The 144179-nt window shown below is 45.9% G+C and overlaps 4 protein-coding genes and 2 long non-coding RNA genes across 8 annotated transcripts in view; 1 reads left to right on the top strand and 5 right to left on the bottom strand.

Annotated features, from left to right (window-relative positions):
• Positions 1-26797: 26797 nt before the first annotated feature.
• On the bottom strand, positions 26798-35880 carry LOC146188695 (uncharacterized). Its single transcript, XR_014707253.1, has 4 exons — positions 35826-35880; positions 35370-35769; positions 28478-28669; positions 26798-28421 (listed from the first exon to the last, which is right to left on the bottom strand). It is a non-coding gene; the product is annotated as an uncharacterized LOC146188695 (long non-coding RNA).
• Positions 35881-56341: 20461 nt separating this feature from the next.
• Positions 56342-65473, bottom strand: LOC146188694 (uncharacterized). The gene is made up of 3 exons (XM_084603895.1): positions 65285-65473; positions 58291-58482; positions 56342-58234 (listed from the first exon to the last, which is right to left on the bottom strand). Exons 1-3 carry the CDS (start codon positions 65337-65339, stop codon positions 57846-57848), a joined length of 636 nt encoding a protein of 211 aa, XP_084460021.1. The 5' UTR covers positions 65340-65473; the 3' UTR covers positions 56342-57845.
• A 5380-nt stretch (positions 65474-70853) lies between these two features.
• LOC146188693 (uncharacterized) lies at positions 70854-73314 on the bottom strand. The gene is made up of 3 exons (XM_084605108.1): positions 73306-73314; positions 71503-71629; positions 70854-71446 (listed from the first exon to the last, which is right to left on the bottom strand). Exons 1-3 carry the CDS (start codon positions 73312-73314, stop codon positions 71025-71027), a joined length of 558 nt encoding a protein of 185 aa, XP_084461234.1. The 3' UTR covers positions 70854-71024.
• Positions 73315-77846: 4532 nt separating this feature from the next.
• On the bottom strand, positions 77847-82469 carry LOC146188692 (uncharacterized). The gene is made up of 3 exons (XM_084605107.1): positions 82434-82469; positions 78307-78433; positions 77847-78250 (listed from the first exon to the last, which is right to left on the bottom strand). The coding sequence occupies exons 1-3, from the start codon at positions 82467-82469 to the stop codon at positions 77871-77873; spliced, it is 543 nt and encodes a 180-aa protein (XP_084461233.1). The 3' UTR covers positions 77847-77870.
• A 28602-nt stretch (positions 82470-111071) lies between these two features.
• On the bottom strand, positions 111072-117800 carry LOC146188691 (uncharacterized). The gene is made up of 3 exons (XR_014707581.1): positions 117661-117800; positions 116178-116303; positions 111072-111257 (listed from the first exon to the last, which is right to left on the bottom strand). It is a non-coding gene; the product is annotated as an uncharacterized LOC146188691 (long non-coding RNA).
• A 7084-nt stretch (positions 117801-124884) lies between these two features.
• Positions 124885-144179, top strand: part of LOC146188689 (uncharacterized) — a 28596-nt gene continuing 9301 nt past the window's right edge. The window contains exons 1-3 of one of the 3 annotated variants that reach the window (XM_084603893.1): positions 124885-125315; positions 141604-141699; positions 141962-142034. In XM_084603893.1, coding sequence (XP_084460019.1) covers positions 125067-125315; positions 141604-141699; positions 141962-142034 — 418 coding nt within the window. In that variant the 5' untranslated portion in view covers positions 124885-125066. Of the gene's footprint in view, positions 125316-132548; positions 133927-141603; positions 141700-141961; positions 142035-144179 lie in introns of those variants that run through there. The other 2 variants (XM_084603892.1, XM_084603894.1) reach the window with 2 other exon arrangements.

Genomic DNA, 144179 nt, shown 5'->3' with positions numbered 1-144179 from the left:
ATCAAAAATTATATTGGGTAATTAAGGGCGTTATACTTTTAGAAAATGCGTAATCTATCAAAAGAAACTTGGCAAAAAGATTTGCTGTGTGAGCTGCTCAGCGTATTAAGCTTTCGCCTAACACCTAAAAAGAAAACACCGCATTACTCCTCTTCCTTACTACCAACACCAGCACGGAGACCGGCGTGGTGGCTTGGGGACTCGACTGGGCCCTACGACGCGGGATGATATTCCGAGCGCGACGGCTAATTTGTTATTTAGGGCAAAAGCAAATCGATTTTACAGTGTTAGATGTCGGTGCATATTAAAGAACCCCTGGTGGCCTAAATTTCTGGAACTGTCCTCTACGACGTCCCTCAGCCTCAGGTGCCAAACCCTATAAATCAATCCACTTCATTACATATCACTAGTCTCAATTACTACCGAATAAAAGGTTTTATTCAACACACACAGTCGCGAAACCTTTGCAGCTAGCTACTCCAGCAATGTTTCACTACGACGACAACACAATGGCATGTAGAATCATGGTGTACGTCAGCATTTTGCAAGTAACTTATACAGATGACAAATGTTTTGTCCCAGGCTGAACATTTGAACAATTAATGGCAGCCAGTCAACATCTTACCAGGTAGCCATATTTCTAAATCATAAGAGTTCTGTGCTTTCCTCCAATCAGCAAAGCCATCAAACTAAGAATGATGAGAATCCGGGAAAATGTAAAGTTATAGTGCTCGCGCCCAAGAGAAATAGATTTATATGTTGCAGGTAAATCCCAAGCAAAGCTGTTCTTGAAGATAGAAGAAAAACAAAGGAAAACAAAAGGAAAGAAACAGCGGCAACATAGTTTCATATGCACCCATAGACGCCTATTGTAAGGGGACAGAGGACGCACACAGAACAGTCGGGAACTCAACCCCGGGTACGCTAAGAACTTCAGGGGTGCCTTCACCATTTTCTTATGAGGAAGGTTTTGTTCAAAGGTGCAGAATATTTGCTTCTCTAAGGGGAGAGCAGTTACAAGCGGCGGAGTGTAGCAACCAGGGTGGCATGCTCTCGCTCAAGCCGAGAGCAGTCGCAAAGTATGTGCTCAATCATTTCATCGCCCGCACTTCCCACAACTTGGCGAGTCCGCCATTGTGATTTGAGGCGAATAGACTACGCCACTGCTAGCCACACCCAGCACAGCGCCTTTAATGACTACAATGTTTCCAACCACCCCGCCTGGGTGGCGCAGTGGTTACGGCGCTCGACAACTGTTCCCATGGATGCGGTATCGAATCCCGGCCTCGGCGGCCGCTTTTCGATGGAGGCGAAAAGCAAGGCGTCCGTGTGTGTCAGTGCACCTTAAAGAACCCCAGGTGATCGAAATTTCCCGAGCCCTCCACTACGGTGTCTCTCAGAGCCTGAGTTGCTTTGAGACGTTAAACCCCACAAACCAGACCAAATTTTTTCAACCTGCCTTGAACCATGGTGACCATTAGAAATCTGTCGCAGATGTATGACATCTGTACCATTAGTCAATAAAAGTGGGCCACGAAATCATCTAGTGACTGCCATGTCATAGCATTGTTGGCAATTTGCCAACGATGCTGCTTCAACGGTTCATGATACATTCACATTGTCACATTGTCCAAATACCACTTGCCAGAGCTGACGCAGCAAAGCACCTGTCATTGCTAGCCCGAAATGTCCTTGTACACCCATGGTCTGCCCCTGGAAGCTGGACTTTCCGTGCGTGCCCCTTTGACCTCTCAGATGAACTGCAAATACCATTTTGCCTCCGCCGCTGTTAAGCTACGCTGTTGTGGTTTATGTACAGTCGTGAGCAAAAGTGCTACACAACAATTTGCTGGTTGCCGAGCTCAAGAAAATTGCATCAAAACACTTAGAGAAAGTGACAGGGACCACGGCAGCCACAGACACACATGCATGTCGATATAATGCAGCGCCACCGCGATTGTCTCGATCACAGATAGCTCTTGCTAGATGACGTTAAAATAAAGATTTCTCGAACTCCACCATCAGTTAAGTGCTGTACACCGCTTTTGCTCACGACTGCATATATTAACAAGAGGGAATAGCTTAGTTTCTTAGCTGGCTAACACCATCGTAGAACTCAAACGCATTTTTTTCAATCATAGTGATTTCACACAATTGCCGAAGGGCCACAGTAACAAAATACAATAAGAATTCACCTAGGAATACATCTATGTAATGCAATACACTCTATCAGAAATGCAAGCACACTGTGTGTTGACATGCGTCTGTATTCAAATCGCGTGAGAACCATGACGTCATTATGCCTGTACATATTCACAGCCGCAACATAGAGACGGCCGAAGAAGCTGCTATAACGCTCACTTGCGTTGGAACGGAAGCAAACTTTGTACTCAGCGATAGTAAAACTGCTAATTACATGAAAGGCAGAATCTCGCCGGAAGCGGTGAGGATCCTCGCCGACAAAAAGTTGACCCGCAAAGTCAACCTAATATGGACCCCAGCGCAATCGTCTGTTCCTGGCAATGAAGCGGCACACGAGTTAGGCTGAGCTATCTACTTCCGGGTAACCGTAGAACCGCTGCATTTTCAGAACCTAGATGAACGCGCGCAAACATATTGCGAAACCGTTGAGAATTATAGATTAAACAGAGAACTACTGCCACCACCGGATAAGACACTAAGTAACAGAGAGGCGACCGCATGGCGGCGACTGCAAGCTGGAAATTTCGTTAACCCAGTATTGGCCTTTCACATACTACCAAGGGAACAGTTTTAAAGCCTGTGGGGACAGGGGTACTCTCGACCACATTATATGGAAATGCGTCGACTTCCCTGGAGTCGCGGAAAATATCAATAGTAGAGAGAGCTGGGAAGCCCTGCTCGGCAGCAACAAGCCGTCCACCTGGATGCCGAGGCCGCGAAGAGACAAAATCTCTTTATTACCCTTTAGTCGCGGGGGCTCCAGCCCCATCCCCTAGACCTGCGTACCGGGAGTGGGGAGTAAGGGGCATCTATTTAAGGTGGACAATAAAGGTTGTCATCCATCCGTCCACATATTTGGCTGCAATAAACAGACGAGATGGAGGGTGGCTGCTCCCGGCCCTATGGGGCTCGGAGTGGTAGGTCACTGCCGCTTGAGGCAGGGGCTGGCTGCCATTGAATTTTTATATGTTGTGGGCCGTCATTGCACTCGCTACCGTTTTGAGGGTAGACGACGGCTGTTGCGGCGTGCGTCTTTCTTCTCCTTAGAGGCCTAGACGATCTGGACTGCGGACGCAGAATCCACGGGTACGTCAAAGCCTTCCTGTCAGATAGAACTGCCACCATCGGCATGGGAGACCTTCGATCAAACAAAACTCACGCGCCAAACAAAGGAACACCCCAAGGATCAGTCATCTCGCCTATCCTCTTCAATATAGCTATGATAGGCCTGGCACGAAAACTATAAAAGATCGAAGGCATCAGGCACGCCATGTATTCAGACGACATAACAGTCTGGACGAACACCGGTTCCCTCGGGAAGAAGGAAGAAAAACAACAGGAAGTGGCAAAGTGGCTCCTTTGTACAGAAATATCTCGGAGAAAGAGGACTCGCATGCTCGACCGAGAAATCGGAACTGCTTCGAGTGTGGACAGGCAAACAAAACCGGACCGTCCCAACCAATGAGGACCTGAAACTGAACATCTACCTAGATGGAATGCCCATCCCGAAAAAGACAACAATAAGAATATTAGGTATGTGAGTTCAATCGAACCAATGCAGTAGTCACACTTTTATTATGCTCAAAACAACAACGCTACGAGTGACACGCATGATCACCCGCATCACCAACAGGCGGTATGGCATGCGCGAAGAGGACACACTAAAACTAGTTAGAAACCTGGTGAGCCGAATTATGTACAGCCTGCCCTACCAGTGCCTCAACAAGAGTGAAATACAACAAGCGCATGCCCTGCTACGCAAAGCGTATAAGACGGCGCTCCGATTCCCGCGCAACACGTCTACAGAAAAGATCATGGCGCTTGAATTCCAAAACACATTCGAAGAACTACGCGAGGTGCAGCTTGAGTCGCAAAAACTCAAGCTGCTGCAGACAACGACTGGAAGAGCGCTCTTACAGAGACTCGGATACTGTGAGCAGATGCGAGAAATAGCGAGGACGGAAACTATCCCCGACGAACTTCGCAAGTCCCTCAAGGTAGCTCCAATTCCGAGAAACATGGATCCTAACCTCCACCAAGGTAGAAGAGAAGGGCCGATTTTATTCAAAAACAACTGTGTATGCAGACAGCAGAGTCTCCAATTGCTCTGCACTCGGGTTTCGAATTTTGGGGACCAAATCTATGTTTTGTCAGGCTCATGTGATGTGATATAGTGTTGGTTTTTCATCGCACCACGGACATCTGTCAGCGTAATGGTAGGGTGCATTTTGTTTAGTATGTGTACGTTTGGGTATGAACCCGTCTGTAATTGTCTCCATATGACAGCTTCCTCTCTGGTGAGAGAACTGTGCGGTGGGGGATATCGCATTCTTCTTCCTCTCTAGTTTTCTAGTATGGCCGAGTATGCCTTGGGTGCTGGCAAAAGTTCCGCGGACTCGTCGGATGCTCGGAAAGTAGTGTATGCTCGAGCTATCCTGTCAGCCTCTTGGTTCCCTGCCACCACCATGTGCCCCGGTACCCACATAATTTTGTGTCTGGTCTTGTTTTCTTCGTGGTTTTTAATTCTGTCGCTCGCTTCGAGGAGTATACGGAGCGCGTGACGACCAATCCTACCATTCATGAAATTTCGACAGGCTGTTAGCGTATGAGTATCGTTAGCGACCGCCCAGCTCATTAGCCCTCCGCCACCGCTAGAACAACGGCTACTTCCTCGGCCTCAGCTACTGCGCAGTGTCGGATAGAGGCGCTGGTCACTTCGCGTAGAGACGAATCGACCGCCGTGGCCACTGTAATTTTGTTGTGTCCTCCTCTCGAGGACGCGTCTGCATACACGGTCGTGTCTTGAGGAGCGTATGTTTTTTGAATAAAATCGGCCCTTGCTTCTCTTCTACCTTGGTGGAGGTTAGGGTCCATGTTTCTCGGGATTGGAGCTACCTTGAGGCACTTGCGAAGTTCGTCGGGGATCGTTACCGTGCTCGATATTTCTGGCATCTGCTCACAGTATCCGAGTCTCTGTAAGAGCGCTCTTCCAGTCGTTGTCTGCAGCAGCTTGAGTTTTTGCGACTCAAGCTGCACCTCGCGAAGTTCTTCGAATGTGTTTTGCAATCCAAGCGCCATGAGCTTTTCTGTAGACGTGTTGCGCGGTACTCGGAGCGCCGTCTTATACTCTTTGCGTAGCGGATGCGGCAGTAGCCAGCGGAGCCCTGGACTGAGGGCAACCGACCATTGTGCAATAGCGGACGAAGTCGACGGAGAAGACTCTTGTGGATTCAACAAGCAGACATCTCTGAAGACGTCCCAAAAACCGCCAAGTAATATAGGGCTAAATAAAACTTTTCCTCCTCCTCCTCCTCCTCCTCCTCCTCCTCCTCTATGGGCTTGTTGTTGTTGTGGCTGTAGGAAGAAGGAAAAGAAAATGCACGGGCCTGCTACTGGCTCTGTAGCTGAGCCGCCTCCGCTCCCTGATTTATTTATAGGAAGGGAAATGCGCGGTAACTGTCTCACTTGTTTTTCTGTGGACACCTCAACCGCGCCGTAAGGGAAGGGAGGAAGATGGGAGCCTCGTGCGGACAGAAGAGAAAGTAGAGAGGAGAGGAAAAAAGCGAGTTGTTGTGACTGTAGGAAGAAGGAAAAGAAATGGCTCTGTAGCTGAGCCACTTCCGCTGCCTCGTGCAGACAGAAGAGATTTATTGATTTATAGGAAGGGAAAGGCGCGGTAACTGTCTCACTTGTTTTCTGTGGACACCTCAACCGCGCCGTAAGGGAAGGGAGGAAGATGGGAGCCTCGTGCGGACAGAAGAGAAAGTAGAGAGGAGAGGAAAAAAGCGAGTTGTTGTGACTGTAGGAAGAAGGAAAAGAAATGGCTCTGTAGCTGAGCCACTTCCGCTGCCTCGTGCAGACAGAAGAGATTTATTGATTTATAGGAAGGGAAAGGCGCGGTAACTGTCTCACTTGTTTTCTGTGGACACCTCAACCGCGCCGTAAGGGGAGGGAGGTGCTGCGCAGCACACGACAGCATGAGCAGCATCTCTTAGGGACAACCAGTGAGGCAAGAGGTAATGGACTGAATAATAATAGTTGGTTCGCAGCAAGGAAAAGTCGCGCTATCTGTCACATGCGTTTTTGTTGACACCAGAACAGCACTGTAAAGGGTGGGAGAAAGGTAGAAATGGAAGTGTAATCAGAGAAAGAGGTGCCGTAGTGGAGGGCTCCGGAGTACATTCGAACAACTAGGAGTGTCGACATCGAGTCATTTGGTTACAGTCGCTATTGCAGCAGGATCGCGCGCGGGTTAACAGCTCACTCTGACTGATGCGTTAAGCCTAGCTCTGCCAATATTCTTTTCAGAAATAAAAATGTAACGGCCATTAGTTCAAACGTGTTACTTACCGTCCACTTAAAGCAGTCCTGAAGTTTTCGGGTCATTTCTTCATCACTAACGCATTTCCCTATAAATGATAACAAAGGAAAAAGCTTACATAACGAAGGATAAATGCGCTCTGCATGTACTCTCGCTGCTCAGGTTCTGCCTCTGAGCAGACAATGAATTTGTAGATACAAAAATAGCGCTACTCAAGACAAGGAGTACAGAGGACACGCACGAGCGCTCTTGATTAGACGTTGTATTCTTGTCTGGCGCATCGCTATTTTCATGTCACATGCTAGCAAAACACTTAAACGGCTACGTAACCAGGGGCTGAATGAGCTGTTTGTTAATTTGGGCAATCCTTTTTCGCTTTTTCTTAAGGGCAGGTACCCAGCACTCAGATGTTAATTTGTGCTGTCTCACAATTTGGACTCGGGGTCCAGAACTGTTGTCTGGTGTCATTATGCTTGTTTCTGTATATATCTATTTGAATAACAAATACACTGCTCGTCACTGCCTCAGAATAAATATACATGAAGTATGTTGCGTTAGCAAATAATAATATAATAAATATATTCGTCGCGGTGCCTCAGTGCTTAGGGCGATCGGGTGCTGATACTGAGGACGCCGGATAGATCCTGGCCACGATATTCACTTTTCGATGAAAGTGAAACTTAAGGCGCCTATATACTGTGCATAAGAAAAAATATTCAAAATAAGGAATCGAAGGACTAAAAATTACCTTATCATCACAAACAAGAGAAACAAAAGTCAATGAAAATATGAAAAACAAATCTAGCTTTGGTACACTGGTGTTTCCGCCTTCACAACACGTAAGCGGTCTTCAGTGTCTTAAGGGCCCCGTGTCGCATAAAAGTCGGTGTCGTCGTCGGTGGCCGCCGTCCCGCGTCGTCCGGCGTTGGCCGTGAGCGAGAAATCCCAGAAGCATTAATAAATAAAAACTAGTAGGAAAAATCGCCGACCTGAGGAATCGAAACAGAGCCTCCCTTCTCAGTGCACGTCTCAGCGTGATTGTAAGCGAAGAAACGATTGTACGCGCGAACTGGAGCCGAAAGGTTCTCTCGCAGAGGCCGCTAGGGGAAGCAATGACGTCCCCGCTAGGGCATGAAGCGTCGGAACAAGAGCTCGCTCTTGAGAGACGTGTAATGAAAGCGGTTGCGTCTACCAGTACCGGGCGCACTACGGTGTCTCCTGTGCTATCGCGTTCATTCTTAAAGGCGAAGCTTAAGCGTCCTCCAAATTTTTTTCACGCTTGATAATTTAGCCTCAGTTTAGTTTGTGGGGTTTAACGTCCCAAAGCAACTCAGGCTATATGAGAGACGCCGTAGTGGAGGACTCCGGAAATTTCGACCACCTGGGGTTCTTTAGCGTGCACTGACATCGCACAGCACACGGGCGCCTTGCTTTTCGCCTTCATCGAAAAGCGGCCGCCGAGGCCGGGATTCGATCCCGTGTCCTTGGGAACTGTAGTCGAGCACCGTAACCACTGCGCCACCCCGGCGGGGTAATTTAGCCTCAGTATCGGCAAGGCTAAATTGTATGAATTGAAGTCAGCGTCAGTGGTGAAGGCAACATTTCGGAGCTCTAAAATATTAAACAAGCATAATATTATGGGCAATTTATTTTATTAATCATCTGTTCCGAGCGTAGTACAGAGCACAAAATGGCGGCGGCTTAGCCCAGCTAAGCTCGCGTATGCAAGCGAACGCTTTACTATGCTGCTAATACTGCATCGCCTAACCAGGTAATACTCACGTAAGCCTGAACCTTTATTTTCTGAGCGAAATCTCGCTTAATAATGTTCAGGCATGGTTCGTTGTGATTTAACGCCTCCATGACTGTCTGCGAACGTCAAGGAAACGCCACCGAAGCACTGGTTCCAACGCGCCACTACTGTGAACGACACCACAGCCGGGCATGGGTCCCAGAAGGCGAGCTGGATGCGCAGCGTTGTAAGTGAAAAGTTAGAGGCTCTTTTACACGTCTCTGCAGAGGCGAACGGTGAAACCTACCCTTTCTGGTCTATCTTTTATTTCTCGTCCTTTACCTCTTATTATTGACGTTCGTTGTTGTTGTTGTTCTCCTCTAATTTGATGGCACATACCCACACAGGGCGATCGGCCTAGAATTGGGGTGCAGGGATTACATTTTGAGATGTATAACTAAATCGCAAAAATACATAGAGATAAATGCTAGTGAAAAGAGAAGGAAATTTAAATATAACGTTCGTTGTTGTTGTGGCTGTAGGAAGAAGGAGACGAAAATGCACGGGCCTGCTACTGGCTCTGTAGCTGAGCCACCTCCACTGCCTCTGATTGATTTATAGGAAGGGATAGGCGCGGTAACTGTCTCACTTGTTTTCTGTGGACACCTCAACCGCGCCGTAAGGGAAGGAAGGAAGGTGGGAGTGAAAGTGGAAAGAGAGAAAGAGGAGCCGTAGTGGAGGGCTACGGAATAATTTCGACCAACTGGGGATCTTTAACGTGCGCTGACATCGCACAGCACACGGACGCGTCTTCGTTTCGCCTCCATCGAAACGCAGCCGCTGAGGTCGGGTTCGAACCCGGGTACTCTGCGGACAGAAGAGCGAAAATAGAGAAGAAAGAAAGAGAGAGAGAGAGAGAGAAAGAAGCGCGCTGTAACAGCCGTCGTCCACCGCCTAAGCGGTGGCGGGGGCAAAGACGGCCTACAACAGATAAAAATTCGGTGGCGGTTAGCCCCCATCGCAAGCGGCTTTGACCTACTTGTCCCAGCCCAGTAGGACCAGGAATAGCCACCCTTCACGACCCCAAGAACCCGCGGTCGTTGCAGTGCTACATATAATTATAATTGGTTTACAGTAAAGGAAAAGCACATCTGTCACACTTTCTCCGGTAAGTGTGGACGGTAAACCATCGCTCCTGTCGCGTGGCGGTCCTTGGTGCGCGTTCAAGTATGGGATTGCAGATGGCAGGAACGTTAGGCAAGAACACATATCGCGCACAATATTTCCACTTTCACTACAACCTTCCTCTCTCCCTCAACGACGCGATTCAGGTGTCCGCAGAACGTGTGGCGGATACTGCACCTTTTCTTTCCTGTGAAGCAATTATTTTGTAGCTAGAGCTAAATTTGCCACAAAGTCACATTTTCGCTGTTGCGGTGACCGCGCTATGGTTGCACCGCTCTTTTCGATGAACACCTGAAGATCTCTCCACTTTCACTCCCACCTTCCTCCCTCCCTCTACGGTGCGGTTCAGGTGTTCACAGTATGCCCATATTTGAAATGCATTTGAAATTGTGACACCTATTGCGACCGACAATATGAGCCATTAAAGGCTTCCGCCTTTAAAGGTAGGCGATGGTTGGAAGGTTGTGTGACACTGTATAAGGCAATGTTTATTTTTGTAGATACGCACCAGTACGAATAAATTCACCAGATATGAAAAGAAGCCGCAGCAGATGTACGAAGTAGAAGAGGCCAAGTAGCAGCACACAAAAAGGCGGGCGCTGCTGGCTGCGCCTTACGGCAAACTCCACCTTAACAGACCGCATCGGCGTATCTTTTGCTGCTTTTGAGTGCACAGTTCAGGCACCAGGATGTATATGCAAACGTTCTTTTCCCTAACCGTTCTGCTATAGTTCAGCAAATAAGCGGCCCAACGATGACTTCACTAATGAAAGCGAAAGATAAAGTCCTCATATGAACAAATTTTTATTATAAAATGGCATCGAGTCTCTGGTAAACTATGATCAGCACAATTAAGCCTAACACGTTTCCTTAGTAGGATAGTGGTCATTGAACTGGAGTGTGAAAGCATACGTGCGAAATTTCAGTTGCTTTTTAAAACACATAAACCAAAGCTTACCGCAGGCGACGTTCCTGATTATTCTCATAGACAGATCGATAGGATTCATGGAGACAAGCTCGCGGTAATGTAGCAGTTCTTTAGGCCCGTCCTTTTGGAGGGTCTCTTCGATGGATGGATAGTAAGTACGCCCATTTGCAGCCGATGACAAGCAGGCCAGGAGCATCCACAAGGAAGTCCACATTGGACCTGGGAAGAGTACGGAAACATTGTTACAGGTGAACAAAAGGAAGCAGGGTACTGAAGCCAGAGTGACGCCGAAAAACAAGCACATATAGTTTGAGAAACGAGACATAAAGCTGTATTTTAGGTCCCCTTTCATAGCATTTCTTGCAAATAGTTCTGGTCAGCAGTCACGGCGAGATTACGTGTCATCGTCTACTCTGCCAGCCTTTTCGGTGGTGAGACCGAAGGCTTCACTGGATGTCATTGATACCTAATGTGTGGGCATCAAGTGAGTGCATCTCTCATGGAAATAGGCGTCATAGTCGTAGCATCGCGAAGAAGTAAAAATGTGAATACGCAAACAAGTATTTTTCATATATTTATACATGTATGGGCTTGACCGTGGGTGCGGTACTGTGACACCCCTTGAATTTTTACACCACAGGGTTTAGGGTGTCCTACACTCTACAAATTTGCATTCATACGTCGTGGAAGAGATCTTGTGCAGTAAGGTGCCGTGCACAAGACTGTTAGATTTTTCGGGGATGACTACTCCATGTCTGGTTAGTTTCGGGCTTGGTCGGAAATATTTTCTTTTGTCCCACCTGCAATTCAATAGAATATATTTCTCGGATAGATCCTCAGGTCTCCAAACTTTCTCGCACAGTAGCTTCCGGTTAGCGTATCCTCTGTCTGTGGTGTTGGCGGCTTTGTTTCCTTCCAGGTGAGGCCTTATCATGTAAGCTTCGGCGACGTGGATTTCTATGCTCCCACGAAGCATTTGAAACGCTACGGTGGAAAATCGTCCATTTTGGTAATTCCTCATTCTGTTAGTTTTAACCCTTCCAACTGGTTCATTTTGTGGGTCTAGGCAATTTCATCCAACGTGTTGTGGATGCGAAGGCTGAATCGGCGTTCGTGTAAAGGTGCAATAGAATATACCAGTGACAATTTTGATGGCTTTGTGCATGAGAGGGTTGAATTATTGAGTTTCGGCTTTCTTCAGATCCAAATATGTGTTCCGTATGGTATGTACTTTCTGATTAGAGCGTGGATGGTGCGTACAGTATCTTACTCTTTCATACCGTGTTTTCAGCTGGCCAGCGGAGTACCAGATCTGAAACTTCAGAAACTGTAGCCTGAAGGTTCGGGAGCGTTGTGGGCCTTGAGCCATCTTTCGGGGTGGTAGAAAGAAAAACATAGCAGCGCTTTGCTCAGCGCCAGTACACCGATAGCATGTAATCAATTACGCACTTATGCAACCATTGTGCAATTATGCACAACCTGGTGATAGACTTCGCCCCGCTTTATTGACCACCAGTTTCTATGCATCCATCTCCCGAGGGCTACTTACACTCACTACAAGCCTGGGACTGTTTGAGGACCTCTGTGTACAGAGGCTTGCATTGTAGAATAAAAGATTATATTTTTTAAACTTCACTGAAAGAGGCACTCATTCCCAATTCGTCTCTTCTTTATTTCATAAAAGAGCTAGTTTACGTGGCGCTTGCAAGGCCGAACCTGGAGTACGCCTGAGCTTTGTTGCGCCCCCTTTTCAAAGCCTCCAACTGGGTCAACCCAAATCGTGTAGCTGAGTTTAACATCTACGACTACTCTCCCAACGCAAGCGTTACTAATTAAAAGGTTAAAGTCAATCTCTCGAGTCTATAAGTGCGTCATAAAATATCTAGATTCCTTTTTAGTTTTTAAGTTTCGTCATATCTTATCACCGAGCACTGCAGTCATGTCGATTCACCGGACATCCACTCGTACCAGCCACACCATGGCCACTTATAAGCCACATGCCTGAAAAACGCATCTCAACTGCTTTTTATAAGGACAGCCATCGACTTGAACGACCATCCCGCTGGCATTGTCCTTCATTCCATTCCGAGCCACTTCAAAGCCGCCGTTCCACAATTTTTCTATTAATCCTGTCACTTCACCCCTGGGGTATTTCAGGTATTAAAAAAAAAAACAATAATTACGTGTCTATTATCAAACACTACCAAAAAGGCACCTCATTTTCAAAGTCTTTCTTCAGTGTTCCTTTCTGTGGAAACAAAATATTCTTGAAAATGAGACAGGAAGTAGTTTCGCGAATCATGATTCGCCGAAAACAATGACGTGTGGTCGAACTGTTTCGAGGTTGTTTTAGCTAGGAGGCACACATTGCAGAGTACGCGCATATAAAGGTTTAAGCCACACACGATCGCTTTGCAACCGGGGACTCAGTATGGTTGCTGAACAGAGAAAACGAAAAACGATCAGCTAGGACAAAGGATTTCAGCATCTATTTAGACGCATACCCTAGTGAAAAAACACTATGAGTCACAATGACCTCATACAGATTTCTCATACCAAACTTATACTAAACTCAAGCAAATCTCATACCGTCTCATACAAATCTCATTCAGCATATGAGAAATATATGAGATTGTATGAGATCTGTATGAGCTGAGTATGAGGAATCTGTATGAGGTTATTGTGACTCATACGGTCTTTTCGTTAGGGTACATTCAAAATCTAGAACTAAAACGCTGAATGCACACTGTGGATTACATCAAGATCAATGCTGTCACTGCAAAGCCCTTTCTCATGAGTGTATTCCTGTGAAATTTGTTAAAATGCCTAGAACGAACGCCTTCAGTTTCATACTTGGCCCAAGCTGGATAACCACCGGAATAATGTACACGAGTGAAGTTTCGTTACGGGTTACTAACATTCATACGCGCTTGATAATTTGATCCGTTCACATAACATGTTAATTGTACGAAAGCACAGTAACAATTAAAAGCCAGAACAGGATAAACATAGATATAGCTAAACCGAGCTCTCCATGTCCGCCATGGAATAAATCTTTTCCATCATGTTTCATAACGACATTTAATTTTTTGAATGACACAAGTGAGTGCTGGCTTAAAATTGGTTATCCCGTTTTTTTAATGTAACGGTTTCTATGGTCTCCCCATAGTCTACAGTTTTAACGCCTAAATAGATTGTCAGCCTCAACAAACCATGGGAGGATGTCATACATGTAAAAGCTTCGCGCTGCTTAATGAAGCATGTGTTCCTTCATCCCAACATTATGACGGCTACCCCTTTGACCCATGTATACGTTTCCTAGAAGCACGTGTTCCTTAGACTCCTTCTTTGTGTGATATGCTTATGTTGCGTACCGGACTGATGAACAAGATCTGTCTGCTTTCTTTAGAGCCGCAACAATTAGCCTGAGTATTCCTCTCCACGCAAACACCACGAAACCTCGCCAATAAAAACTAGTACTATGCGCCAAAGTAGTATTTTTGGTGATCTTGGGCAGAAGCCAGTCGAAAAAAACAAATAACTTTGTGAAAAATACGACAAATTATCCTCTAGTTAACCATCAGATTTTTCTGTAGTTCTGTAGCGCTTTCCTGTTGTAACTACAGAAATTTCTCATGTTACTACAGAATGTTCGGTTGTCACAACAGTTTTCCCGTCAAAAACCGCACATAAATTCTGTCGTAACATCAGAAAATTTTCTGTGTTTCTTTCCGACTGGAAAGGGACGATATTTATCTTCTTGTGTTTCCCGTGGAGGATATGCTCATCTCCACTGCGCAGTACGCGCCCTGAAGGACTTTAAGGCATTAAAAGAGTAAAACCAACAATCATTTCCGCTTTTTCCACCATTACCTTATCTAAACACCTATAAGCTACGCATGTTTAAAGGTTGCAAATGAGTCGCGCCTCAACGCAGCCTCACGTTTCTCACCAATACACATAGAGGAGAAAGCCCATCCCACTACGGGCGTTTCGTGTAAATGTCGATGTGCGCCGTTATGTTTATAGACACTGAACTGTGCTCGTAGCACAGTACACCGATGGGCCGTAAGCTCCCATACGATCTCCCCATCGTCTAAATTAAGCGGGTGCGGTAGCTGTGGGTCTCGAAAGGACTATATGATGGTGAGTGCGTTGCTGTCAAACTCGGTGAAGCAAGGTGCATATAAGGGACAGTGCGAGCAAATAAACAGGGACAGGAATGGAACACGTGAAGGATACACGCGAAGCGAAAACATTTTTGTCTCTTAGTAGTGCCGCTTACAAGCTTTCATGACATGTCCGATTTATGCTAGCAGCTGCATTTCGTTCACGGCCGTACTCAGTGCGCAACTGGCGTGCTGTCGTCACTGATGAGTGCGAGGAAATGTTGAGACTGCTTCAAACTCGATCGTAACTGAATTTACACTCCATCATGAGCTCACCAACTACCTACATTTCACCGAAGTAAAATATGGACCTCACACTACGCACAGATCTTCACTGATACAGGAAACAGCGTGAACGCTCAGAACAACAGTCACTTACCAAGCATATCCTCGACGTGCGAATTTTTCTGAACACTGCAAATCCCGCTGTCAGAGGCGCCAGCAACTGTGGGAGGAGAGGCAACACTAGGACCCTCACCAATATATAGTCTGAAAGAAGACGTCAAGTAGCAGAAATTCTTGCTGGCTGAGCTGGTAAGCATATCAGTAGAGACCAACAACAACTGGAGTGACATACTAAACGCCCTTTCGACCATAGAGAAAGGCCAGACGTGTAAGCTTTCTCTCCCTTTCTCTCTCTCTCTCTCTGTTTCCGCTTTATGCAAGCTGGTACTATGAATTTCAGCTGTGTTTATTTTCGAATAACTTAGAGCTCTAGCGTTACAGCGCCGTTGCACAACGGGCCGACAGCAAAAAAACGTCAGCAGCAACAAGATACCAATGGTCGTTCAGCATGACGTTTCGGCTCGCGTGTCGCATGCTTTGCTCTTGCACTGTGCAACGTCCCGCTGCACTGGTGCACTGGAACAAAAGCACGCCCAGCTGTCTCTGATATCCGTATATCTCAAGGAGAAAAGTGGGATGCAATGTCTACTTGCTTAAGAATGACAGATATGCTTACCTACTGCTATTTCATAGATTGAATTATCGCCATATCTAACTATTCTTGATACCCTATGACTTCGACATATTCAGGACATCATGTTTTGGGTTGAAATTTTGCTGGGCTTCATCAAAAACATTGTTAGCTCAAACATATATTGTTGAAAAGAAACTTTACCTATAATTTTTTATTTCTTATATTTCTAAACGTTTCCTTACTGTAAACAATTTATATAGAGAACACGCTAAAAACATGGCGTCAAACATTTTCTTGAAGAATTTTTCAAGGTAAATTTCAAACATTTATTCATTGTTATGAAACGAATAAGATGTTAAAATGTAAAATAAATTTACAGTCCGGAAGTTTTAGTAATTTGGGGCAAGAGATATTGCCTTCCCAAACATTTCTTTTTGTTTAGTGTTTTGTGTGTTTAAAAATGTTTTCTCCATGCGCAGGACATAATTCTTCCGAAATATATTTATCTGAAAACAAAAGTCTTTCGATTTATTTTACGTATATTACAAATTTCGTAATTTGCAGGAAAAATTTCTGTTCCATATCTCTCAAAGTGCTTAGTTGTGCCTAACATTCGAACCGTTAAAGGTTACCTGTAGATTTGACTCGAGGTAAACGAAACACACATTCACCATTTGAATATGCAGAATGTTGACCGCATTAGCTTCACGTTTAGTTTTAAGTTTCACTTTCAGTTGCGGCATCACGTTGGCCTACAACAGCGATACCTCCAGAGAGCCTGCTTTCTTTTTGTCGGTTGTAACAAAAGAAATTATACCCTTTTTCAACAAAGGACACTATAAAAAGCTTTTTGCTAAGGCACATAATTACAGGCAAGGTCCTATTGTGCGGATTCTAGAAAAATGTATTGGTGTATGGCGAAACTGATATTCTATAAATCCATAACGGTCCATCGGGCCCGGGTGATCTAAGTACATAATTATAAACTGGTGGAGAGGAAAAGATTGAAATCTGTATTTCTATAAGTTTGTTCGGAATACTAACAATGGAAATAAGCAATAACACGGAAAGCAGAAAGCGAACAGCAAACTACACTTCTTTCATAAGTCTCACAAACACGGACGGCCAGAAATTTCAGAAGAAACAACCAGGGAGTACAAGGCAATATCCTAATTTTGTATTCAAGAGCACATCAACCGTCTGGTGTGAAGCATCTCACAGAAACATGAACAAGGCGATTGTGAGCGTCATTGCGAAAAGCTACAACGCAATAGCGACTTCGACGATTCGGTGCAACTGCAAACATCCAATTAGAATGAACGGGGCTTAAAAAGCTTTCAAGATTTCTAGACGTCACAGCTCCTTCAGTCTTTCCTTCTCCCCGATGTGGCCCGACGCTCTTTGGTACGTCGCCACTGTACGGATGAAGTCATGTCAGATAAACCAGTCAGCGGCGACTTTTGCTTTTCGTTTGTTGCCTTCAAAATATCGCGCAGAAACTCGCGACGTCGATGTAATCTGCGGTGTTGCAAGAAGCAGCAGCGAAGCGCTGGAGTTGTAGTCTGCTACAAGGAGTCTGCGAGGAGCTGCTCAAATTAACTGTTGTGCGCAGTTATAAACGTGGTTACTTGTCCTAGTTTTCATAATTTGAAGCTCTCAGTTTTAGGTATATATAAATTGTTATATTTTGCTGATGCCGCAATAGCTTTAGGGAAGAAACAAGCCATTCTACATACCTTGATGCGAAAGGAACGCTGTTCGATTGGTGGTCTGGCTACCTCAAAACACTATTGCTCTTTTTTTAACGCCCGAAAGCGACTCAGGCTATGAGAAACGCCGTAGTGGGGGGCTCCGGAAATTTCGACCTGTGGTTCTTTACCGTGCACTGGCATGTCATGTACGGGACACAGCACACGGGCGGCGCTTTGCTTTTCACCTCCATAAAAAATCGGCCGCCGCGGCGAAACAAGAATTCTGGTTTCGTGCTATATGTTATGCATTACATCGTGCGTAGGTTGATGGGAAAAAAAAGCAAAGGAGATGCGGCGTATAGTGGCCAGACAACAGAGTTTTTGTGGCTATGTAAGGGTTAATTAGAGATGCTTAGGATGGGCCTGTCTTGCTGCCCATGTGTGGTAGTTGTTTGCTAGTGTGTGTCTAGGTGGTGGACTTTGTTACTGTCATGCCTACACGATGGTTGTGGTGTACTGGGACGATTTTGCTACTACCTGCTTGGCAAAGAAGAGGTGTGTGGAGATGTACTCGGGTGTAGAATTTGTGACTGTCATGCCTGGACAATGTTTGTGTTCTACTGGAATGAATGCGCTACTATCTGCTTGGCAAAGAGGAGGTGTGTGAAGAAGAGGTACTTGGATGTCGAAGAGGATGTTGTAGCTGAGTTGTGAAGAGGAATTGTGTGTTCAGTTTCATATTATAGTTGGTAGTGTGCGCCTGTGTTGTGTTTTCTTCTCATGCTATTGCGTTTGTTGCGCCACATTTCTGGGTACTACGCAGCACCAGCTCGCCCCTCAGCTGTTATTTTAATAGAATGCTCACATATTGACTATGCTTTAACTCCTTACCGTACATTAAGAAAAGAAGAGGATATAGGACACTGCGCTGTGGGGCACCGCACTCAGCAGGAGGGCGTCTCGATAAATGCCCTCTAAGAACGGAAGAATTCTGCATTCATATCCGGATACATTCGGCCATGCCTTTCTTAGTGAAAGCATACCAGACGTTGCAAGCTCTCCTAAACTAGACCTGATCAACTTGTAAGCCAGAAGCTTTATACGGGACAGAGAGTACTTGAGCCTCTTTCTAGCTTACCAAGCTTGAGACGGGTAGAAGATCATATATAATAAATGTGAGCAGATTATCTTAGCAGTTCTGCATTCATACCGCTCAAATATTTTTTTATATTTTAAAAACGTTTGCTGACTTCGAACGCTGGTGTGAAAATACAAAAAAAAATATCTTCGAGCTCCGTAAAATAATAAACTAAGACGCATTTATTTTATACTACTTATTAAAATAACGACTATTCACGTTTCATTCATCTACATTCCATGATTATTCTGACGAAGTAATATTTTTAGCGCACCGACGAAGTAAAAAACGTTTCATTGAAATCCTATAGTGTTGGGCAAAATACATGAAACGTTTATTGTAATCGCCTGAAATTGTGCTCATTAAGCCCTAGAAATTTTAGAGTAGAAATAGATTACCAATAGGGCGCTATGACACGTCTGCGCATATTTATATTTACCAAATGATTCTATTTGTACAGGTGTTTGTCGAAAGGAGTTCACCTGATTATTTGTCTTTAAAAAACAGCGCAAGCCAAAAACAGTTAGCCTGACACAGAACCTAAACAATATAGTCTAAAATGCCATCATAACCGATTTACGAAATCCCGCTCCGTTTATGAATCCAAGCATTAACTGAAAAAAAAAATCATAAAATCAGGTGCGTATAGTTACACACTTACAAAGTATATTTACTAAACTTTGATGACATCAACACTTAAATTAAGTGTGACCTTGAGAAGTTTTTTTTTTTTTTTTTTGCACAATAAATAAAGCAGTATGCTAGGTAAACTATAGCGTATTAGCGAACGATAGAAACGGCAGCTTGATCAATTGCATTCTCTTTACGTCGCTGTTGTGTAAATTGCAACAATATTCCTAAAATCTATGGTCACTCAAACAAAAAGCGCCACTCGTTTCCAGCCTAGAAGTGCATACTGTCAGCGAATCATTGAACAGAGTTCAAGCATATCTATGCATTATATAATAGCGCACATTAATAGATGTGTCGAATATTTTCAGACTCAGTTTATAGCCGTAGTTTGAAGCAGATGATGAAATAGCTTTAACCTTCGCTTAGGATGGCAGCTCTATGTAGAGACATCTTTGGCATTGTTATTGTAAAGGTCAAGTTTGTTCACATCGGATTGGGTGGCGCCAGTTCCTCAAACAACATCTGTTCACAGCTGCAGATCATTGGACTATTGTGGGTTCTACCATTATCACATGAAATAACATGGTATGTTCTGAGCAGCAGCTGTTTTTTTATCTAATGCGCTGTCAAATTTCGCATTGTATAACACAATGACGACCATAATCCTTGCAAAAAGCAGGACTTCAATTTATTTCGTAGGGACAAATTTTTAATAAGGCAGAGAAAACTTATTTTCATGTGCCATAGTAACATTTTTGTGATGCTTGCGGTGCACGTTGAATTTCATTGACTTGTACACGATTTACTTTGCTGATTCGTGACTGTATTTCAATGCTTGTTCATGAAAATGTATCTGAGAGCTCTTGGGCTTGACAGCTGTCAACCTTGTGCTTGACAGTTGGTTGGCTTCGTGCCCCTCGGGGCACGAAGCCAACCGGAGTGATTCATGGAATTTGCAGATGGCCTAGTACTTCTTGCATCCACCTCAGATGGTCTATAGCACCTACTCGATGAACTTCATTAATATATGTTGCCTCGAGGGTTGGAAATAAATGCGACAAAGAGTTTGACTGTTCCGTTCACACCGGACCCGAAACGGAAGATCACCAAGATTGGCTCGGAAATGCGGTTCCACATTGGCACTAGCGTGACTCCGGATGGGACGGTAGAGACAGCCTGGAAGTATTTGGGCCTCACCTTTACGCCGATGGGAATGAGGCCCACTAAGCTTGAGCTGGAACTGAAGCTACTTTTACAGCGCGTGAGTGTCCCGCCATTGAAACCACAACAACGACTTGTGGTGCTTCGGACGTACCTCTTCCCAAGATTCTTGCATATACTCGTGCTTGGCCCTACATGGATAAAGATGCTCACGAAAGTGGACAGGGATGTCCGGGCTACGGTGCGACATTAGCTGCGCCTTCCGCACGACGTGGCGCTGCCCATCTTTCATACTTCGGTTAGTGATTGAGGACTAGGAATTATATCCATGCGGACCACTGTGCCATGCCTGCGTCTAAGACGCATGTCTTGAATGGAGGCTTCAAAGAATGACTCTTGCAGGGATATTGCTACGAAGTCGTTAATGAAAGAAGAAGTGGAGAAGGCACTCAAGATGTCATTCTATGATAAGGTGCAATTAAACAATAGCAAGAAGGTCAAAAAATATCGGTGGTACCAAATTTATACGAGTGCGGATGGGGTTGCGTTGCGGGGTGCAGGCAATGCCCCTGTGTCATGCAATTGGGTTCGAGAGGGGACTTCACTGATGTCAGGCAAGGACTTCATTACCATAGTGAACTTCCGGTATAACTGTATAACGATAATGTCCCCATTGCCGAGTGGAGTGCTCTGCCCCGGAGACCCTTGAGTCACGTCACTCAGGTGTGTCATCGAACCGACCATACAAGCACCACTCGCCATGACAGTCTCGTTGACTACGTTGCCAGAAGAGCAAGAGAACTGGGCTTTAGTGTCTCTCTGGGCCCCATTACCGCACCACCTAAAGATACCAGATATGGTCCTTACAAGAGAGAGCCAGACGGTTCTTTTGGATGCCCAAGTGGTCGGCGAGAGAGGAATTACCATTGCCCAGGCTCATAATGTCCATACCTCCAGAAGCTCCAGACCTCAAGAAACTACCTGGCAATTCTAGGTCTATACTCTCAGCTGCGATGGTATGGTTTGGGCGCCTGCGTCGATGGGAATTCTGCGCTACCTGGACGTTGCTAAGAACGATTTCAAAATTCTAACCCTTCGCTGTCTGTAGGGGAATGGGGGTTCGGGGATTTCTAGTGCACCAAAGTATGACGGCCTTCCGAAGGTCCTAATTGTGAGGACCTCCGCTTCACCAATCCCACCCACATACTAACATCAAGGGTAGTACTGCCTTGAAATAGTGGGAATCCGTTCTTCCCTCTCACGCAGTCTCGTCTTCCAATCACAATTGGCTGTTCGCGGCGCATTGGCTCCCCGAGGGTGGTCAAGGCGGGAGGTGGAAAGGACCGCAAAAAACGTAGCCAATTGCCTCGTCATAAAATGAGTGACGCTCATGAATGGTTTACGAGATTCCCACTGAACCCTACAAACTCAATATAAATTTGGAGATGAAATCAATTATTCACTGTAACTATTACCTATTACTGCCTTTTAAACACCTTTGTATATATTCTCCAAAAGAAACCCTACAAACTTAACAAGGTTGACGACTGGGCAAGTTTGGCTGGTTAACTACAAATTTAATATAAAATTGCAGGTGAAATCAATTATTCACTGTAAATACTACCTATTACTGCCTTTTAAGCATCTTTGTATATATCTTCACATCTAACGTTTTATAATTTTATGAAATCAAAAAACTTCAAAAGTCTTAACCCCACAATCAATTCAGCCCGTCCATGCAAACAGCTCTTGCACTAAATGCCCAGCGCAAATTATTACAACAAACATTTTTTTCTTATCAACTTTTTCTTTTATTTTGAGGTGTGGGGGATTGCAATGAACAACTAATCATTTCAGATGTCATCAACTACCCGAACGTTCTACAAACCAAACCTCCAGTGCCTTCAGCCAAGAATAAGCCAGGCAAAGTAAAGCACTAACAACACATCAAAACAAGCTGAATTAACCTGAAATCTGTTAGACGGCAAAAAATATGTCAACTTCAAACAAGACAACAGAAGATTAACCAACGATGTTAGATAGCAAGAAAATTGTAGAGCACTGCAACCTCACAAAAAAAGTATAAAACATAGTGTTACGGACTTAGTCTCAATCAGAGCACGGAAGGGGGAAGAAGGAAGAGAAAGAAGTGTGCGCGCCCGTTCGACCTTTGTCTTATGGCACCTGTTGCTTCCCGCTGGCCATGTGTACCTGGCGTACTGAACTGGCTAGAACGTCTCGGTCGCGACGCTAAGGGCGTAACATTTTGGGGGGGAGCCGGGCACTCCCTGGCGCTACACTCAGCACCGATACAACTGAAGCCTCGCCGGAGTCGTCGTTTTGCGGGCCTCTAACCGCAAACCAGCGCCATGCAATCGGCCAATGACCCGCAAGCAGCCCGTGGTGACGCGGTGATCCAGGCTGAAGACCGGCTTGCGGGCGCAGCGAACGGTTCCTCGCATCACTATCGGGAGCCTTGGACTTTCGCGGGAGCGGCAGGCGAGGACGTCGACGAACGGTTGACCCACTACCAACGGGTGAGCCGCTACAACCGATGGGATGCCGCCGCTAAGCTTGCAAACGTGGTTTTCTTCCTAACACATACCGATCTTGTTTGGTTCGAAAACCACAAGGACTCTCTTACCAACTGGGACCGTTTCGTTACCGAAATGCGCCAGTGCTTTGGCGACTGCCTTACACGAAAGAAGCGGGCTAAACATGCGCTCGCACACAGAGCTCAGCTACCGGGGGAAGCATGCCCAACTTACATAGAGGAGGTCCTGAAGCTATGCAAAACAACAAGCGCTAATATGACCGAAGACGATGAAGTAGGATATCTTCTGAAGGGCATCGCAGATTATGTTTATAATTTTCGGGTTACCAATGATGATCTGAAAGCCGTCTGTGATGTAATTCGGCACGTTCGCACATTCGAGACATTCAAGACTCGTCGCATAACGCCAAAATGTGGGCGGCTCACCTACTTTTAATCTGTGGCTAGCATTGAAGACAGCTTCATAGACTTGTTGACGATCCGCCAAATAGTTCGCGAGGAACTGCAGCGGTTCGAGCCCCCTGCACGGTGTCCACCATACTTGCCCTCTGACGTTGTCGGCTCTCGAGGGCCTCCCTCCTTGCTCCCCTCGATGCCCGTTCTGAATTATGTCTGGTCCAAGACGAACACCAGTAGGCACCCTGATGGAACCAATGAGGCCAGTATAAAACCAACCGGCTCTATACTGATGCCAGTACATTCGTTAATGATCCCAGTAGCTACTGGCACCAACAGCTGGTAATCTCAAAAGAAAACCAGTAGGCATCCTGCTGGAACCAGTAAGGCCAGAAGAAAACCAGTACATTTCTAATGTTTCTAAAAAAGCCGGTATGATTCTAATGTTTCCAGTAGAACCACTAGAAATCATTAGGTTTCTTCATGGCTCCAGTACAAACCATTATAAACCAGTAGATTCCCACCAACAAATTTTCACATTGAGTATACCAGCCGAAAATAATTAAGTCCCACTAACACGCGCATATAACAGCAAGTCAAGAGGTACCGCTTTGCTAACAAGCTTTGTCTACTCATCTAATGTCGCAAGGTATGCTATCGCGTCAGGGCATTCTTGTTTGAGATGTATTTTCAGTTTTTGGATCGAAAGACCGACAGGCAATAGCTCACTAACACGATGCTAATCCCTCCCCTCTTTCACGGCGCACGTACACGGCGGAAGGAAACCTTGCATATGTGCCTTTTTATATGTGGGAGAGCTTGCTACTGAAACAAGCTAGCTCTCATAACGTATGAATATGCTTCTGATTGTATGCCTAAATTATACAGCATAAGCCCGTCTATTTCGGCCTCTACACGAAGCCCAAAAGAAACCCGAGGGTCACTAAGGTCGCATATCATAGTGAAGGCTCCTCAAAGAAAAAAGAATATGTGAATAAAATAGTTTTGCTGAAGAAAAAAAGTCAGTGACCATCATCCACGGCGTGCATCTAAGAGTGCAGCCGACACCGCGAATAGCAGATGAGATTGGATGATAACTCGTTGTTACGTCAATAGCCACTGGTTGCCAGGCCAGGAAGCTGATTCCGATATTAATAATAAAAATTAATTTTACAACTATCTACTGCACGGAATGAGCTCAAACTTCGGGCATATTAAAATTTGACGTGTGAGGAGGAAAATGCTATTATCAGTTTATGCCCAGTTGTTAGCTGTCATGACCCCCTTAAACGCGCACTAAACATTTCGTGTAAGCGAAGTATGTCATAGGTACCATAGGGAAACGTAGATTCATTTGAAAATGGCTAGAATGCCTAGCCGAAAACTATGAACGAGGTTCTCAACGACCGCGCTTTGCAGCAGGGTTTCACCGCGAGGTGACAACGTCATAGAAGTAGCGGGGTAGCGGCTTGGCTTGTTTAGGTCGTTTTTTGGAGGCGCTGCGCCCATCCGCCTTTCGCCAGGTGGCGGATGCGTCTGGTCACGGGAGGCGCAAAGTGTGCTATACGTTCAGTTTTGATGCATTCAACAGAAGCGGACGACTCCAGCGCTCTGAATGGCTCGCCCGGCGCACGCTGCCTCGAACGTCGAAATTACATGTGGCGGCTGTGGTGCCGGTTTGTGGAGAGGTTTCCTCTTCACGGTGGCTCTCGTCGGAGATCAAATTAATTTGTACGCTAGCTGTATAAATATTGAGCCCCTGCATATACAACACAAACAGTATGAATTGACCGGAGATGCAATCGTTCAGGAACAGCGTAGACGTACGTACGCCTCAGCGGCGTCTGCTTTCACCATCTACTTGGTGTATTTACGTTAGTACTGAGGAGAAGGCATGAATTTTTTTCAAGTACTCCCGGATGCATACATTTAAAGGTAAAGTGTGTATGTGTATGTATATATATATATATATATATATATATATATATATATATATATATATATATATATATATATATATATATATATATTCATATCTCCCCTGCCTGTGTTCATGCGTTCACTTTGAGATAGCGCTCGTGGCTGACATTACAGCTAAACGCAATTTATAACAAGCCTGTTTTACTGTGAGAAAGTAGACTGCAAAGCATAAACACACATGCGCACCATTTGTAACATGTACAGACGTACTATCTGCCGTGCGGTTCTTCGCGGTGGTAGCAATCTCTTAGTAGCGTACATTTCGCCACGTAGCCCTCATTTCTGGCTGCAACATGCAGCTGTGGTGTTCCATATGCGATGCATTTGCATGCAGAAATTGTGTTAGGGTTCAAAAATGATTGGTGCAATCTTCAAAAGTGCATGGCTACCATAGCAAATGATTGAAACAGTGCATGTTCAAGTTTTCTGCAAAATTATATGTTTACTTCTTCAAAGACATTTAAAATAGCTGCAAGACATTTAAAATAGCTGTTCAACTACTTTATTTGTATTCAGTTTGGTTTTCAGCACTATTCATAATCAGTTCGGTTTGCAAAAATACAACTTTCGTGCCCCCCAATACATAGTACTACAATTTCACCATTTCTGCATTTAGCGCTGCCTATATTAATGAGTGCCTTCATTTCAAGTGCAGCATAAACTTCCTTTCCTCGACCTATGCCATTTGGTTTTCGTAGGTTTCATGTGTGTGCAATGTTTTTATCAATTCAGACACTGAAAGTCGCAAATAAAATCTAGCAATTGATTGTTAGCATGCAACACAGCTTAGGCTACTCAGCCATGGCATGTACTGAAAAGAATTGTTACCAATTGAGACAGCCCTTACCAGCCAAATTTCAAGTGAAATATTTATGCAGTTAGTGTTGGGCACTAATAAACAATCATTATAGCACAATTGTGCTGCTGCTGAGGAAGAGTTCATAAAGTTTTCGAAACATAGCATGATATACAATGACTATTCTAAGTACAAATATGTAAATCTTTTATGTTTTGTGTGGAATGAGCGTTTTATTTTTCGGTTGTAGTTTTATTTCAGTGTTTTTTCATAATTAAAAACAATCCAGCTGTAAGAGTAAGCACTGAAAAGTTGCGGCACTGCACGGCAGAACAATAGGCACGGCCATAGTGGCCAGTTGGCGCCAAATATCAAGGCCCCACTGCCTTGCATTAGTTAAGGGTTCCCAATTGTTGAGGTAACTGACTAGGGGCTAAATGTAAAACAGTGATCAAGTGTAAAGGCATGACCCTCAGTTGCCAGGCCAGCATACGGACTTGATGAGATTTTCACTTGACAGTGAACGTGAAAACTGTACTTCTATGACTTGCGTGTTAATCTACTCGAGACCTTCACTTTGTTTACATAAATATACGGCAAGCCCATATATCAAGCTCATCGTGGAGTGAACACATAAATCCTCAATACAATTCAAAGAATATAAACCAATTGTAGTGGCATGTAAATACAGTCCAGTTCTCCAAAAGAGTGTGGGGCCCTGCGCCACAAATCTGTAAGGCCCGCGGCGCGCCGCGCATTCGAAGGCCACGCCACTTCCCAATGTTCCCTGCGCGCTGCCTGTTTCCCTCTCCCCGCTCGTTCGGGGATAACCTGTCCCGCGCGAGGGGGCTATAAAGGAAGGCACGCGCCGCCTCTCGCCCTCTCTTCGTTCCTGGCGCTTGTCCACGGAAGACGACCCGCAGGCTGCAGCCCCCCGGACGACGACCCCGCACCGCCTTGGACGACCCCCTTTGAGATTAAAGATGTTTGTTACATGGCCCGCTGTGTATTTGTCGTGCGCATCCCTCGGTCATAGGAATCGCCCACAAGAGTCATGACAAAAATGCGTCTTGTGGTATCAAATGAAAGATCTCTGAGAACTAAGAAGTCTTCAGAGAAAGCAGACAGTGTCTCGAACTGTGAACTGTCAAATAAAAAGAAAATGGAAAAAAGCGGGTGTGCGTGGATGCTAGGACTCCTTGCCACAAGAGGCTGAATGCCTGGAAAATTCAACCGTTTTGTGCTCGGTGGCTCGTATAACAAGTAACGAATGCTAAGATAAGACGCAGAGGCAAATAACGCAGCGTATAACTGCGAAAGGTTTACTACGTCAATATTATCATTGCATATAATGAGAAAGCTGCTGTATTATCTTTTCAATCCAAGTAAAATGCTTTTATTCACTGCTTATTTTTCACGTGATGCTTCTTGTGAATTGACGTTTGAGTGCTCTGTTTTTTTTATTTGGCCTTTAGCAATTACGAGGTCTTTACCCATAAAGTTAAATACAATAACATACTTGCCTTTTATCACGTCTTGTGTGAATGATACCAGTTGCACGCCTCGGTTCTTCATGTATATAGCATGTGCTTTCGAATATGACTTAGCAGTTGGCAATCTGCGCCCACATTGTCGTTCTTTGTTCCTTTATCTCTAGTCCTATTTCAGTCGCGGAGTTTTACCTTTTATCTCCAAAGAAGAAACTAACCTTCAAAAATGTTCTACTTCATGTAATGAAGACTTGACAACTACCCATTGCCGCTGACTTGTTTTGTTTCCATTATGTGTTTTCTTCATCGCCAGTACACAAAACTTCATTTGTCATTGTGTTCCGCAGGACTTATTTTATGAAACTCGTGCTTGGGTCTTTTAGCGGCGTATAGTATTGTATAAATGAATTTTTCAGATTAAATACTTAGATGAGGCTGTAATTTTGACAAATGCACTTATTGCAGACATGCCGTGATAAAAAACATTATGAGATTCTTTGAACGTGGCGTTCTTCTCATGCGGTGCTATTGATGCTATAAAAACAGAAAGATGACTGTACAGTACGAAAATGCACTAAACAAGGGTTAAGGGCTCGGCTCATTTCGACAAGCCGACTTGTCCTGGTCACCTAAACACGATGAAATACATGAAGACATGTGCAGAATCCAGCCCCAAAGGCTAGTCCAGCCTTCAACACGTGCAAGGGGAGTAACCTTCGGCCGGTGATCGTTTAGACGTCCTCGTCACTTTCTGCTGGGGGGTTGGCATCTTCTCAGAGTCAGCTTGAGGCCGCTGCTTCCGGGAACAGCAAACCAAGTCTCCTGGTGGCCGGTGCGCACGCCAAAGTCAGAGCTTGATTCCACCTTCCTTCGCTTGGAAGGCCTCGGATCGCCTGCGGAGAGATCGTCAGCGTCGCTGCTGCAGCTGTCGTCGAGGCTAGTGTCGCTCTTTTCCTGGCCACTGCCTTCATCTCCTCCCTGCCGCTCTCGTCGTCCCTGCTGCAGCTCCAGTCGTCGCTGCTGTCGCTCAGCCAGTCCCACTCCCGCAACAGCCTATCCAGCAGCAGTCGTCGACGGATCCCCCGGTCCTGCCGACTGGCGTCAATTTCCTGGATCTTCTTGACACCTGCGGAGAGAATGTCCCGAATGTTCATGTCCGTAGAGGAAATGAAGCGTACTCACCAGGGTTCACTTTCGGCCGATTCAGGAGGCACGTCTGGCTGAAACCGCGACCAAGCACAAAATGAGCGCGCAAACTTTTCAGGCCTCTTTCCTCTTCCGCAATAGGGTTCACCTCCTTCTCCCGCTGCTATACGCAATTGGCTGAGAAGAAGAGGTCAGGGACCTCATCTTCGACGGGTGGGCCGGCATGCGCTGGAAAGGGAAGTGAGAAGTAGGAGCGATAAGAAAGAATGGTGTGTGGAATTTTTTTCTTCTCTTCCCGCTTTGCGAAACAAGGTGAGAAAAAAGTTTCTGGGGGAAGATAAGAGTTGTCAGTACCAAACGAAATAGGAAAATAACCATGAAACCGCTCCACTAAAGCTGTTTGTATGCATTTAAAACAACCTTTGAACTATGGCGCCGTCTTTAAATGCCTTTAATGAGCTGTTTAAATTCGTTGGTATTAAAATTATCTCTACAGCCTTTTTAGGATAAGCGAAATTCTCTCGCCGCTTTATTTTTACTTCGTAAGTCTACACGCACTCTGAGCGACGGTGTAAACCGCTTTGCTAGAGTTGACATCGAATTGCCTGATGCAATGGTAATGATCAGTGAAGCAAATCTTGAAGAGATAAGCATTATATAAAAAAAAAAACATTGCACTTTGCTAAAAAAAGCAAACGGGCACTTTCGGGCTGAAATTCGAACGGCAGTTGTGATGCATTGAGATATTCAATCGAACAGCAATGCGTTCCCCAGAAGATATGGCGAAGAACTCGATTCTCCCCCGAACATGTTGCAGCGTCAGCAAAATGCAAGAAACAAGTTATCTCGACTGCCAGCAGCTTGAAGTCATGAAACCTAAGTCCACCAATCATGCTTCCAACTCCGCATATCGACAGATTAGCGCAGCTCCTTCAAAACAGACTACCACTGCAGGGCTCAGTTTCTGCTTCATGCGACTTCGCAGATGACGAGAAAGTCGTGAAGTTAGGCGCACATTCTGAGAAGAAAATTAAAGAGCACTACAGAAGCTGCACTGTATTAATGCGAAAGTACGAATGCTGCTGCTGGTTGCTTCTAGTGGCGTAATTCACTTCCTATTTACCCATTCCGCGCCAGTCTTTTCCTATGCTCTGTTTCGGATCTACTTCCGGTTGCGTGACGTCATACCTTTGATGTCAAACTAATTCAATTCTTCATTGCATCAGTTAGGGCCGAGTCATTTAGGAGCAGCGAGGGGGTAATCTCCTCAAATCAGGGAGCAACACAAGATAGGTGGATAAAAAGCAGCTTAGAACAGACCAATTTAAACTTGGAAGAGGCGGAAAAAATATTCCTAAAAGCACATCTACAGGTCTGGATGAAATTCAGATCAAGCTGATTAACTTAGTCCACGAGGTAAGGAAACGATGTTAAGAGCTTTGGAAACAGTCATAGGAAATAAGCAAATTCCGAACAGCTGACGGCAGAGTAAAATGAATTTGTTTTATATAAGGGGAAAGGAGACAGAATGCATCTAAAATACTACAGACCGAATACGATAGCATCTGTTATATACAAGTTGCCATGCAGGCGGTGAAATTAAATTGCAGTCATGAGTACAGAAAGTAAGAAAATATTCGGAGAACTTCACAGAGGGTTTAGAAATGGTAGGCGCTTAGATGGTAACCTATTCGTGATGACCCAATGCATCGAAATAGCTAGAGTGGAAAGCCGACCTTTCTATGTAGCCTTGCTAGACATAAACAGGGCGTGCGACAACGTAAACAGGGAAATCCTATAAAACATACTAAAAGAAGAAGGTATCGGTCATGAGACAACAGTTTTCCTACAGGAAATATACCGGGATAACAAAGTAGAAATTGCATGGGAATGGATAAGAAGCACGGAAGCTATGAAGGTATGCAAAGGATTAAGACAAGGTTCTCCTCGATCACCGCTGCTGTTCACGCCTTATATTGTAGCATATGCACCTACTTCTGCGCACCTGCATTCTTTTGTGCAAACAGCAATCGACTGGAATGGCCTGCCTGCCACAGCCGCACTCCACGCCAGCAACATTCCTTTTTAAAAACCTAATCGAAAATATTGTTCCTTACCCAAAGCTTCTTTTATTGTATTGATACTTTGTCTTGTCTTGTACCTCCCCTCATGTAACACTCACATTTGTGACATTTGAGTTGTACAATAAATATATAAATAAAATAAATAAATAAATATGGAACTGAGGCTACAAGAAAGTAATCTAGGTTTTAAGCTGTCACATAGAATAGGCGGAAAGGTCGTAGAGCAGCGCCTCCCCGGTTTGATCTATGCAGACAATATTGTACTGTTAGCAGATATCCAGGAAGAGTTACAAAGTTAAGTATTTCAGAGACGAAGGGGATACTGTAGTGTTCAGGTTTAGCGCATTTAAGTCAGGTCTGACACTTTTTACCGGCTAAACTGATCAGGGTCTTAAAATACAAGACCATGAAGTACCCATAGTGACAAATTATATTTACCTGGGTGCATGGATAAACGAAGAATTAGCATACATTGAAAAGCATGAGCAATCACTTAGGGCAAAAGGGCGAAAAGATGCCAGGATAATGAAGCATAGACCATTTGGTGATACAACAAATATCATGTGCTGAGGGGCATATTAAAGGAATTATGGTGACCGGACTAACTTTAAGAAATGTGGTTTTGTGCATAAAAGCAGAGACACAATCGACATTTAAAATAAATCAGAGAGCCTTCGGATGATGGGCACTGACTCCCCACGGCTAAACCACAAATGAAGTGGTACAGGGAGATATGGGCTCATCACATTTCGAAGAAAGGAAAGCTCAGAGTAAAATATTATATGAGAAACACCTGAGAAAATTGGACAGTAACAGATGGGCAGATAAAGTATTTAAATACCTATACCTAATACGCGTTGACACAAAATGGAGGAAAGGAACTAGGAAACTAACCAGTAAGTCTGCTGGTCACAAAGACGGATTAATAAAGAGCGGTAAAATGGTGAAAAACACAGAAGATAAAAATTGAAAAATTATATGCAAAAGAAACAGAGTGAAGAACTATGTCAAAGTGGAAAAGGCTGATCAAGAAAGAAGCTTTCTTTAATAACTCAAGAGGCAGTGCCCACTTTTTGAAACTAAATCAAGGTGCCTTAGAACACGCAACTCCAAAAGGAAATTTAACAATGAAGATTACAGATGTACAGATGACACATGTGCACCTTTCTTGATGGGAATTTTGTACCTTTATGAAGCACTATGGTTGCTGTGCAGCCATTATACATATCCTCTAGTACTTGCACATACGGCTCGTCCACTCTCTGATTTCGCAGTGCCTACATTAGTGCCAAAGTTTCAACTGAGTCAAATGCTTTTGCGTAATCAAGGAATGCTATCTGATCTGATCCTCTATGGCTGCTTTCCGCCTTTTCATAGTTTCTAAAGCTTTCTTAACTTCTTCACTTGAGGAATGTCTGACAAATTTTTACTACTGCCAATCTCATTATCATCCTGACTACATCACCTACTATATAGATCAGCGTATAGATCGGCTGCTCTGACTATATTCGTGATCACATTACTTACCTTAATTATCCCTTAGCGCATACATCTGATTTTTGCCTGTGCCCAATTTGCTCTTCACCGCTTTAAGGTTGCCCCCGTTTTTTAGAGCCTGGTCAGTTTTCCCCGTGTTATACACCTTTATTTCGGTAGCTTTGACTAGCTTGGACCTCTTTGCCAGTTCTATCCTCCTGTTGGGTTGGGAGCTTTCGTACTTGGCATTTCTTAAACAAATCTTTCGTTTCCTTAGGCAGTTTACCAGTATCCTCTCTAACTATCATACCGCCTACTTATACCTTGCACTCAGTAATGATATCTTAGAAATTATTGCGCACTGCTTCCAGGTTAAGGTCGTCATCCTTCCTTAAAGCTGTTTATATATTCTGTAACGAGATCCTCAACTCGTCTCCCCTCCTCCTCTCCACTAATTAGTTGATAGACTCCTTTCTTACTAACCTGTTTCGTTCCCTCTTGAAATCTAGACTGATTCGAGACTTTATTATCCTGTGGTCACTGCATCACACGTTTCCAATTACCTCTACATCCTCAGCAATGCAGGGGTCAGAATGCATGTGGTCGATTTCATTTTTAGTCTCCCCGTTAGGGCTTTTTCATGTCCACTTTAGATTCCTCCGCTTGCTGAAGAAGGTATTCACGAATATTAAGTTATTGCATTCAGCAAACTTAACTACTAACGCCTTCTTCTGTGAAACGAGTGAGTTTTCATGATTGTCAAACCAAATTATTGCATTGCCTTCCAAGAAGTTCGCTTGTTTCGCGGTCGAATACCAACAATTATACCAGCACAGCGTTCTTATTCGGCTAGCCCCTCGTCCACATCCTCATCAGATTGACCACCGAAGGTGCGCGGCTCGCGATAATGCTGCCGAAATAAAAATAACCCAGATGGCCGAATTTTACGGCCTCCTCTACTACGGCGTCTCATAGCCTGAGTCGCTTTGGGATGTTAAATTCCGTACACCGACCATTACTTCAAATATTATTTTCTTCCGAGGATTGTAACCGAAACCAACTTTCTATGCACTCGTGTGTTAGCATCCGAAAATTTGGTCGGGGATGTAACCAAAATAAAAGGCAAAACTGGGCGCATGAAACATGTTGCAAGAAAGAAAAAGAACAAAAAATTGGCGATGATTACGGTACTTCCTAATGCGAAATTTGATCGCAGCTCGTCAGCTGTTTAAGCTTTTCGATAGATTGTGGCAAAGAATTCGAGCAAGGCCTGTACAATTACAGACAGCTGGTTACGAGGGTCAACGGCGACCCGAAACCCAGGAACGGGTGTCAAAGAGCCTTATGCGAAACGATGCCATTCGAGATATTTTGGAAAGTGAATTTTTTTTTTCTTTTTTTTTTACCGTGGTGAACTAAGTGTATATACGCAAGCTACATCAAAATACGATGCTTTTCTCGGTGAGTGTTTGAATTCCTGGTTACTGTACATGTTACCCTGCAGTTCTGTGCGGGCGCTCGCATTATTCATGATTTATCTTTGCAGTGTGTATCATGTGCGGTCCTGTCTTCCCCTCGAGCTCTGAAGCGTGCCTTTCATAATTGGTTCACATGAATGGAAAGGCAAGTATTTGTCACACTTGTTTCTGTGGACACCTGAATCACGCCGTAAGGGAAGGAAGGTGAGAGTGAATGTGGAGCTGATTACGAGGGACAGCGCCGACGCCGCGAAACCCAGGAACGGAGGCCGAAGAGCTGCGCTCTTAACAGCATGGGCGCAGACTGCTAACTGTTTAATCATCATCGAAAGCACATGCTATATACGTGAGGAACCGAGGCTCGCAACCACTGCTATCATTCAAACAAAACGTGATAAAAGGCAAATGTGCGATAGTAATCTACTTTTACCTTTGTGGGTAAATCTCTCGTCAATTTAGATGGCCGAATAAAAAGCGGAACAAGAAAACGTCAAGTCCCAAGAAGCATCACATGAAAAAAAAAAAAGGCTACAATCCAAGTGAGTGAAGATGAATGCCAATGCAGATGATAAAGTCGAAACAAAGTGTAAAACCAAGGAACAGATATGGTGAACATTAAATCGCATAAAAGAGTCGCGTAAAGCAATGTTGGTACGGAAATAAAAGGGGCATTTGGAAAGGCAAATATAAAAGCATGTAAAAAACTGCATTTCAAAACCCGAAAAACAGTGTATAATCAAGATTGGGAAATGGAAGACACTAGAAAATGGATAAGGGGACTTCCAAAAACGCGGTTTATTCGTGGAAAGCGAAATAGATAGAGGGCTGACACGTGTCGCAGCAGTTCTTAAAATGTGGAAAGCTTCAACAACCTTCCTTTCTCTCTTATCTCTGATTTTAAACACGAACGTGTGTTTGCGCTCAAATAGTATAATTTTTCAGCTATGTTCATACCTTCACGGCACCGTTGTTGTTTTTTTTCATACACCTACACAATGTTTTACAGGCTGTTCATTTTTTTAATCTATCATCTAGATTGCCACTCATCTTCTCTCAATCTGGCTATAACTTTTTTTGCCGTGATGCTTGATGAGATGGACGTTTGACTGGTATGCTTTTTATCTGGCCTTCCGAATTGATGAGATGTTTGTCCATAAAGGAAAAATAGAATACGATGGCATTTTATTTCCTTTTATCACGTTTTGTTTGAATGTTAGCAGTGGTTGTACGCCTCTGTTCCTCACGTATATAGCTTGTGCTTTTGGTCCCGATTAAACAGTTGGAAATCTGCGCCCTCGCCATTTTCGTTCCTTTATGTTTTGTCATGGCCCATTCGCGCAGTTTACCTGTTATCTGCAATCAGCAAAGTAACCTGCAGAAATGTTCTAATGCATGTAACGAAGACTACACAACTACCGGTTGTCGCAGACTTGTTTTGTTTCCATTATGTGTTTTCCTCATTGCAAGTACCCGAACCGCATTTGGCATTCTGTTCTGCTGGTCTTATTTTATGAAACTCGTGCTTGAGTCTTTTAGTGGCGCATAGTAATGCATAAATGAATTCTTCAGATTAAATACCTAGATGAGGCTGCATTTTTGAATAATGCACATAATACGGAGAAGTTACAATAAGAAAATATTTTACGTGTTGTCACATAATATTCTGTGAGCATTTCTTTCAGACGGTGTAATAGATGCAATGAAAAGAGAAAGAAATGGTTGCTCACTATGAAAGAGCACTGAGCAAGGCATAAAGGGTAGCCTCTGTACGCAAGCCGAGCCGGCGTTTCGACATGTCGACTTGTGTTCGTCAGCCTTGTCACCTAAACACGATGAACTACATAGAGACAAGTGCAAAATCCAGCCTTCAACACATGCAAAGGGAGTCACCTTCGCATGGTGATCGGTTAGATGTCCTCATCCCTTTCTGCTGGGGGGTTCGCACCTTCTCAGAGTCAGCTTGAGGCCGCTGCTTCCGGGAACAGCAAACCAAGTCTCCTGGTGGCCGGTGCACATGCTGGAGTCCGAGCTTGATGCCACCTTCCTTCGCTTGGAAGGCCGCGGATCGCCTGCGGAGAGGTCGTCATCGTCGCTGCTGCAGCTGTCGTCTTGGCTGGTATCGCTCTTCACCTGACCACTGCCTTCATCCTCCCGTCGTCACCGCTGCAGCTCCCGTCGTCGCTGCTGTCGCTCAGCCAGTCCCACTCCCGCAACAGCCTATCCAGCAGCAGTCGTCGACGGATCCCTAGGTCCTGTCGACTGGCGTCAATTTCATGGATCTTCTTGACACCTGCGGAGAGAATGTCCCGAATTTTCATGTCCATAGAGAAAATGAAGCGTACTCACAGGTTTCACTTTGGGCCGATTCAGGAGGCACGTCTGGCTGCAACCGCGACCAGGTACAAAATGAGCGCGCAAAAGTTTCAGGCCTCTTTCCTCCTCCGCAAGGGAGTTCAACTCCCTCTCCCGCTGCTTTACTGCGATTGGCTGAAAGGAAGAGGTCAGGGACCTCATCTTCGACGGATAGGCCGGCATGCGCTGGAAAGGAAAGTGAAAAGTAGAAGCGATAAGAAAGAATGCTGTGTTGATTTTTTTTTCTTTTCTTCCCGCTTTGTGAAACAAGGTGGGAAAGTAGTTTCCGGGGAAAGATAAGAGTTGTCAGTACCAAACGAATTATGAAAGTAACCATGCTCACGTGCATGGCTGCTCTTGAGCTGTTTTTATGCATTTCAAACCAACTTTGAAATATGGCAACGCCCTTAAATGGCTTTAATGAGCCGTTTGAATTCCTTGGTATAAAATTTCACCTACAGCCTTCTTAGCATCAGCGTAATTCTCTCGGCACATTTTTTTTTTACACCGGAATGCAGTAAGGACGCAACTAGAACAGCTCATGTCCATGTCTCTTTACTCAGCCTTGGCAACCTAGAGGCAGGTTGAGAGACGCTGTAAAACGCTTCGCTGTAGTAGACATCGAATTTCTTGTTGCAATGGTAACGATCAATGAACCAAAGTTTGAAAAGATAAGCATTACAGAGAAATGACACAGTGCTATTCAGACAAAAAGCAAGCGGGCACTTCCGGGCTGAAATGCAAAATGCAGCTGTGATGCAGTGCGATATTCAATCGAACAGATTGATTTGCGTTCGCCAGGAGATATCGCGAAGAATTGGCTTTTCCCCCGAGCATGTTGCAGCATCAGCAAAGCGCAATCAATGAGTTACCTACACAAGTGACAACTAGAAGTCAAGTCCATCAACCACGCGGCCAACTCCGCATATCAGCAAACTCGTGGAGCTTCTTCACAACTGACTACCACTGCAGGGCTCAACTTCTGCTTCGTGCAACTTGAAAATATGACGTGGACGTCGAGAACCCCCGTTCACGCCAACGGGAAGCTTGCTCATGATCGTTTCTTTGAAGGCGATGCTGCGTCGCAGCTTCCCAGAATAAAGCTTACACCACGCGCGTTTTGGAGTGAGAAAACTATCTTAGATTTCCCAAGTTAAAGTCTGCGTAATTTGGCATTCAGCTGCGGTGGAGCGGAGGTGTGGCTGTGACGTCATAGCATGTAACACGGCATTCACGCTAAACATTATTTTACGTCCCAAACGACTCTCATAGGAGTAACAATCGCTCCAGTATAAATTAGCGCCATGGTGCGGATGCCGTCAATGAATACTTCAAGTGTGTTCTTTTACATTAATACAGGCAGAGGTATTGGGAAAGTGTATTCTCCAGCAACCTCACCTCCAACGGCCGCGCCTAAGGGGAGAACGCCGCCGAGCAAAGGGTGAGCGTCGCTGTCTGGGTTGGCGGCGTCAGGCTGCGGTCGGAAGCAGGTGGGCCATTTCGCTTCTGTGTCGGCCGGTAGGTATCCAAAGTCAGTGTAGACGTCGGCGGATAAATATCAGTGTTCAGACAATCAGAAGCATTGGGCAGCGGCCGATGGTCTTGTGGCAGCAGGCGCCGTCGACGGCAGTACCGCGAGATGTGGCCAGTCATGCCACAGCAAGAACACACGACTTGCGGGCACCACAGGTCAGAGTAAATGGTGGTGCAAACTTTTTCTGGATGGCAGATGTAGCCGACTTGCGTTGCTGATGAATCACCCCACATGTGTAGTGGTTCTTCTTCCCATCCATGATTGGGAATAGATTAAATAGTCATGCTCCCTGCAGTTGTCAAAGCATGGCACATTTAGTGTCGGAGTCCAGGAAATTGATGCGGTGGGTGTTCTGCCTGCAGCGCGCAACCGTCATATTGATGTTTATCCCGGCACGCAGAATCTTTGTTACGCAGCAATTCTCCTCGCAAGATCCGGAGTATCACACACCAACTATCGACACCGGTGCAATTTCATCAACGCTCACGACGGACGTGACGTTGGCCAGTCGCCCAAATTAGGTGTGATGCGGCGCAACTTCAAGGATTCGAAATTGCGGCAGTGCCTGATGACGTCAGTTGTGGATCTGAAATCGTCTTTGCTAACAAGGAACGTTAGACATCTGCAGTGATGCCTTTCTGAAAGTGTCCCACTCTATCCTCCTCGGACATTCGTAAGTTTATAATCTTGCACTTCACAATGCCCTCCACATATCTTGTGCATGTCTCGCCAAATACCTGGGCTCGCTGCAGCAACCTGTGCTCTGCGCGCTTCTTTTTCACGGATCCGTCACCAAAGCACTCTTACATTTCTTATATGAAACGAGCCCAGCTGGTAAGTGAGTTTTCATGATTATCAAATCAAATTAGTGCATTGCCTTCCAAGAAGAACACTACGTTCGCTTGTTTCGCGGTCGAATACCAACAATTACACCAGCTCGACTGTTCGTAGTCGGCTAGCCAGTCGTCAACTTCTTCGTCAGATTTTCCACCTAAAGTGCGTGGCTCGCGATAATCATGCCCCAAATAAAAAACCCTGGTGGCCGAACTTTACAGCCTCCTTCACTAAGGCGTCTCTCATAGCCTGAGTCACTTTGGGACGTTAAATGCCGTAAACAAACCATTTCTTCAAATATTCTTTTCTTCCAAGACCTGCAACCGAAACCGACATTCTATGCCCTCCGAAAATGTAGCCGAGGATGTAACCAAGATAAAAGGTAAAAATGGGCGAATATAACAAACAAGGCAAAAGAGAAACAGAACAAAAACGACAACATGGGTGCAGATTTCCAGCTGTTTAATCATGATTGAAAGCACATGTTATATACAAGAGGACCCGAGGCGCGCAACCTCTGCTATCATTAAAACAAGGCGTGATAGTACTTTTTGCCTTTATGGGTAAACCTCTCGGCAATTCGGAAAGCCGGGTAAAAAGCATAGCACTCAGACTTCAAGTCCCAAGAATCATTACGGGAAAAAAGGTTACAGTCAGATTGAGAAAAGATGGATGGCAATGCAAATGAAAAAAAAAATGGTTATGCTGTAACATATCGTGTAGTTGTATGGGAAAACAACGGTGCGTAAATGTACTACCAGAGATGAAAAGTAAAGGTGAACTTTAAAAGCTGTGAAGAGATCAGCGGCAAAATGAAAAAAACAAGGAACAGATATCACGGTGAACATTACAGACAGATAAAAGAGTCGTGTGAAACAATGTCGCGATGGAAATAACAAGGAGCAGTTGTAAAGTTGAACATAAAAGTATGTCACAAACTGAATTTGCGAACCGAACAAAAAAAATAGTTTACAATCAAGATTGGATAATGGAACGCACAAGAAAATTTACAAGGGGACTTCAAAAACGCGATTTTTATTCGTGGAAAGCGTAATAGACTGAGTGCTGACACATGTCTCACCAGTTTTTAAAATGTGAAAAGGATATGTGTTTGCGCCAAAATAGTGCAGTGTTTCAGCTCGATTAATACCTTCACGGCACTATTGTTTTTCCACACAGCTACACGATATATTACAGACCTTGCATTTTTTTTCTTTTTTTACTCTATCATCTAAATTACCACTCATCTTTGCTCAGTCTGACTGTAGCCTTTTATTTTTCACGTGATGCTTCTTGGGAATAGACGTTTGAGTGCTCTGTTTTTTTTATTTGGCCTTTAGCAATTACGAGGTCTTTACCCATAAAGTAAAATACAGTAACATACTTACCTTTTATCACGTCTTGTGTGAATGATACCAGTTGCATGCCTCAGTTCTTCATGTATATAGCATCTGCTGTCGAATATGAATTAACAGTTGGCAATCTGAGCCCACATTGTCGTTCTTTGTTCCTTTATGTCTAGTCCTATTTCAGTCGCGGAGTTTTACCTTTTATCTGCAAAGAACCCACTAACCTTCAAAAATGCTCTACTTCATGTAATGAAGACTTGACAACTACCCATTGCCGCAGACTTGTTTTGTTTCCATTATGTGTTTTCTTCATCGCCAGTACACAAAACTTCATTTGTCATTGTATTCCGCTGGACTTATTTTATGAAACTCGTGCTTGGGTCTTTTAGCGGCGCATAGTATTGTATAAATGAATTTTTCAGATTAAATACCTAGATGAGGCTGTAATTTTGGCAAATGCACTTATTGCAGACATGCTGTGATAAAAAAAAAATTATGCATTCTGACATGAGATTCTTTGAACTTGGCGTTCTTCTCATGCGGTGCTATTGATGCTATAAAAACAGAAAGATGACTGCACAGTATGAAAATGCACTAAACAAGGGTTCGACAAGCCGACTTGTCTTCGTCACCTAAACACGATGAAATACATAGACATGTGCAGAATCCAGTCCCAAAGGCTAGTCCAGCCTTCAACACATGCAAGGTGAGTAACCTTCGCATGGTGGTCGGTCCTCATCACTTTCTGCTGGGGGGCTGGCATCTTCTCAGAGTCAGCTTGAGGCCGCTGCTTCCGGGAACAGCAAACCAAGTCTCCTGGTGGCCGGTGCACATGCTGGAGTCCGAGCTTGATTCCACCTTCCTTCGCTTGGAAGGCCGCGGATCGCCTGCGGAGAGGTCGTCTTCATCGCTGCTGCAGCTGTCGTCTTGGCTAGTGTCGCTCTTCTCCTGGCCACTGCCTTCATCCTCTCTGCCGCTCTCGTCGTCACTGCTGCAGCTCCCGTCGTCGCTGCTGTCGCTCAGCCAGTCCCACTCCCGCAACAGTCTATCCAACAGCAGTCGTCGACGTATCCCCAGGTCCTGTCGACTGGCGTCAATTTCCTGGATCTTCTTGACACCTGCGAAGAGAATGTCCCGAATTTTCATGTCCGTAAACGAAGTGAAGCGTACTCACCAGGGTTCACTTTGGGCCGATTCAGGAGGCACGTCTGGCTGCAACCGCGACCAGGCACAAAATGAGCGCGCAAAAGTTTCAGGCCTCTTTCCTCCTCCGCAAGAGAGTTCACCTCCCTCTCCCGCTGTTTTACTGCGATTGGCTGAGGGGAAGAGGCCAGTGACCTGAACTTCCATGGATAGGCCGGCTTGGGCTGGAAAGGGAAGTGAGAAGTAGAAGCGATAAGAAAGAATGCTGTGTTCATTTTTTTTTTCTTTTCTTCCCGCTTTGCCAAACAAGGTGGGAAAGTAGTTTCTGGGGAAAGATAAGAGTTGTCAGTACCAAAAGAATTATGAAAGTAACCATGCTCATGTGCATGGCTGCTCTTGAGCTATTTCTATACATTTAAAACAATCTTAGAAATATGGCACCGCCTTTACATGCCTTTAATGAGCTGTTTGAATTCGTTGGTATAAAAATTACATCTACAGCCTTTCTAGGATAAGCGAAATTTTCTCGCCGCTTTGTTTTTACATCGTAAGTCTACACGCACTCTGAGCGACGGTGTAAACCGCTTTGCTAGAGTCGACATCGAATTGCCTGATGCAATGGTAATGATCAATGAAGCAAATCTTGAAGATATAAGCATTATAGAAAAAGAAACACATTGCACTTTGCTCAAGAAAAGCAAACGAGCACTTTCGGGCTGAAATTCGAACGGCAGTTCTGATGCATTGAGATATTCAATCGAACAGCGTTGCGTACGCCAGAAGATATGGCGAAGAACTCGATTCTCCCCCGAACATGTTGCAATGTCAGACATATGCAAGAAAAAAGTTATCTCGACTGCCGGCAACATGAAGCCATGAAAACTAAGTCCATCAATCATGCGCCCAACTCCGCATATCGACAGATTAGCGCAGCTCCTTCGAAACAGACTACCACTGCAGGGCTCAGTTTCTGCTTCATGCGACTTCGCAGATGACGTGAAAGTCATGAAGTTAGGCGCACATTCTGAGAAGAAAATTAAAGAGCACTACAGAAGCTGCACTGTATTAATGCGAAAGCACAGATGCTGCTGTTGGTTGCTTCTAGTGGCGTAATTCACTTCCTATTTGCCCATTCCGCGAAAATCTTTTCCTATGCCCTGTTTCGGCTCTACTTCCGGTTGCGTGACGTCATATCCTTGATGTCAAACTAATTCACTTCTTCATTGCATCAGTTATGGCCGAGTCATTTAGGAGCGGCGAGGGGGTAATCTCCTCAAATCAGGGAGCAACACAAGATAGGTGGATAAAAAGCAGCTTAGAACAGACCAATTTAAACTTGGAAAAGGCGGAAAAATATTCCTAAAAGCACGTCTACAGGACTAGATGAAATTCCGATCAAGCTGGTTAATTAATTTAGTCCACGAAGTAAGGAAACGGTGTTAAAAGGTTTGGAAACAGTCATAAGAAATAAGCAAATTCCGAACAGCTCGCGGCAGAGTAAAATGAATTTGTTTTATATTAGAGTTAAGGAGATAAAATGCACCTGAAATACTACAGATAGAAGATAGATTGCGATAGCGTCGGTTATATAACAAGTTGCCATGCAGGCGGTGACAAAATGCAATCATGAGTACTGAAAGCAAGAAGATATTCGGAGAACTTCACAGAGGGTTTAGAAATGGTAGGCGCTTAGATGATAACCTATTCGTGCTTAGTGCATCGAAATAGCTTGAGCGAAAAGCAGACCTTTGTATGTAGCCTTCCCAGGCATAAACAGGGCGTGCGACAACGTAAACAGGGAAATCCTGTACAACATACTAAAAGAAGAAGGTATCGGTCATGAGACAACAGTTTTCCTACAGGAAATATATCGGGATAACAAAGTAGAAATTACATTACTGAAGCTATCAAGGTATGCAAATGATTAAGACAAGGTTTTCCTCTATCACCGCTGCTGTTCACGCCTTATATTGTAGCATGCGCACCTCCTACTACGCATCAGCATTCTTTTGTTCAAACAGCAATTGACTGGAATGGCCTGCCTGCCGAAGCCGCACTGCACGCCAGCAACATTCGTTTTTAAAAACCTAATCGAAAATATTGTTCCTTAAACCGAAGTTTCATTTATTATACTGATACTTTGTCTTGCCTTGTACCTCCCCTCATGTAATACCCCTATTTGTAACATTTGAGTTGTACAATAAATATATAAATAAAATAAATAAGTAAATATGGAATGGAGGCTACAAGCAAGTAATCTGGGTTTTAAGCTGCCATATAGATTAGGCGGAAAGGTCGTAGAGCAGCGCCTCCCCGGTTTGATGTATGCAGACAATATTGCCACACTGCTGACCATCGTCTGGCGCCATCAAGTGGCCGAATGTCTTGGCACGTGGCTAAGCGTCATCCTCGTCTCTCTCGAGTTTCCGCTTGATTAAAAAGGGCCAGCTCGATTGTTGTGCTGCTTGCTACGTGTGTTGGTGACATTTGGTGGATTGTGCGGGATAAGATCCCATGTACGTTGCCCCTGAAGACGTCAGTGACGCTGCTCATTAACGCGTGGACGCGACTCCTGTCCATAAAGCCAGCCGTCGCCTGCGAGGCCTACAACCTGAGTTTGAACCGCTGTCCACCCCGCTACGAACCATGACATCCACGACAAGCAGCCAGACAAGCCAGCCTTCCAGCAACGCCCCACCGTTCGTCCTTCTCGCACCGCGATCACCGCCATCATTTCATGGTGACCGGTTAGAGGATGTGGAAGACTGGTTGGCCAGTTTTGACCGTGTGGCTGCATTTAACCAATGGGACGACGAGCGGAAGCTAACGAATGTGTACTTCGCGCTGCAAGACTCGGCCATGACGTGGTTCGAGAACCACGAGGCGTCCTTTGTCAACTGGGCAGCCTTTCGCCGTGAGTTACAACACTCAGCTCGAGTGCACGCAAAGAAAATGCAGAGATTGCAATTCGTTCAAGGTCTCAACAGTCAAATGAGAGTGTGGCCATGTTTGTCGAGGACATGACGCAGCTTTTCAATCGGGCCGACCCTACCATGCCTGAGGCAACGAAGGTACGGCACCTCATGCGCGGGGTGGAGGAGCAGTTGTTCGCTGGCCTCATTCGCGACCCCCCAAGAACTGTCGCAGATTTCGCGAGAGAAGCTACCAGCATGCAACGTACCCTGCAGGAACGGAGTACCCAATACGGCCGCCAGGCAAGCGTAGCGGCCACACCCTGCTGCGCGTCCGTGCCAGCAGCCAGCGACGAGGCATTGCGGGAGCTTGTGAGGAGCATTGTCCGCGAAGAGCTGCAAAACCTCCACTTGAATGCTCCCTCTGCAAATAATTGTTCTACCGTGGACGTCATCCGTGATGAAATTCGGCAAGCGGTGCAGCCACCACCACCAGCACCACAACCGGAGCCATGCATCATGACTTATAGTGATGTCTTACGTCGACCTGCTCCCGAGCCAAATCCATTCCGTCCCGTTGTCGGACCACCGCCTCGCTACATGCGCCCCGTCAAGCAGCAACATGATCTGCGCCCCGTCGAGCCACAGCAATACCAGCGTCCCGCTATCAGCAAGGCGCACTTGTGGCGCACGCCCAACAGACGGCCGCTCTGTTATCACTGCGGCGAACCTGGTCACATTCTTCGCAATTGCCCATACCGGAGGATAGGCTTGAGAGGATTTCCACCAAACGCGCCTCGACCCCGCTATGGCGAAAGACCACAGGAGATTGAGGAGTACCTGGCTGCTAACGAGATGCAGCCAACGTCACCACAACGGCGGTCGCGATCGACATCTCCGAAGCGTTTTGCGTCGCCCAGTCGGTACTCTTCCTCTGGGTAATTCAGAGGCACGTCCCCTCACCGGGAAAATTAAACACGGCGACCTCCGGGGGTGGGGCCGCCGCTACGCTTCAGATTAAACAGCCTCCACCCGACGATTTGACGCGACGGCCCGACCGGCGACGACCCGATCCGATGAACTTACCGACGTGCTGCGAACGCATTGTTTCCGGGGAAATTTTTGTAACTGCCGACAGTTGTGATGTGACCGCACTTGTGGATACCGGCGCCGATTTCTCCGTCATGAGCAGCCAGCTAGCCACGGCACTCCGTAAGGTTCTGACGCCTTGGTCTGGGCCAATGATGCATACCGCTGGTGGTCATGTAATGACGCCGATTGGCATGTGCACTTGCCGCATAGAGATCTGCGGTTTTACTTTCACTGGCATATTTGCCGTATTACAAGAGTGCTGCAAAGATCTGATTCTCGGCATGGATTTTCTTCAAGAGTATGGTGCGGTTATAGACCTTCGGGAGCAGCTCATGGTATCGTTTTCAACCAAGCGAGCCGTTGATAGCAACACGCACTTCCGGAAAACGATGTTGCGCGTATGTAACGACCACATAACGATCCCTCCGCGTGCGAGCAAGTTCGTCACAGTCGAATGTGATCATAGCACCGGCACGAGTGGCATTGCTGAAGCTAACATGTCACTGCTTCTAACTCGACAAGTTTGTGTAGCTCGGGGCCTTGTCGAACTTGTCCGTGGCCAAGCCAACCTGCTAGTGACTAACTTCACATGTGAACCCCAACATTTGACGGCGAACACGGCGGTCGCTTATTTTGAAGAACTTGGAGAATGTACAGGCCATTGCGCTTTAACCAACACGTCAGACCCCGACAATGCGACGCCTACAGCCATTCAGACTGATGTGAACCCGCACCTCTCGCCCAGTGAGAAACGCTGCATAGAGAATCTTGTCAATTCGTTCCGAGATTGTTTTGCATCAACCTCCAAGGTCCGACAGACGCCACTAACGAAGCACCGAATTATAGTTGCCGATGACCAACGTCCACTATGTCAGAGTCCTTACCGGGTGTCTTCAAAAGAACGTGATGCCATCCGCCGCCAAGTAACAGAAATGCTCCAGGACGACGTTATCCAACCGTCGACGAGCCCCTGGTCTTCGCCTGTTGTCCTCGTCGCAAAGAAGGATGGAACCTTGAGGTTTTGCGTGGATTGCAGACTCCTCAACAACGTCACGAAAAAGGATGTGTACCCCATGCCACGCATAGACGATTCCCTCGATCGCCTTCGCCATGCCACTTACTTTTCGTCCCTTGACCTCCGCAGTGGATATTGGCAAATAGAGGTTGACGAGCGAGACCGTGAGAAGACCGCTTTTATTACGCCAGACGGTTTGTATATATTTAAAGTGCTCCCGTTTGGCCTGTGTTCGGCCCCTGCCACATTTCAGCGAATGATGGACACTGTACTCTCTGGTCTGAAGTGGCAGTCATGCCTCGTATATCTCGACGACGTTGTGATTTTCTCGGACACGTTCGACGAGCACCTGAAACGTTTGCACGCAGTCTTCGAGGCAATCCGATCTGTCGGTCTCTCTCTAAAACCCGAAAAATGCCACTTTGCTTTTAACGAGCTGAAATTTCTCGGCCACATTGTCAGCGCTCGAGGTGTTAGCCCAGACCCAGAGAAGACGGCCGCTGTCTCTTCATTCCCCAAACCAGCGGATAAACGAAGCTTGCGTGATTTCTCGGCCTCTACGCGTACTATCGTCGCTTTGTTAACAATTTCTCCAAGATCGCTGAGCCTCTGACCCGCCTGAAAAAAGACGCCGAGCCGTTCTTTTGGGGCCCCGACCAGGAAAACGCTTTCACGGAACTCAAGTCCCGTCTCCAATGTACGCCAATACTTGGCCACTTAGACGAAGAGGCCGACACGGAACTGCACACGGATGCCAGTAACGTTGGCCTCGGTGCGGTCCTTGTTCAGTGGCAGGACGGTGCAGAACGTGTCATTGCTTACGCCAGTCGCACTTTGTCCCGTTCCGAAGTTAATTATTCAACTACCGAAAAGGACTGCCTCGCTGTTGTGTGGGCAGTCATGAAATTTCGTCCGTATTTGTACGGTCGTCCGTTTCGTGTCGTGAGCGACCATCACTCTCTGTGTTGGCTGGCAAACCTGAAAGATCCATCGGGTCGGCTTGCTCGATGGAGCCTTCGGTTGCAAGAATTTGACGTTACAATCGTGCACAAGTCCGGCAAGAAACACAGTGATGCTGACTGTCTGTCCCGCGCCCCTACTCCCTGCCACGCGGACGGCTCCTACGACGATTCCGTTTTCCTTGGTGTTATCGTGACGTCCACCTTATCCCGAAAGCAGCGGGCTGACTCTGAACTTTTGCCCCTCATAGAATACCTCGAAGGAACCGTGTCATCTCCTCCTCAGCTCTTCAGGCGCGGACTGTCGTCATTTTGCCTGCGTGATGGTGTGCTCTACAAGAACTACGTTCCAACAGAAACTGCTTATCTGCTTGTAGTACCCACAACGTTACATGACGAAGTTCTTCGTGCGTGCCACGGTGACCTTTCTTCCGGCCATTTCGGGTTTTCTCGCACATTGGCACGGATACGCCGAAAGTACTACTGGCCCAGGCTAGCTGCCATTGTGCACCGCTACGTCCGTACTTGCCGTGAGTGCCAGCGGCGGAAAACACCACCCATTAAACCAGCTGGGCTCTTACAGCCTATCGATCCCCCGAAATTCCCATTTCAACAGGTCGGCATGGACTTACTGGGCCCATTTCCGAAGTCTTCCATGGGTAACAGGTATATAGCGGTTGCCACTGACTACCTTAGCCGCTACTGTGAGACCAAGGCCATTCCCCGTGGTACCGCAGATGAAGTTGCGCATTTCTTCATTCACAGCATTGTACTCCGTCATGGTGCGCCAACAGTCGTCCTAACTGGCAGAGGAACCTCGTTTACGTCGGCACTCACGAGTGAGGTACTTCGACTCAGTGGCACCACCCACCGCAAGACAACAGACTATCATCCTCAAACCAATGGACTGACTGAGCGGCTTAACAAGACAATTGCCGATATGATTTCTATGTATGTAGACGATGATCATGGGAACTGGGACCGAATTCTGCCGTACATCACGTTCGCATACAACACCGCACTCCAGGAAACAACACGCTTCACTCCATTTCATTTGGTTCATGGACGCGAACCCTTGACTATGCTGGATGCCATGATTCCAGATTCTGCTCCCTCCGCTGTCGTGGGGGCTGACCAATTTATTCGTGACGCAGACGCTGCACGCCAGCTTGCCCGACAGCGAATTCGGCACCAACAAGTACACGACGCCCAGCGCTACAACCTGCGACACCGAGAGGTGACTTACACGCCCGGCGACCAAGTCTGGGTATGGAGCCCAATACGGTTGCGAGGGCGCTCTGAAAAGCTTCTCCGGCGATACTTTGGACCTTACGAGGTGCTCCGCCGCCTCAGCGCGGTGAACTACGAGGTGCTACCACAAGCCACTGTACGTTCCTCTCGGCAGCCGAAATCTGAAATAGTTCACGTTGCCAGAATGAAGCCCTATTACAATCGGTAAACCAATTCAGGGTCCAAACCAAAGCCAGAGACTTTCCCGTATAACTTGCCCGCTTTTCGACTATTCCCCTACGCTTGCGGCATCGGGTCGATACCCCTTGGAAGGGGGGCAATGCCACACTGCTGACCATCTTCTGGCGCCAAGTGGCCGAATGTCTTGGCACGTGGCTAAGCGGCATCTTCGTCTCTCTCGAGTTTTCGCTTGATTAAAAAGGGCCAGCTCGGTTGTTGTGCTGCTTGCTACGTGTGTTCGTGACAATATTGTACTGTTAGCAGATAGCCAGGAAGAGATGCAAAGTTAAGTATTTCAGAGACGAAGGGGATACTGTAGTGTTCAGGCCTGGCACTTTTTAGCGGCTCAACTGATCGGGGTCTTAAAATAAAGACCGTAAAGTACACATAGTAAAAAATATAATTATATTGGTGCATGGGTAAACGAAGAATTAGCATACACTGAAAAGCATGACCAATCACTTAGAGCAAAAGGACGAAAAGATACTGGGATAATGAAGCATACATCATTTGGTGATACAACAAATATCAGGTGCTGAGGGGCATATTAAAGAAATTTTGGTGACCGGACTTACTTTACGAAATGCGGTTTTGTGCATAAAAGCAGAGGTACAATCGACATTGTAAATAAATCAGAGAGCCGGCGGATGATGGGCACTGACTGCCCATGGCTAAACCACAAATGAGGCGGTACAGGCAGATATGGGCTGGTCATCTTTCGAAGCAAGGCAAGCTCAGAGTAAAATATTATATGAGGAAAGCCTGAATAAATTGGACGGTAACAGATGGGCAGCCAAAGTACTTAAATGCCTACACCTAAAACGCGTTGACACACAATGGAGGAAACGAACTAGGAAACTAACCAGTAAGTATGCTGGTCACATGGACGGAAAAACAAAAAGCGTTTAAAATGGTGAAAAACGCTGAAGGTAAAAATTGAATAAATTCAATAGAAAAGAAACAGAGTGTAGAACTATATCAAAGTGGAAAAGGCTGATCAGGAAGGAAGCTCTCATTAATAACTGAAGAGGCAGTGCCCTACTTTTTGAAACTAGATCAAGGTGCCTTAGAACACACAGCTGCAAAAAGAAATTTAGCAAAGATTGCAGATGTGCAGATGACACATGTGAATTTTGTAACTTTATTTATCAAGAACTATGCTTGCTGAGCAGCCACTATGCATATCTTCCAGTACTTTCACATACGGCTCATGCACTCCCCGATTTCGCAGTGCCTACATTAGTGCCAAAGTTTAAACTGAGTCAAATGCTTTTTCTTAATCAAGGAAAGCTATCTGATCTCATCCTCTCTAGCTGCTTTCCGCCTTTTCATAGTTTATAAAGCTTTCTTAACTTTTTCACTGGGGGAATCTCTGACAAATGTTTAGTACTGCCAATCTCATTATCATCCTGACTACATCGCCCACAGTAGAACTCCTCGGCTGCTCTGACTACATTCGTGATAACATTACTTACGTGATCCCTTCGCGCATCCACTTGATTTTTGCCTCTGCCCAATTTGCGCTTCACCGCTTTAAGGCTGCCCCCGTTTTTTAGAGCATGCTCAGTTTTCCCCGTGTTAAACACCCTTATGTCGGTAGCTTTGATTAGCTTGGATATATCTGCCAGCAGAGGTGGGCAACCTCATGAGGTTTCGACCTCATGAGGTCGACCTCAACCTCAAAATGACCTCAACCTCACGGAGTGAGGTGAGGTTGAGGTGAGGTCGGCGATAGCTCAAAATATTTTGAGTGAGGTCACGAAATTGGACCTCAACCTCACGCGTGAGTTTGAGGTTGAGTGAGGTCGTGATTGTGTGAGGTCGAAATTGTGAGGTCCAGGCTTTTTGCTGTTGCCGCGGCTTTCTTCGAAGAGCGCCCCTTTTGACGCGGAGTTCGAGCGTACTGCTGCGGTGTGCCCGTCGACTTTTGGTGTTCGGATACCCCCCGTTCGGACTACCGGATGCCGTAGCCCCTGTCCAGGCTTCCCTCTGGTCTTCTTGGAAGAATTTTTCTTTTTTTACGACACGAACTCCTCGGCCCGCCACCCCCGTTTTCTCTGACTTGTTTGTGCCGATGCTTGCCGCCGGCTCAAACACCCAGGAGCGCGCAAAGCACGTAACTCACTCTGACCCACGATGCTTTTGTCGGATGCCGCAAACAAACAAGCAAACTAAAAAGCGAAGCAAATTGTCTTTTGCGCATACGGCGCAAAGCAGAACTGTTTGCCGTGTGCATGCCCGTTCCCAGGCGCTGACGTCACAGCTGCTGCTTTACATTCGATGAAGAATCCCGCTGTAGTACATTACACGGAACCTTAACAGAAAATGGTGCAGCGAAATTGCATGGGATGAAGGTGCTAGCGTTTCTTACATAACCAATATAGCGGTAAAACATGCAAGAGGATGAGACGGACGGCACAGCTTAAAAGACGCAACTGGTATACAGGAAAGAAGCCTGCGCATGTTAACCATTTGCCTAGGTAGAAGAGGCAAAAAAATTATATGGGGCTTGTATACATTAAAGCCCAATGAAAACAAAAATCTTTTTGCTCCGCTAAGGCCCTTTGTTTCTCTCTCAAATTCTCGTGAAACCAAGCAATGCAGGAGGAAGGATGATGGTAAGAGATTCTTAACTCCATAATATCAGGTCTATCTTGAAATCTCTTTAGGCGCAGGAAAAGAAAGAGAAAACCGTTCTCCTGCATTGTTTTATAAGTTAAAAACTATTGAGATGTTTTCTGACTCAACATTTTGGTGTCTAGACAGACGAATTAGTGTGGCAAACTGAGCGTGTCTCTTTTGTGCTGCCGTCTGCTCGAGACGGACAAATCAATCGGATGAAAATTTGTGTGGTCAGATATCGGAGTAATATATTCAGACATTCGTTTTTTCTTTAAAAATCCATTGAAATATATGTGAATGAAACCAATTACATGCTAGCACTCAGGAATGCAGTAATAAGTCGATGTCTCAAGCCTTCTATACCCTCTGGGGAGCGCAGTTCTCTTCTTTTTTTAGTGTGCGAAATTTCTTATACTTTCGTCAACATGGTATTTCTTTATATTTTCTTGTAGGACATTTACGTTCGTGTACTGGCGAACAGAAAACAGGCTTCTTCCCTCACATTTGGCTCTTTCTTTGGCATCTTTCCAGAGACCCATAGCACAACCCTCCTTTCCACTTACCGTCGCGGTCATCTAGTTTTTTTTTTTTTATTTATTTATATTTTTTTTTTGCAAGTATTGCAAAGCGCGATGTAGTCTCTGAAAACGAAGCTGACACATTCGCTGCTGCCTTTGGTGTGTATTGGTGACAGTTCGGCCTCCACTGCATGAGCAAAACCTAGAGCCTAGAGACGGATGGCGAAGGGAGGAACGCGTGCACAGCAGTGACCGCGGTCCCTCCAGGCTGCTTGATCGCCTCCTTTCTGTGGTTCTTGTCTTTATTTTACGTTTATGTGCTGTAACTACACGACACTAATGGGGAAACGGTTTCTCTGGATGCACGTGTAGTGCATGCGACGAAGCAGCAGACACCACCGTGTAATCTATTAGTTCAGTCTTTAAAGGAAAACAAGTGAATAACACAAAGAAGCTCGTCTCAGACTTGTTGGAGAAATGGTATCCAGTATTCTGTTCAGATGTACAAGTATTTGTATCGTTGTTTTTTTTTTTTTTCTTGGTGGGGGGGGGGGGGGAGTTGGACATTTTGGTCCGGCGAAATTTGACTGCAAAATGGTTCACGTTTAACCCTCTTTCCTAGCAGTTTCGAACCCTGTAATATTTCATTGTAAGCGTGGTGTTCGCAGAAGCAATTTCGCCAATTCTTGCAATAAGCCACGGGATCGCAGAATTACAGACAAACACCTAGGAGTGACCGGTTGGGACCTCGTAACATCCTCAGTGTTCCTCTGAAATTTTCTGAAGGTACATTTGTTTACTCGGCGTTGGCCGAGTTTTGTGATTATTTGGTGTGTTGCTGTCTTTCCTCTTTTGTTTGTTTTGTTGGGGATTTAGTCATCACGACAGATCGCTTTATGAGTAGCTTTTATGGAAAATTCGTGCCCCGTTAATATGGACGACCCGAATTATGAACAGTTTTTCTGGGGACGAAATTTTTTCAATTTATTTATGCCTCGTTAATGTAAAAACTCGCTGTTTGAACAATGGACAGGGGAAGAATGCATACAGCCCACTTGGGCCCATGTATATTTGTCTCGTTAATATGGACATTTTTTGAAAAAAGCAGGGGAGTCCGAACGCAAGTTAAAGAACGGTGCGCAGGCCGGTGTGGTCGGATGCCTGAACGATTCCTGTGGAGTTGGAATGAACCAAAGCGGGCGTGTGGTCGTTTTAGGAAGGGGAGGGACGCTAGAGCGGAAAGGAACGTACACAGAAAACCGAGGGTCAACTAAGTAAGAAAGACCCTGAATGGAGGGAACCGGGAGATTTCTGGGTGCAGCGGCAGCGCCGCAACGAGAGGCCGCAGTCGGGAAAACAGCAACATGTGGTCGCAATGAATTCTACTGAACATAAACAGAGAGGCCGGTAAAAGCGTAGGAAAGAAATAATAGGAAGAAAGACAAGCGCCAAAAAGGGGGGGTGGGAACTGTAGTTTTTCTTTCCCAAAACACAAAGTGTGTTCCATGTAGCCGTTAACGCCTTTCGGTCAGAGTTAAAACACACTCACGAAGTAGAGCGACAAAAGAAAGGCGGCGAGGACGCAACCAGGACCGGGCGTCCCGTCCTGGACGCCCTTCCTTCTCATTCTCCTGGTTTTCGTCACTGTTGGGGTGCCGAACTGCCACATTTTCGCTCCCCGGGCGGTCCGCATGTCGGCTTCGCCTTGAGTCAACGATGCGGCCTTGACAAGGTCTGAGCTCTTCGTAGTAAGCTCGCCGTCGTTCTAAACTGTACTTCAGCTTGCAGTGTTTGTTTCATAGGAACACATACAAACGGCACTGGAAAGGGCAGTTCGATAGCCCTCAGCAGCCTGCCAACTTGACTCCCTCGCTTCCTCACATAAACAGTACAAGGCAGAAAAAAGAGAATCAGAAGAACGGAAAGGCGGGGAGGTTAACTAGGCAAAAAGAGTGCAAAGAATCAGGAGCCTGTAACCCTCAACTTTAGTCTGACTTTTGGCATGGCGGCAGTTAAACGAAAAAAAAAAACGGAACTGAACGTAGGCGCGAAGCGGGACATCTGTGAATACAAGCGGCAAAAGCCATCTCAGTTAACCCAAGCCGTGAGGGACTGGACCCAAGTTCAACTAGGCCTCAGCCTCGCCAGGTCGACGGTAGCATCGATACTACAGGGCTCTGAAAAATGGATCAACGTCGGCATCGCTCATCGCAGCGTCAGCTACAGTCCGACAGCGCCCAGCACAGTTCGAAGAAATGGAGCCAGCCTTGTTAAGGTGGTTCGGAAATGTGTGCGCGAATGGTGCTGTCGTGAGCGATGAAATGCTTCAACAGAAGGCTCGCTGCCTCGGTAACATTATGGGTGCGCACCCTTCCTTCCTTCTCCTCCGTCTTGATAGGTTTTACCTGTGATGACTTACGGAATTTTTGTTCAGTAAAACAGGGATGTTTACTGAGAAAAATTATTCTACGCTATGTATAGGCATTACTAACTTCAGCTACTCATGAGGATAGCTGACAAGATTTAAGAACAGACATGACATTTTGGGTCGACGGATTCAAGGAGAAGGGGGAAACATCGACAGCTCGGCTGTTTTTAATTAGAAATTTAATTTAAAAAGCTGTTATTATTTATAAAGATTTCCTAAAAAAAATACTTTTCATTTTTATCATGACTCGTTATTATGGATGACTCGCGTTATGGACAGTTTTGGTCGGAAACCAAAGTGTCCATACTAACGAGGCACGACTGTATTCCTATTTTTCCCCAATTTGATGTGTACGGTCGCAAGACAATGTACACTGTATTAAAAAACAATGCTTGGCAATTTTCAATTTGTTTTTTTTTTTTCGAATTAAGAAAAAGAGCATATCGTTATTGTTGCCATCGTCACTAGGGTCAACAGCATTTGTCTTTTCAGTATATAGTAAGAACTGGCTTGTTTTCTTTCTAATACGGATTTTATTCATGTTGGTAGGATGGGATAAACTCTTTGTATTGCATTATGGGCCTATGCGTCGTAATGTGGTACCCATGAAGGCCTTAGAATAAAACGGACCAAAAAATGGTAGGCGAAGAGGGGGAGAGGATTGCTACTTTAGTGCAGGATTGGACATGGAGTCTCCGGAGTTTTTCTTTTATCCGGGATATTAACTGTTGTATAAAATTAAGAGTAAAATACAGCCTTCATACGACAAAATTCTGGCTTGCCTATATATGCTAGGATTACCGAGAAATGTATATTTGCGTTAAGTTACGGTTTATTTGGTTCTTTTTTTTTTTTTTTTTGAGGTCGAGCGCCCGACCTCAACCTCACATTTTGAGTTTGAGGTGAGGTTGAGTGAGGTCGCCAAATATTTTTTGAGTTGGAGGTGAGGTCGAAGTTTTTGAGGTCAAATGCCCACCTTTGTCTGCCAGTTCTATGCTCCTGTTTAGTTGGGAGCTTTCGTACATGGCATTTCTTAATTAGATCTTTCGTTTTCTTAGACATTTTACCGGTATCCTATAACTATCATACCGCCTACTTCTACCGTGCACTCAGTGATGATGTCTCAGAAATTATTGTTCACTGCTTCCAGGCTAAGGTCGTCAACCTTGGTTAAAGCTGTTTATATATTCTGTATTGAGATCCTCAACTCTACTCCCCTCCTCCTCTCCACTAATTAGTTGATGGACTCCTTTCTTATTAACCTGTTTCGTTCCCTCTTGAGATCTAGACTGATTCGAGACTTTATTGTCCTGTGGTCGCTGCATCACACGTTTCCAATTACCTCTACATCCTCCGCAATGCAGGGGTCAGAATGCATGTAGTCGATTTCATTTTTAGTCTCCCCGTTAGGGCTTTTCCATGTCCACTTTCGATTCCTCCGCTTGCTGAAGAAGGTATTCACGAATATTAAGTTATTGCGTTCAACAAACCTAACTAGTAACGCCTTCTTCTGTGAAACGAGCCCAAATGGTAAGTCAGTTTTCATGATTGTCAAACCAAATTAGTGAATTGCCTTCCAAGAAGAACACTACGTTCGCTTGTTTCACGGTCCAATACCAACAATTATACCAGCACAGCGTTCGTATTCGGCTAGCCACTCGTCCACATCCTGGTCAGATTGACCACCAAAGGTGCGCGGCTCGCGATAATGCTGCCCGAAATAAAAATAACCCAGGTGGTCGAATTTTACGGCCTCCTCTACTACGGCGTCTCTTATAGCCTGAGTCGCTTTGGGACGTTAAACCCTGTAAACCGACCATTAGTACAAATATTATCTTCTTCCCAGAACAGTAACCGAAACCAACTTTCTACGCCCTCGTGTGTAAACATCCGAAAATGGGGTCGGGGATGTGACGAAGATAGAAGTTAAAACTGGTCGAATAAAACAGGCCAAAAAAGAAAAAGAACAAAAAATTTGAGCTCAGCTCGTCAGCTGTTTCTGCTTTTCGATAGATTGAGGCAATGAACTCGAGCAAGACGTACAATTACAGACAGCTGGTTACGAGGGACAACAGCGACCCGAAACCCAGGAACGGGTGCCAAAGAGCTTAATGCTGAAACTATGCCAGTGGAGATATTTTTGGAAAACATAATTTTTTTTATTTTTACCGTGGTGAAGTAGATGTATATACTCAAGCTACATGAGAATATGATGCTTTTCTCTGTGAGTGTGTGAATTCCCGGTTACTGTACACGTTACCCTGCAGTTCGGTGCGGGCGCTCCCATTATTCATGAATTATCTTTGCAGTGTGTCTCATGCGTGGTCCCGTCTTCCCCTTGAGCTCTGAAGCGTGCCTTTCATAATTGGTTCACATGAATGGAAAGGCAAGTATCTGTCACACTTGTTTCTGTGGACACCTGAATCACGCCAAATGGAAGGAAGGTTGGAGTGAAAGTGAAGCTGATCTCGAGGGACAGCGCCGACGCCGCGAACCCAGGGACGGACGCCAAATAGCTGCGCTCTTAACTTCATGGGCGCAGACTGCTAACTGTCTAATTATGATCGAAAGCACATGCTATATACGTAAGGAACCGAGGCTCGCAACCACTGCTATCGCTCAAACAAAACCTGATAAATGGCAAATCTGCTATCGTAATCTACTTTTACCTTTGTGGGTAAATCTCTCGTCAATTCAGAAGGCCGGAGAAAAGCGGAATACGAAAACGAAAAGTGCCAAGAAGCATAACATGAAAAAAAAAAAGAAGGCTACAATCCAATTGACTCAAGATGAGTGGCAATGCAGATCATAAAGTAAAAAAAAATGTAAAACCAAGGAACAGATATGGTAAACATTAAATCACATAAAAGAGTCGTGTAAAACAATGTTGGTATGGACACATCAAGGGACAGTTGTAAAGGCGAATGTAAAAGCATGTAAAAAATTGCATTTCCAAACCGGAAAAACAGTTTATAACCAAGATGGGGAAATGGAAGACACTGGAAAATTTATAAGGGGACTTCCAAAAATGAAGTTTATTCGTGGAAAGCGAAATAGATAGAGGGCTGACATGTGTCACACCAGTTCTTAAAATGTGGAAAGCTTCAACAACCTTCCTTTCTCTCTTAGCTCTAAATTTAAACACGAACGTGTGTTTGCGCCGAAAGACTACAAACTTTTTCAGATATGTTAATACCTTCACGACACCGTTCTTTTACATACACCTACACAATGTTTTACAGGCTGTTCCTATTTTTGATCTATTATCTACATTGCCACTCATCTTTTCTCAATCTGGCCGTAACCTTTTTTCCCGGGATGCTTGTTGGGACTGACGTTTGAGTGCTATGCTTTTATCTGGCCTTCCGAATTAATGAAATGTTTGCCCATAAAGGACAAATAGAATACGATGGCATTTTATTTCCTTTTATCACGTTTTGTTTGAATGTTAGCAGTGGTTGTACGCCTCGGTTCCTCACGTATATAGCTTGGGCTTCGGCCATGATTAAGTAATTGGAAATATGCGCCCTCGCCAATTTCGTTCCTTTATGTCTTGTCATGTCCCATTCGCGCAGTGTACCTGTTATCTGCAATCAGCAAAGTAGCCTGCAAAAATATTCTAATTCATGTAACGAAGACTGCACAACTACCGGTTGTCGCCGACTTTTTTGTTTCCATTATTTGTTTTCTTCATTGCAAGTACCCAAAACTGCATTTGGCATTGTGTGCCGCTGCCTTTATTTTATAAAACTCTTGCTTGGGTCCTTTGGCGGTGCATAGCAATCTATAAATGATTTACACTTAGATATGAGGCTGCGATTATGAATAATGCACATATTACGGATATGTTACGATAAGAAAATATTTTACGTGTTGTCACATAATATTCTGTAGGCATCTTTCAAAAGCTGCAATAGATGCAATGAAAAGAGAAAGAAACGGTTGCTCAATATGAAAGAGCACTGAGCAAGGCATAAAGGGTAGCCTCTGTACGCGAGCCGACGTTTCGATAAGGCGACTTGTCTTCATCAGCCCTGTCACCGAAACACGATGAGCTACATAGAGACAAGTACAAAATCCAGCCTGCAACACGTGCAAGGGGAGTAACCTCCTTCCGGTGATCGTTTAGATGTCCTCGTCACTTTCTGCTGGAAGGTTGGCATCTTCTCAGAGTCATCTTGAGGCCGCTGCTTCCGGGGTCAGCAAACCAAATCTCCTGGTGGCTGGTGCGCATGCCGGAGTCAGAGCTTGATTCCACCTGTCTTCGCTTGGAAGGCCGCGGATCGTCTGCGGAGAGGTAGTCATCGTCGCTGCTGTAGCTGTCGTCTTGGCTGGTGGCGCTCTTCTCCTGGCCACTGCCTTCATCCTCCCTGCTGCTGCTGCCGCTCTCGTCGTCACTGCTGCAGCTCCCGTCGTCGCTGCTGTCGCTCAGCCAGTCCCACTCCTGCAACAGCCTATCCAGCAGCAGTCGTCGACGGATCCCCAGGTCCTGTCGACTGGCGTCAATTTCCTGGATCTTCTTGACACCTGCGGAGAGAATGTCGCGAATTTTCATGTCCGTAAACGAAATGAAGCGTACTCACCAGGGTTCGCTTTGGGCCCATTCAGGAGGCACGTCTGGCTGCAACCGCGACCAGGCACAAATTGAGCGAGCAAAATTTTCAGGCCTCTTTCCTCCTCCGAAGAGGAATCACCTCCCTCCCCCACTGCTGTACTGCGATTGGCTGAGAGGAAGAGGTCAGGGACCTCACCTTCGACGGGTTGGCCCGCAAGCGCTGGAAAGGGAAGTGAGAAGTAGAAGCGATAAGAAAGAATGGTGCTTGGAATTTTTCTCTTTTCTTCCCGCTTTGCGAAACAAGGTGGGAAAGTAGTTTCTGGGAAAAGGTGAGTCGTCAGTACCAACATTAATGGGAAAGTAACAATACTCACGTGCATGGCTGCTCTACAGCTGTTTCTATAGATTTAAAACAAACTTTAAATACGACACCGCCTTTAAATGCCTTTAATGAGCCGTTTGAATTCGTTGCTATAAAAATTATCTCTACAGCCTTTTTAGCATAAGCGAAATTCTCTCGGCGCTTTATTTTTACTTCGTAAGCCTACACGCACTCTGGGCGATGGTGTAAAACGCTTTGCTAGAGTCGACATCGCATTGCCTGATGCAATGGTAATGATCAATGAAGCAAATCTTGAAGAGATAAACATTAGAGAGAAAAAACACATTGCACTTTGCACAAAAAAAGAAAAAAAGCAAGCGGGCACTTTCGGGCTGAAATTCGAACCGCAGTTGTGATGCACTGAGATATTCAACCGAACAGCGTTGCGTTGGCCAGAAGATATGGCGAAGAACTCGCTTCTCCCTCGAACCTATTACAGCCTCAGCAAAATGCAATAAATAAGCTATTTCTTAAACCGGCCCTTTGAAGTTATGAAAACTAAGTCCATCAACCATGCTCCCAACTCCGCATATCGGCAAATTAGCGCAGCTCCTTCACAACATACTACCTTACATACATACATACATACATACATACATACATACATACATACATACATACATACATACATACATACATACATACATACATACATACATACATACATACATACATACATACATAGCTTCTGCTTCGTGCGAAATCGCAGATGACGTTGTAGTGGTGAGATTAGGAGCACATTCTAGGAAGAAAATTAAAGAGCACTGCAGGTTCTGCACTGTATTAATGCGAAAGCACGGATGCTGCTGTTGGTTGCTTCTAGTGGCGTAATTCACTTCTTATGTGCCCATTCCGCGCCAATCTTTTCCTATGCCCTGTTTCGGCTCTACTTCCGGCTGCGTGATTTCATATCCTTGATGTCAAATTAATTCACTTCGTCATTGCATCAATTACAGCCGAGTAATTTAGGAGCGGCGAGGGGGTAATCTCCTAAAATCAGGGAGCAACACAATATAGGCGGATAAAAAGCCGCTTAGAACAGTCCAATTTAAACTTGGAAAAGGCGGTTTAAATATTCCTAAAAGCACGTCTACAAGTCTAGATGAAATTCCGATCAAGCTGGTTAATTACCTTAGTCCACTAAGTACGGAAACGGTGTTAAAAGCTTTGGAAACAGTCATAAGAAATAAGCAAATTCCGAACAGCTCGCGGCAGAGTAAAATGAATTTGTTTTATATTAGGGTTAAGGAGATAGGATGCACCTAAAATACTACAGACCGATTACGATAGCATCTGTTATATACAAGTTGCCATGCACGCGGTGAAATTAAAAATGCAATCATGAGTACAGAAAGCAAGAAGATATTCGGAAAACACAGAGGGTTTAGAAATGGTAGGCGCTTAGATGATAAACTATTCGTACTTACCCAATGCATCGAAATAGCTAGAGCGGAAAGCCGACCTTTGTGTAGCCTTTCAAGACACAAACGGGGCGTACGACAACATAAACAGGGAAATCCTATACAACATACTAAAAGAAGAAGGTATCGGTCATGAGACAACAGTTTTCCTACAAGAAATATACAGGGATAACAAAGTAGAAATTACATGGGAAGGGATAAGAAACACGGAAGCTATGAAGGTATGCAAAGGATTAAGACAAGGTTGTCCTCGATCACCGCTGCTGTCCACGCCTTATATTGTAGCATTCTTTTGTGCAAACAGCAATCGACTGAAAGGGCCTGCCTGGCGAAGCCGCACTCCACGCCAGCAACATTCGTTTTTAAAAACCTAATCGAAAATATTGTTCCTTAAACCAAAGTTTCTTTTATTGTATTGATACTTTGTCTTGCTTTGTACCTCCCCTCATGTAATACCCCTATTTGTGACATTTGAGTAGTACAATAAATATATAAATAAAATAAATAAGTAAATAAATATGGAATGGAGGCTACAAGCACGTAATCTAGGTTTTAAACTGTCATATAGATTAGGAGGAAAGGTCGTAGAGCAGCGCCTCCCCGATTTGATGTATGCAGACAATATTGTACTGTTAGCAGATAGCCAGGGAGAGTTACAAAGTTAAGTATTTCAGAGACGAAGGGGATACTGTAGTGTTCAGGTTTAGCGCATTTAAGTCAGGTCTGACGCTTTTTAGCGGATCAACTGATCGGTGTCTTAAAATACAAGATCATAAAGTACCCATAGTGAGAAATTATAATTATCTTGGTGCATGGGTAAACGAAGAATTAGCATACATTGAAAAGCATGAGCAATCACTTAGGCAAAAGGGCGAAAAGATGCCGGGATAATGAAGCATAGAAAATTTGGTGATACAACAGATATCAGGTGCTGAGGGGCGTATTAAAGGAATTATGGTGACTGGACATACTTTACGAAATCCGGTTTTGTGCATAAAAGCAGAGGTACAATCGACATTAGAAATAAATCAGAGAGCCATCGGATGATGGGCAGTGACTGCCCACGGCTAAACCACAAATGAGGCGGTACAGGGAGATATGGGCTGGTCACCTTTCGAAGCAAGGGAAGCTCAGAGTAAAATATTATATGAGGAACGCCTCAATAAATTGAACAGTAACAGGCTGGCAGCCAAAGTATTTAAATACCTACGCCTAAAACGCGTTTACACACAATGGAGGAAAGGAACTAGGAAACTAACCAGCAACTATGCTGGTCACAAGGACGGAGAAATAAAGAGTGTTAAAATGGTGAAAAACACAGAAAGTAAAAATTGAATAAATTCAATGGAAAAGAAACAGAGTGCAGAACTATATGAAAGTGGAAAAGGCTGATCAGGAAGGAAGCTTTCTTTAATAACTCAAGAGGCAGTGCCCCACTTTTTGAAACTAGATCAAGGTGCCTTAGAACACGCAGCTGCAAAAAGAAATTTAGCTAAGATTGAAGATGTGCAGATGACAAATGTGAATTTTGTAACTTTCGTTATGAAGAACTATGCTTGCTGTACAGCCACTATACATATCTTCCAGTACTTCCACATACGGCTCGTCCACTCCCTGATTTCGCAGTGCCTACATTAGTGCCAAAGCTTAAACTGAGTCAATTGCTTTTCTTAATCAGGGTATGCTATCTGATCTGATCCTCTCTAGCTGCTTTCTGCCTTTTCATAGTTTATAAAGCTTTCTTAACTTCATCACTGGAGGAATGTTTGACAAATTTTTAGTATTGCCAATCTCATTACCATCCTAACTACATCGCCTACTGTATAGATCAGCCTAGAACTCCTCGGCTGCTCTGACTATATTCGTGATCACATTACTTACCTTAATTATCCCTTAGCGCATGCATCTGATTCTTGCCTGTGCCCAATTTGCTCTTCACCGCTTTAAGGCTGCCCCCGTTTTTTAAATCATGCTCAGCTTTCCCCGTGTTATACACCCTTATGTCGGTAGCTTTGATTAGCTTGGAGCTCTCTGCCAGTTCTATCCTCCTGTTGGGTTGGGAGCTTTCGTACTTAGCATTTCTTAAACAAATCTTTCGTTTCCTTAGCCAGTTTACCAGTATCCTCTCTATCATACCGCCTACTTATACCGTGCACTCAGTAATGATATCTTAGAAATTATTGCGCACTGCTTCCAGGTTAAGGTCGTCATCCTTCGTTAAAGCTGTTTATATATTCTGTAGCGAGATCCTCAACTCTTCTCCCCTCCTCCTCTCCAATAATTAGTTGATGGACTCCTTTCTTACTAACATGTTTCGTTCCCTGTTGAGATCTAGACTGATTCGAGACTTTATTATCCTGTGGTCGCTGCATCACACGTTTCCAATTACCGCTACATCCTCCGCAATGCAGGGGTCAGATTGCATGTAGTCGATTTCATTTTTAGTCTCCCCGTTAGGGCTTTTCCATGTCCACTTTCGATTCTTCCCCTTGCTGAAGAAGGTATTCATGAATATTAACTTATTCCGTTCAGCAAACTTAAATAGTAACTCCTTCTTCTGTGAAACGAGCCCAACTGGGGAGTGAGTTTTCGTGATTGTCAAACCAAATTAGTGCATTGCCTTCCAAGAAAAACGCTACGTTCACTTGTTTCATGGTCGAATAGTAACAAATATACCAGCACAGCGTTCGTATTCGGCTATAGCCACTCGTCCACATCCCCGTCAGATTGACCACCAAAGGTGCGCGGCTCGCGATAATGCTGCCCGAAATAAAAATAACCCAGGTGGTCGAATTTTACGGCCTCCTCAACTACGGCGTCTGTTATAGCCTGAGTCGCTTTGGGACGTTAAACCCCGTAAACCGACCATTACTTCAAATATTATTTTCTTCCCATTACTGTAACCGAAAGCAACTTTCTACGCCCTCGTGTGTTAGCATCCGAAAATGTGGTCGGGGATGTAACCAAAATAAAAGGTAAAACTGGGCTAATGAAACAGGTTGCAAAAAAGAAAAAGAACAAAAAATTGGCGATGATTACAGTACTTCCTAATGCAAAATTTGATCGCAGCTCGTCAGCTGTTTAAGCTTTTCGATAGATTGTGGCAAAGTATTCGAGCAAGGCCTGTACATTTACAGACAGCTGGTTACGAGGGCCAACGGCGACGACGACCCGAAACCCAGGAACGGGCGCTAAAGTGCTTAATGCTGAAAATATGGCAGTGGAGATATTTTTGAAAAAGCGAATTTTTTTTTAGTTTTACCGTGGGGAACTAGATGTATATACTCAAGCTACATCAAATATGATGCTTTTTTCTGTGGGTGTGCGAATTCCCGGTTACTGTACATGTTACCCTGCAGTTCGGTGTGGGCGCTCGCAATATTCATGAATTATCTTTGCAGTGTGTATCATATGTGGTCACGTGTTTCCCGTGAGCTCTGAAGCGTGCCTTTCATAATTGGTTCGCATGAATGGAAAGTATCTGTCACACTTGTTTCTGTGGATACCTGAATCACGCCATAAGGGAAGTAAGGTTGGAGTGAAAGTGAAGCTGATAACGAGGGACAGCGCCGACGCCGCGAAACCCAGGAACAGACGCCAAAGAGCTGCGCTCTTAACAGCATGGGAGCAGACCGCTAACTGTTTAATCATGATCGAAAGCACATGCTATATACATGAGGAACCGAGGCTCGCAACCACTGCTATCATTCAAACAAAACGTGATAAAAGGCAAATGTGCGATAGTAATCTACTTTTACTTTTGTGGGTAAATGTCTCGTCAATTCAGAAGGCCGGATAAAAGCGGAATACGAAAACGTCAAGTCCCAAGAAGCATCACATGAAAAAAAAAAAAAAAGAAGGCTACAATCCAATTGACTCAAGATGAGTGGCAATGCAGACAATAAGGTAAAAAAAATGTAAAACCAAGGAACAGATATGGTCAACATTAAATCACATAAAAGAGTCGTGTAAAAGAATGTTGGTACGGAAATATCAAGGGACAGCTGTAAAGGCGAATATAAAAGCACGTAAAATATTGCATTTACAAACCGGAAAAACAGTGTATAATCAAGATTGGGAAATGGAAGACACTAGAAAATGGATAAGGGGACTTCCAAAAACGCGGTTTATTCGTGGAAAGCGAAATAGATAGAGGGCTGACACGTGTCGCAGCAGTTCTTAAAATGTGGAAAGCTTCAACAACCTTCCTTTCTCTCTTATCTCTGATTTTAAACACGAACGTGTGTTTGCGCTCAAATAGTATAACTTTTCAGCTATGTTCATACCTTCACGGCACCGTTTTTTTTTTCATACACCTACACAATGTTTTACAGGCTGTTCCTGTTTTTGATCTATTATCTACATTGCCACTCATCTTTTCTCAATCTGGCTGTAACTTTTTTTGCCGTGATGCTTGATGAGATGGACGTTTGACTGCTATGCTTTTTATCTGGCCTTCCGAATTGATGAGATGTTTGTCCATAAAGGAATAATAGAATACGATGGCATTTTGTTTCCGTTAATCGCGTTTTGTTTGAATGTTAGCAGTGGTTGCACACCTCGTTTACTCACGTATATAGCTTGTGCTTTCGGTCACGATTAAACAGTTGGAAATCTGCGCCCTCGCCATTTTCGTTCCTTTATGTTTTGTCATGGCCCATTCGTGTAGATTACCTTTTATCTGCAATCAGCAAAGTAACCTGAAAAAATGTTCCACTTCATGTAACGAAGACTACACAACTACTGGTTGTCGCTGACTTGTTTAGTTTCCATTATGTGTTTTCTTCATTGCGAGTACCCAAAACTACAGTTAGCCTTATGTTTCGCTGGTCCTATTTTATGAAACTCGTGCTTGGGTCTTTTAGTGGCGCATAGTAATGCATAAATGAATTCTTCAGATTAAATACCTAGATAGGGCTGCATTTTTGAATAATGCACATTATACGGATATGTTACGATAACAAAATATTTTACGTGTTGTCACATAATATTCTGTGAGCATTTCTTTCAAACGGTGTAATAGATGCAATGAAAAGAGAAAGAAATGGTTGCTCAGTATGAAAGAGCACTGAGCAAGGCATAAAGGGTAGCCTCTGTACGCGAGCCGAGCCGACGTTTCGATATGTCGACTTGTGTTCATCAGCCCTGTCACCTAAACACGATGAACCACATAGAGACAAGTGCAAAATCCAGCCTTCAACACATGCAAGGAGAGTAACCTTCGCATGGTGATCGGTTAGATGTCCTCATCACTTTCTGCTGGGGGGTTGGCATCTTCTCAGAGTCAGCTTGAGGCCGCTGCTTCCGGGAACAGCAAACCAAGTCTCCTGGTGGCCGGTGCACATGCTGGAGTCCGAGCTTGATTCCACCTTCCTTCGCTTGGAAGGCCGCGGATCGCCTGCGGAGAGGTTGTCATCGTCGCTGCTGCAGCTGTCGTCTTGGCTGGTGTCGCTCTTCTCCTCACCACTGCCTTCATCCTCCCTGCCGCTCTCGTCGTCGCTGCTGTCGCTCAGCCAGTCCCACTCCCGCAACAGCCTATCCAGCAGCAGTCGTCGACGGATCCCCAGGTCCTGTCGACTGGCGTCAATTTCCTGGATCTTCTTGACACCTGCGGAGAGAAGGACCCGAATTTTCATGTCCACAGAGGAAATTAAGCGTACTCACCAGAGTTCACTTTGGGCCGATTCAGGAGGCCCGTCTGGCTGCAACCGCGACCAGGCACAAAATGAGAGCGCAAAGGTTTCAGGCCTCTTTCCTCCTCCGCAAGAGGGTTCACCTCCCTCTCCCACTGCTATACTGCGATTGGTTGGCTGAAAGGAAGCGGTCAGGGACCTCATCTTCAACGGGTAGGCCGGCATGCGCTGGAAAGGGAAGTGAGAAGTAGAAGAGATAAGAAAGAATGCTGTGTTGATTTTTTTGTTCTTTTCTTCCCGCTTTGTGAAACAAGGTGGGAAAGTTGTTTCTGGGGAAAAATTGGAGTTGTCAGTACCAAAAAAATTATGAAAGTAACCATGCTCATGTGCATGGCTGCTCTTGAGCTGTTTCTATACATTTAAAACCAACTTTGAAATACGGCAACGCTCTCAAATGAGCCGTTTGAATTCCTTTGTATAAAATTTCTTCTACAGCCTTCTTAGCATAAGCGACATTCTCTGTGCACATTTTTTTTTTACTCCGGAATGCAGTAAGGACGCAACTAGAACAGCTCATGTCCATGTCTCTTTACTCAGCCTTGGCAGCCTAGAGGCAGGTTGAGCGTCGCTGTAAAACGCTTCGCTATAGTAGACATCGAATTGCTTGTTGCAATGGTAACGATCAATGAACCAAAGCTTGAAGAGATAAGCATTAGAGAGAAATGACACAATGCTATTTAGAACCGGGCACTTCCGGGCTGAAATGCAAACTGCAGCTGTGATGCAGTGCGATATTCAATCGAACAGATTGATTTGCGTTCGCCAGGAGATATCGCGAAGAATTGGCTTCACCCCCGAGCCTGTTGCAGCATCAGCAAAGCGCAATCAATGAGTTATCTACACAAGCGACAACTTGAAATAAGTCCATCAACCACGCGGCCAACTCCGCATATCAGCAATCTCGTGGAACTCCTTCACAACTGTCTACCACTGCAGGGCTCAGCTTCTGCTTCGTGCAACGTGAAAATATGACGTGGACGTCGAGAACCCCGCTCTCGCCAACGGGAAGCTTGCTCATGATCGTCTCTTTGAAGGCGGTGCTGCGTCGCCGCTCCCTAGAATAAAGCTTACACCACGCGCGTTTTGGGGTGAGAGAACTATCTTAGATTTTCCAAGTTCCAGTCTACGTAATTTGCATTCAGCTGCGGTGGAGCGGAGGTGTGGCTGCGACGTCAAAGCATGTAACACGGGATTCACGCTAAACATTATTTTACGTCCCAAACGACTCTCATGGGAGTAACTATCGCTCCAGTATAAATTAGCGCCATGGTGCGGATGCCGTCAATGAATACTTCAAGTGTGTTCTTTTACATTAATACAGGCAGAGGTATTGGGAAAGTGTATTCTCCAGCAACCTCACCTCCAACAGCCGCGCCTAAGAGAAGAACGCGGCCGAGCAAAGGGTTTGCGTCGCTGTCTGGGTTGGCGGCGTCAGGCTGCGGTCGGAAGCAGGTGGGCCATTTCGCTTCTGTGTCAGCCGGTAGGTATCCAAAGTCAGTGTAGACGTCGGCGGATGTTCAGATAATCAGAAGCATTGGGCAGCGGCCGATGGTCTTGTGGCAGCAGGCGCCGTCGACGGCAGTACCGCGAGATGTGGCCGGTCATGCCACAGCAAGAACACACGACTTGCGGGAACCACAGGTCAGAGTAAAGGATGGTGCAAACTTTTTCTGGATGGCAGATGTAGCCGACTTGCTTTGCTGATGAATCACCCCACTTGTGTAGGTGGTTCTTCTTCCCATCCATGATTGGGAATAGATTAAATCGTCATACTCTCTGCGGTTGTCACAGCATGGCACATTTAGTGTCGGAATCAAGGAAATTGATGGGGTGCGTGTTCTGCCTACAGCACGCAACCGTCATATTGGTGTTTATCCCGGCATGCAGAATCTTTGTTACGCAGCAATTCTTCTCGCACGATCCGGCGTATCAGACGAACTATCGACACCGGTGCGCTTTCATCAACGCTCACGACGGATGTGACGTTTGCCAGTCGCCCAAATTAGGTGTGATGCGGCGCAACTTCAGGGATTCGAAATTACGGCAGTGCCTGATGACGTCAGTTGTGGAGCTGAAATCGTCTTTGCTAAAAAGGAGCGTATAGACGTCTGCAGCGATGCCTTTCTGAAAGTGTCCCACTTTATCCTCCTCGGACATTCGTAAGTTTATATTCTTGCACAACTTGACAATGCCCTCAACCATAGCCTCCTTTTTGCACTCTGTGCCTGTCAACTCCCCGGCCGTCACCGCCGCTCCTCCTCCGTTGACAAGTTACGCCGCTGGCTGCCGAGAGATGGCGACAGCGACGTAGGGTCACCTTCGCCAGGAGAGTGCCGGGTGCGCCGTGAGTGTGCCGGGTGTTGCAAAGCGATCCGGATAGCCACGCGCTGCCGCTGTCTCGCTGTTTCGTGGACTGTTCTGCTGTGTGCAAGGTCATGCTTCTACTTTTCTCTTCCTTCGGGTGCTGCAGGAATACAGCATTGCACCAACTGGTAAGTGCCAGCTTTGCTTTGTCCTTCCAGCGATCGCTGCGTAGTATTCAGCTGCTTTGAGGCTTGTAAAAAATAGTGACAGCACCAATGTGTTTATTAAGCATCAATACTGCAATAGTAATGTTAGATGCGCACCTGTGCTTTCTGGACTGCAATGCTAATTGCTTCCCTGCCTAGCTCGTCTGCATAGTGTGTTAGTGTGCTCCTGCGAAGCTTTTTTTTGCAGTATACGCTAATTACGAAAATTTGTGATAAAATAGAAACACAATTAGATTTACCTATTGTGAAGATGACAACTTTAAAGTGAGTTAAACCAAATCTTGCAAAGCCTATATTAGTTTCCCTTCTCGCACTCAAACGCTTTAAGGCCTGTGAGAAATAATGACAGCAACGGAAGTGTGTTTATTACGCGTCAGTAAGGTAATAATAATAATAAAATGTGCACGTCTATTTTCTGGACTGCGATGCGAATTTCCTCCCTGGTTAGCTCCTCTATGTGGTATGTTACATGTGCTCCAGCGCAGTATTTTTTGTTTCGCCAACTGCGCAATTCTGTGAAAAAATAAAAACACGAGCTTTGCCTATTGTGACAATTATTTTAGAGTGATCGAAACAGTAAGATGGCACGCGTATATTTGTCTTTCCTTGTTTTTCTAGTTTAAAAAATAATAAAAAACGTTTGTACGACGCGCTGAATCATTCAAAGTGACAGCTGATACCAAAACTGTTCTCCTTACAGATCTCAAAGGCATACTGCGATGCAGTTCTTCTAATTGTCTGTAAATCAAGCTGGCTACTGAAGTGCTATCAGTGACAGCAGTCACCGCGAACTTTTTTCCCTACTTGTGGCAGCTATTCATCACACCACTTCTACATGGTACTCTTGAAGCACAATTGCTGTTGTGAAATGTGTAAATAAATGCTGGTGCCTTTCTTCTTAAATTTTGCTTTATTGCAGCATAGACTAGCATTGTAATTTTTCAATTACCATTGGTGCTAGCGGAGCAGTCATGCAGTTTTTCGAGCCATGCGCAATTTCTTGAAACTGCCTGACATAAAATGTCATATAGCGTTGGTGTTATTGCCTAAAAAGTATCATGATCACTTGTTATGCTTAGTGGATGTCGGCCTTACAAGTAAATATGCTGAATATGCACGACTCATGCTTAAGAACAGTTATCCCGCTAGCGAATAACAGCGCTCCCGCCCCGACTTTCGTACCCGTGCGCCTCGACCCCTACGTCAGCGGCGCCCTCAGCGAGGGGACCGCGCAACTTTACTCGACGGCGCCGCTCTATTGTTCGCGCGGCGCGTTGAAAAGCACAGAGTATAAAGGAGGCTATGCCTCAACATATCTGGCGCATGTCTCACCAAATACCTGGGCTCGCTGCAGCAACCTTTATTCTGCGCGCTTCTTTTTCGCGGATCCGTCGCCAAAGCACTCTTATATTTCTTCTGTGAAACGACCCCAGCTGGTAAGTGAGTTTTCATGATTATCAAATCAAATTAGTGCATTGCCTTCCAAGAAGAACACTACGTTCGCTTGTTTCGCCGTCGAATACCAACAATTCAGCTATCAAACCTCAGCTCGACTGTTCGTAGTCGGCTAGCCAGTCAACATCTTCGTCAGATTTTCCACCAAAGGTGCGCGGCTCGCGATAATGACGCCCCAAATAAAAAACCCAGGTGGTCGAATTTTACAGCCTCCTCCACTAAGGCGTCTCTCATAGCCTGAGTCACTTTGGGATGTAAAATCCCGTAAACAAACCACTTCTTCAAAGATTCTTTTCTTCCCAGAACTTCCTGTACAACATACTAATCCTACAGTACTATTGTACAGGAGTACCTTCACGGCACTATTGTTTTTCCACACAGCTACACGATATTTTACAGCCTTTTCGTTTTTTTTTACTCTATCATCTGCATTACCACTCATCTTTGCTCAGTCTGACTGTAGCCTTTTTTTTTTTTTTCACGTGATGCTTCTTGGGAATTGACGTTTGAGTGCTCTGTTTATTTATTCGGCCTTTAGCAATTACGAGGTCTTTACCCATAAAGTAAAATACAATACGCGTCTTGTGTGAATGATACCATTTGCACGCCTCGGTTCTTCATGTATATAGCACGTGCTTTCGAATATGAATTAACAGTTGGCAATCTGCGCCCACATTGTCGTTCTTTGTTCGTTTATGTCAAGTCCTATTTCAGTCGCGGAGTTTTACCTTTTATCTGAAAAGAACTAACTAACCTTCAAACACGCTCTACTCCATGTAATGAAAACTTGACAACTACCCATTGCCGCTGTATTCTTTTGTTTCCATTATGTGTTTTCTTCATCGCCAGTACACAAAACTTCATTTGTCATTGTGTTCCGCTGGACTTACTTTATGAAACTCGTGCATGGGTCTTTTAGCGGCGCATAGTATTGTATAAATGAATTTTTCAGATTAAATACCTAGATGAGGCTGCAATTTTGGCAAATGCACTTATTGCAGACATGCTGTGATAAAAAAAAATTATGCGTTCTGACATGAGATTCTTTGAACTTGGCGTTCTTCTCATGCGGTGCTATTGATGCTATAAAAACATAAAGATGACTGCACAGTATGAAAATGCACTAAACAAAGGTTAAGGGCACGGCTCATTTCGACATGGCGACTTGTCTTCGTCACCTAAACACGATGAAATACATAGAGACAAGTGCAGAATCCAGTCGCAAATGCTTATCCAGCCTTCAACACGTGCAAGGAGAGTAAGATTCGGCCGGTGATCGTTTAGATGTCCTCGTCACTTTCTACTGGGGGTTGGCATCTTCTCAGAGTCAGCTTGAGGCCGCTGCTTCCGGGAAAAGCAAACCAAGTCTCCTGGTGGCCGGTGCACATGCTGGAGTCCGAGCTTGATTCCACCTTCCTTCGCCTGGAAGGCACCGGATCGCCTGCGGAGAGGTCGTCATCGTCGCTGCTGCAGCTGTCGTCTTGGCTGGTGTCGCTCTTCTCCTGACCACTGCCTTCATCCTCCCTGCTGCTCCTGCCGCTCTCGTCGTCACTGCTGCCGCTCTCGTCGTCACTGCTGCAGCTCCCGTCGTCGCTGTTGTCGCTCAGCCAGTCCCACTCCCGCAACAGTCTACCCAGCAGCAGTCGTCGACGGATCCCCAGGTCCTGTCGACTGGCGTCAATTTCCTGGATCTTCTTGACACCTGCGGAGAGAATATCCCGAATTTTCATGTCCATAGAGGAAATGAAGCGTACTCACCAGGGTTCACTTTGGGCTGATTCAGGAGGCACGTCTGGCTGCAACCGCGACCAGGCACAAAATGAGCGCGCAAAAGTTTCAGGCCTCTTTCCTCCTCCGAAAGAGGATTCACCTCCCTCTCCCGCTGCTATACTGCGATTGGCTGAAAGGAAGAGGTCAGGGACCTCATCTTCGACGGGTAGGCCGGCATGCGCTGGAAAGGGAAGTGAGAAGTAGAAGCGATAAGAAAGAATGCTGTGTTGATTTTTTTTTTCTTTTCTTCCCGATTTGCCAAACAAGGTGGGAATGTAGTTTCTGGGGAAAGATAAGAGTTGTCAATACCAAAAGAAATAGGAAATTAACCATGCTCATGTGCATGGCTGCCTCTACAGCTGTTTCTATACATTTAAAACAAACTTTGAAATATGGCACCGCCTTCAAATGCCTTTAATGAGCTGTTTGAATTCCTTGGTATAAAAATTATCTCTACAGCCTTTCTAGGATAAGCGAAATTCTCTCGCCGCTTTATTCTTACTTCGTAAGTCTACACGCACTCTGAGCTACGGTGTAAACCGCTTTGCTAGAGTCGACATCGAATTGCCTGATGCAATGGTAATGATCAATGAAGCAAATCTTGAAGAGAGAAGCATTGGAGAGAAAAAACACATTACACTTTGCTCAAAAAAAAGCAAGCGGGCACTTTCGGGCTGAAATTGGAACCGCAGTTGTGATGCACTGAGACATTCAACCGAACAGCGTTGCGTTCGCCAGAAGATATGGCGAAGAACTCGATTCTCCCCCGAACCTATTACAGCATCAGCAAAATGCAATAAATAAGCTATTTCGTCAACAGGCACTTTGAAGTTATGAAAACTAAGTCCATCAACCATGCTCCCAACTCCGCATATCGGCAAATTAGCGCAGCTCCTTCACAACATACTACCTTACATACATACATACATACATACATACATACATACATACATACATACATACATACATACATACATACATACATACATACATACATACATACATACATACATACATACATACATACTAACATACACAACATAGGTAGCTTCTGCTTCGTACGAAATCGCAGATGACATTGTAGTGGTGAGATTAGGCGCACATTCTAGGAAGAAAATTAAAGAGCACTGCAGGATCTGCACTGTATTAATGCGAAAGCACGGATGCTACTGTTGGTTGCTTCTATTGGCGTAATTCACTTCTTATTTGCCCATTCCGCGCCAATCTTTTCCTATGCCCTGTTTCGGCTCTACTTCCGGTTGAGTGATGTCATATCCTTGATGTCAAATTATTTCACTTCTTTATTGCATCAGTTACAGCCGAGTCATTTAGGAGCGGCGAGGGGGTAATCTCCTCAAAAACAGGGAGCAACACAATACAGGTGGATAAAAAGCCGCTTAGAACAGACCAATTTAAACTTGGAAAAGGCGGTTAAAATATTCTTAAAAGCACATCTGCAGGACTAGAAGAAATACCAATCAAGCTGGTTAATTAACTTAGTCAACTAAGTAAGGAAACGGTGTTAAAAGCTTTGGAAACAGTCATAAGAAATAAGCAAATTCCGAACAGCTCGCGGCAGAGTAAAATGAATTTGATTTATAAAGGGAAAGGAGACAGGATGCACCTAAAATACTACAGACCCATTACGATAGCATCTGTTATATACAAGTTGCCATGCAGGCGGTGAAATAAAAATGCAATCATGAGTACAGAAAGTAAGAAGATATTCGAATAACTTCACAGAGGGTTTAGAAATGGTAGGCGCTTAGATTATAACCTATTCGTGCTTACCCAATGCATCAAAATAACTAGAGCGGAAACCAGACCTTTGTAGGTAGCCTTTCTAGACACAAACGGGGCGTACGACAACGTCAACAGGAAACTCTTGTGGAACATGCTAAAAGAAGAAGGTATTGGTCATGAGATAAGTTTTCCTACAGGAAATATACCAGGATAACAAAGAAGAAATTACATTACTGAAGCTATCAAGGTATGCAAATGATTAAGGCAAGGTTGTCCTCTCTCACCGCTACTGTTCACGCCTTACATTGTCGCATGTGCACCTCCTACTACGCATCTGCATTCTTTTGTTCAAACAGCAATCGATTGCAATAGCCTACCTGCCGAAGCCGCACTCCATGCCAGCAACATTCGTTTTTAAAAACATAATCGAAAATAGTGTTCCTTAACCAAAGTTTCTTTTATTGTATTGATACTTGTTATTGACTTGTACCTCCCCTCAAGGTAAACCCCTATTTGTGGCATTTGAGTTGTACAATAAATATATAAATAAAATAAATAAATAAATAATGCACGCTACAAGAAAGTAATCTAGGTTTTAAGCGGTCATATAGATTAGGTGGAAAGGTCGTAGAGCAGCGCCTCCCCGTTTTATGTATGCAGACAATATTGCACTGTTAGCAGATAGCCAGGATGAGTTACAAAGTTAAGTATTTCAGAAGAGAAGGGGATACTGTAGTGTTCAGGTTTAGTGTGTTTAAGTCAGGTCTGACGCTTTTTAGCGGCTCAACTGATCAGGGTCTTAAAATACAAGATCATCAAGTATCCATAGTGACAAAATATAATTATCTTGGTGCATGGCTAAACAAAGAATTAGCATACATTGAAAAGCATTAGCAATCACTTAGGCAAAAGGGCGAAAAGATGCCGGGATAATGAAGCATAGACCATTTGGTGATACAGCAGATATCAGGAGCTGAGTGGCATATTAAAGGAATTATGGTTCCCGGACTTACTTTACGAAATACGGTTTTGTGCATAAAAACAGAGGTACAATCGACATTAGAAATAAATCAGAGAGCCGTCGGATGATGGGCAGTGACTGCCCACGGCTAAACCACAAATGAGGCGGTACAGGGACATATGGGCTGGTCACCTTTTGAAGCAAGGGAAGCTCAGAGTAAAATATTATATGAGGAACGCCTGAATAAATTGATCAGCAACAGGTGGGCAGCCAAAGTATTTAAATACCTACGCCTAAAACGCGTTTACACACAATGGAGGAAAGGAACTAGGAAACTAACCAGTAACTATGCTGGTCGCAAGGACGGAGAAATAAAGAGCGTTAAAATTGTGAAAAGCACAGAAGGCAAAAATTGAAGAAATTCAATGCAAAAGAAACAGAGTGTAGAACTATATCAAAGTGGAAAAGGCTGGTTAGGAATTAAGCTTTCTTTAATAACTCAAGAGGCAGTGCCCCACTTTTGAAACTAGATCAAGATCCGTTAGAACACGCAGCTGCAAAAAGAAATTAAGCGAAGATTGAAGATGTGCAGATGACACATGTGAATTTTGTAACTTTCGTTATGAAGAACTATGCTTGCTGTGCAGCCACTATACATATCTTCCAGTACTTTCACATACGGCTCGTCCACTCCCTGATTTCGCAGTGCCTACATTAGTGCCAAAGTTTAAACTGAGTCAAATGCTTTTTCTTAATCAAGGAAAGCTACCTGATCTCATCCTCTCTAGCTGCTTTCCGCCTTTTCATAGTTTATAAAGCTTTCTAAAATTCTTCACTGGAGGAATGTCTGACAAATTTTTAGTATTGCCAACCTCATTATCATCCTGACTACCTCGCCTACTGTATAGATCAGCGTAGAACTCCTCGGCTGCTCTGATTATATTCGTGATCACATTACTTACCTTAAGTATCCCTTAGCGCATGCATTTGATTTTTGCCTATGCCCAATTTGCACTTCACCGCTTTAAGGCTGCCCCCTTTTTTAGAGCATGCTCAGTTTTCCCCGTGTTATACATCCTTATGTCGGTAGCTTTATTAGATTGGATATATCTGCCAGTTCTATGCTCCTGTTTAGTTTGGAGCTTTCGTACTTGGCATTTCTTAAACAAATCTTTCGTTTCCTTAGGCAGTTTACCAGTATCCTCTCTAACTATCATACCGCCTACTTCTACCATGCACTCAGTAATGATATCTCAGAAATTATTGTTCACTGCTTCCAGGCTAAGGTCGTCAACCTTGGTTAAAGCTGTTTATATATTCTGTAGCGAGATCCTCAACTCTTCTCTCCTCCTCCTCTCCACTAATTAGTTGATGGACTCCTTTCTTACTAATCTGTTTCGTTCCCTCTTGAGATCTAGACTGATTCAAGACTATTATCCTGCTGTTGCTGCATCACACGTTTTCAATTGCCTCTACATCCTCGGCAATGCAGGTGTCAGATTGCATGTAGTCGATTTCCTTTTTAGTCTCCCCGTTAGGGCTTTTCCATGTCCACTTTCGATTCTTCCCCTTGCTGAAGAAGGTATTCACGAATATTAACTTATTGCGTTCAGCAGACTTAACTAGTAACTCCTTCTTCCGTGAAACGAGCTCAACTGGTAAGTGAGTTTTCGTGATTGTCAAACCAAATTAGTGCATTGCCTTTGAAGAAAAACACTACGTTCGCTTGTTTCACGGTCGAGTACCAACAATTATACAGCGTTCGTATTCGGCTAGCCACGCGTCCACATGCTCGTCAGATTGACCACCAAAGGTGCGCGGCTCGCGATAATACTGCCCGAAATAAAAAACACCCAGGTGGTCGAATTTTACGGCCTCCTCTACTACGGCGTCTCTTACAGCCTGAGTTGCTTTGGGACGTCAAACCCCGTAAAGCGACCATTACTACAAATATTATTTTCTTCCTAGGACAGTAACCGAAAGCAACTTTCTATGCCCACGTGTTTTAGCAAACGTAAATTTGGTCGGGGATGTAACCAAAATAAAAGGTAAAACTGGGCTAATGAAACAGGTTGCAAAAAAGAAAAAGAACAAAAAATTGGCGATGATTACGGTACTTCCTAATGCGAAATTTGAGCGCAGCTCGTCAGCTGTTTAAGCTTTTCGGTAGATTGTGGCAAAGAATTCGAGCAAGGCCTGTACAATTACAGACAGCTGGTTACGAGGGCCAACGGCGACGACGAACCGAAACCCAGGAACGGGTGCCAAAGAGCCTCATGCGAAACGATGTCAGTCGAGATATTTTTGAAAAGCGGATTTAGTTTTTTTTATTTTTACGGTGGTGAACTAAGTGTATATACGCAAGCTACATCAAAATACGATGCTTTTCTCTGTGAGTGTGCGAATTCCCGGTTAGTGTACATGTTATCCTGCAGTTCGGTGTGGGCGCTCGCATTATTCATGAATTATCTTTGCAGTGTGTATCGTGTGTGGTCCCGTCTTCCACTTGAGCTCTGAAGCGTGCCTTTCATAATTGGTTCACATGAATGGAAAGGCAAGTATCTGTCACACTTGTTTCTGTGGACACCGGAATCAAGCCGTAAGGGAAGGAAGGTGAGAGTGAAAGTGGAGCTGATTACGAGGGACAGCGCTCATAACAGCATGGGCGCAGACTGCTAGCTATGTAATGACGATCGAAAGCACATGCTATATACACGAGGAAGGCTTGCAAGCACTGCTATCATTAAAAAAAAAAACGTGATAAAAGGCAAATGTGCTATCGTAATCTACTTTGACCTTTGTGGGTAAACCTCTCGTCAATTCAGAAGGCTGGATAAAAGCGGAATACTTTTTGCAGTGATGCTTGATGGGATGGACGCTATGCTTCTTATCTGGCCTTCCGAATTGATGAGATGTTTGCCCATAAAGGAAAAATAGAATACGATGGCATTTTGTTTCCTTTTATCACGTTTTGTTTGAATGTTAGCAGTGCTTGCCCACCTCGTTTACTCACGTATATAGCTTGTGCTTTCGGTCATGATTAAACAGTTGGAAATCTGCGCCCATGCCATTCTTGTTCCTTTATCTCTTGTCATATCCCATTCGCGTAGTTTACCTTTTATCTTCAATCAGCAAAGTAACCTGCAAAAATGTTCTACTTCATGTAACGAAGACTACTCAACTACTGGTTGTCGCTTATTGGTTTAGTTTCCATTATGCGTTTTCTTCATTTTGAGTACCCAGAACTGCAGTTAGCATTGTGTTCCGCTGGTCTTATTTTATTAAACTCGTGCTTGGGTCTTTTAGTGGCGCATAGTAATGCATAAATGAATTCTTCAGATTAAATACCTAGATAAGGCTGCATTTTTGAATAATGCACATAATACAGATATGTTACGATAAGAAAATATTTTACGTGTTGTTACTTAATATTCTGTGAGCATTTCTTTCAAACGGTGTAATAGATGCAATGAAAAGAGAAAAGAAAGGGTAGCTTCTGTACGCAAGCCCAGCCGACGTTTCGATATGTCGACTTGGGTTCGCCAGCCCTGTCACCTAAGCACGATGAACTACATAGAGACATGTGCAAAATCCAGCCTTCAACACATGCAAAGGGAGTAACCTTCGCATGGTGAGCGGTTAGAGGTCCTCATCACTTTCTGCTGGGGGGTTGGCATCTTCTCAGAGTCAGCTTGAGGCCGCTGCTTCCGGGAACAGCAAACCAAGTCTCCTGGTGGCCGGTGCCCATGCTGGAGTCCGAGCTTGATTCCACCTTCATTCGCTTGGAAGGCCGCGGATCGCCTGCGGAGAGGTCGCCATCGTCGGTGCTGCAGGATTCGTCTTGGTTGGTGTCGCTCTTCTCCTGGCCACGGCCTTCATCCTCCCTGCCACTCTCGTCGTCACTGCTGCAGCTCCCGTCGTCGCTGCTGTCGCTCAGCCAGTCCCACTCCCGCAACAGCCTATCCAGCAGCAGTCGTCGACGGAGCCCCAGGTCCTGTCGACTGGCGTCAATTTCCTGGATCTTCTTGACACCTGCGGAGAGAATGTCCCGAATTTTCATGTCCGTAGAGGAAATGAAGCGTACTCACCAGGGTTCACTTTGGGCCAATTCAGGAGGCACGTCTGGCTCCAACCGCGACCAGGCACAAAATGAGCGCGCAAAAGTTTCAGGCCTCTTTCCTCCTCCGCAAGAGGGTTCACCTCCCTCTCCCGCTGCTATACTGCGATTGGCTGAAAGGAAGAGGTCAAGAACCTCATCTTCGACAGGTAGGCCGGCATGCGTTGGAAAGGGAAGTGAGAAGTAGAAGAGATAAGAAAGAATGCTGTGTTGATTTTTTGTTCTTTTCTTCCCGCTTTGCGAAACAAGGTGGGAAAGTAGTTTCTGGGGAAAGATAAGAGTTGTCAGTACCAAAATAATTATGAAAGTAACCATGCTCATGTGCATGGCTGCTCTTGAGCTGTTTCTATACATTTAAAACAAACTTTGAAATATGGCACCGCCTTCAAATGCCTTTAATGAGCCGTTTGAATTCGTTGCTATAAAAATTATCTGTACAGCCTTTTTAGCATAAGCGAAATTCTCTCGGCGCTTTATTTTTACTTCGTAAGCCTACACGCACTCTGGGCGATGGTGTAAAACGCTTTGCTAGAGTCGACATCGAATTGCCTGATGCAATGGTATTAATCAATGAAGCAAATCTTGACGAGATAAGCATTAGAGAGAAAAACGGCATTGCATTTTGCTTAAATAAAGGCAAGCGGGCACTTTCGAGCTGAAATTCGAACCGCAGTTGTGATGCACTGAGATATTCAACCGAACAACGTTGCGTTGGCCAGAAGATATGGCGAAGAACTCGCTTCTCCCTCGCTCCTATTACAGCATCAGCAAAATGCAATAAATAACCTATTTCGTCAACCGGCACTTTGAAGTTATGAAAACTAAGTCCATCAACCATGCTCCCAACTCCGCATATCGGCAAATTAGCGCAGCTCCTTGACAACATACTACCATACATACATACACAACATACGTAGCTTCTGCTTCGTGCGAATTCGCAGATGACGTTGTAGTGCTGAGATTAGGCGCACATTCTAAGTAGAAAATTAAAGAGCACTGCAGCATCTGCACTGTACTAATGCGAAAGCACGAATGCTACTGTTGGTTGCTTCTAGTGGCGTAATTCACTTCTTATGTGCCCTTTCCGAACCAATCTTTTCCTATGCCCTGTTTCGGCTCTACTTCCGGTTGCGTGATGTCATATATATGATGTCAAATTATTTCACTTCTTCATTGCATCATTTATGGCCGAGTCATTTAGGAGCGGCGAGGGGGTAGTCTCCTCAAATCAGGGAGCAACACAATATAGGCGGATAAAAAGCCGCTTAGAACAGACCAATTTAAACTTGGAAAAGGCGGTTAAAATATTCCTAAAAGCACATCTACAGGACTGGATGAAATTCCGATTAAAGTGGGTAATTAACTTAGTCCACTAAGTAAGGAAACGGTGTTAAAAGCTTTGGAAATAGTCATAAGAAATAAGCAGAATCCGAACAGCTCGCGGCAGAGTAAAATGAATTTGTTTTATATTAGGGTTAAGGAGATAGGATGCACCTAAAATACTACAAACCCATTACGATAGCATCTGTTATATACAAGTTGCCATGCAGGCGGTGAAATTAAAAATGCAATCATGAGTACAGAAAGTAAGAAGATATTCGGAGAACTTCACAAAGGGTTTAGAAATGGTAGGCGCTTAGATGATAACCTATTCGTGCTTATACCAATGCATCGAAATAGCTAGAGCGGAAAGCAGACCTTGGTATGTAGCCTTCCAAGACATAAACAGGGCGTGAGACAACGTAAACAGGGAAATCCTGTACAACATACTAAAAGAAGAAGGTATCGGTCATGAGACAACAGTTTTCCTGCAGGAAATATACCGGGATAACAAAGTAGAAATTACATGGGAAGGGATAAGAAGCACGGAAGCTATGAAGGTATGCAAAGGATTAAGACAAGGTTGTCCTCGATCACCGCTGCTGTTCACGCCTTATATTGTAGCATGCGCACCTACTTCTGCGCACCTGCATTCTTTTGCGCAAACAGCAATCGACTGGAATGGCCTACCTGCCGAAGCCGCACTCCACGCCAGCAACATTTGTTTTTAAAAACCTAATCGAAAATATTGTTCCTTAAACCAAAGTTTCCTTTATTGTATTGATACTTTGTCTTGCCTTGTACCTCCCCTCATGTAATACCCCTATTTGTGACATTTGAGTTGTACAATAAATAAATAAATAAATAAATAAATAAATAAATAAATAAATATGGAATGGAGGCTACAAGCAAGTAATCTAGGTTTTAAGCTGTCATATAGGTTAGGCGGAAAGGTCGTAGAGCAGCGCCTCCCCGATTTGATGTATGCAGATAATATTGTACTGTTAGCAGATAGCCAGGACGACTTACAAAGTGAAGCATTTCAGAGACGAAGGGGACACTGTAGTGTTCAGGTTTGGCACATTTAAGTCAGGTCTGTCGCTTTTTAGCGGCTCAACTGATCGGGGTCTTAAAATACAAGGTCATAAAGTACCCATAGTGAAAAATATAATTATCTTGGTGCATGGGTAAACGAAGAATTAGCATACATTGAAAAGCGTGAGCAATCACTTAGGCAAAAGGGCGAAAAAATGCCGGGATAATGAAGCATAGAAAATTTGGTGATACAACAGTTATCAGGTGTTGTGGGGCATATTAAAGGAATTATGGTGACCGGACTTATTTTACGAAATGCGGTTTCGTGCATAAAAGCAGAGGTACAATCGACATTAGAAATAAATCAGAGACCCGTCGGATGATGGGCCCTGACTGCCCACGGCTAAACCACAAATGAGGCGGTAAGGGGAGATATGGGCTGATCACCTTTCGAAGTAAGGAAAGCTCAGAGTAAAATATTATATGAAAAACACCTGAGAAAATTGGACAGTAACAGATGGGCAGATAAAGTATTTAAATACCTATACCTAAAACGCGTTGACATACAATGGAGGAAAGGAACTAGGAAACTAACCAGTAAGTCTGCTGGTCACAAAGACGGATTAATAAAGAGCGGTAAAATGATGAAAAACACAGAAGGTAAAAATTGAATAAATTCTATGAAAAAGGAACAGAGTGTAGAATTATACCAAAGTGTAAAAGGCTGATCAGGAAGGAAGCTTTCTTTAATACCTCAAGAGGCAGTGCCCCACTTTTTGAAACTAGATCAAGGTGCCTTAGAATACGCAACTCCAAAAGGAAATTTAACAATGAAGATTACAGATGTGCAGATGACACATGTGCACCTTTCTTGATGGGAATTTTGTACCTTTATGAAGCACTATGGTTGCTGTGCAGCCACTAGACATATCTTCCAGTATTTTCACATACGGCTCGTCCACTCCCTGATGTCGCAGTGCCTACATTAGTGCCAAAGTTTCAACTGAGTCAAATGCTTTTTCGTAATCAAGGAATGCTATCTGATCTGATCCTCTCTGGCTGCTTTTCGCCTTTTCATAGTTTGTAAAGCTTTCTTAACTTCTTCACTTGCGGAATGTCTGACTGATTTTTAATATTGCCAATCTCATTAACATCCTGACTACATCACCTACTGTATAGATCAGCGTATAGATCGGCTGCTCTGACTATATTCGTGATCACATGACTTACCTTAATTATCCCTTAGCGCATGCATCTCATTTTTGCCTGTGCCCAATTTGCTCTTCACCGCTTTAAGGCTATACCCTGTTTTTTAGAGCATGGTCAGTTTTCCCCGTGTTATACACCTTTATTTCGGTAGCTTTGATTAGCTTGGAGCTCTTTGCCAGTTCTATCCTCCTATTGGGTTGGGAGCTTTCATACTTGGCATTTCTTAATCAGATCTTTCGTTTCCTTAAGCAGTTTACCAGTATCCTCTGTAACTATCATACCGCCTACTTATACCGTGCACTCAGTAATGATATCTTAGAAATTATTGCGCACTGCTTCCAGGTTAAGGTCGTCATCCTTCGTTAAAGCTGTTGATATATTTTGTAGCGAGATCCTCAACTCTTCTCCCCTCCTCCTCTCCACTAATTAGTTGATGGACTCCTTTCTTACTAACCTGTTTCGTTCCCTCTTGAGATCTAGACTGATTCGAGGCTTTATTATCATGTGGTCGCTGCATCACACATTTCCAATTACCTCAACATCCTCCGCAATGCAGGGGTCAGAATACATGTAGTCGATTTCATTTTTAGTCTCCCCGTTAGGGCTTTTCCACGTCCACTTTCGGTTCTTCCCCTTGCTGAAGAAGGTATTCACAAATATTAACTTATTGCGTTCAGCAAACTTAACTAGTAACTCCTTCTTCTGTGAAACGAGCCCAACTGGGGACTGATTTTTAGTGATTGTCTAACCAAATTAATGCATTGCCTTCCAAGAAAAACACTACGTTCGCTTGTTTCACTGTCAAATACCAACACTTATACCAGCACAGCGTTCGTATTCGGCTATAGCCACTCGTCCACATCCTCGTCAGATTGACCACCAAAGGTGCGCGGCTCGCGATAATGCTGCCCGAAATAAAAATAACCCAGGTGGTCGAATTTTACGGCCTCCTCTACTACGGCGTCTCTTATAGCCTGAGTCGCTTTGGGACGTTAAACCCCGTAAACAGACCATTACTTCAAATATTATTTTCTTCCCATTACTGTAACCGAAACCAACTTTCTATGTCCTCGTGTGTTAGCATCCGAAAATTTGGTCGGGGATGTAACCAAAATAAAAGGCAAAACTGGGCGCATGAAACAGGTTGCAAAAAAGAAAAAGAACAAAAAATTTGCTATGATTACGGTACTTCCTAATGCGAAATTTGAGCGCAGCTCGTCACCTGTTTAAGCCTTTCGATAGATTGTGGCAAAGAATTCGAGCAAGGCATGTACAATTACAGACAGCTGGTTACGAGGGCCAACGGCGACGACGACCCGAAACCCAGGAACGGGTGCCAAAGAGCCTTATGCGAAACGATGCCATTCGAGATATTTTTAAAAGCGAATTTTGTTTTTTATTTTTACCGCGGTGAACTAAGTGTAATTACGCAAGCTACATCAAAATACGATGCTTTTCTTAGTGAGTGTGCGAATTCCCGGTTACTATACATGTTACTCTGCAGTTCGGTGTGGGCGCTCGCATTATTCATGATTATCTTTGCAGTCTGTATCATGTGTGGTCACGTGTTCCCCTTGAGCTCTGAAGCGTACCTTTCATTATTGGCTCGCATGAATGGAAAGTATCTGTCACACTTGTTTCTGTAGACACCTGAGTCACGCCGTAAGGGAAGGAAGGTGAGAGTGATAGTGGAGCTGATTACGAGGGACAGCGCCGACGCCGCGAAATCCAAGAACGGAAGCCAATGGCTGCGCTCTTAACAGCACGGGCGCAGACTGCGAAATGTTTAATCATGATCGATAGCACATGCTATATACGTGAGGAACCGAGTCCCGCAAGCACTGCTATCATTCAAAGAAAACGTGATGAAAGGCAAATGTGCTATCGTAATCTACTCTGACCTTTGTGGGTAAATCTCTCGTCAATTCAGAGGGCTGGATAAAAGCGGAATACTTTTTGCAGTGATGCTTGATGGGATGGACGCTATGCTTTTTATCTGGCCTTCCGAATTGATGAGATGTTTGCCCATAAAGGATAAATAGAATACAAAGGCATTTTGTTTCCTTTTATTACGTTTTCTTTGAACGTTAGTAGTGCTTGCCCACCTTGGTTACTCACTTATATAGCTTGTGCTTCCGGGCATGATTAAACAGTTGGAAATCTGCGCCCATGCCATTCTTGTTCCTTTATCTCTTGTCATATCCCATTCGCGTAGTTTACCTTTTATCTTCAATCAGCAAAGTAACCTGCAAAAATGTTCTACTTCATGTAACGAAGACTACTCAACTGCTAGTTGTCGCTGACTTGTTTATTTTCTATTATGTGTTTTCTTCATTTTGAGTACCCAAAACTGCAGTTAGCATTGTGTTCCGCTGGTCTTATTTTATGAAACTCGTTCTTGGGTCTTTTAGTGGCGCATAGTAATGCATAAATGAATTCTTCAGATTAAATACCTAGATAAGGCTGCATTTTTTAATAATGCACATAATACAGATATGATACGATAAGAAAATATTTTACGTGTTGTTACTTAATATTCTGTGAGCATTTCTTTCAAACGGTGTAATAGATGTATTGAAAGGAGAAAGAAAGGGTAGCTTCTGTACGCATGCCCAGCCGACGTTTCGATATGTCGACTTGGGTTCGTCAGCCCTGTCACCTAAGCACGATGAACTACATAGAGACATGTGCAAAATCCAGCCTTCAACACATGCAAAGGGAGTAACCTTCGCATGGTGAGCGGTTAGATGTCCTCATCACTTTCTGCTGGGGGGTTGGCATCTTCTCAGAGTCAGCTTGAGGCCGCTGCTTCCGGGAACAGCAAACCAAGTCTCCTGGTGGCCGGTGCCCATGCTGGAGTCCGAGCTTGATTCCACCTTCATTCGCTTGGAAGGCCGCGGATCGCCTGCGGAGAGGTCGCCATCGTCGGTGCTGCAGGATTCGTCTTGGTTGGTGTCGCTCTTCTCCTGGCCACGGCCTTCATCCTCCCTGCCACTCTCGTCGTCACTGCTGCAGCTACCGTCGTCGCTGCTGTCGCTCAGCCAGTCCCACTCCCGCAACAGCCTATCCAGCAGCAGTCGTCGACGGAGCCCCAGGTCCTGTCGACTGGCGTCAATTTCCTGGATCTTCTTGACACCTGCGGAGAGAATGTCCCGAATTTTCATGTCCGTAGAGGAAATGAAGCGTACTCACCAGGGTTCACTTTGGGCCGATTCAGGAGGCACGTCCGGCTGCAACCGCGACCAGGCACAAAATGGGAGCGCAAAAGTTTCAGGCCTCTTTCCTCCTCCGCAAGAAAGTTCACCTCCCTCTCCCGCTGCTATACTGCGATTGGCTGAAAGGAAGAGGTCAGGGACCTCATCTTCGACGGGTAGGCCGGCATGCGCTGGAAAGGGAAGTGAGAAGTAGAAGCGATAAGAAAGAATGCTGTGTTGAATTTTTTTCTTTTCTTCCCGCTTTGGGAAACAAGGTGGGAAAGTAGTTTCTGGGAAAAGATAAGAGTTGTCAGTACCAAAAGAAATAGGAAAGTAACTGTGCTCATGTGCATGGCTACTCTACAGCTGTTTGTATACATTTAAAACAAACTTTGAGATGCGGCACCACCTTTAAATGCCTTTTTTAATGAGTCGTTTGACTTCGTTGGTATAAAATTATCTCTACAGCCATCTTAACATAAGCGAAATTCGTTTGGCGCTTTTTTTTTTTTTACTTAGTAATGCAGTAAGGACGCAGCTAAAACAAATAATGTCCTTGCCTCTTTGCAAAGCCTTGGTAGTCTACAGGAGCGCTGAGCGACGATGTAAAACGCTTCGCTAAAGTAGACATCGAATTGCCTGACGCAATGGTAATGATCAATGAACCAAAGCTTGAAAAGATAAGCATTAGAAATAAATGACACATTGCACTTTGCTAAAGAAGTAAGCGGGCGCTTTCGGGCTGAAATGCGAACGGCGGCTGTGATGTAGAAAGATATTCAATCGAACAGCGTTGCGCTCGCTGTGTTGTTTGATATCTGTATTTTACGTCGGTACACACGCGAGGTTCGATAAATATATCGACCATGTTCGCAATTGCATTCTTTTACTGCTTTCTCAAGTTCCATCATGTTTACACAGTTCAGGTAAAAGGTTTATCGCGATGACAAATGTTCCTACTGTAATTTTGCCACCTTATTTCAGGATGCGGCAGTCTCTGCTGTGTGCCCTGGTGAAACGATTGCGCCATACGTCCAAGAGGTCTGGAGCAGTCTTCCGCCTCCCACGAGTCAATAGGTTTGAGCTTTCGCTTTCGGCTTGCCGTTTCACGTGACTTAATGTGCACCTCAGTTATTTCGACACCGATATAACTGTTAATCAACCTGAAAAATGCATTATTAGGCATAAAATAAATGTCCCTAATGTCTTCTGAAATATTAATATCAGCGCACATTTTCGCCTTCCAACAAATTCACCATATGATAACATTGCATGATAAGCTGGTTGGTTTATATTGTTTACCATCTCAAAGAAACGAGGCTATAACTACACGAATAAAAATAGAGAAGCCGTTTTTATATTGAAACTGTTATGCATTGTGGCTATGAATTTAACGAGCGCTAATTTTACATTTTCCTCATAAAATGAACGCAAACCACATTGTAGCATGTCTGAATGCTTTCCAGCTGAATTCGGGCTTACAGCATATTTGTGTTAAAATACTTTTAAAATTTTCTGAAAAAGGTATTGCTGAGGATAAAAGATGTGACCGTCCGCTGGAAGTTTCCTGCCAAGGTCGCACTCAAAAGCACGTGATGATGTGGGAAGGGGTGCGTATTTAAGCTCAAAGCAACAGACGGATGGACGGACGGACGGACGGACGGACGGACTGATGCATGGATGGATTATAAAAGCGTCCCCTTTGAAACAGGATGGTAGCAATTGCTATCATGCTCGTTTTTTTTTTTCCTATATCTTGAATATTGGTTTAGATTGGTTAACTAAACCATCAATATATTTGTTGAATTTTTATTTCTAATTCATTCACCCGACCACTGGTATCTCTAAACCCCAGGACTTGAGGAAGAATGACTGCGCCTGCATCGAAATCCGGATGGATACCATCACATTCGAGTACAAGTTGTTCAATTCTTTCTATGGATTTCCCACATTTACCATGTAGCGCGAAGAGAGGATAACCGATGGTCGCTCAGGGTAACAAACTGGATTCCAAGGGAAAGAAAGCGTAGCAGGGGGCGGCAGAAAGTTAGGTGGGCGGATGAGATTAAGAAGTTCGCAGGGGTCAAGTGGATGCAGCTAGCAGAGAACCGGGTTAATTGGAGAAATATGGAAGAGGCCATCGCCCTACAGTGGGTATAGTCAGGCTGATGATGATGATGACCACATACTGCAAAAGTGTCGTCTTCTCGGTTAAATTTTGTTAGTGGCTGCATGTTCTAAGTCACCCTTATTTAGCTCCAAGAAGTAGGCCGCTGCCTCTTGAGTTATCAAAGAAAGTTTCCTTCATGATCTGCCTCTTCCACTTTCGGTATAGTTCTACACACTGTTTCTTTTGCGTATATTTTATGCAATTTTTATCTTCTTGTTTTTCACCTCACTCTTTATTACTCCGTCCTTGTGACCAGCAGACTCACTGGTTAATTTCCTAGTTCTTTTCCTCCATTCTGAGTCCGTGCTATTTATGTAAGGGCATTTAAATACTTTAACTCACACCTGTTACTGTCCAATTTCCTCAGGCTTTCCTCATATAATTTTTTGCTCTGAGGCTTTGAAAGATGCCCAGCCCATATCTCCCTCTACCGCCTCATTTATGGTTTTGCCATGGGCACTCATTGCCAATCGTCCGACGACTTTCTTATTTATTTAATGTCGACTGTACCTCTGCTTGTAGGCACAAAATCGCATTTCCAGAAGTAAGCCCGGCACCATAATTCCTTTCTAAATACCCCTCAACACTTGATACCTGTTGTATCCCCACAATGTCTTATGCTTCATTATCCTGGCACCTCTTAGCTCTTTTGCCCTAAGTGATCCCCTAAGTGGTCCTCTTTCCTTGACACGCTCCGAAGATGCATTCAAATGTAAAGAAAAAAATTGCCGACGATTACATTACTTCCTAATGCGAAATTTGAGCGCAGCTCATCAACTACTTCAGCTTTTTCATACATTGAGGTATGCGTTTCGGCTCGAGTGGTGCACCCCGCCACCGATCCCGCGCTAAGCAATTAGGTTATCGGGAGGTCGCGGTAGGCAGCGCGTGGGCCCATAGGAACGTTGCGCGGCGAAGAGATAGCAGCGACTGACTGATGCCTGCCGCTGACACCGCTAGCGAGTCAAGTCAACGTGGCTCTGCGTGTCAGCTTGGGATGAACGCACCGTGATCCGCTGATGCCGAGCCGGCGCTTCGGCAACCGGAGAAAACCGTCGCCGCCACGCAAGAAGGGGGGGGGGGGGGGGGGGGGGGGGCTACACGCAGAGGTGAACGGGGACGGGGGGAGCGTGCGCAGTAATCAGACAGCCCTACAAAGGGCAACAACCGGAGAGCACGAAGGAGGGGGGAGGGAGGTACACACAGCGGCGAACGGTGGCGGCTGAAGCGCGCGCTGCTTGCTGCGGAGCTGGTTACGAGGGTCAAAGGCGACGACGACGCGAAACGCCGGAACGGGAGCCAAAGAGCTGCGCTCTAAAATACAAAGGTGGTGCTTTCTGCCGGGCTGCGACAGCGCGCCTACGAGTAGTGCAGAGAAAAACTCTCCTCTCTCATGCCTGCTTGGAGAGTTAATTTAAAAGTGGGCACGTGTCATCCCAAGAGCTGCGAAGCAGCAGCAAGAGAGTTCTGTGGTTTGTGAAAGACATTTCGGCCCGGTTAAGATTATTCTTTTGGCGATTCTCACAAGCTGATGCTTGGAGTACGTGTGGAAAAAAATGGAGGGCCTAAAGACTGGATCCGACATGCGGGCTATTAAAGGGCCACTGTCCAGGGAAGGACCGTTTAGGCGAAGGATCCCAGTGTTTCGATCAGGTACCGGAGATAGTCTGTGCAAAATGCTACAGTGACACGTGCGCCGCAAAGCAACGAAAATACAAATCGAAGCTCTCATGCTCTCCTTCGGGAAGCCAGCTTCCCCGTTCCCTGCGCTGGCCCGTCGAGCCGCAGCAATGATGTATTTCCCGAAAACGACGTCCATTGGTCCGTCCCGCTGTCTGAGGGTGAAGGATGGGTGTCTACCGCTCGCTGCGCGCTTTTCCCTCGCCACGGCCCGACTGAATCCAGAGGCGCGCGCTCCCTCGCCCCACCTCCCGCCCTACGCGGAGGAGGAAGGCGAATTTGTCTTGCGGAGGCTAGACGAATGGGTAGGAGAGAGAAAAACCTTTGCGAGGGAACGGAAGGAGAGAAACACAACAGAATCGGGTGATTGGGGTGGCTGTAACTGCGTTATTAGTTACACTTTTCAAAAACATTTTGCGGCGTTGCGTTCTGGGGGCGAAGTCTCACAGTCACCGGGGTAGAAAATATTTTCGACCGGAGGGTGGACAGTGGGCCTTTAAGGAAGCTGTAGTGAACAGCTCAGCTGTAACTGAGAGTGCCGGAGCTTCATAACGTGGACTGACATCACACAGCAGACGGATATGCACTTTGAGTCTGGTCTAACGGGCCAGATGGCAACCCATGGGACATGGCAGGACGCGTGTTAGCTCTTTAAGTCATAGTTACGTTGTGGTTGTCATTGCTTCCCAGCCCAGAAAGTTTTCCTGTAGAAGAGGTTTGAGGTGTCAGCCTTGCACTTTTTGATCCTGCATCGTGACTGAGGCTGCTGAAGTTTATTTCAACTGTTGTTGCGGTCCGTTATTGCTTTGTACCCGGAAGCGCGGGAACGCGGCACAAGCTCCCATTGCTGCCCGAAACATAAGCTCACAGAACCTTCTTTATTCAGAATTTGGATGTGCAAATCAGCGAGTGATCATTCTCATGATGTGCGCAGCAGACATTTCAGCAAGCGAGATTTTGTCCATAGAGTTCTCCAAAGCATTTTCCACGCGTCGCGACGCCAGCGCCTGCTTCACGACAGGCGTCGCAAAAGGTGAATGCACCTGCATGTTCGTGGTGCTGGCTTGCTTGCCCTCTCGCGCGGACTCAGGAAATTTGAAAACCCTGAAGAAAAAAAAAACAGGGGAGAGCTGAAAGGCCCCCAGTCTGTGAAGACAAGAAGAGGGGGAGTTAAATGGGACTTCAGGGCGAGAAGAAAGGAGTAGAGGACAGCCGCGAGCTCCCTTCCTATTGTTATGTACCCCTCGCTAGTTTCCGGCGCGCGTTCTTCTTCCATGACGCGCTCACGCGCTAAATATCTGGCAGGGACGGATCCGAGCGTCAGCGTCAGCGCTCGCGATACACGCGTCAGGTGTGCGCGCATGCGCATACCGGCTTTGGCTGACGCGCGCGACGACTATGGCGCAGCAGCGCATGACGCTCGTGTGTGTTTAGTTCGGTGAGCGACAGAAGAAACTGCGCGCGCGTTTTAATTTGTGCTTATCACTTGTGAAGATAACGATATTATTGCTAGAAGGATGAAAAAGATTATTGCTTCTTCATGGAGCTGTACCCTCCCAAAGAAAGGAGGGATCGTGGGAAGGCCAGAAGGCCTCAAATTGTTCTAAATGAACGCGTTGACACGGAACTTTCACCGCAGTGAACTAGAAGATTCTGCCACCTCGGGCAGCGGTATGCATGGTGAGTTGTCTCAGGCAGCATGTCCAGTACTGCAGTAATTTCAAATGAGGATGGGAAGGGTAGGCTTTCGCCATTCTCCTCTTAAGAGACATCTAGGAGACCCTCTAATTTCTTTTTAATGAGGAGAAGTCACACCCCTCTTAAGCGTTGCTAGGCAACGCCAGCAGAGCTTGGTGAGGGGGCTGCGCATTTGCCCTTGGCCCTGACGTCACAGCATAAGGCATACGCGAAGCTCGGCTCTGACCAACATCTCTTGACTAAGGCCCTTCCACGGAGGCCGTGACGTCACGCCAGTTGCCCCCGGCACCCCGGACGTTGTTTTCGGCCGCCCGGCGTTCGCGTTGAATCTGTCGCGGCTGCTTGTTATAACACCCAGATGAGCGTCTGTTGCAGGCTTTTTGCGTTCGGTAATTATTTAGGAAGCTTGACTAACACTCCAGTATATAGTATATTTTTTTTCGCACCACCGAGGCATGCACCGCCAATATTTAAGGCAGCTTTTAGACTTGTAAACAGCGTTCTGAAATAGAGTCGCAAATGCTTTTATACAAATGGTTTTATTGACAGGAAGGGTTGGAAGCGGCCAATTTCATTTTTTGCCTAACGTCTTCATTATTGTGCCCGCAGCTTTCTTTTGCGCTGCACTTTGAATATGATCGTTTCTCATTTTACAAAAGTTGTTCAAAGTAACGTTTGTTGTTGTTGTTGTGGCTGTAGGAAGAAAGAAAAGAAAATGCACGGTCCTGCTACTGGTTCTGTAGATGAGCCACCTCCGCTGCCTCGTGCGGACAGAAGAGAAAATAGACAAGAAAGAAAAGAAGAGGAAGAAAAAGACGCGTGCCGCAAAAACAGCCGTCGTCCACCACCACCGAAGCGGTGGCGGGTGCAATGACGGCCTACAACAGATAAAAATCAGTGACTGGCTAGCCCCCGCCGCAAGCGGCGTTGACCTACCGTCCCAGCCCCGTAGGGCCAGGAACTGCCACCCTTCACTACCTCCACCTCGTAACGTTTGTTGCGAAACGCACTACATGCCGCACTAGAGTTCATGGTGTGTGACAATTCTTGCAGGTTTCCAAGGCGACATCTCGCAGAAATGAAATGCCTACGGGGCTAGCCCGCCACCGGATTTGTATCTTGTAGGCCGTCATTGCACCCGCCACCGCTTCGGTGGCGGACAACGGCATGGCCCTAAGGGGCTGGGATTGGTTCAAGTAAGCTTGGCAGTTCGGGTAAACAGATGGTACAGCAATGCACACTAAATGAACCCTGTCACTGTCAACAGTCAAAGTCTCCTGTCGCTGCATCAAATTATAATAGCTTCTTCATTAGGTCTTTCTCTTGGAAGACACATAAGCTCACAAACTTGCGTAATGTATGAAAAATGTGTAGTCATTTATTACGGGCATATGGACACACTATTACATAATTTGCGTTATTAAGCAGGCCAGCACAGTACTGCCATGGCCGCTCAATGGAGGCGCACATGGTGCGCCTCCATTGAGCGGCCGTGGTACTGCATACTTCTGTTTATTATCCCTTCCCTGTTAAAAGTTCACTAAGACTGCCAGTCTTTTCACGTCAAACATTATTTAAGCGCTTCCTGAACTTCTGGTCGAGCACGCGGGACATGAGGAGTATGGCATAAAATTCAGTTTCTCATCATTTAATGCACGCTGAAATTGAAATACTTCCGCGAGATGGCTCTATTCATTCCTACTGGCATCCCTTGGAAACGCGGGAACACGCACCTTGTGACCAGTGTCATAGTTCACGCGACACGCAGGAACACAACACCGCCCCATGTTACGCCACATCAAGCATAGTCTTCTGCGCAGCGCCATATCCTCGTTTCAAGCACCGGTGACGCTGATCACACTTCATTATTTTGCACGTACTGATACATGCAAAAATGCATGCACACGATTGAAAGCACGCTTGAGCGTGGGAAAGCAATCCAAAAATAACATCAACGTGGAGCTCATACTGTCGTCTAAAAATGCTGTCCGGGTGAGCGGCGCACCGGATTAGTCGACAGAGAAGTGACATCACCGGCCACCAAAATCGCAGCGACCAACCAGAAGTCTCATTTTGTCTAGTGTTCCTGCCATCTGCAATCCCTCACTTAAACGCACGCCAAGGAACGCCACGCGACAGGAACGATAGTGTACTTTCCAAACGCCAACGGTGTTGGGAGAAAAGGTTAGAGGCTGGCAGGTAGCCCTTGGCTCGTTGCGGCCTCTTCCGCCAGATGGACAGTGCGGTTCTGGATCGCAGGGTCCGCGCTTCGCAGCAGGGTATCCCAGGCTTCTCTACTTGTAATATTTTGTCCTATCCCTGGATATTGTGGGCACTCCCAAATTATGTGGTTGAGGGTCCCTCTCGCCTCACCGTGGTTGCACAGATCATTGCCCCTAAGGTCTGGTAGCGCTTGAAGCGCCCAGACCGGGTTCATGAACGTATTAGTTTGTAGCCGCCTCCACGCAGCAGCTCCTCTCTTATTTAGTCTAACATCTGGCGGGGGTACCAGTCTACGTCCAAATTTGTAATGGTCGATGATTTCCCCGTAATTTTGCAGACGCTCGTCGTATGCCCAGTGTTCGGGGGGCTCGACGGCTACCTGGAAGTAGAGAGCTCTGGCTAGCTCGTGAGCCGCCTCGTTACCAGGGACGGCAGCGAGAGCGGGTGTCCAAATTACCTGAATTTTCCTATTTATCGTTCTTTGGGTGAGGATTTTGGCCGCCTCCGGCGATATTCTCCCCTTCCCAAAATTTTTAACGGCAGTTTTGCTGTCGCTAATTATGAACTTAACTTCTGTTCTTACGCAAGCTAGCGCTATCGCAACTTCCTCCGCAGTCTCCGTGTTGCGGCCTCTGATGGCTGCCGCGGATACCGGTGCCCCTCGGCCATCGACTACCGAAGCTACCGCCGCACCTGTTCTGCCACTTGCCGCATCAACATAGACTACTTCCGTTGCTCCCATGTTCTTGAACCGTCGCTCTGGAGCTTCGGCTCGTTTGGCCCTTCTTTCGACATTAAATTCTAGATGCATATTCCTAGGGAAGGGGGGTACTACAAAGGCATTCCTGATTTCACTATTAATTGTGACTTTTTTTTGAACTCCTCTGTCTGGGTTGTGGCCTACTTTTGCAAGGATTACCCTGCCCATCTCCGTCGTGCTTAGTCTCTCTAATTGGAGACTCGCACTGCCTTCGCCAATTCTGCCCACGTGTTATGCACCCCGAGTTCGAGCAGTCGTTCGCTCGAGGTACACATGGGCAGTCCTAGCGCCTTCTTAACGCATCTTCGAATCAGGCAGTCTAACTTCTCTTTTTCCCCGGCCTTGATGTCCGGATAGGACGTGGCGTAACTGATTCTGCTTATTACGTATGCCTGAATTAGTTTTAGTAAATTTCTCTCCTTGAGGCCTCTTCCTTTAGTGGCGACCCTCCTCAAGAGCCCAAGGGTTTACATCGCGTAACTTTCTAATTTTTTCAGGACCTCTCCGTTATGGCCGTGGGATTGAATAACCATCCCCAAAATCCTGTTCTGATCTACTTTTGGCACCGGTTTGCCCTCCACCTGAATATGAAACTCCCCGCTATTCTTGCAGCGGAGGTACTTTGGGTTATAAACGAACAACTCAGATTTATGCGGGGAGCACGAAAGTCCCCTTTTAGCCGCGTAATCGGCAATGATGTCGGTCGCTGCCTGCAGGCGTTCCTCCGTACTCGCATCGCTCCCATGGTTAATCCAGAGGTTAATATCGTCGGTATACATATGCTAAAATTTAGCCCCTTGATTTGGTTAAGTTTACCCGGGAGGCCTCTCATTGTCACGTTGAATAGAAAAGGCGATAGCACTGAGCCCTGTGGTGTGCCTTTGCTTTCTAACTCTATCTTAGGAGAATCTAAATTTTTAATTATCATGCAGGCTTTTCTGCCCAATAAGAAGTCTTTTATGTAGTTGTACGTTCTCTCCCCTACTCCAAGCACTTCGAGCCCTTCGAGGATAGCCTCGTGCCTGACATTGTCGAAGGCCTTGGTGAGATCTAGGCCCAGGATCACTTTGGCGTCTCTCGATCGCGAGTGTATGATATCATCCTTTAGTCGGAGCATTACGTCCTGCGTGCACAAGTGTGGTCGGAAACCGACCATTTCGTGCGGCCACAGGTTGTTTTGCTCCATGAAGCAGGTTAATCTCGTCTCAACTTCTCTACGCGTGAGGTTAGGGAAATCGGTCTCAAATTTTCAAATTGCGGGGGTTTTCCCGGTTTGGGTATTAGTATTATGTTTGCCGTTTTCCACTGATCTGGCAGCTGGCTCGTTTCCCAAACTTTTCCAATGAATTCCGTTAGAAGACTAATAGAGTCATTGTCCAGATTCCTTAGCATTTTATTGGTGATCCCATCTGTCGTGACGCTGGGACTAAGTCGACCCGGCCTTCACTTGGTAGCGTGCAGAGACTCGGGGTTGATGAAGGATTGAATCTTCGAAGTTGGTAAAATATATACAAGCAGGTTTAATGGCACTTTGAGAAAACTTATTTACATGATTATTTACATGAAAAAGAAGGGTATATTAACAAAATGGCAAGCGTAAAGAGTTCATAGCGAGAAGCGTCTGGATGAGCCGTTTACCCAGGGCTCAGAGCGTCTTTTCGTGCTCTGCAATGTCCTTAAAACCCCCTATGTCCAGCCCCTCTCTGAAGATGCTGACCAACCAGTTCCAGGGCACGCCCCTCAGATATCGGCATCCAATCGAACACATCACTGCACTGATGGTCTGATGCACTGACTGGTCCGGCTTTGTTTCGTTGGGCGTGGTCAATTGTTGGCGGGAAGAGCTTGGGAACGGCGAGGAGGTACATTTCTATTCTTCAGCAAAGATTCGATATGTTGGTTCCGGTAAGTGGATTTCCTTCTCAGAAACCCAAGTGCACGTGCGCGCCGCATACTGCTCCCAGCATTGTCCCTTTCCAGCAATTGCAAATCTTTCCTGCATTCCCGGGAAATCCTCTAATGGCCGTAATCACCTTGCTCCTTTCTTGTCCTGTACGTCAGCGGACGTGTCACTCTGTGGTCTCCTTTGGACAGTAGGCATTCCTCACTGGACGATAGCGCTTCTCGACGGGAAGGGTGAACAATTGAACGAAAGCACTTCCGGCTATTTCCCGCAGGGGGACATTTCTTTGTATTTTTCTAGACGTTCCCCTTAACAGGGCCAATTTGGCATTTGCAGGGTCTCCACAAAGCAAAACAGGCTTACACAAAAGGATTCATAGAAACAGGCTCACTTAGCGCCCTTGCACCAACAGCACATATCCATGCCCACAGGCGAACAATAGAGCGCGCCAGTGCGAACGATGCAAGGTCATAACACATCGGGGCCCGGGGCTGATTTAGTTTTTAGTCTTACAATTTCCGCCCTTACCTCTGCCTCCGTGATGGGGGCGTCAAGCGCCTCGTTGGGCGTGCCACCGTAGCTCGGGAGTGGGGAACGTGGTTGTCTGCAACATACGTTTTTACTAATGAATAACGCCGCATCGTCTCCTTCAAAGGCGTGTCTGACTTTTGCCAATCTTATTCCCGATTGAGTTTTTAAATTTATTGGGTCCAGCAGATGCCGGAGCATGCCCCACGTTTTGTTAGGGTCCCTAGAAATATTGCTAGTCTGTCGTCCGCCGGCCGCGGCGGGGGCTGCCGCTGAATGATCGCCGCGGTGGCGCTGCGGTGAACCGGAGTGCGCCACTGCTGACGGAGCAGACGACGCGCGCGCCCGTGCGCTTCGAAATGCATTCGCTGCATGCTCATTGTCAGGTGCCTTGTATACATGCGATGCCGCTCTTTAGTCTTTGGTTTCAGTTTAATCGTAATATTGAATTCGCAGCCGAGATGTTGGCATAACCACGGATGCGACTTTTCTTTTCGTGAGCGAAGTTTTGCGCGCATGCCCCTGAGCCGATGTAGAAACGAAGCTGCTTCTTATACCCTATTATCCCGCTGAAGCTACCGCCGTGCCGTATTGTAATGAAGACTTCTGAGGATTTTGTGCAAACAATTGCGCTTGCATGGAGAACTATACTAGACGCACATTATAGGCTCCAAGGACCATGTGTGCGAGCAACAGAGCGCTGTCGCCGGCGTTTTCATTCACGCTATAGTTTCATCTTAACTTCTTCGGACGTTTAGCTATAAGTTATAACACGCATGTAGAACTAGAAACTTTCGGATGCATGCACAATTAAAGCACGCAAGATGGAAACCCGAGCCCTTCATATCGCACCGCGCTTCAGGCAAACTGCTGATAGGCATTCTTTGGTACTTAGGAAGCCTAGTAGCCACTCATCAGAATATGCCATCACTTTTGTTGACTTCCGTTTTGCAACCTCTAAAACATATTTTAACAGCCAGCTGTTAGTTGAGAGGAAGGACACTAACACTTCTTTCAAACTCTGTCCTTGAAGGTATTCATTTTCATTTTTCATTTCACCTAGATCTTTTACCAGCTTTGCCACCTTAATTGTCCTTCATACAACAAACTGCTCGAGACTTAGAAGTCTGTTTCTTAATTTTTTCTTCTTCATGACAGGGTGTTCTGAGTTTACTTTCGCAAGTATTTGCAGGCTATATGATATGCTGCCTCAGAAATAATGGTACAGTTCGTCGCAAATTAAGTAACGCCCATTGTAGGAGGGAAATGTCTTGGTAATAGGCTTCAATCCGCTGTCAAGACGCAAGCTGAGTTTCGAAATGTCCTGAAGAAGATTAATTACCTTTTCTGTCGACTTTACAGCTATCTCCTTGACTTTGTTTCCTCGAATGCACACAGCAGCATTCATGGCAACTTCACCTGTATCACTGCGATGGAACAGAACTCGCCGATGGAAATTGCCTCCGGAGATTCGTCCTCGCTTGAGTGGCACTATGCGAATGTTAATTGCTCAACATCAGAAAAATCGACATTTGTCCCCAGTGGCGGTGGCATGCAGCTTTCTGCATTCCTGGAGCAGGCTCGCGTCACACGATCCACCACCGCTGTATTCTTCAACTGGCTCCACTGATGCTTCAGGATCAGTGCGCTTTTTTTCTTTCTCTGCAGGTCTCCCAGCTGACTGTTTTTGCTCGTACAAGTTGCGCTCCTTTCTCTTGAGAGGCAGGGGTTTCAACAGGTATTTTGGAGTGTTAGGAAACAGCGTTGAGATGGCATCCTTCGTGAGTTGCGTAACATCCCGTGGAATCTCAATTACCTTTACCTGTCTTAAAACTTCGCTCAATAAAGCAGGGTTTGAAGTGTCGCTCACAAACGTCGACACTAGCTTATTCGTGTTACAGTAATGTGAGGGCAACCCCGATCCGGATCATCCGATATTTATATATACCGATATTTATATCAACGTCCAGGATTTCCTGTCTGCAACTCACAAAATAATGAGGAAGATATTCACCACTTGTGGGTTTGCCCGCCACTGAAGCCGACAATATCGGCACCTGACGGCAGTGGGCCTTTCACCGAGCAACCCATCTTCGTACATTGCTTGCACGCAAGGGCCTTATCATCGTTCTCTCTTGAATTTTATTAGAACACAGCCAGTCTATTTTCTTTCATTTATTACGCCTTTTAATTTTCGTTTTGCATATTTCTTTATGCCCTAGCTGAGACAGTAAACAATGTTATTGCCTTTGCAGCCGCGCTTGATGTTGCGCTCCCACTCTTGCCTCTTCCCTGCGTCTTTCAGTGTCTTGAAGAAAGAACATTTCACCTTGCACGAGCGCTACCCGGTCTTGCACCCGGGCAAGAAACACGTGCTATCACGCTTACCCCGTTTTCTGGACATGACGCGATCACATATCCATAAAAAAGGCACACTTGCACACATGCTAGCTAATTTGCGCGCATTCCGGCTCGCGAGCGAAAAAAAGTGCACGTGGTGCACGAGCCTTGTCACGTCACCAACGGATCGGAGCGGCGCAGATTTGCAGTACGGCACAACCGCTACAGCACCACGTACACAACCTATGACACAACGCGCCCACGCTCCGAATGCGTACAACGCCCCCTGCGCTTTCATCCAGGAAGCGGCCAACCGGTTCCATAGGGAACCCCGCTCGGACGGCAGACTAGCAAATACTTCTAGGGACTCTAGTTTTGGAGAGATTCATGCCTCCCTCCATTTCGTCGCATCTGCTGAGCCAGTTTTATTCGCACAATTTGATCGCCTAGCTTTCGATTTCCTTGTTATGCCTCGCGATTCGTCTTGTTCCACTTTTGCTTCTTCAGCCTGCGTTCCATGCTTTGTTTAGCGTCCCACATGTGGAGCAGGAACCCAAGCTCAAGTTTCGCCGCGCGATGGCAGCGCCGCATTCCTGGCATGGTGGCAAAATGTGAAACGATGGGACGTCGCCGGAGCAGACGCTCCGCTAGCTTCCTGTGCACGTGCGGCGATCTAGTTGCGCCTGGCGGTTATTTGGCGATACAAAAACGCTTCCGCTGACGCGAAACGGAGGTAGTAAGTAGCATTGTGTCATGGGTAGCCACAATAGTAAGCGAAGCGCCAAAAGACGAGGCTCACGTGTGAAACTTTGCAGATTTCATTGGAAGCGTTTCCACAAGACCTGTTTTCCAACCGCATGACAGTATTCTGAGAAGTCTCGCGTTCTTTGTGGAAACGAAAAGGGCCAATTTTCCCCTTCTCCATAAACTCAGAAATGTTCGACAGTTCACAAAGACGTCTTAGAGAGGCATCAAAAGAGTACAATGGTTTAACACCATCTATACGAAGTGAAGGGGGTAGATGATTATCCTGCTCTTCGCTCCGCGCGCGTCTTGCTTTGCCGATTTTCTGTGCTCTCTCCCTGCTTTTCGAGTGCTCTGAAAGCAACCAAATCAACAGATATTCGGCGTGCGAAGTCCGCGATCGATAATGATGAGTGAATGTGCCCTACGACCAAGAAAATATCTAGGAACGAGGCCTTTTTTTTTTGGGGGGGGGGGGGGGGGGTGGAAAGCATGTTTGGCTGAGCCGCTTTTACAGATTTTCGCAAATTGGCCAATAAATGAACCAACATTATTATTATTCATAACCAAAATATGTTGGAAGTGCAATACAAAAAGCGACCCTATAGTTATGGCTCGATTAACACTACTCGCACGGAGCACCCTATTCGCATCACAGGTTTCGCAAATGCAAACAAAATATAAATGAAGCACAACCATTTAGTAAGAACCGAAATAAAGCACGATTGTAGTACAAGCTTGGATTTCACCTTCCTTCCGAGCCAGCGAGCCGGTTATGTCGCGTGCAGCGCGCGGAGCACGTATGTGCATTTGAGACTGCTAGCGTTCGTGCCTTTGAAGAAACATCTCCTTCGGACTATAGCTTATTCTTCTACTGCAAGATTTGCTTTAGTAACATCGTAATAATAAAAACAAAACCATATATAGATCTCATGCTACAGGCCAAAACAATAATCAACAAGCGAGCAACTTTATCTCAGAGTACTGATAATACTTCCGCAGTTTTTAAACACATTATATACGACAATATAGTTGCATAGCTGACTTACCTCGAGATAAACTTCCTACGTTTTCGCTAACGTGGGAAACGCATTCACAATCAATATTTACTCATCGCCGTCTGTCGTCTGCTCCACAGTGCTGACGTGAATAAAAATTTTCTCGCCCATAATTCGTTTCCTCCATGGAAATACGCGGCAGGTTGTCCAATAATCAAGACGGAATGCAGGCGGCATGTTGCGATGCGCCTGCGGGGGCGCGTCAGGGCGCGTGCTCGTTCGAGAGAAAGCGCGCGGCGCACGTCGCGAAGGCAGCGAGCCGAGCAGGCGGCGTCCCAGTGTGTGTTTTTCTGCCACAGATGGCGTTGCCCATCAGGAGCCGCAGCGCCGCCCAGCGATGCTTTGGGAGCGTCGTCTCCTACCAGCGTCTTTGTCGCCTCACCAACGTGGCGTTTGAGTGCCTCCGTCCATTCCTCAATGTTCTCAATCCGTTCTAATTGCGCGGTTGCCCTGATTTCTCTAAATTGATCCCATTCCGTAACGGGCGGTTGACACGCCCTGTGCGTCTTGACGCCCTCTTTGAGGACCGAAACGACAATGAAATGGTCACTGCCAAACTTTTGCGCAGAATTTTGCCAGTCTAAACTTTGCAAGTTTTTTGAAAATGTCAGGTCTCGGGATGTGTCCGCGCATACGCTGTTACCCGTCCTCGTTGGATGATCGAGATCCGTATGGAGGGTGAGACCCAGCTCGTGCGTGTTCTCCCATAGCTGCCTACCTTTGGTGTCCTGTATAGCATAGCCCCATTCTTGATGTCTGGCGCTAAAGTCACCAACGATCAGCAAGGGATTATTCCCGGCCGCCTTGATGGCTTTGCGCATAAAGACCCTAAATCTAATTTTCTTTTGCTTGTGGGAGAAAAGTATAACTAGCGTGACGTAGACGGCTGGGGAGAGGAGGATGTGAGCAGGCCTTGTAAATGTCGAGAAGGTGTTGCTCTGACCCTCGTAGTGAAACTTTTCGCTTCAAACACCTGCGCCTCTCCTAGTGACGTCACTCGGCGAGTTTGCGCATGCGCAGCTGTGGCTAAAAGTGATCACACGCTCGCCAGACCCGGTGTTAACTAGCCAGTGAAGCTTTTCGGACCTGGCAAAATTTGCCCCCACTCAGAAAAGTTCCGGAGTGCCTGGGAGGGCCAAGGAAGCGTATTCCCGAAAAGAAAAAATTAATGCACTGACGCAGAGCTACAAGTACATGTAATGCATAAAAAAAGTGCCACAGCCAGCTAGGGCGCAGGTAGGGTTCCCAAATTCTAATACTGGGATTTAATGCCGTCAGCCCCGCCGGGGTGGTGCAGTGGTAAGACGCCCGACCACTGTCCGGAGCTCCCGGGTTCGAACCCGACCGCGGTGGCTGCGTTTCGATGGAGGCGAAACGAAGAGGCATCCGTGCGCTGTGCGATGTCAGCGCACGTTAAAGATCCCCAGGTGGTCGAAATTACTCCGTAGCCCTCCACTACGGCTCCTCTTTCTCTCCTTCCACTTTCACTCCCACCTTCCTCCCTTCCCTTACGGCGCGGTTGCGGTGTCCACAGCAAACAAGGGAGACAGTTACCGCGCCTTTCCCTTCCTATTAAGAAATCAAATCTTTACGGCGCGGTTCAGGTGTCCACGGAGTAAGTGTGACAGATACTGCGCCTTTCCCTCCCTGTGAACCAATTATTATTATTATTATTATTATTATTATTATTATTATTATTATTATTATTATTATTATTATTATTATTATTATTATTATTATTATTATTATTATTATTTAATGCCGGAGAGGTCAATTTGGAAATAGCACACCAGCTAAGAACTCGGTTTCCTTCGTTAGAAAGCTTGGACGATATGTCTGGCCGAGCGATCCTTTTGTAGCCCTTAGAACCTTAATAAATTATGTACCTATTAAACATATGTATACATGTTTATACGCACATGCGCACACACACACATATTACACAGGTCTGTGTGTGTGCGTGCGTGTCCGTCTGTCTGTCTGTCTGTCTACCTTATGCTACATCTGTGTCGCATTGCTGCGCCGCAAATCTCTTCACTCGACGAAAATGCGTACACCCATCGAAACGCCCCGTCTCCCTCTTCAATTATTGACCAACCAACTTGGTTGTTTGGTTTTTTTTATCTGTCCCACAGGCTCGCTCCCTTGCAGTGCTTCGTCCTTTCTGTGTTCGAGGTGCGCGCACCGAGGTATGGTGGCTCAATAACCGAGGCACCCTAGTTCGCGTGATGGCGAAGCTTGGTGGAAAATAAAGTTTTTATCATCATCATCATCATCATCATCATCGCCCCTTTACGTCTTTTTTTTTCTTTCTCCGCTCCTCTCATTAGCTTTCTGCGTCTTTTTTCTCGAAAAGTTTGCCACATCTACATCACGAAGTTCATGTGGAAAGAACTGCCCCTGCGCATCTCTCCAGTCCCATGCAGTGCACGAGAGCAAAAAAAAAATTTTAAAAATAAAACTGAAATGCTGCATTAGGCGTCAATATTCAGCTGGCGACGGATTCCTGGAGCGGCCCTCTTCGCAGATGTCTTTTCTGGACCAGTTCCTGAAGGTGGTGGTGGTTAAAACATTTATAAATAACAATTAAATGATTACAGAGGTGTTTGGGTTAGAGACGTATCGGTCTCCCCCTCACAATACTAGGTGGAGCCCCTATTCCGGGGCCCCATTGGCAAGCAACGCCGCCCGCGTCCGTTGAACCAAGGCCTTTTGAGCCTTGAGGTCTTGACAGCCGAGCAGGGCCGCCTACCAGTCCTCTCTAGTTGGATTGGGGTTGGGGGGAATGGATGGGTTTGACTGGCACGCCCAGACCATGTGAAAGGTGTCAGCCACCTTCCCACAGTACTGGCACGCACCATCAAAGGACGGGTTGAAGTGTTTAAGCACCGCCGGGCACAGTACTGTATTGGTAAAAATTTTGATGAGGAGGCGCTCGTCAGCGCGATCCAGTCCCTTACAAGGGGCCGGGTAGCGCCTGTGCTCCTCCTTGTAGTAATCGGTGATGTCTTTGAATGTAAGGGCCAGATTGTCTGATTGGGAGTAGGCTTCCAAGGACAAGGAGATAGCCCGGGGAGAGAGTGCGCGGGCGGCCTGATCGGCCTGTTCGTTTCCCCTGAGTCCCTGGTGACCGGGTGCCCAAATGAGATTATGCGGAGTTGGGTCTATGTATCGGCAGCTAGATTGCAATATACGCCGGGCAAGCGGGGGAGCCCATCCCAGCCTATAATTCCGACAGGCCCCTCGCGAGTCGGTGATGATGTGTTTCGAATTGGGAATACTGAGAGCCAGAGAGATAGCAATCTCCTCCGCGTGAGTTGTGCTGTAGGCTTTGAAAGTTAGCCCGTTAACCGTGTTTGTGTTGTGTACGACTGCAGCCGTATACCACCCCCCATGGTAAGGGCCGGCAACATCCACATAATACACGTGTTGCTGGTGACCATAGTATCGCTCCAACGCTTCCGCGCGCGCCTGGCGACGACCGTTATGGTCTTCTTTGGACATGTTGCGGGGAAGGGGTCGGACCTGGAGGGCGCGTCTCCAGAGTTCTGGCACTCTCACCCTTTCCTCAATGTGGTAATCGTGTTTGATGTGTAGCCGGTCCAAGAGGCGGCGACCGGACGTGGTCTGTGTAAGACGCGTGTATTGGCTTAGTAAGTGGGCTTCTCGTAGCTCCCGGAACGTGTTCACCACGCCCAGAGCCAGAAGTCTCTGGTTGGACGTGCTGACCGGAAGGTCGAGAGCCCGCTTGATGACTTTCCGGTGGATGGCCTCCAATTGATCCTCATCGTGTTTACGCGGGTACAAGTAGGGTGTCGAGTAGAGGATTCTGCTCGTTACAAAAGCATGGGCAAGCCGCAGTGCATCCTTGCTTCGTAATCCGCCCCGCTTGTTGGAGACCCGGTGGACCATACGGCCCACCTGGTCTCCCACCATGCGAAGTTTGGCCAGAGTGGTGTCAACTCTGCGTTGATGGTGTATGAAGAGGCCAAGGACGCGGATCTCTTTGGCCTCCCGGATCGGTCCCGAGGGGAGACTGATGAGAAGCTGAGTTGTGTCTCGAGGGGATGGACGTACGTGCACAAATTCAGATTTAGCTGGGGCGCACTGGAGTCCGCAGTAGGTCGCGTAGTCGTCGACTACGGTCGCCGCTGCCTGCAGGCAGGACTCCATGTGGCCCAGGTTACCTTGCGTTGCCCAGATTGTGATATCATCCGCGTAAAGTGCGTGATGAATCCCGGGAAGAGAAGCCAATTTGGAGGGAAGATGAAGCATGGCTAAATTGAAGAGGAGGGGAGACAAGACAGCGCCTTGAGGTGTTCCCCTCGAGCCGATGGTGTATGGCCCGTGTTCCGCATCTTGTATGCGTATGTAGGCTTGGCGGTCTGTAAGGAATTGTTTTATGTAATTGAAAGTTTTGTTACCACAGTTGATGTGACTGAGGTGATCGAGGATTACTTCGTGCTTCACGTTGTCAAATGCGCCTTTAAGGTCCAAGGCCAGGACCACCTTGTCATTGTGGGGGCATTCGACAGGAGCTAATATGTCGTGGTGGAGCTGAAGGAGTATATCCTGTGCTGATTTTTGAGGGCGGAAACCGAACATGGTGTCCGCGAAAATGTGCTGTGTTTCGAGAAATTCGGAGAGTCTGTCGCGCACCATTGTCTCCATCAGCTTGCCGACACAAGACGTGAGAGAGATGGGGCGAAGGTTCTCCACATCAATAGGTTTGCCGGTTTTCGGGATAAAGGTGACGAGAGCCGACTTCCAATCGAGAGGGAGAGGAGTGTCTCCGTCCCAAATACTATTGATGTATTTGAGAAGCACGACATATGCTGCATCGGGAAGGTTGGCCAAAAGCTTGACCGTAACCTTGTCGCGCCCGGGTGCAGTGCCGCGTTTCATCTTGCTTAAGGCCGCCCGGAGGTCGTGGAGCTGGAACGGAGTGTCCAGCTCCGTGTTCTCTTTGCCTGCATACGAGTAGGCGACCGCCCGAGGGTCGTTGGTGGTGCACAGGTATCGATCCCTGAGTGTGTGCGCTAGCTGTGTTGTCGTTCCTGTAAAGTTGTGCATGACTTTATGTAAGTGGCGTTGGGTTTCCGTGCGTGTTTGTGTTGGATCGATGAGCGCGCGGAATAGGCGCCACGTATTACGACCAGACATCTGGCGCGCAGCCGTGTTGAACCTGTCTACCCAGTTAGTGTCGGCTAGCTGAGCAGCATATTCCGCGGCTTGATGTGTGAGTTCGAGGATGCGTTTTTTGAGGCGTTTGTTATGTTTCTGTTTTTTCCATCTTTTGGTGAGGCTGCGGCGGGCCTCCCAAAGATGTAGGAGGTGGTTGTCTACGTCCGTTTGCGTTTCCGTGAGCTGTATCTGCCTTTCGTGTTGTTTCAGTGCGGACGTGAGTGATTTGTACCAGGTGTCATATCCCGACTGGAGGGGGTCTACGATAGACAGAGAGGTGCGGAATTTTGTCCAGTTCGGGACACAAGCTTGTGTTTGTGGGCGTTTCAGTGGACGCGTGTAGATGGTTGTGTAGATTATACAGTGATCACTACCAAGAGTTTCCTCTGTGTTCAGCCAGTCGGCATGGCGTATGTTGCGTGTAAATGTGAGGTCCGGGCAAGTGTCGCGTTGAATCGAATTTCCTAAACGTGTTGGGTTGGTGGGGTCGGTGTGGAGGGTGAGTCCGAGTGTAGAGAGAAGTTCCGCAAGCTTCCTCCCACGTGTGTTCTCCCGGGGATACCCCCAGAGCCTGCTGTGAGCATTAAAATCACCGACAATCAGAAGTGGGTCCTTTCCCGCTACCTGCATAGCTTGCGTGAAAATTTCGCTTAACGTAACATTTTTAAGTTTCGGGGGACAATAAATGTTTAGAATGTGTACAGGTGGGTCAGACCGCCTTAGGGGCAGTACTGACACCATCGTGTACGCGAACGGTGGTGTTGTGGGGAGTGTGACTTCCTGTGCAGTATATTGCTTGTGAACAAGTATACATGTCTGCGGGTTGTGTTGAAATGTAGTGTAGTTTGTGAGCTTGACGCCTGCGCCGGGTTCCTGAAGGGCAACCGCGGCAACGAGGAATTCAGAGGTCTCAAGGTAGAGGCGGAGTTCATCCCGCTTCTTGCTGTTCTTGAGACCTCTGCAATTCCATTGCGTTAGTGTAAGCGGCTGAGTTGTTCTGGCTCTCGACTTAGGGCTGGGGGCCATGTTCGGATACGGAGGGTGGGATTACGTTGTTAAGACCTCCCAGTCCGCTAGTGCCCGGCGCAGACATGCAGGAGTCTTCAGAAAGGTCAGACTCATCGGGAATGACTCTGTTAAATTTTGAAGGTCGGTTAACGTCCCTCATTGCACCCATGCGTTTAAGAACGCGAGGATTTTCCTGTATCCATTTTTGGATAATGTGAGTTACAGCTTGTGTCACCTGTGTGATGACATTGTCCAGCTGACGCGCTATTGTGTCATGGATAATTTTGGGAAGATCAGCCAACTGCGTTTCAATCGCGGTGACCCGAGTCTCCAGGGTTCCGAAGCGACTCTCCATATTATTAGGAATCTCCCTGTCTGTTATGTTTTCTTCCTCGTCGCTAGAGGAGGGTGGCGTAGTGATTTTATTTTTCAGCGAGTTAAGCTCACTGGCTAGTTTATCGTTTTGAGCTCGCAAAAGGGCGAGCTCGCGTTTAAGTTCCTGCGTCTCAGCGGTGCTGGTGAGGGGGGGGAGGGGAAGAAGAAGAGGAGGCGACCCTTGCCCAGCTGCCTACCTTGGATTGTTTGCAGGCGGCGCCGCCAGGAGGAGGCTTTAGAGCTGGGAACTCCGCGTCTCCGGGTGGTGGCGTTGATCCAGTTGATCCCGCTGTCTTGCTATTTGGTGGCGTTCCGCCGCGGTTTTGCGTCTCCTGTTGGCGTTTCTGTTTGGCGGGGGGGCCCGATGTCTTGGGCCTTGGCTGTTGAGGCCTGATGAATTTCCCCGTGCATTCGCGGGAGCTGGTGAGATGCGGTCCCCCGCAGATTATACACACTGGATTGCATTCGTGGGGGGCCATCCCCTCAGTACCAGCCCCCACGTTTTGGCCACAAAGTCCGCATCTTTCATTCACTGGAGTGGGACAATTGTCCGCCCGGTGACCCAGGGTGCCACAACGGTAGCACGCTGGCACAGTCTTCTTGTAACCCCTTACGGGAGTCAGTTCTGCGTTGTAGTGTACGTGCCGCGGAACGTTACGTCCCGCGAAAGTGAGCACAGCTACGTTGGAGTTCCCCAGCTTGCGCACATGGACGAGTTCTCCACCACGCCACTGCACACTATGTTTCAAAGAGTCACTGGTTTCTAGGTTGTGCACAGTAATCACTCCGCGACACACATCACCGGTGAGCTTGAGGTGTCCGTGAAGCGGGAGCGGTCCTTTGCTGGTGTTAACTTTGAAGTCCGTGGGCAGCTTCTGAACTACCTCGGCGTTCTGCGTGCCACAGACGATGATGTTTTGTTCCCAATTGGGAGAAATGGTGATGGCGTTCATGTGCTGCCTACCAATGTATTGAGAAATGGCAGCGCCGAGCTCCCTCTGTTGAAACGCTGTCTTGAGGTCGACCGTAGTACTTGGCTTGATCACGATCACGTAGTCGTCAGAATTCATCCTGACGGTTGGTTTCGGCGTCCACTTGGAGAGTGGGGATGAATTTTGTTGAGTTTTCGAAGACGGAGCACGAGCGTCTCCCGTGTCTGCATTGTTCAGAGGAGTCTTTGACTTGGCCGCTCCTCGTGCGTTTTGCCGGCGAAGTCGCCGGTTCTCGACGACTTGAAAAAGGGCAGCTTGTTCCGCCGAAATGGTGGATTGGCCGTCCTCTGGCTGGCTTATAGGGACAGACGACCACGACAGAGTCGTGGGGTCGTAGCCGCGTTGTTCGTGCTGAGGACACTTCTAGGCTGAACCACAGCGACAGTGGCGAATCTGCCGACCAGGTCACCAACGACACCGAGACCGAGTTGGAGGGTGGCCACTCGCCCCCTCTATCTGCGGCCACGGTCATTAGCAAGACCACCAGTGCTGAGGTGCGGCACACAGCCAGGCTTTGATGGGGTGGGGAGTTGTGTAAAACAGGCAGTTCTTCTTGATAGCATAGCCTTATGTTTTCTTTCCGCTGGCTACTGTATATTTTCTTGGTGGCTTTTTCACTAGCTACAACTTTTGAGTGTTTGGTTTTTGTTTTCTTTTTTTCTGGGAGTGACACACCCACAAGGAGGGAGCACCTTCGGAGACTAGTACGAAGTGAAAACAGCAACTTGCGAACGCAAGATGAAGGAGAGAAATAGAATGTAGCAACGACATCTTGGCTTCTGCTGATATCGGTGCTCGAGCTAGCGGAGGGGTAGCAAAGCGCACGCTTTAAATACTTGACGCCTTGTAGTGGGCATAGCATGAGAATGATAAAAAAAGTTCTGCCAAGTTAAAACGGATGACAAAACCATCCTTGCGAATGTTTTAGAATTGCAAGAGTAGATGCGCTCATACGTCCACTCCTTTTGTGACCAGAGCGCCTAGCACAAGCACTGAGCAACAGTGTCACCCCAGGAGGGAGAAGTTGGTGCGGTTCTTCTGCAATCTGTGACCTTCAACTGACAAACCCAGTAGAGAGATGATAATGCAGTTGAACCTTGAAGTCATACTTTCTGGGAAAAGCTTCACTGTATAGCAAACTTGGTTGCATCGAGGTTTTTGTCTTGCAGTGGGGCAATTGATAATGCACATCCCTGGAACCTACCTGTTCAGCTTTATTTTGGCATTCTTGAGGCTAATAGAGAGTCTAATATGGGCGATTTTAAGAGAAACACCAAGCAAAAGGAGCTATGAGAGTATTACAATGAAGCTTCATTAACTCGAAATCTCATATCTCAAAGTATCATGTCAGTAAGGATTTTCTGCGGAGCAGAGCAGCATTCCACTGGCGCTCTACATTCATATATAACCCACAAAGTATTTTCTGACCATATTGAGAATATCTCAAAATCTTCATTGATGGCTGGAGATATAAAAACTGTCTTCAAAAATTATCACAAGCGTTGCATCACCAGCGGCTGCCTCGAAACAGGCGTGTTCAACCGAATATGAAACCAGGGCGGCGCTACAGAAGCCCATTGATGGTGTCAAGCAGCCCTGCAACAGTTCTTTCCTTCCTCCACAGCTGCAATCCATTGTATGCTCACATGGGCTGATGGGAAGCAATGCAGCTGGTTTGGTTTTCTTTGTGGACCATTGGTTGGCAGCATTTTAGAAATGTTGACCACGGGCGGAGAGGTGCAGCGGTGGCGTAGTGGTAGAACATCCGCCTCGCATGCAAGAGGACCGGGGCTCAAATCCCGGTGCCGCGCAATTCTCCACCGGATGAAAAAAAAATAGAAAAAAAAAAGGAAAAAAAATCCGCGTGTCGATGGAATTGCATAAACAGGTTTGGGGTGCGACCTGATGCCGGTGAACACCTCCGGCAACGCACTCCCTCACCAGAACAGGAGTTGGCCACCCTGGTGCAGTAATTGGCCACAACCTCCTATGATACGCTCCATAAAACCCCGGCCCTCAGTCACCAGCGGCTGCGGAACAACTGACCACGGCGGCGGTCAGACCTGTGACGCAGCAGGGGGTGCTAAGAAAGCCTGGCTCCGCTGGACAGGCCGCCATTGGAAACTGACCCTGGCAACGTTTAATGCTAGAACCCTAGCTAGTGAGGCTAGTTTAGCAGTACTGTTAGAGGAACTAGAGGGCATGAAATGGGATGTCATAGAGCTTAGTGAGGTTAGGAGGCCGAATGAGGCATATACTGCACTGAAGGATGGGCATGTACTGTGTTATCGAGGCTTACCAGAGAGGCGACAACTAGGAGTAGGTTTCCTTGTCAATAAGTATATAGCGGGTAATATAGATGAATTCTATAGTATTAATGAGAGGGTTGCAGGCATAGTAATTAGGCTTAATAAGCGGTATAAACTGAAGGTTGTACAGGCCTATGCACCTACATGTAGTTATGATGACCAGGCAGTTGAAAGCTTCTATGAAGATGTAGAATCGGCAATGCGAAAAGTAAAGACGCAGTATACTGTATTAATGGGCGACTTCAATGCCAAGGTATGGTTCTAGGAATAGCAGGGGGGAGTTACTAGTTGAGTTTGCAGAGCGCAATAACTTACGAATCATGAATACCCAGACGGCCATAGACGTCCGACGGTCGACCGACGGACGTCCGTTTTCGGACCTTCGGACATCCGACGGAAGTCCGGTTATGTTCGATATACGTACAGCGGACGTCCGTCGGACTATCGTTCGTGGATCCGGATCGCGTCCCACGGACGTCCGACGGGCAGCCGGAGGCGGCCATTCGGACGTTTCCCGGAACATGCTTGCAGGGCCCGCTATTGGTGTAAAAACTTGCCAATAACATTCGTGTAAAGCTCAGCAAGCATGTGCCATGCAAATTTCAGTCACATACTAGTGCTCAATGCCTTTGTCGTGAGAGTAAAGCAGACAACAGAATATGCAACAGGTTCAAGTTTCCTGTTGTCTGCTTTACTTTCACACACAAAGCACTGAACAGTAGTGTGCAATTAAAACTTCCATCAAAGAGGCACATATGCTAGCTGAGCTTTACACAAATGCACCATTCCTGAAAACATGCTAAGTGCATAGGCATACCAGCATGCGAGGTTGTAAAAAAAGCATTTTTTTAGCGTTATTGCAAAACTGCATGCATAAATAGTCTACACTAAAAAAATATCGATGTTAAGGAATGGCATGGTAAAATGCAGGCCAACTGGAGTATTAAGAATCTACTTGAATAATTTTTTTTCAATTATCCTTGGCTGTGACAGCTTTTCCCTTGGGGAGGTGGTGAAGGAAAAGGTATTTATTGAAACCTAATATTTCGGAATTAGCGAGGAGATGATCAAGTTCTCTGTGGGCGGCCTCCGCATGCCGGGATTCCAGGAGCAGTTACTATCTTGTGCATTTGCTCGATCAGCTGTTGGTGGTCTTTCAGGCCTAAGATGGAAAGAGCAGGCTGGGCTCCTCCTGCAATAGAAGGGAAAATGAAATTCAAGTTATCTGTGCTGAACTTTGATTACACATCTCCAAGGGCAACTGCCAGTTTCTCTCAATCGCTTTTTCCAGATGGCACTGTACACATGCATCTCCATTCAGAACTGTCACATACTATAAGAAAGGTCATATAACTGCAGCAAAACCCATGCAGAATAACAAAAGATACAAACATAGTTTGACCAGAACCTGGCATTCAGTATTTTTATGTTTTTATGTCGTCTCTTTGAACATGCCACTCTGACCAAACACGGCATGTTATGCTTGCTGCTATGCGCCCTCAGCAGTGCCCAAGACATGGAGTGCACATGCAGAGAAACTAAGCATAAAGGATGCTGTATATGAACATAAAGCACAGCCAGAGCATTGCAGTATTACACAGGTACGCATTGGCGGCAGAAACCTGCATTTTGAGCGGTTTAACAGGCAGATTTCTAAAGTCATTGTTCCTGCTCTGAAAAGAAGTGATCAATAATAACATCATTTAAAATTGTTACCTTTTTGTTCTGTAAACTGCAAATTTCACTGGTTTCCATGTACCCTCTACCGAAGACATTCCCTGGGCGTGTCGGGGGTATATCGACATCAACATCTAGGCTACAAGCGTCTAGAAAGCGTCTCCTTAGAGCAGCTGCGACGAAGTAACTTATCTGATAACATGCAAGCTGCTGCAGCAGAATAAAGATAGACATTTGACATGTGGCTAAAGCCCAATGTGGAAGCATAGCCCGCCGCAGTGATTGCGCAGTGTTCATGCTTCTACAAGAGTTAAAAGTAAAGTTATTTGTTTACCCACAGCGCTATATGTGACATTACAATAGCAAGGCTTATAGTTACACAAAACACAAAAAGCTGACAACCACAAGCTCCTGATGTATTACTGGCAGCATGCAGCATGGATGTTAGTTACTGAAATATGGTTGCATAGTTCTGGCAACCAGCTGTGCATGTATGTTATGGATTTCTCAACTGCGCACAACAAATTACAAAAAATAATGGTATTTATAAATGCAGCCAGCTGTTCACAAGAAACACTGTAGCTTTTTTATGGGGAAGGTAGTGGGCGCCAAAGAAACTGCCCCTGTAAAGGCACCTAATTTGCCCCTATGTAATATCGGGGACAAGTGTGTGGACTACACAAACTGCAATCAAAGCACATAACTTTTGCCCCTATGTAATATCGGGGACAAAAGTGTGTGGACTACACAAACTGTAATCAAAGCACATAACTTTCACATCGACCAGGAAACTGACCATACTTATCGATGTGAAAGTTGAACGTTAGTTCTTTCATGTGTGCAAGAGAAATAAGGTCACAATTCGTTTACATCGCGATTCTAGTCCAAAATCTCCAGACATACTGTCCAGAGACTTTCGCCCCCGCAGTATAAGCCACCACTTGGGTAAGAGATTAGTAAAAGAAGTGTATAAAAGACATTAGTGCTGTTGGACAGCCATAGCTATAAAAATGGTATTGACATTGGAGTACTGCCTTACGGCGGGGCCTAGGGCATTACAAAAGCAAGAGTTAGTGTCCGCTGGTCCTCATTTGAACGAACAAAAAGAGGGGGGGGGGAAGAAATCTACCTCAACTACATGTTTTGAGCGACACCAAGCCGCAGTTAGTATTAAAGATATCACACAGTTTTGTGGAAGATTTGGGAGCGCTTTGCTGCTTTCTTACAGGATTGGACAAAAGAGCTCACCATCTTCAGAAAGGCACGTTATATAGAAATGAAAATAGTGAATTTACTGCATCTGGCCACAACAACTTGCACACGGAGAGGAAGACGAACTGAAAATTTTATACATGAATGTACGTATTTACAACAGGTGAAACAATGACCATGATCTATGCCGAAAAGGAAAGAGATCAAAATCTAGCTCAGAACGAGTTCTCCAGGCCGCGGGGCCGTTTCATTAACTTGAAACTTGAGTTAACTTGAGTTCGTTGTCATTGGGGATGAGAAATGTGGGACTCTGCCCACATTTCTCATCCCCAATGACAACGAACTCACACCTGACTGGCTAACAAACATTTTGGCATGTCTTTCCACTTTCATAAGTTCTTCATCCTCTCCCTAATACAAGCAATGCAAAATGGACAACAAATTCGTTTCACAACAAACGGAATTTAGAGAATGGACCTCGGAATGATTGGCTCACTAGGTCACATGCCAAACTCTCTCCCCTAGGAAAAAGAAAATGATAAAAAAATTAGAACCCGTCAAAACGGTGTCCCACGTGCGCAACCATTGCCCAAAGCTTGCATCCTTGGCGGCTCCTTTTACAGGGCAATTATTGCAATTATTGGCGTCCGAGTCAGCACCATTGCGGACCACATCAGAAGAGCCAACCCACATCCTCCCGCTCCGCATCATACCGTCACTGTTACACACTTGCCCTTTTTCAACGCCGCCATCTCCCACCATTGTTGACATCCAGGGTTGGAATTCTCAACGAGACCCCACTCAGCGCGCCTGCACTGAATAATTGTCACTTTTATGGGCTCCCCAACAAGGAAGAGGGCCTTACACGCTTCAACCTGACAGTGTTTTTTCTTTGAACGATAAGCAGTTCTTCCGAAAGAGGTGCTCGTTTCAAAGCTGAGCTGCCTCCGGGTGATGGGTCCAGTCAGAGTACTAAGGACCCCTTAGTACGCTTAGTACTAAGGACCCCTTAGTTGTATACTGTTCGTAAAGCTCCTTAAATAAAAATGAGCCCCCTACATGACACAGCAACGAGAACAAACTGCCTGTCCCCGCGTCTTCGAGTGCGACAGCAAAGTCCTCGGAAGAGGGGACTTCTTTCCCTCTCTGCCTACGTTTCCGTTAAGCACTGTAGCTGCTGTAGGTGCCTCTCTGTGCGAGTCTCTCTGCCTCCTGTCCGAGGGCAAGTGGGAGACGGCCGCAGCTGGGCATTGAACAGGTGACCCAAAAAGAGCAGACTAATAATGGTGCCTAGCATACCCACCGATCCCTTACAGAAATCATTAAAGAAATGAAAGCAACACATCAGATAACGCTACATTGTTTCTAAGTGCAAAGTCGACAACTCCAAGTCATATAAATATATGTACAGGGTCGTCCACTTCTAGCTATAACACAGACACTGCTTTCAAATCAACATTACGTATGAAACAGCCACATATCGATGCAAATCGATGCACACACACAGGGACCCGGATGTGCTGCTTCACATGGCCTGCCACTTAGCTTTATTGTGTGGCCGGTTCGAACGCAACAGCGTTTTGAAGGCTGTGAGCGTGTTATAGCTAGAAGTGGACGAGGCTGTACATCTCCGCACATTAACTAGACAGAAACAGTGCAGAGTAAACTAATAATTCAGTGTCTAGCAACACTATTAAAAGGGGATAAAGGCCACGGGGAGCTACGATTATTAGTACAGTTTTGCCTTTAAACTACAATAACATACTTGTTGCAAGTTTAAAATCAAAGATTCACACCTGTCCCACCCACAGCAATGGAACACACATCTGACACAAGTCTGCAGAGAAAGAGCAAGCTAGACTATTACAGACGCACCCTTGATTATTTTTCTGGCATTTCTGAGGGTGAAGAATCTGACTTGTCAGTAGCATGTATATGAATAAGAATCCTATGACAGTAAATGCATCAGATTTTCTGGAGTGGCTTTTCTTTTCTGACCACATATGAGGTGAGCTATAATTTATCCAACTTGGCCTAGGTTTATTCTATGAATAACAAAGCTATAGCAGGTACACAGTCGTCCACTCAGGCTGAACATGCGAGTGCGTGGCATGCACGTTTTGAGATGCCACTGCATCCATCGCAGCTGCACACCGTAGCGAAGAGGCAGACAGCGTGAAGTACCAGCCTCTAGTCCCTCCACCACCACTGGGGTCCCAAACTAGGGACCCCTTGTTTTTGTCAGGACAGGCCCCCTCAGGGTCAGCTAGTGAGTAACCTCCTGTATTTGTATCTGATGGCAATGTTTTCCACCACCACCCACAATACGCAGCTGCGCATCATAGCAGATGTGAAGCAGCAGCTCTTGGTCCTTCTATGCATAAGCCACTTTGCCTTGATGCATGCTTGCGCACCATAGTAAAGAGGCAGACGACATGACGCAGCAGCTCATGGTACCTTTACACATGAGCCCCCCCATTGTACTTCGATACGCACCATAGCAAATATACAGACTACGCCACACAGCAGCTCCTGGTCCCTCTATGCATAAGCCATCTTGCCTCAATACGCACCTGCGTACTTGAGCGAAGAGGCAGACGTGAAGCTGCAGCTCCTGGGCCCTCCATGCACAAGCCACTTAGCATCAATGCACGGCTGTGCACTGTAGTAAAGAGGCGAAGGACGTTAAGCAGCAGCTCCTGGTCCCTCTACACATCAGCCATTTTGCCTCGATGCGCATCTGCACACCGTAACAAACAGCCAGATGTGACAAAGAAGCTCCTGGTTTCTCTACACATAAACCACTTTGCCTCAATGCACGTCTGCACACCGGAGCAAAGAGGCAGATGACGTGAAGCTGGAGCGGCTGGTCCCTCTACGCACAAGCCACTTAGCCTTAATGCATGGCTGTGACGGATGCATTGCTATTTTGCAAACTGCATGCCACACATTCCCATTCAAGCTAAGAGTGGACGACTGTGTAAACTTAAAATACTGGTTATTTACTTCAATGGACAATGACAAAAAGTAACATGGTGGACAATGTAAAAAGAATTTGCTGCATAAAGTTTGTTGAAACCAGTTCTACATCCTACATGTAAACAAGCTAAAACCTTAATGTTGAAGGGATGTCCTGTGTGTTTAAAATCATCACGCTCAAACAACTTCAACACTGACAATCATGATTCAATATTAATAATATAGATAATGATACAATACTCACTTTTAGCCATACCAAAGAAATGAGAATGCAAAGGGATGTTGCTGTTTTTCCCCCGTGGATGACAGTTTTCCACGTTCAAAATGCTGCTTCCTGTTGGCCTACGAAATCGGCTACAGCAAATGGCATCTGAAAAATTTTTGGAAGCCTCATGCTAGTCTTCAGCGAGAAAAGCATTGCCATACAGAAGCAGAACACAAATACTTTTACAACACACTAAAAGCACCAACTGCGGTGCTGTTTTTAGGATGACTAGGTAGAGGTTTTGCTGTAGCAAGCCAAATGTTAGCCTTCAATAAGGAAAGCATTCCCATACAGAAACAGAACACAAAAACTTTTACAACACATTAAAAGCATCAATTGCACAAATGCTTGTAAGATGACCAGGTACAGGTTTCTGCTATAGCCCACATCATGTGACCAGCGGTTATCAGAAGCCTTGTATATGAGCATGATGCCCTAGATTCAATTTATGGCTATCACTGTATTAACAAGCATGGGTTTAAAGCTACTTTAATATGATAATCTAAGAACATGGTAAGAGCTTTCAGTGCGAGACATAAGCTCAGTATCATGCACTATAAGGTGCTGCATGGCTCTAGTGTAGCTTTGGCATTATCTCGCTGTCAATAATGCAGTGAAGTTCTGAGGAGCCTTTGAATACCTGTAAGGACAAAGCAACAACAATTTTGTTTTCATCTCACTTTTGCTCAACTCGTGTTTTTTTTTTTTTTGAGCCCGCGGCTTGCATGGCCTCCCAGTATGCCTGTTTTGCATAAAAGAAGGCGTTGCAGGCACCAGAGCTCACAGCCCAACTGTATCGCGGCGGCGGTATGTCAAATTCGTGCCAGAACATCGCAGAACAACGGGTCAAGAAAAAGACAAGTGCTGACTTTTTTTTTTCTCTCATCTCCTTGTCCGGTTGTTCTGCGCGGTTCGGTCCCACATGCCTAACCAACATGCGCAAGGTGCAGAGTACTAAACCTTTAGTTATTTACTAGCTGCAGCCGTTCCTTCTAGAAACTGTAGTTGCCGTAAAGCTCGAGAGAGAAAGATCAGCGGCTGTCCATAAAAAAAAAAAAAAAAAAAAAAAAAAAAAAAAAAAAAAAACGCGACGTTTTCACAAGTGTAGGCATGTCGCACGATAGGCTTGAGGAGTGCAAAAGTTTTCTCGTATAGCTTTTACAACTCAGCACGTTGCGCATGGTTAACAAATTAACTCCTTTAAAGCTCGGGCAGGCACTCCTTTATCAGAGACAGAGAAGTTGCGCGGCTTACTGGCGCAGCGTCCAGTAATGCCGAGAAAGATGGCCCTCAGACTTGAGGCTGCACTTTAGTTAGTCGGCGCGGAGCCATCCTGTCAGTCTCGCCTAAAACACTCGACCGTTCGGCAGCTGTACAGAGCTGTTTCCTTACCCAAAAGCTCACCTCTATCGGTGCATCGAAAAGTTGCACTAAAGAAACAAAAGTTCGGTGAAATACTTACTTTGGGATTGGCGGGTGAACAAAGTGTGCCAGCCGCACCAAGCCACAGCAAAAACAATGCTAGCAGTGCATTACAGCCGTAGGTATTTGTAACTGCGCAGAAAACGCAGAACACGGAAACGTGAAGCCATCTTCTATGACTAAGCTTCAACTTGTCAGGTGGATTGGATTGGCTCATTTCAGATTTTTTTGAGGATAGGTTCGGTTTCGTTCTTTTTGAGCTTGCTGCTTGCTGCGTCTATTCAGCCACTGATTAAAATTTCACCGAAGCATCATGATAGAAAAATGTTTAATGGTCATTTAACTTTTAATCGAAAATTTTTGATGGAAGAATTCAACGATGAAACATGCGGAAAATAAAAAAAAAACTGTTTAATGGAAACGCTTTCTATCGCATCGATTCGCTCTGGCATCATATATTGCAGACTTGACGGCATTACTGATTTATACGCAGTTCAGACGAGCACGACGACTACAAACTATATCATAGCTGTGTAAAAGCAAATCCAGTGGCGGACGTACGGCGGCTGTCCGCTGGGCGAACGGATTCGACCATCCGCTTTCGTACGTACGCCGGAATTCCGGCGGACGTCCGAAATCGGCCGCCGAGTTGCGGCCGAGTTCGGTTGTCCGTCGGACGTCAGTGGCCGTCTGGGTACCTTCTTCAGCAAACGGAAGAACCGGAAATGGACATGGAAAAGTCCTAACGGAGAGACTAAAAATGAAATCGACTTCATAATGTGTTCAACCCCCGCCATTGTGCAGGATGTAGAGGTAATCGGGAAAGTGCGATGCAGTGACCACAGGATGGTGAGGTCCCGAATTAGCCTAAATTTGAAGAAGGAACGCAACAGATTAGTAAGAAAGAAACCCATCAACGAATTAGCGGTGAGGGGGAGGGCAGAAGAGTTCAGGATCTCGCTACAGAATAGGTATTCAGCTCTAACCGAGGATGGCGACATTACCCTAGAGGCAAGGAACAATAATTTCAGAGATATCATTACTGAGTGCGCGGTAGAAGTAGGCGGTAGGATAGTTAGAGAGGATACCGGTAAGCTGTCTAAGGAGACGAAAGATTTGATTAAGAAACGCCAGAGTATGAAAGCTTCCAATTCAACAGGCCAGATCGAATTGGCCGAGATATCAAAGCTAATCAATAAGCGCAAGGTGGCCGATATAAGGAAGTATAACATGGAGAAAATTGAGCATGCTGTAAAGAACGGGGGAAGCCTTAAAGCGGTAAAGAAGAAATTGGGCATAGGCAAAAACCAGATGTATGCGATAAGGGACAAGGCGGGCAACGTCATCACTAATATGGACAAGATAGTCAAAGTAGCCGAGGAGTTCTATACAGATCTCTACAGTAGCCAAAGTAGTCAGGACCGTAATGAGATTGGTGGTAGGGAAAAACAGTCAGACGTTCCACCAGTGACAAAGGACGAGGTCAAGAAAGCACTAGAAACTATGAAAAGGGGGAAATCAGCTGGAGAGGATCAGATAACTGCAGATTTGCTGAAGGACGGGGGCGATATCGTGCTAGAAAAACTGGCCACCCTGTATACGCAGTGCCTGGTGTCATCGACGGTACCGGAACCATGGAAGAATGCAAACATTATCCTCATTCACAAGAAAGGGGACTCTAAGGACCTTAAAAATTACAGACCAATCAGCTTACTGTCTGTTACGTATAAGGTATTTACTAAGGTAATCGCTTATAGAATCAGGACAACCTTAGACTGCAATCAAGCAAAGGATCAAGCAGGGTTTCGGAAACGGTACTGTACTATCGATCATATCCATACCATCAATCAGGTGATAGAAAAATGCTCGGAATATAACCAGCCCTTATACATAGCATTCATTGATTACGAAAAAGCATTTGACTCAGTTGAAACCTCGGCGGTGATGCAGGCGTTGCGAAATCAGGGGGTAGACGAGCCGTACGTGAAAGTGCTGGAAGATATATACAGTGGCTGCACAGCAACCATAGTTCTGCATAAAGAAAGTAACAAAATTCCCATAAAGAAAGGTGTTAGGCAAGGAGACACAATCTCCCCAGTACTATTCACAGCTTGTTTAGAGGAAGTGTTCAGAGACTTGGAATGGGAGCAGTTAGGGATAAGGGTAGATGGAGAATACCTCAGTAATCTGCGATTTGCTGATGACATTGCCTTGCTAAGCAACTCGGGGGATGAACTGCAAATAATGATTGATGACCTAGACAGGAAAAGTAGAAATGTAGGCTTGAAAATCAATATGCAGAAGACTAAGGTAATGTTCAACAGCCTCGGAAAGGAACAGCAGTTTACATTAGGTAGCGAAGTACTGGAAGTAGTAGGCGAATATATCTACTTAGGACAGGTAGTAACCGCAGATCCGGACCATGAAAAAGAAACAAGAAGAATAAGATTGGGACGGAGCGCATTTGGCAAGCACTCACAGATTATGACTAGCAGCTTACCGGTATCGCTAAAGAGGAAAGTATATAACAGTTGCATCTTACCTGTACTCACCTATGGGGCTGAAACGTGGAGGCTAACCAAGAGAGTTCTGCTTAAGTTGAGGACAACCCAGAGGGCCATGGAACGAAAAATGGTAGGGGTAACATTAAGAGACAGGAAGCGTGCAGAGTGGGTCAGAGAAATAACTCAGGTTACCGACATTCTAGTGGAAATTAAGAAGAAGAAATGGACATGGGCAGGACATGTAGTGCGAAGAGAGGATAACCGATGGTCGCTGAGGGTAACAAACTGGATTCCAAGGGAAGGAAAGCGTAGCAGGGGGCGGCAGAAAGTTAGGTGGGCGGATGGGATTAAGAAGTTCGCAGGGGTCAAGTGGATGCAGCTAGCACAGAACCGGGTTAAATGGAGAAATATGGGAGAGGCCTTCGCCCTGCAGTGGGTATAATCAGGCTGATGATGATGATGATGATGATGATGATTCATAATTAACAGCTATGTCAAACTGCAACATTTTTTGGTAACCTAAAGCACTAGTCATGTGCAAATGTTATTAAGAAACACAGAGGCTAACGAAAGCGCTCAGACAAAAGCTGCTTAACTAGCTCAGCCGTGCGTGGCCGGTCGCTCGAACGCGCTCGCACCGGCCGGACGACCACGCTCCGACTGTGTACGGCGCCACCGCTGCATGCATTACTGACCTCGAGACCGGCCGTGACTGAGGACACTCTTTCGCGGGCACGAGATGGAACACTAACAAAACTTTCCAGGGGCCGAATTACGGACTCCGCTCACAAGTTTGTGAGCGTGACGTCAAAATTACGAAGCTGTGACGCAGCCTTGAGACGTCAATCGTGACGAGTATGCGAAATCGTCCAATTACCAGCGACTTTTAGCGTGGCTCCGCCCTAGTAGTCCCGAATCCTCGGCAAACGTTGATGCCACAGTGTGGCACAAAACTGAACAGGGACCGTCTCCTAACTTTTTCTAACACGACGCAACTAATACGCAATAAATAAAACAAACAAAGGTTTATTTTGGCAAGATACTATTTTTAGTATTGATTAACATTGAGCTCAAGTTGAAGCGTTCTTAGTTGTGTAGTTATACTTGCTATTAGGTAACTTTTGTTGCCGCGAGGGTGCGCCGGCGGCGTCATGGCGTGCACATGGCGGCCTGCAAGCAATCAGCTGATTCCCCGAGAAGGTGCTGCTTTTTTTAGTGTCGTCGGTAATCGAAGTACCGTGCAAGTGCCGTGAGCATGCTGAAAATCTAATAGAATGCAGTCGAAGTCCAGGGCCTGCAGCGATAAAATTTCATGGAGCGCTTGACACGGAAATGGACAAAGACAACTTGCGAAGGTGTTTTCGGTCGGCGCCTACTAGTATCGATGAGAAAAGTGCTTAAAGTGCAACATGCAGGCTCCGTGGTTCTATTTGTTTCTCTTTAGGAAATGCAAGACGACTGTGAAGCATGTAGTGTAGGCCAAAATGAAGCTCTGTCCTTGCATTATCATCTGTTTGTATGTAGCTGGATAGTTTAGGAAAGAACATGATCATGGGAATGCTTCCACCCCTGCCGTGACTGAACCCGAAGCCTTCATTCACTGCAGTGCCACCGTGACAGGGCTTTCGATGTAGCTTTCGTTGTAGTGTGCTCTGTATTTTTTTTCTTTGTTCTCATGAGTGAGTTGCTTTGTTTTTGAGCGATACCTTCTGCCCACACACCATTTGCTTGATGCATATGTGATGTTTTTCTGCGTACGCTACAATCACTGTGAGCACTAAAACTCGCAATATTATGCATTCAATTTGTCAGCTTTACACTGTTTAGCATTAAGCAAATGCTTTCTATGCGTCCTAACAGTATATGCAGGCCTGTAGTCCTGGAAGGTTCACTAATGGAGACTACCTTATGCAAACATTGTACATAGCACTACTTGTGTCATGTTTCTGCACTGTTAAGAGCCATACTTTGTTTCCTGCTTCTGAAATGTGCCAAACCTATGACAACTACTATGCAAGCCTGTAATCATTAAGCAACTATTATTTTGTGTCATGCCTCTGAGTCGCAGTTTTATGCACAATACTTTCATTTCTTGTTTCTGAAGTGTGTCAGACCTGCGATGAGTACAGTGCCAGCTTACAGGCTCTAAAAAATTATTCGTGTATGTCTTCTCTGTGTAGCACAATCGTGCAGCACGTGCAAATAACTGCCTGTGCTATTGCAGGCAGTTGGTTTCGCTGCTGCATATTCAAGCGTGTGAAGCGCTGCAGGAAAATAAAGGGGCACGGTTGATACACGTGCTTCTAAAAAACTTCTGTGAGACTTTCCCATTCCGATAGGCATCACAATTGCTGCCTCGTTGTGAAACACTTTAATTATGTACTCAAACACAGGCACACACACAAACACCAACATGCACGGTTGCAAGCAACAGTGAATGGGGGGGGGGGGGTGGTACGAAGACAAATTTGACTTGACAGATGAGGTTCGAGAAGATTCATCATTATCACAAAGGTTTCTGGCACAGACATGAAACGAGAAGGCGCTGCACTTGGCTGCCTGCTACGAGTTGGTCAGCTACGTGTGGTATATCATAGCCGATTGTTGTGCTGGCATTGACGCCGCAGCTGTTGCCGCACCATGGGCAGCTGTGCCAGCCAGCTCTGGTGGCAGGTTCTGTGGAACAGGCTAACATGATTCTGTATGGCTTTTCCCTAGAGGTATGCATGGCAATGGTGATCCCACTTCCAAGTAGCCGGTACACAGATGTGACCCTTTCTTGTCCAAGCCAGCAGCACCCTCCTCGTCTGCAGGCAGGAAGACATCCAAAGAAGTTATGCAACACGGCACATGTTACACGCTCTGGCTGGTAGAGGAGCGTCTAGTATTTTTGCAAGCACTGGAAGCGGCTCTTCAGCACGCCTACGCAGTTATCCACCATTAACCTTGTGGAGGTGTATGCTTTGTTCTATAGCCGTTATGGAGAGTCCGGGCTGGGATGCCATGACACTGGCAGCCATGTCTCCAACAGGTGCCCCTTTCACCAGCATAACCGAAAATAGCACGCTGTTAAGCACATTCTTCGTCGTTGTCGACCTCAACAGCCTCATAAACTTTACAGCCTTGCTGACACAATGGAAGAGTCGCATCAAGTAGCTCATTGCCAGGTCTTGCTGACGATGACATTCATGGGAGTGCAGACAATGAATGATTGAAAGTTTCAGCAACACTGCTGTAAGAACAGCCTTGCACTTCATATCGGTATAAATGGTGCCCCATTCCTACTCAATACAGGCGTCAAACACACGCATTCCCATATTCGTTTCTTACGTAGGCATTTCAAAAATGTGCGACGTGTCTTACGTTTCAGCTTTTATAAAAGCCCAAGAACGGCAATACATGTGAGGCATGTGGAGCCTACCGTAACTTATCTTGCAAAGAGCAGCACGGCTCACTGTCGTGAATTCGACGCCTCGCAGAAGGCCTTCCTCGGCCTGTGTCATGCCTGTGTGCAGCCGAGAAGGCCGCCAGAAGAAAGCATCATGCCAAGATACCACGTAGGGAGGTTCATGGCCCAAATCATGTCGGCATCTCATATCTGAAAACAGGGACATCACAAGGCTACTCGTAGACGCCCGATGGGCCGTCGACAAACCCGACGACGCCCGGTATGCTGCCGTGACGAAGGAAGCCTTTCTTCGCCGCCGCCTTGCTGCATGCCGCAAACGCTTTCGAAGTGTCGGCTGCGCGAGGCCGATGTTCGCCTCGTTGCCAGTAGCAGTTTGGAAGCCACTAGGAGCTCGGAAAAAGCGCAGTGCACACATTATCTGCCGCCACACAGACAGCGCACTCGGCCGCACACACCTATCTCAGTTCGTCGCGTCGCACAGTCACTGTCCTATATCCTTCTCGAGTAGCAACATGCGTCGAAACATCTCGCCCGGCACGTCAAACAGTCTTCGTACACCGTCCTTTGCCGATGATCGCGTCGGGGCGCCGCCGCTACCGCCTCACGAGAACGCCGGCCGCCGCATAGACCGCCGCCATTTTTCCTTTATGAGCGCGCTCACAAACGAGTTGTGAGCGGCTCGCGTCGCTCACATCCCCCGCTCACAATTGGCCCGTAGTCGACGTCACCACTTCAAGTGTGTTCATGACGTAAACAGCAGACGTCGATGATGTAAAGGACGGCCACTCCCACCGTTTTGCCGCTGGCCAATAGGAAGATTGTGAGTGTGAGTGTGATTGTGAGTGTGAGCCGTCTGTAATACGGCCCCAGCTTAAAGTTATTACAAACGCCTTGACGCCACCTATCCTTGTCGACGTGAAACATCTTACTCATCAGCGCTCCATCGATCTACTATCTCTTTTTAAAAGCGTTTTTAAAAGTCGGGTCCAGTAAGCCTGTCGAGTAAAAAACCAGTTGTCGGGTTCATGTATACCCATGTCGGGTCGAGTAAAATAGTCGCGGAGCGGGTCGCGTTAACTCGCTTGCAGGGGGTAGGTTAACTCGCTTGACCCGCTTGTCTAAAAGCATGTAGACGCTGTCGAGTCAGCGAGTCGAGTTATGGCGAACTCAGGGATAAAAAAGCAACCGGAGCGGCGATGAGCGTCAGCGAAGTTGAATGCTTTTTAGCCCTCATCAATGATAAAAAAGAATAATCGAAGCTCTCAATAGTAAAAGACAACGGAATCAAATACGAGTAAAAAACTTGCACAATAACTACAAATCTCAACGCTACGCGCCGCTGCGATACTTACTCGCTAGAAAGCGAGTTCGTGTAGACACCAATCGGGTCGAGTAATGGTGACCTCACTTACTCGACACTTACTTGACCCGGTGCTGTCGAGTCCATGTATACAAGGCTAGTGCCGGCGTTGTCTGCCGTGTTTGGTCGCGCAGTGTTTTGTAATATGTTTAGTTTCGCTGCATGCCATTGCGATGTCTTGGACATCCTGTGTCGTAAAGACTTGTCACAACATTCACATCCGCAGCACAAGAATTTCGTACCACCTAGTGCCCAAGTGTGCGAAAAGAAGAAGGAATTGGGAGAAAGCCCTCGGCTATGCTTTGACGCCAACTGCCCGCGTGTGTTCGTCGCATTTTCTCTCATCGGACTACTTGCCTATAGGGAAAAGGGTACAAGCCAGAAGAATGCTCAAGCCCAGCGCTGTTCCATCTGTAAATTTGGTAAGAAAGGAGCTTGCTCACAGCCACAAATTATTCATTGTATCTGCCCGGCTTCGTTTGGTGACGTGAACGTCGCGTTTTCCAACGACCCAAATATCCGTTACGGAACTGGCATCCTGTTCCCTTCTTTTTGCAACAACCATAAATAGACAGCACCGCGGTGATGGGAGAACAATAGGCGACCACTTTGAGCGCCGAAGGGCTGTGGTGGGTCCATGAACAGAGCAAGGGTTTTTTTGAAAGAGGGTGAAAGTGGATATGTGGGTGAAAATTGAGTCACACGGATAAGTCACCAGGCAACAGCTTTCTTAGGGGAAGCCAGGGCACTGTACCAGGGTAGGAAAAGGCGACGCAGAGGAAGGAGAAAACACTTCTTGGCTTTGAACATATGTGCACAGGAGCAATAAATTTGAAAGAGGAAAGCTAGAAAATGGTAGAATATATCCCAAGTGATGTTAAGCTAGGCAGAAGCGTGTGAGATAATTGTATTATTGGGCATGAGTGCTCACAGAAATGATACGGATTGATGCACCGACTCGGCAGGTGACATGCCGCATGGTTATGTGTGAAGGGCAGAACTTAGTTGTCCGGAACGGTGCTTAGAAGCATGACAGCTGGATCATAACATGGGAGGTAGGGTGCTGAGTATGGAGTATGCACTCAGCAGTAGACTATATGCTGATGTCACATAAGATGTACTTAGGCAAGGGGTCATGAACATAGATGAAAATTATTCCAGAAGAACAAGTCAGTGATCACAGACATATCAAGGAAGGAATGAGGCCTGATAAACAGAGCAGTAAGCTCTTTTATTTATTTATTTACAAATACTGCTATCCCATAACACTGGGACATTGCAGGGAGTGGTACAGAAAATTTTCATGTAAAAAAGAAAAATGTAAAAAGAAGAATTGCGGAAGTGGTTACTATAATTCCCGCATAACATACAAGATAACATTAGAAAAATTAAATGATTGATAGGTTCTCGCTTGGAACAGCACTTGGGAACAACAACCAAAGAAATTAAAAATGTAATTGTTGAGGATACTAAAGCAGAATGGATTTCTACAAAGCTAAGAAGGCTGAGCTAGAGCTAGTTAAGGTCCGAGTCAGGCTAAAAGGAAAGAGAAGTCAAAATCCGAAGAGCTGGTAGGATGGGGATGTTAAGAGGGTCATAAGGAATCGTCGAGAAGCCACCAGGAAATGCAGATATTTAGAGTGTGGAAGCGAACCAGAAGCAGACATTGAAAATGGGAAGACTGTATAAAATGTATAAGGAAAGCGTCGTATTTGATCAATGAGAAAATCAAAAACAGTGCTTTCAGAGTAAATGAGAAAGGATAGAAAAGCAGATAAGGAAGTTTGGCGCAATATCTGAATTCCCTGAGCAATAAGATTAGCCTATAGCAGAGATTTATAGTTACAGCCAAAGCTATTAGGCTAGAAAAGGTAAAGGCAGCAGAATATATAGGAATAATGATGCCAGAAAACTTTAAAAGAAATTTCGCATATGTTTTATCATAGAAGAACATAGTAGTTAGTGCAATGGTTTCACTGGGAAAAAGAGAGGGGGAAAGGGCTGAGAAGAGAATACTGAACAGCACATTGGCAGGCATGAATGGTATTCCAGCTCTTTTAATGCTAGGGCCAAAATGAGGTACAGAGTAGGGCGTAACCCCGGGTCGACGCTTGGCCAGTGTCACGACGCATTAAACTATTGTTTGCCGGCATCTCATCGAAGTTATACACACACACACACACACAACCCGCCGGGGTGGCGCAGTGGTTATGGCGCTCGACTACTGCTCCCAAGGACTCGGGATCGAATCCCGTCCTCGGCGACTGCTTTTCGATGGAGGCGAAAAGCAAGGCGCCCGTGTGCTGTGCGATGTCAGTGCACGTTAAAGAACCCCAAGTGGTCGAAATTTCCAGAGTCCTCCACTACGGCGTCTCTCACAGCCTGAGTCGCTTTGGGACGTTAATCCCCACAAACCAACCAACCAACATACATACATAAGGAGACGTTGAAAGAGTTGGTGAGCAAACTGTGAATGGATGGTAAAGCTACTGATGAAAGGAGACTGAGTAGGATGAGTATGATATATAAGGAAACTGGGAACAGAGCTGACATAAACTGCCGTCCCATAAAAGTGACATCAGTGGTTTAAAGTGTGGTAATGCAGATTGTAAGAAACAGACTGCAGACATGAGTAGAGAAGAAGGGAGGGCTAGGAGAGCTACAAAGTGGGTCGTGGAAATAAAAGAGGTTAGTGGACGATATGTTCTCATTTACGCAATCTATTGAAATAGCAGAAGAGGAAAGCGGACTTCTGTGGCTAGCTTCTCTCAATATCAAAGGAGCCTGCAACAATGCAGTTCTAGAAAACTGGTGAGGCACTCTGGGTGCAATAAATGTGGAAATGGACTAATCAATCTTTCAATAGGCAAAAGGTGTCCAGGTGCTTATACCAAGAGGGAAAAAAAATTGGTTTTGAAGCCCTAGACGTACAGAGAGGGCTTAGACGAGGGTTTCCTGTCATCTTTATTGCTCATGCAGCGCCTAAATAAAAGGGTTAGAGACCACAAAATAAAGAGCAACGGACTGACCTTCAACCTTTTTCAAGTAAGAAAAATGGATTGAGCAGTCATTACCCCAGGGCTGATGTATGTGGATGATATAATACTAATGGCCGGCAACAGGGAAGATTTACGAAGGTTGATGGATATCTGCAGTTTACGAAGGAAAAATTGTCAGTCATGATTTTGAATAACTAGGGAGAGAGGCAACGCTGTAGGTAGTGGAAAAGTACAGCGATCTTGGGCTATGGACAAATAATGGAACTGAGACTCTAATGGAGTATTAAAAACATGTAGTGGCTTAAGATAGGAGGAATGTAGCGGTAACGAAAAACAGCACCATAGAATTACGTTAGGTATGAAGTGGTACGAGGGATTTGGAAAAGAGTGTTTCCTAGTCTGGCTTTTGTCAGTGCTGTACAGTGTATGAGATCAGAGGTGTGAGCACATTAGGAAATCAGTATGAGGTAAGTATGCTTTCTTTGGAATTCACCAACCCAATACAAGATGGCTTGGGATAGTCTTCATTCGAGGGCAGAGAAGGTAGCAGCAAGATAGAATTTGAGCAGCAATTGAGAGAAATGAGGGCAGAGCGGTGGGCTAGGAGTTTTCAATTATCTCGGCATAGGGAATGTTAACATAGAATGGAGAAAGTGAACAAGAAAATTGGAAAGAAAATGTTTGGAGAGTGGTAGGGGGACTAGCTAGTTAATTATGGGTTAAGAAAAAGTCTAAAGAAACAGGGAGGGGTCTCTGGAAAACAGGGACGCAGACCAAATCAACACTGGAAATGTACCAAACATTTCAGGCAGGAAATAGCCAAAGGAAACATGTATGAAACATCTAGGACAGCTGCCTCTTCTTGAGGCTGTGACATGAGCATTGAGAACTGAGATATATTGAGTCAAGTACCATGAGGTAGGCACATTATGCATGGTATGTGTGGAGAGGAGGAGAAACAGCTGAACACTTAATTACCTGTAAATGGCTCTGCCCTGCTGGTGAAGGCAATGGGTTGATTTAGCCAAAGCATTGGGCTTTAAGGGTAGTGGAGGACAAATACACTTTGAATGTATAGAAATAACCGAACAGGGATTACCTGATTGGTGCTTAAAACCAGGGCAAGAGTAAGAACAAAATATAATAGGTGCCGTGCGTCGCAGCCGCCCGATTGAAACCCCATAAATGAAACGAAAACCTATCATGTGATACCACATTTCAGCACCTGAGAATTTTAGCAGCTGACCTAAATGCTGCACATCGCTTGGATTCGCTTAGAAAAGAGAAATATGAAACCAATAACCATAGGCTGTGCATACTAAAGCGAACTGAGCTTTAAGAATACTCAGAAATGGACATGAATCAGTTGAGCCATATTTTTTTGTCCAGATGCAGAAAAAAGGAAAAGCTTTACTAAAAAGAAAACAAATATGGGACGTATAAAATAACGTGTTTTGATAATATGAAAGAGCACTGAACAACGGTTGGGGGGAGCCTCAGTTCCCCAGCCAAGTCAATGTTTCAACAAGTGGGCTTGTCTTTGTCTGCGCCCCAGATGAAGACAAGTCCACTTGTCGAAACGTTGGCTTGGCTTGCGAACTGAGGCTACCGCTCCACCCTTGTTCAGTGCTCTTTCATACTGGGTTGCCATCTTCTTTCTCTCATTTTACCCTGTTTTGATGAAGGCATTTGTGCAAGAATAAGGCTGAACATCTACTTGGGCTACTTGCAAAACAGTCAACTTACGGCACTTCGGGTCTACTTCACTGCCATTGTACGATGTAGAATGCGAACACACACAAAAAAAATTGAGTGTTACGTGGGTGCTATAGACAAAAAGCTGAAAACAATTGGACATGACTGACAGGCGTCTGCCCCCCTGTCACAAGCCACCTTCATACCACCTTCCGGCCTCTTCCTCCTTTACCTTACAAGTAGAGAGGGAATTTTCATCCACTTTGCCACCAGCAAACCAAGAATTTTCCTGTATACTACCAGCACAGCAGCATCAGAGTTCTGTAACCACCGAGATATTAACAAATCCATTGGTTATCTCCTTACATTGATCTGCCATGCTTGAGGTGCTTCTTGTTTCTCGGCTCGAACAATCCTGCTGTGTCTTCTTGCCGGCACTGTATAAGGCACAAGGGAAACCACACGGTGTGGTCAGCTCACCGACTGCTTGACCGCACAATCTACCTGGTCTTTGCTCAGAGTTTGTGTTAGCGCAATTTTGGAGAGAGAAAGAAGCCGCATACCCGCGACTCGCTGTTCTTGCTAAGTAACTATGAGTCATTCGAGCCACCTTTTAGAGCGGCAAAAAATTCAGCGCAGCGGAATCCATGACGAAAAAATGCCTCTTGTTTGTTAAGCCCTCATCAATCGGTAACTTGTTTTTGCATAATTACTTAGAATGACACTCCTATTTATGTACTGTGCCTCTACATGTTCCACAAATTTTCCATTTTAAATGTGAGAGCTCTACATTTAAAGATCTTAGACTTATCACCGTGCCACTATTTCTGTCTATGTCACCACCTCATCTGCGTTTATATCAGGTCAGGCAGTGTCGGGCGTGGGCCTCAAGTTTGAGCGTTGGGTCAAGGCCTTGCTCGGGCTTAGAATTTCGGCCCATGCACACCTCTATTTGTTACCACACGAAGTAGTGAAAATGAGAAAAGAAATGCTACACTAGTTCAATTCTTAAGTTACACCTCCAAAGAGAATATCTGAAACAGTCAGAATATTAAATGGGTTTAGTGATCTCTTGGTCTGGCTAAAACCAGACTAATGGCAGTCTTTGCATATCTGATCCCAACTGGATGCATATGAAAGGAGGCTACAACACCAAGGAAATCGTACGGGACAATTTTTTTTTACTGCGGTGATCATAGGTCAGCACCATGACGAGGGGCTCACTCACACTCACGGTCACTCTGGTACACATCCACTCATTCACGCTCACACTCATGCCCTCTCTCATTCATGGCCACTCATGCCCGCTCCCATTCACAGCCACTCACTCACACTCATGCCCATCCACACTCGCATCCACTCACTCGCACTCATGGCTGCTCCCATTTGCGGCCACTCACACTCATGGCCACTCCCATTCGTGGCCACTCACTCAAACTCATGACCACTCTCATACACATCCACTCACTTACATTCACTGCGTGAGTGTGAATGAGTGGATGCGTGCTCACATGAGTGGATGCGAGTGAGTGGAGTGTGCATGCATATCGCCTCACTCACACTCACGCAGTGAGTGTGAGTGAGTCAATATGCGTGCACTCATGAGTGAGTGAGTCGACCTATGGCAGTGGTCGATGTGAAGTAATAAATAATGTAATCATGGAGATAACCAATTAAGAAGCAAAAGAAAAAACCATGTCATCAGTGGAATCCAAACCCATGGCATCTGAATAAACTATCTCCATGAATGCGTAGCCATTTCACACTGGTCACTATTACAAAAAGAAAAATAATCCCCTATGCTTTCTTTGGTGTTAGTGGCTCTTGCAATTCTTTGGGGATCTACCTAACTGGATCCATTTGGCAAGATTATCAGTTTTTCATTGCCTGTATCTTTGGTAATGCCTTCGAAATAATGCCTTAGCAGCATGGTGCCCAAGAGCAAATTTTGTGGCCCTCGCCAAGACTCATATTAAACGCGGCTGTTATTCTCACAGGTAATTCAAAAGTTCGCACCGTGCTGCTTTGGAGTTGAGTGTATTGTATGAAAGCGTTTCTTTGTTCAAAAGCCATCACTCTTGAGTTTAGACACCTTCTTCAAGGTCCGTGCCATACCTAGGGCGCATGTAAAGCTATTTAATAAGACACGAGCAATAGGCATCCCATCAGTCATCTCTCTAATGCAAAAATATTCAACCTACCTTCATTAGCACTGAAGATATGGGTGATCGAAAACTATGCTCCTCCTCTCCCCGTTAGCTCAGTCCACATTGGTGCACAAGAAAAAAAAAAAGAAAACAAGTAGCAACTGCACCCAGCAAGCCTCAGTAACGTCATAGGAGAGGTTTGCACACGGGGATCTGTCGCCCAAATCATTTATGAGCGGTTGCCTGGAGCACTTTTTAGAAATTGGAAATTACGTGTTCCGCACAAGTATTTCAAATTTGACTCGAACATTCGCAAAGATCAATCTTTCAGATTTCTTGCATTATACAGGGGACTCTTGCTCTGGGTTTGAAGCATTGGTATCAGCCCTCACAATGCTTGTTTTAATGAAAGTGCACGTGTGCAGGACCTGCAGTGGACTGCCAAGTTTGGCACAGTCGCCTTTTTAAAGCACATATTGTGCCTACCAAGATGCTGGTTAGGGCAATATGAATAGGCCAACATGCTCTCTTCCACAAGTGATTGCAATTGTCTCATCCGCAACGCCTTGCACTCGAAATATCTATTCTCCTGCTTGCTTCATACTCATGCTTTCTTTCTGCTTTACTTTTTCTTTTTGCACAAAATCCTCTCGTTTCACATTGCACCAAAAGCATGACAGTGCGTTGTTCTTGTTTTTCATACTGTGGCAGCTGCAGTCGCCGCACGATACTGACGTATCCATATCGAGCTCCGCTTCTTCACCCCATATCCACCGGACTTCTTCAACTCGTGCTTCCACAAGCATCACTGTCGCCTGACGCAAGTTACAGGGATCACCCCAGTGCAAAGCCGGCAAGATTCAGACCAAATTTCACCCGCAAGTTGCAGTTTATTCCACGACATCAAAGGCTCCGAGTGAGATGCCGAAAGCCACCACCACAGCATCGCTGGGATGCAGGCGCACAGCTCCTCGGCTGCATGCGTCGGTCCCAGCACCATACTGCTCAATTTCACTTGCCGCCTCGCACCACACCCGCTGAGGGAAGCACATCAGACGCCTACAGGTGCCCTCTGACCCCATTGAAGCTCAAGCCTTAGCAGCAGAAAATTCCGCTTTGCCCGCCCTCTGCCCCACTGTGGAATGGAAGACGGTTCCGTTACGTCACCCTACCTAGAAGGAAATGTCTACCGTTATCATAAGACCCAAGAGAGGCTTCTCCGTCCTTACCATCCCGGGCAACCTTCACACGCTCATAGCCCCGGCCGCGGCGCTCACACCAAAGGACGTCCACCAAACTATTTTCAAATTACGGCCAACGCAGAAGGTAATAGCGGCAGATGTGCGTACCTGTTCGGCTAAAAGCAAGCTGTTAAATTTTAATGAAATTAAGCTACCGAACAACAGCGCTGTCCCTGTCAGCACCTACGCTGCCTTTGGATATAATACCTGCCATGGCGTAATCCACGAGATCAGCGAAGCCATCCTTCCTCAACTGCAAGCAGTGCTGCAGGTAGATGGGCGTACCATCTTCCATGCCCACCAGATGGGCCGCACGAACAGTGTAAAGATCACCTTTCAAGGTAAAGTTGTCCCACGCCACATACTGGTCAACATGTGCCCCTACCGATGCTACCCCTTTCAGCCAAAGAGCCAGCTGTGCGCGCACTGTTACCAAATCAGACACCAGCTGGACATTTGCCCCAATATTAACCTACCACCGATCTGCGTCATCTGCAACCAGTCACTGAGCAAAGGCAATAACCAAAGCCTTTGTGAACCGCCTTGCCACCACTTCGGAGATGACCACCCTCCCACAGACCTCCGAGGTCCTGAAAGAAAGCAGCCAGTGAGGCAAGATGAAAACCTATATGCAATACCATGACGGCATTCAAGACCCAGACTCCTCTAAGCCCTCATCTGATGCACCAGATGATCTTCCCAACTCATCGCACCTCTCAAGCACCGCCATCCGCACTAGCAACCTTGAGCAACAAATCCAGCAGCAACTCCACAAGCAACTCTTCTAGCCATGCCTCCCGCACTTCATCCTCATCACCTCACTGCAAAAAGGGCTGCCGGTAGACGTCATCATCACCATCCCGGTAGCCACTCAAGTCGGCCCTTAAGCCTGTGCAGCATGCTGCTCCCAAACACCGCATGTCATACGCAGGCCGCAGCATGACCAATCAGGTGAGCGAGCCACTTAATTAGTTGCCAACCCCGCTTCCCCCCCAAAAAAGTTATTTAAGCCCCACTATCCCCCTGCTTCACCCACAGTCACTCAGACACAGCCCCCTCCTCCCTCTGCCATTTAAACATGGAAGTCGAGTCTACCCCTTTCCACACTAGCCACCATTCTCACAGCCATCGGGCAGCTCACCACTCGTATCAGCGGTGTCGAAGCAAGGATGGAACAAGCCATCCAAGAATTGAATGCTACGAAAGAGCAGCCAAACACCCGCACGGAGCAGATTTACTCTGCTTTCGAACACAACTACGGTGCAAACTCAGCTCCAAGCACAGCTAAATGTAAACATGGAGCGACTGCCTATCGAGTTTCTCCCCAGTCAACCTATAACAACCGCCACTACACCTTGGAACATAGCTTCTCCCTACAAACTATAATGGAATTGCCGAGGACTCCGCAAGAAGGCCAGAGCTTTTTGCCTGTACTTGCGATCCCTCAACGATCCCCCTGCAATCATTATCTTGCAAGAAGTGCTTAGCCATTACAGTATTGCATGATATACATCACATATCCAACCAAGCATACATACCAAACGGCAAGCACAATCCCCCGTCAACACCATCACTTACATTCTCAAAAGCCTGCCAACCGTTCAGATCGACACCAGTCTCTATAACATGTCAGAGACAGAGTATGTATGCACTTTAACCCAGCTTCCTCAAATAGCTAGGCCACTTTTAACCCTCAATACCTATTGGACACCATCCGCAAAGCCTTCTCTCAAATGGCTCACTCCTTTTCTTCAGCAGCACCCCCCTCTGTATCCAGTCGTATAGGCTGAAGATTCCAACACTCCCCATCCCGACTGGCTCTACACACATACTACTCACTCGGGCCGCATTCTGCGCATGATGACACAAACTCTCTGTTTTAGCCTTTGTAATGACCTCGCATCAGCAACACGTCAGGGCAGCAGCGTACAGCATGACACGGTTCAAGACCTCACATGGTCGCTGAGAACATAAGGCGGTATATGGGAAACTACTGTTCTCACCTTTGGCAGCGACCACATTATTATCACCTGCCACCTCCCTCTGTGCCCCCAACGTACAAAATACACCCGCAGAGCTCACTTGACGGACTGGGCCCTTTTCAGAAGGTGCCTTGAATCGATATTCTCTCAGAATTACTCCGAATGGCAAGAAAATGTCGCCCAGACTGCGTGCCAAATGACCAAACATATTAAAATAACTGGCAAAGTCCCTGCCGTCGACTCGCACCTGCTCTGTCTTTGGGACCAATGTCACGCGCTGCAATAGAAGTGGAGGAAGCAAAATCACCTGCTCAAATCTAAGCTGGAAGCCATTACAGCAGAGGCCCTGAACTATGCGCGCCAGCTGGAGATCAGCAGCTGGCTCCAGTTCTGTGACTCACTTGGCGGCCAGCTGCACACGGCCAGAGTATGGCACATACTCAGAGCAACGATTGGGCAGACACGTGTTCGCACGCACATTCCTCAGTGACAGCTATCTACCGAACTCTCTGATTCCACACTTTCTTCAAAACTCCACATCAAGTTTTTTCCGCCCCATTCTACAGCTCCTGTACCAAACCCACATAGAAGTAATTCCACTGACCTTCCCATCGACGTAGATTTCAGCATGACTGAACTCCGCAAAACTCTTTCTCAGTCTCGACAACTAATGACCCGTGGCCCTGACGGCATAACATAAGAGGGGTACCCAAAAGAAACAACTTATTTCCTTTTGAACCTATTTATTCACATTTGAAGCCCAAACCTAAGTACTCTCCACTTTCACTAATACAATTGTTTAAACTTTCATTCTTTTTTTCAAAAAATTGTTTAAATTCATTTTTTGTGGTGCTTGACAGCCCCTGCGTCATTTTTTTTTTCTTTGCCTCTGCAACATCAGCAAAACGCTTTTTTTTTTTTCATTCTGGAAAACAAAAAAGTCACACTGGGCAAGGCCCGGTGAGTATGGGGGGTGAGGAACAGGGGTCATACCATTTTTGGTCAAATATTGATGATTGCACAAAATTTTTCAACATTTTCATGCGTTTGGGCCGTGGACGGACGACCAGAACAAAGTTGGCCATCAGTTGACATTTCACCCATTTTGAAACGGGAGAAGCACTCAAATACTTGTTTTCCCCATTAGCGTCATCCTTGTACGCCGTTGTTACCATTTCAAGAGTTTCTGTTCCATTTTTTTTCCGAGCAAGAAGCACATTTCACCGCCACATGCTGTTCACGAAAATTGGCCATTGCAAAAACGACGCTCACAGAAAACAGTGTCACTATAAACTCTGCCGAAGCTAGTTACTAGTTTCGGCAGAGTTTATAGTGACACTGTTTTCTGTGAGCGTCGTTTTTGCAATGGCTGAAGGTCAGACATACTAAATATATCTGACCTTCAGCGACACCACTCGGCTGACTGACTCTGGAATGTTCACTCCATGCACTCCTAGCGGCAAAACATGGTACTACGAAAGCGCTGCCCACCAAAAAATTAGTTCAGCTTTTCTTTTTGCCCCGCCGGGGTGGTGCAGTGGTAAGACGCCCGACTACTGTGCCGGAGTTCCCGGGTTCGAACCCGACCGCGGCGGCTGCGTTTCGATGGAGGCGAAACGAAGTGGCGTTCGTGTGCTGTGCGATGTCAGCGCACGTTAAAGATCCCCAGGTGGTCGAAATTACCCGTAGCCCTCCACTACGGCTCCTCTTTCTCTCTTTCCACTTTCATTCCCACCTTCCTCCCTTCCCTTACGGCGCGGTTCGGGTGTCCACAGAGCAAGTGTGGCAGTTACTGCGCCTTTCCCTTCCTGTGAACCAATTTAACTTAACTTTTTTTTCTTTTTTTCTTTTCGATACCCCCTCGTATGGCCACCTTTGCAATCTCACTGACACTGCACTAAAAGACTCGCTCGGTCAAATAAACGAAGTGTGACGTACAGGGACCCTCCCCGAGGAGTGGAAAACTTCTAATATAGTTCCCATGCCGAAGCCCGGCAAAAGAGCAGTCCTATAGTACTTCGTTTCATACATCAAGTGCAACACTGCCAAAGCTAGAGCTCTTGTCTGCGCTCCCCGCATCCACGATGAAAAATAGTGCCTGCTCTTGACGAGAGGAAATAATAGTAGTTGCTTTGTCTGCAAGCTTAATGCACCTTACATTTACCATCAACTCCATAAAAAGCATCTTTTTTGGGGAGAAAAGATTGGATTCAGTTAATTTGTATGTTTTGTTTGTCGTCTTCGTTCATGTCGCGTTTTCGCTGTCCCGCAACTCTGCTAGCGGTGCCCTCCACGCTGCGCAATGCAGCGATCTCGACTGCCTCTTCGGAGCGGATTTTTTCTATAAGATTTGCACTGCGAAGATGTCCAGGCACGCGAAGCAAGTTATTGCAAACGTGTATGCTCGGAATAGAGTTCGTTTCCGCAGAATCCACTCGACCATGAAACGAGCGCGTAGCGATACGCCTCCTTTTTATTTCTTACCAACTACTTGCGTAGCTTTCGCTGTGTTGCACCTGATGTATGAAACGAAGTATCGACACCCTTCGACCCATTTCTCTCAGTCCATGTGTAGGCAAGCTTATGGAGAAAATGGTCCTCGCTCATCTCACTTGGCTAACAGATAAACCTGACTCCCTTCATTGGACCATGACTGGATTTCAAGCGCATGTCTGCATGCAAGACACTATGCTCAGTATTCAGCAAGAAGTCTGTCAGTACTGCAGCAGTCATAAACTCTGCTGCAATGTAGGGCCCCTCGGGTGTGAGAGCTTTTTGTTGGCTGGCACAGAACCTCCCACGGGAGAAGGGGTGCCCGTGGCCTTTTCTTCGCTCTCCTGGCAACTTCGCGGGTCGTGCGCTGCTGGAAGCGCGTGATTGTAGTCGGTGGTTGCTGGTGTTAGGAGAGTTAGTGTGACCGGGTCAAAGGCACGACTAGCACAGGGTCAACTGTAATTTTTATTTCGCTCGCAGTGAAAGTAGAAAAACAGCCAGGTAAGAAATGCTACAGCTAGGTGACACTGTAGTGGCTAGCTACCTTTTTTTTTTCTTTTTTTTTTTTTTTTTTTGCGCGACAAGTCAGAAGCCAACAACTTCTAAGCAATGCTGCAAATTCATTCAATTTTTGTCCGAAAACCTGCAGCGAAGAGCGACGAACATTGCGCTGGAATGCAGGGGTGACATCATGACAACAGCTGCACAAGTGCACAGAAAGGGCTCGAGATGACCAAGGTGACAAAGAAACCCGATGGTGGGGCAGAGGTGGGAGAGACGCTTGTGGAGGCTGAGAAGACACAGAAAGAATTACCTACCCAAGAAGAATTACCTACCCAATTACAAGGGACATCTTTTTGTCATAGAATGCATTTGTTAAAACTTTATTTTGTCGAAATAATGCTGATCTTTTTGTCTCAAGTCAAAATGGCATTCGAAGAGGAGCGAATGCTTTGACAAAAGACTATTAAGTCTTTTGTCAAAGCATTCGCTCCTCTTCGAATGCCATTTTGACTTGAGACAAAAAGATCAGCATTATTTCGACAAAATAAAGTTTTAACAAATGCATTCTATGACAAAAAGATGTCCCTTGTAATTTGCAGGTTTATTGAAAGCGTGTCAATTGTTCAACCATAGGCTTTTTAATGCAGAAACTTTGCTGCTTTGGCGTCAGAGGCGTTAGGCTATCATTATTCTCATACTTGATGCATCGCTAAGACATCAAAGCGCTATTCAGGACAGTAGCCTGTCCGGTGAAGAAACACTTATATGTCTGACATGCCGTATGGATGCATTTTATGCTCTCTCTGTTCCTTTTAGATAGTGATGATTTATAGTATACACTCCTCCTTGTGCGTTTCGTAGGGCTTGCTGATGGTCTTACTGCACTCATGCAATAAAAAAATGTTTCATCAGGATCAGGTTTTGGAATGCTTGAATCAGTGGACTGAAAATAAATTTATAAAAGTTAATACAAAGAAAACAAGACTTGTATTATCCTTAACTCAAAACATATACTAGTTAGTATTTGTAAAAACACCAGATTGATGATGGGAAACAACGGGATAGACAAATATCCAGCAGGGCGTTGTATTCTCTGAAAGTGTGGATGCGTGTGCCGCTTGGTTTATTTTGTGTCTTGGGTGCCTACCATGTTTTTATTCCCTTATTTTTGTGTTATGCAAATTTAGGTACAAAGTTCCCAGGCAACTTTATTATAACCCGTCTTTGCCTTCCTCATACACTACCTGCAAGGCTGACTGATTGAACCCGGCTGTGGCCAAGCGATGAGGCAGGCAGCGCAGACGCGCCCTCCTCAGCGCGCTGAGCCTTTGTCGTCTGAAAACGGTGACATCCCTCTCGTACTCTGCCGCCCGAGTGAGTGCGGGAGCAAGGGAGAGGGCTCCGCCGGCCAGCAATGCCCCCGTATCCCTTCCCCGAAAAGCTCCCCCGTGTGAGTACCGCTTAACCTGCAGCTCCCGCCTGTACAATTCACAACTTTCTTACGACCCTTCGCCACGCTATCAAGCGGCCAAACTACCTTCAAGGCAACCACTAGCGAGGTTCCCCAAGGCTCTGTTCTCTCACCCTTCCTCTTTAAACTTGCTCTTTGCCCCCTCCTCCTCGAACGGGTGCCGTCACTCTTATTTGAGCTTTACGCAGACAACGTAACCCTCTGGACATCCTCAGGCAACCCCAGCACTATTTCATCCACTCTTCAACAAGGCATTGATATAGCTGTAATCAGGTAGGGCTAACCCTTTCTCCTACTAAATCTGAATATGAAGTAGTCACTAATCACCCTTATCGAGCTCGAGCGCAAGCCGATCACGATCTTATCCACCTCACTTTACGGGACACACCCCTCCCCGCAAAATCAAAGTACTCGGTTTCGACCTCAGTGGCTTAACACATGCCGATGAACACTCACTCAGCTTACTCACATAGTCTGATGCATGACACACGCCACCTCACAGAGGCCCTCCTGTACACTAAAGTCATGCATGTCCTCCCATACATACGACTTACCCCCTCCCAACAACAAAAACTTAAGACCCCTGCGCCCTGCCACACGCCTGGCTCTCGAGGTGCCCCGCTACACCCCGCTCTCAAAACTCAAAGAAAGCTCCCTCCACACACCTCTGGACGCAAGAATCAACATGCACCTCCTAGAACAATCGCACCTCCGCCTGACTCATCATGGCCAACAGATTCTCAGCTCCCTTCACTACAACAGCAACGACCTCCCTCCTATTCCACCGAAACCACCTCCTTGGACAGCTTTGCCTGGTATACACATACCACCCTTGCCCCACAACATGTACCCAGTAAACCATGCTGGGCACAGGAAGACTTGCATCTGCACGCTACGCTACCGCTACCCCGAGCCGAAAATGATTACTTATACAGACAGATCATACCATGCTGAGACTCGGCAAGGCACGGTGACTGTTATAGTCCCAAGACAATTTTGCCTAATATCACCCACTTTTCACATGTTCCCACCTCCTTATCTCCTGAGATCCAGGCCTTAGCCTCAGACATACTCTGCCACACCACTCCTGGCCAACACACCATACTTACTGACAGCCGAGACGCACTTTGTGCCTTTCTTGAGCTTTCGCTTCCCCCGCATCCTTCATCATCTCTCAGTTCACTTAGCCCTTTATCACGATACGACCTAACACTGGATTGGGTTCGTGCCGGGCAATGAGTTGGCTGATCAACTCTTCCGGGAGACTCGTGCACTCTATGCCCCACCCACTATCACCCGCCGACCATAGCCCGCCAAGAACGAGCTAGGCGCCACAAGATCCTCCAGGAGCTCCTGGAAGGCTTCTGCCTTCTGCCATCCCCTTCCAAGTTCCTTTCCCGTCGAGATTCCTGCCTTGTCCGACAAGCACAGACATGTATAGTCCCTCACATCCTCCTTATATTGCTGGATACCCCTCCCGCCTTAAATGCTCTTACTGCTCGGGATACCTTGAAACCATGCACATGCTGTGGGACTGCCTACACAGCCTCCAATCCCACCAACAGTGCATAAACTCTCTCCTACCAAGCTAACGACGTTGTTCACTTTGGGAGTGGCTCGCTTCACCTGAGGGAGCAGACACGATGAGCCCTTGTGTCCCATATCAACAGGGTTCTTCCGGATGCTTAATCCTTTTTTTTTATCATGTTTGTGGCTTTGAACAAAGGGCCCACTTATGTTATCGTTTGTTTTTGTCTTAATCAATAAAGTTTGTTCACTCACTCATATTGTAGCCTCATATTTTCCCCCTTTCTCTCGGCATCATTCCGACTAGCCCGTAAATCTCTGATGAAAATCTTTTGTGCCCGTAAATACAATTAATTTGGGAAAGCCTATTGATTTCTCTCTAGAGGTCCGGGAGCTCGACAATTGGTGCAGTGCATGTATTGGTAGTTTTTGTTGTGATTTTGTTTGCACAGTAACGCAAGTGCTAGCACTCCTTGTGCACACGAAAACTACCAAAGTACTATGTGCGTTGGGAGTGGTGAATTAAATTGGTTGATGCCAGTGCTTGCCTTGTTCCCCATCTCTCTCTTGTCAGTCATTTTATACGTATATTTCTAAAAAATTATTCACGAGAGTGCTTGCAAAGTGAGCCTGGCTGCTGTTTTGTTGCAGCCTGAGATTGGACCATACGTTCCTGCTGACATCAAAGATGCCATAGAAGATGCGAAGCTTGCCGCCGCCCTCTACAAGTTGTCGGCACCTTCAGGGGTGAGTGTATTGCAATTTCTTTTTTTTTTTTTTTTTAAGTTTGCCACAAGGCATAAGTTGAGAAAGGGGGAATGGGATGCAAAAGATAGAAAGTTAAAAGAAGGAGTGAAGTCCAATTGCACTGAGGTATTCGCAGAGGTTGGCGGTGTAGCGATTGTCCACTGGAGGCCCACCTCCATTGGATGGGGTCAAATCATTTGGGCGACGTTCTTTGCGAGGAAATGCTGATTGTGCGTGTCTTCTATTCCTCTCTCACGTGCAGCCACACGAAGACCACTGCTATGCGCTCTGGCCAGAGTCACGCGATGAAGTGCGAAAAAAACATGCGACAGCAAGTGAGTTGCATTGTATGCATTTATTCACGGCTTTTCTGGACCAAATTGCTTCTGTAACACTGGTGTCTTGGCGTAATCAAAGCCACTATGTTCCGTTTGAGGGATCCTTTTACATCTGAATTCGAACAAACATCAAAGAAAAAAATTGCTTTCTTTGTATGTATTTCTAGTTGCATGCCATGGTTAAGGGTTGGACTTTTCGGCTTTTGTTTCTTGAATACCTGGCCGACTTTTTTCGGTGTTTATTAACGAAAGTTTCATTTTATGTATGTGTTTGCGGTGAATGTTATTTTTGACGAATGAATTACATTCTTCGGCAAGGTATGTTGCTGGGCGAGTTGGTTAATCATTGTCAGAGAAAGAATGCTAGCAGATGACAGACAAGGATGAGGATGTGTGTGTCCTCATCCTTGTCCGGAATACCAGTAAATCGCTGTAAATGGTAGTATTTGGAGCTGTGCTGGAAAAACATTTTAGTCTTAGAACTGTACTTTTTGCTTGAAATACAGAATATAACCTCCATATTGCAGGAAAAAAGATTCAGCGGAAAAATTTAGGAGCATCATGCCAGAATAAAGGGCTGAAAATTGACTTTTGTGCTGCGCGCTGCTCCTGAATCGAAGTTCATTATTTTTTTATTGAAACACGTATTGCATCAAGATGCTCTTGCTTTAGTGTTTTTATTGGTAAAAGTTGCGTAAACTTATTCGCTAAGAATATAGTTCACAAGAAATGTTTAGTTTGTATGCAACCCGGCTCCAAACTTGCAACTTTTTGAAATGGCAAAAACGGCGTTTTCCACGTCTTGTGATATACGCTTTTTTTTTTTTCAAGAAATCTACTGCATATCTTGCAAAACTAAGGTTTATTCCTTGGTGTCGAGACATTTGCCCACCACATGTAAAAATTTCATTGAAAACAAAAAATGTTCATAAGATCTCAATTTTAGTTCTTATCTGAACACACCCATATATATTAATTACAGTACAGTGATACTTTTGGGTTGAACACATCTGAAAGTCTATCGGACATGAAAGTCGGACATAGTGAATTTATAGTCGATCACCTGCCTTAGTGCACCCTTTCTTGGCCAGAACAAGGGTTTTTCAAAACACTGAGTAGAACCACTTTAAAACGATGACATAGAGCACTGCACAAGCTCGGGCCAGGCCAGAAAATCGCTGTTTTGATGTGGGCCTGGCCCGGGGTTGAAGTGGAAGGCCCAGGCCAAGTTGGGGCTAGAGGTGTACGACATTTAGAAATGAAGGAATCCCAGTGCTAAAATCATTGCAGTGGTTTATGAACAAACTGCTGCTAGTACTTTTGTTGACGCCGAGTGACAGAAAGCTCGTTTGTAAACAGAGTTTAATTAGTGCCACTCAGTACTTTGCCCATGTGAGGTCGGCCGCGCACGCCTGGCAGTGTTGAGCGACACAAGCGAAAAAGTTACAAAGAAAAAGGCGCAAAATCAAGCAGTGCGCTGTACTACGTTGCATGGAGCGCTGCAATACAAAACATGCGGCTCATTTACGTGAGCACGTGCCTACCAATGTACACACCACTAGCTTGGAATTGTTCAGCTATCAGTGAGCACACTCCATCGCACCTAGCAGAAAGCGCTCTGTATATTCTCGGTTTTGTGTTAACCGCTATCGACTGGACATTTGTGGCCACATAAGATCACTGGAGAAGGACCTTCATTCAACTTCATTCAAGGTTAAGAAATTCGTAGTGGTCAAGTGGATGCAAGTAGCACAAGACTGGGTTAATTGGAAGAAATGGGAGAGGCCTTCGCCCTGCAGCGGGTATAGTCTGGATGATGATCATGACACTAGGATACGTTCCATGCCTAATAGCCTTCCCAGTGCTGCAGAAAGCTGTGTCTTCCACTAAAGACAGAAGAGAGCACATGTGGACAGACTGATCCGTTATAACAGCTTCCAGAAATCCCTTGGCCTTGGTGCCTTCCAGGTTGGAGGTAATTATTGCCCCAAAATCACCAATTGCCATTGTCAGACAATGGCCATATCCCGTCTGCCCAGTTGTGTCGCGCTTCCTGCTGCCTTACTTTTCCAAAGGATAGAGGTCGCTCATGCCATCAGGCATCAGAGATATTCTGACTCGGTCTGGCGTCGCGTCCCTTCC

This window comes from Amblyomma maculatum, chromosome 5, assembly GCF_055883805.1.
Source record: "Amblyomma maculatum isolate TAMU_Amacu chromosome 5, ASM5588380v1, whole genome shotgun sequence".
Lineage (NCBI taxonomy): Eukaryota > Metazoa > Arthropoda > Arachnida > Ixodida > Ixodidae > Amblyomma > Amblyomma maculatum.
This window is presented reverse-complemented; position numbering and strand designations above follow the sequence as displayed.

Excerpts from the sequence above, each read along its gene's own strand:
- LOC146188694 (XM_084603895.1), bottom strand. The coding sequence starts at position 65,339 with ATGCCAACCCCCCAGCAGAAAGTGATGAGGACATCTAACCGATCACCA. Across the intron at positions 58,483-65,284 it reads TAACCGATCACCATGCGAAG|CGCTTGCGGGCCAACCCGTC; the intron begins GTTACTCTCCTT and ends TTCCCTTTCCAG. Across the intron at positions 58,235-58,290 it reads TGGGCCCAAAGCGAACCCTG|GTGTCAAGAAGATCCAGGAA; the intron begins GTGAGTACGCTT and ends TTCTCTCCGCAG.
- LOC146188693 (XM_084605108.1), bottom strand. Across the intron at positions 71,447-71,502 it reads TCAGCCCAAAGTGAACCCTG|GTGTCAAGAAGATCCAGGAA; the intron begins GTGAGTACGCTT and ends TTCTCTCCGCAG.
- LOC146188692 (XM_084605107.1), bottom strand. The coding sequence starts at position 82,469 with ATGTATTCTGACCCCTGCATTGCGGAGGATGTTGAG. Across the intron at positions 78,434-82,433 it reads GCATTGCGGAGGATGTTGAG|CAGCGGGAGAGGGAGGTGAA; the intron begins GTAATTGGAAAT and ends ATCGCAGTATAG. Across the intron at positions 78,251-78,306 it reads TTGGCCCAAAGTGAACCCTG|GTGTCAAGAAGATCCAGGAA; the intron begins GTGAGTACGCTT and ends TTCTCTCCGCAG.